This window comes from Aulonocara sp. 'chitande type north' Nkhata Bay, linkage group LG11, assembly GCF_057382095.1.
Source record: "Aulonocara sp. 'chitande type north' Nkhata Bay isolate Kocher_YH1m ecotype deep benthic linkage group LG11, A_spYH_male_GT1.1, whole genome shotgun sequence".
Classification (NCBI taxonomy): domain Eukaryota; kingdom Metazoa; phylum Chordata; class Actinopteri; order Cichliformes; family Cichlidae; genus Aulonocara; species Aulonocara sp. 'chitande type north' Nkhata Bay.
Genome location: NC_141354.1, coordinates 3,605,297 through 3,712,974, shown reverse-complemented (window position 1 = coordinate 3,712,974; position 107,678 = coordinate 3,605,297). Strand labels below are relative to the sequence as shown.

General features: G+C 41.7%; 7 protein-coding genes and 1 long non-coding RNA gene across 19 annotated transcripts; 4 read left to right on the top strand and 4 right to left on the bottom strand.

Moving 5' to 3' along the window:
* Positions 1-5,396: 5,396 nt before the first annotated feature.
* Positions 5,397-21,875, bottom strand: cnot10 (CCR4-NOT transcription complex, subunit 10). Of its 3 annotated transcripts, none has more exons than XM_086310249.1 (19): positions 21,650-21,875; positions 20,045-20,136; positions 19,163-19,324; positions 18,932-19,082; positions 16,583-16,719; positions 15,764-15,832; positions 13,402-13,485; positions 13,122-13,239; positions 12,809-12,958; positions 10,190-10,392; positions 9,305-9,426; positions 8,757-8,936; positions 7,439-7,519; positions 7,227-7,340; positions 6,908-7,038; positions 6,795-6,827; positions 6,398-6,525; positions 5,927-6,002; positions 5,397-5,722 (listed from the first exon to the last, which is right to left on the bottom strand). In XM_086310249.1, exons 1-19 carry the CDS (start codon positions 21,663-21,665, stop codon positions 5,580-5,582), a joined length of 2,190 nt encoding a protein of 729 aa, XP_086166375.1. In that variant the 5' UTR covers positions 21,666-21,875; the 3' UTR covers positions 5,397-5,579. The 3 variants fall into 3 exon arrangements, with proteins under 3 accessions (XP_086166375.1, XP_086166374.1, XP_086166376.1); XM_086310248.1 differs by having other exon boundaries at positions 16,583-16,722; positions 21,650-21,874; XM_086310250.1 differs by lacking the exon at positions 21,650-21,875 and adding an exon at positions 20,288-21,601 and having other exon boundaries at positions 16,583-16,722.
* A 1,327-nt stretch (positions 21,876-23,202) lies between these two features.
* Positions 23,203-27,636, top strand: calhm6 (calcium homeostasis modulator family member 6). The gene is made up of 2 exons (XM_086309821.1): positions 23,203-23,783; positions 25,435-27,636. The coding sequence occupies exons 1-2, from the start codon at positions 23,238-23,240 to the stop codon at positions 25,867-25,869; spliced, it is 981 nt and encodes a 326-aa protein (XP_086165947.1). The 5' UTR covers positions 23,203-23,237; the 3' UTR covers positions 25,870-27,636.
* Positions 27,637-31,341: 3,705 nt separating this feature from the next.
* On the top strand, positions 31,342-35,479 carry LOC147318342 (calcium homeostasis modulator protein 5-like). The gene is made up of 2 exons (XM_086310247.1): positions 31,342-32,124; positions 33,077-35,479. Exons 1-2 carry the CDS (start codon positions 31,582-31,584, stop codon positions 33,467-33,469), a joined length of 936 nt encoding a protein of 311 aa, XP_086166373.1. The 5' UTR covers positions 31,342-31,581; the 3' UTR covers positions 33,470-35,479.
* Positions 35,480-39,681: 4,202 nt separating this feature from the next.
* On the bottom strand, positions 39,682-67,489 carry tcaim (T cell activation inhibitor, mitochondrial). Of its 6 annotated transcripts, none has more exons than XM_086310244.1 (11): positions 67,347-67,489; positions 66,824-66,993; positions 53,136-53,268; positions 52,673-52,823; positions 52,335-52,590; positions 51,856-51,978; positions 51,618-51,715; positions 46,177-46,268; positions 45,862-46,094; positions 45,660-45,791; positions 39,682-43,783 (listed from the first exon to the last, which is right to left on the bottom strand). In XM_086310244.1, the coding sequence occupies exons 2-11, from the start codon at positions 66,886-66,888 to the stop codon at positions 43,558-43,560; spliced, it is 1,509 nt and encodes a 502-aa protein (XP_086166370.1). In that variant the 5' UTR covers positions 66,889-66,993; positions 67,347-67,489; the 3' UTR covers positions 39,682-43,557. The 6 variants fall into 6 exon arrangements, 5 of the variants coding, with proteins under 5 accessions (XP_086166370.1, XP_086166371.1, XP_086166368.1 ...); XM_086310245.1 differs by having other exon boundaries at positions 67,338-67,476; XM_086310242.1 differs by having other exon boundaries at positions 67,306-67,444.
* Positions 67,490-68,888: 1,399 nt separating this feature from the next.
* LOC147318340 (glycerol-3-phosphate dehydrogenase 1-like protein) lies at positions 68,889-85,585 on the bottom strand. 5 transcript variants are annotated; one of them, XR_015131442.1, is made up of 10 exons: positions 85,370-85,585; positions 81,315-81,492; positions 79,785-79,925; positions 77,683-77,821; positions 74,818-74,980; positions 74,590-74,698; positions 73,779-74,015; positions 73,506-73,612; positions 73,212-73,342; positions 68,889-70,302 (listed from the first exon to the last, which is right to left on the bottom strand). XR_015131442.1 is itself a non-coding variant. In XM_086310238.1 (9 exons), the coding sequence occupies exons 1-9, from the start codon at positions 85,411-85,413 to the stop codon at positions 70,206-70,208; spliced, it is 1,176 nt and encodes a 391-aa protein (XP_086166364.1). In that variant the 5' UTR covers positions 85,414-85,583; the 3' UTR covers positions 68,889-70,205. The 5 variants fall into 5 exon arrangements, 4 of the variants coding, with proteins under 4 accessions (XP_086166364.1, XP_086166363.1, XP_086166365.1 ...); XM_086310238.1 differs by lacking the exon at positions 73,212-73,342 and having other exon boundaries at positions 81,354-81,492; positions 85,370-85,583; XM_086310237.1 differs by lacking the exon at positions 73,212-73,342 and having other exon boundaries at positions 85,370-85,581.
* Positions 84,676-94,595, top strand: LOC147318339 (uncharacterized). Its single transcript, XR_015131443.1, has 4 exons — positions 84,676-84,877; positions 85,005-85,277; positions 92,036-92,118; positions 92,242-94,595. It is a non-coding gene; the product is annotated as an uncharacterized LOC147318339 (long non-coding RNA).
* A 127-nt stretch (positions 94,596-94,722) lies between these two features.
* On the top strand, positions 94,723-99,061 carry LOC147318338 (uncharacterized). The gene is made up of 9 exons (XM_086310236.1): positions 94,723-95,986; positions 96,095-96,183; positions 96,296-96,398; positions 96,666-96,768; positions 96,848-96,900; positions 97,000-97,078; positions 97,299-97,981; positions 98,183-98,376; positions 98,485-99,061. Exons 1-7 carry the CDS (start codon positions 95,930-95,932, stop codon positions 97,799-97,801), a joined length of 987 nt encoding a protein of 328 aa, XP_086166362.1. The 5' UTR covers positions 94,723-95,929; the 3' UTR covers positions 97,802-97,981; positions 98,183-98,376; positions 98,485-99,061.
* A 1,438-nt stretch (positions 99,062-100,499) lies between these two features.
* Positions 100,500-104,335, bottom strand: LOC147318337 (uncharacterized). The gene is made up of 5 exons (XM_086310234.1): positions 103,630-104,335; positions 102,953-103,049; positions 102,469-102,579; positions 101,854-102,020; positions 100,500-101,521 (listed from the first exon to the last, which is right to left on the bottom strand). The coding sequence occupies exons 1-5, from the start codon at positions 104,322-104,324 to the stop codon at positions 100,987-100,989; spliced, it is 1,605 nt and encodes a 534-aa protein (XP_086166360.1). The 5' UTR covers positions 104,325-104,335; the 3' UTR covers positions 100,500-100,986.
* Between the last annotated feature and the right edge of the window lie 3,343 nt (positions 104,336-107,678).

Below are 107,678 nucleotides of genomic sequence, written 5' to 3'. Positions count from 1 at the left end.
CAACAAAAGTGGTATCAAACGTTTGTGCTGGTTTGTGCTGCAGAAATTTTTGTTTGTGCCGTTATTATTTTAAAGATATTAACAAAAATTTCTAGAGGTCAACCAGCCCCCCCATATTAATGGAATCAAACAAAATGGATGTCAAACGTTTGTGCTGGTTTGTGCTGCAAAAATGTTTGTTTGTGCTGCTAACATTTTAAAATGTTTAATAAAATAACGTCTTGATGCGTGCTTAATCATCCAGGTAAGTAAATCCCAAAAGGTTGATTCTGTTCATCTGGACATTTTCAGTTGGAGAAACGTTTCGTCACTCATCCAGGTGACTTCTTCAGTCTCAGCTGACTGTAGGTTTCCCCAACCTTATAAACACCCGTGAGTGAAGTTGCCCCCCCTACCTTCTTCAAATCGAACAAAATTGATGTCAAACATTTGTCCTGCAAATTATTTTGTTTGTGCAGGTTATGTTTCCCTAATTTTATAAACAGTACATGTACAGTGAGAGATGTTACATCTGTCTTCACTTGCATCCCAGTCATAGAAGCGTTGGAGGTCGTTCATAAGAGATTACAGGATCATCCCAACCTCAGCAACAGGACCACTCTCAGCACTGATCAGTTGTGTTTGCTTTTGGAACTGTCTTAATTCCACCTATTTTGCATAAGGGTCAGTACAGGCAGAAATCTAGGTGTGCCATGGGTTCCCACAGGCCCCTGGTCAAAGTCACCAAACCAGTTCGTAAGCAGGTACAGGTGTGGCCAGAAGGGTCCTCAGAGGCACTGCTTTTCCACCACAGGCCGCCACACACGACAACACCACAGACTTTCAGGAATATACAGAAACTGTCACTGCCTACATCCCAAAATGCATCGATGATGTCACAGAGACCAGGACTATCACTGTCTGGGCCAATCAGAAACCATGGCTCACAGGTCAGGTTTAAATGCTCCTAAGGTTGAAAAATGCAAGCCTTCAGAGCCGGGAATTAGGTGAGTCTAAGAACAGCAAGGGCAAACCTGTCACGTGGCATCAGCTACAGCAAAGCTTCAGCGACAGCAGAGATACTTGGAGGCAGTGGCAAGGAATACAAACCATCACAGACTACAAGCCCACTCTACAGACCGTGGTGACACAATCCCCAGACAGTGTGTGGAGATCCCTCCACCATCATTACTGAACCCAAGAAGTCATCTATCTCCTGCTTTAAGGACTACCGTCCTGTCAAACTCACCTCCATCATTATTAAGTTAAGTGCTTTGAACGGTTAGTCATGCATCAAATCAAATTATTGCTTTCCCCCAACCTGGATCCATTTCAGTTCGCATACGCTCAACCGATGATGGAATTTCAACTGCCCCTCACTCAGCCCTCACACATCTGAACACTAGAGACTCATATGTCAGAGTGCTGTTCATAGACTTCAGTTCAGCATTCAACACCATCATTCCCCAGCAACTCATTCACAAACTGGATCTGCTGGGGATCAGCACCTTGCTTTATAACGGGCTGCTAGATTTCTTGACAGGAAGACAGCAGACAGTACGGGTCAACAGCAACACCTCCAGCCCAAGAACACGGAATACGGGGCTCCCCAAGGATGTGTGTTGAGCTCCCTTCTCTTCACTCTGCTGACCCACGACGAGATCTACTACAGGGGTGAAGTTAACCATCTGCCAGAGTGGTACAGCAACAACAACCTGTCCCTGAATGTGGAGAAGACCACGACTCTACTTCCTCTGCAAACTGAGAAGCACAAGAGATTCAACCCCCATTATGAGCACCTTTTACAGAGGCACAGTTGAGAGTATCCTCACCAGCTGCATCACTGTGTGGTATGACTCCTGCATTGGGTTCTGCAGGAAAAAATGACAACGGGTAGTGAGAGCAGCAGAGAGCATTGTGGGGACCTCTCTTGCCTCCCTCCCCAGGAGATCTACTGCACCTGCCTATCTGGAAGGTCGTCTCCATTACAGGTGACTCCACTCATCCCTTCAACAGCGTCTTCAGTTTGCTGCCATCAGGAAGGATACTGAAGAGCCTCCGGGCCAGAACCAGCAGACTGAGAGACAGCTTCGTCCATCGGGCTGTCAGGATGCTGACCATCTCTGGATCGAGAAGGGGGGCCCAAGGGTACATCTTTCGCCATCCTACAATGCTGTGATTGTAGCCATTCCCCACTTTCTGTGAATGGTACTCATGGCCATTGATCAATAGGCTTTGATTAGTTGTCATTGATCAATGGTCATAAGAATTTGCATACTAACAATCATGGAATTAACCCCCCGGCACATTGTTCATTCAGTGGCGCTAGTTTCCTTCACTATGCAAATGTACTGTTTATAAGGATGGGGAAACCTACAGTCAGCTGAGACTGAAGAAGTCACTTGGATGAGTGACGAAACGTTTCTCCAACTGAAAATGTCCAGATGAACAGAATCAACCTTTTGGGATTTACTTACCTGGATGATTAAGCACGCATCAAGACGTTATTTTATTAAACATTTTAAAATGTTAGCAGCACAAACAAAAATTTCTGCAGCACAAACCAGCACAAACGTTTGATACCACTTTTGTTGGATTTGGGTAATGTGGGGGGGCTGGTTGACCTTTTCATTTTCATTAATATCTTTAAAACAGAAGCAGCACAAACGCTAATTTTACCTGCACAAACCAGCACAAACGTAGCACTAAAAAGTAGACCATTTTGGTTTGTTTTGGAGCAGTCTGGGGGGATGGTGACCTTTGAATGACCTATAAAATAAAGTTTAATATCTCGGAAACCGTAGCAGCACAAACGCTAATTTTACCTGCACAAATCAGCACAAACGTAGCACTAACCGCTCCGCCTATTTGCCTTTACGTTTCAAGTGGGTGGGGGAGAGGGCGGGGCGGGGCGGGGCTGGAGGGAGCAGCGTCTAATAACCAACATCGCAAAATAAAAACAAAACAACAAACACGAAAACAGCAGACATCATGATGCAGACTTATAATTTGCACCCATGTTGTTGGGTTTTCTTCGAAATTCTATACGCGAAAAGTGAGCGCGAGAGCCCTCAGTGCGCATGCTCGCTGCTGAAGTCAAAGTAAACTTTATTGCTACATACAGTCCAGCATATAGAGAGACGAGACGACGAGGCTCCAGTTACAGCAGTGCAAGCAAACAAACAATAAATATAAGAAGAGTAAGAAAATAAATATGCACTTTAAGACTAGGGGCAAAGGATCAATAACAATTTATAATTTATATTTTGATGATTTAATGTCTCACACACAACCCGTGGAAAGGGGAGGGGCCGGCTGCTTCCAAATAGAGCACATTTCATTCATAATGTTGTGAATCCAAGCCCATCATTCATTCATGCAGAGGGAGTCTTCGCCCAGGGCGCCGAACAGGCTAGGACCGCCACACAAACTGGTTCATCTCAAAGACAAACTTAACAATGTGCTGTACAGTGTGGCTCGGACTCTACATTGGACCAAACAGCCACTTCACAAGTGCATAGCACAACAGAAGAGTCACCTCCAAGACTCGGCTGTTCATCGGCATCTGAAGGTCAAAGGTCACTCTTTCAAGGATGCCGATGTTCACATTTTGGACAGAGAGGACAGATGATTGGAAAGAGGAGTGAAAGAAGCATCTGTGTCCACTGTGAATGACCATCTTTGAACAGAGGGCGGGGCTTATGACACCAACTGTTTGCCATCTATAATCCAGTTTTGAGATCAACAGATACTCAACATTTGATTGTTCAGCATGTCGGCAGCCTACATCTATTGCAGCATAACTAAGGGAGGATTCAGGGTCACCTGGTCCAGCCCTAACTATATGCTTTAGCAAAAAGGAAAGTTTGAAGCCTAATCTTGAAAGTAGAGATAGTGTCTGTCTCCTGAATCCAAACTGGAAGCTGGTTCCACAGAAGAGGGGCCTGAAAACTGAAGGCTCTGCCTCCCATTCTACTTTTAAATACTCTAGGAACAACAAGTAGGCCTGCAGAGCGAGAGCGAAGTGCTCTAATAGGGTGATATGGTACTACAAGGTCATTAAGATAAGGTGGGGCCTGATTATTTAAGACCTTTGTAGCCGTCGCATTGAAATGTAATTATTATGTGATTGCAATGTTCAAAATTTGGTGTTTAATCTGGATTCATGTTGTGTTGTCGCCACCTACTGGTGGGCCTGAGTGTGGCACTTTGTGGTGCGCATGCTTTGGGGTGATGCTCAATTAAGTGCACATGTCACCAGAAACTGAAGGCTCGAGCCAGAAAGAGAATGCTGGCCTGTGTAAAGGGTGGAAATATAGAAGATATGGACTACAATTGCTCATGAATGTTCAGTAGAAAGGTGCACACGGTATGTTGGTGCATTTACTTTGTGTGTATCTTTTATTTGAGTTGTAATTTTTGTTCTGCTGATGTAATATCCGTGTTTTTATTGATCATTTCACCATAGTTTTTCACGGTGTTTGCTGGTGAAAAGAAGATTAAAATACTGGCTGAACATCAGTTGGCCCTTTATTCTACTTCGAACATGAAAAACCTTCAGGAGCAGTTACAACCTTGTATGTGAGGAGCAGGATTTTGAATTCTGGATTTAACAGGAAGCCAAAACAGGAGAAATCTGCTCTCTCTTTCTAGTCCCTGTCAGGACTCTTGCTGCAGCATTTTGGATTAGCTGAAGGCTTTTCAGGGAGTTTTTTGGACATCCTGATAATAATGAATTACAGTCGTCCAGCCTGGAAGTAATAAATGCATGAACTAGTTTTTCAGCGTCACTCTGAGACAGGATATTTCTAACTTTAGAGATGTTGCACAAATGGAAGAAAGCAGTCTTACATATTTGTTTAATATGTGCGTTGAAGGACATGTCCTGGTCAAAAATGACTCTAAGGTTCCTCACAGTGTTACTGGAGGCCAAGGTAATGCCATCCAGAGTAAGAATCTGCTTAGATACCATATTTCTAAGATTTTCAGGGCCGAGTACAATAACCTCAGTTTGATCTGAATTAAGAAGCAGAAAGTTAGCGGCCATCCAGGTCTTTATGTCTTTAAGACATTCCTGCAGTTTAACTCATTGGTGTGTGTTATCTGGCTTCATAGACAGATATTGATCTGATCTTCTCCACCTGCTCGCCTCACTCAGACTTTGAGCCTTTAGACGTTCTGCCCGAGACTTTGGACGCACTTCCACCAGATCTCCGGACTACAACCCAAAGACTACAGATGGACAGGCTAACCATTTAAGACCAACTACACCTCCGCAGTCATTTACAATCCAAATGTTTTACACACACACACACACACACACACACACACACACACACACACACACACACACACACACACACCTCGCTGTCCTCTTCCACATCCTCCCAGGCAAACATAAACCGAGCCACATGTGATTCAGTAAATAAAATTTATTTTCATTCTTCACACACAAATTCCTCATACAGTGAAAATAAAAGAGGCCGCTCTCTCGGCCATTTGACACCAACGCAGATGGTGTGAAAAGTCCCCTCAGTTCATACAGCTTCATAAATATCAAGGTTCGGCCAGGATGTGTGGTCTGGAATGGGTGAGGTGGCTCATTTCCTCTGGATCTGAGTAAAAGATGAGGGCAACTGGAGCGGCTGGATGGGTTTCTTACGGAAGTCCGGGGAGACTCTCTGTTGCGTGGTAGGCAGCAGCTGGTTGCGTTTGATGATCTGCAGAGCCAGCTGAGTGTTTCCTGAGGACCAAACATAACATTCAAGGATCAGGTTTAAAATGCCCTCACAAACACAACAGCTCAGCCTGTTTCCACTGTTTGCAAAGCCAATACGACGCTTTGATATGTGGAATACGAGTGTGACAAACCAACCCAACCAAAACAGGGCGTCAGGCGAAAAACACGTTACAACAGGTGTAACTGGTGACGCAGCAGCTCACTGACCATTCTGCAGCTCCAGGTACACTCCCAGCAGGATGGCTTCAGGCGGGATCTCCTTGCTGTTCATCATCGACGCAGCCTGATGGTGACAGCACAAATTAAATTATTACTGAACTGTCGGGACGCTCACTGCTTTAAGCTTCCTGATGGGTTACACACATAATTACAGCATTAAAGAAACGGGGCGAATCAGATGCTTTTGAACAGTAACAGTTTCCAAAATGAATTTTAAAAAGGCTTTAATACATTTGTCGAGCATAAAATGCAGCAAAAACAATCAGCAACCAGTTTGATCAACATCGTCACTGAAATGTGATCGTCCCAGATTCTTCAACGTTTATTAGTTTCTCTTTTCTCCCCATAAAAACATTTCTTCGAACCACTGCAACAATGAAGTAACATGTCTAATGCCAGAGTAACTAGATTTTGATTGGCCAGTCCTGGACATGAGTTGCATAAAGTTGCCATGGTTACCTGAGTCAGGCACTTGCGGGCCTTGTCGTACTCACTCCTTAAACAATAGGCACTGCCCAGGTTAAAGAGCATCATAGCTCGAGCTGATGTCACACTGCTGGGATAACACAGTGGAGTCTGCTTCCCTGCTGCAACACGTACGCACACACACACACACACACACACACACGCACACGCACGCACGCACGCACGCACGCACGCACGCACACACACACACACACACGCACGCACACACACACACACGCACGCACGCACGTGCACACGCACACACACACACACACACACACACGTGCACACACACACACACACACACACACGTTATTTTCCTGCTGCAATGTTATGCTGTATATAAGATTTTGGAATCAAAAGCAAACACGTTGCTTAAAAACAAACTCACAGGACTCAACAGGCTCATCTCCTTTGTCGGACCCTGCTGACAGAGAGGAAATTATTCAGTGAAAACAAGACTGCAGCAAAAGTTTAGGCGAGGAATGATTTCAGCCCACGCACCCTGGTCTTGTTCGTTCATCAACATGCCCACTGACACATCACTGACGTTCTCTGGATTAAGGTGAGCGATAGCGTCGGAAATCCTGTCCAATGAGATGAGGGCTTCGGCAGCATAGAGGTGACCGAGGAACCTGAACAGAAAAGGTCCAAACAGAGAACAGTTAACTCACTCAAGTACATGAAGACCCTGATCGTACAATGACAGGACTCTTTTCTGTGTCCTTCTTTCTCAGACTTTACATCCTTTTTACAGACTTTCTGATTTTTAAAATCACTTCACAAGGATCCTGTAAGCTTCTCCCCACCTGTAACCACTTACTTGAGCGATCCGGACAGCTTAGTTTGATGGAGCAGCTTCTCGGCGTGGTTTAGGGCTATCAGGTTGTCTCCCAGCGCCAACGCTACATAACTGCTGCAGGCCAGGATGGAGCACCTACTCACACAGCGAGAATCAACGAGTGGCATTTTGGTCCTAATGACATGAACCGTCAGGACGTGTAAATGAGCAGAGAATACGGAAAGCATCATTACCTGAGGTTTTCTACCTCCTGTTTTCTAAGAGGAGAAGATGGAGCAGCGGACAAAAATTTATCAGCATCCTGACCTTTTCCACTGCAAAGAAACACAGACCCTCCATCAGAGCACATATCAGCTCTGACAGTTTAATGTGACCGAATCACAGGCCACCACAATTCAGCCATCACCGTTTCTCAGTCCTGCATCAGAAAACATTCTGAGATGAAGGTCTCCTTGCAACTCCACCCTTCAGTCCACATCCTCTTCCCTGTAATGGAGTGACTTCCAGATCTCTTCCTGGTGGGTTGGATCAACTGGTCAGTTTCACTGACTCCCGGTGTTTAGCTTCACTCCTGGATCTACAGCTGTGTCTGCTCTTTGTGGTGAGATGGCTGGACACACCGTGTGCACGAGTGTGGCACTGAGTTACAGGCTTTCTTGCAGTCAACCCAGGCAGTGGTCAGGCCGCCCTGTCTGGTGTGCACGCTTCTTGACCAGCAGCTGATATTTTGACCCCATTTCGACGTTCAGAATGACGAGCTGTGTTTGCAGTTTGTGTTCATGACTCTATGATGACTGAGTGGATCCAACTTGTCATGCAGAGGAAGGTAATGTTCCAATAGCTGAAGGAGTCACTGTAAGGATGTTGTTGCTGTTAGGCCAGTCTGGATGTAACCAGGCATCCACAGTGTGCTGTTAGCTGCGGCTCGTCTTTGTGGCATCATTTCATTGAAGCTGCAAGCACAGCCTGAGTGGATCTTGGGAGAATATGTAATTTTTTCTGTGACCTTGTTGCCAGAGAGATATGAACCATAATGTAGTAGTTTTAGAGCCTCAGTTTATGTAAACATCTCTATACATCATTTTGCACTGGGTAGCATTGGGAATCTAACCTGATGATCCTTAATATCAGAAGCTACATGACTTTATGCATAGCAAAAAAGAAATCCAGAAAATGCATTTTAAAGATTATGTACGATATTAATAAGATCTATTCTTTGTTTTTCCATCATAGTTATATAATGCACGAAAGTACCAGACTTAATGAGTGTATATTTCTTGACATTATGACGGATATTAAGGACTCTAAGTTGTAGTCCTCCTCAGTATGCAGCAGAGAGTGTGCATTTTAAATTCAGCAGTAAATACAAATTTACACACAGATTGTGTGACTTTGTAGTTTTTGAACATAATCACTGGAGAGATGTGTTGGGAATACAGAACAAACAGGAACACGTTATGGAAAAACAGAAATATAGTTTGGAACCAGCGAGTTAAGAAGGCATCACTGTCTTTCTGTAACAGGTGGGTGGGGTGGACAGACGTGTCTGACCTGCAGGCGTCGCTGTTCTCGCTGCCACTCTCGGTGCTTCCTGACTGACTCGAGTTCTTGGAGCTGTTCTCTGTCTTGAGTTCTTGCTGCTGGTGTTCAGGCAGCAGCAGCAGCGCATTCCTCAGGCAGATAGCTGCAAACTCCATACTGGCCACTGGAATAGCTGCTGATTGGCCCTCACTATACAAAGACAAACACTATGAGGTCAGTCTACCTCACATTAAACTACAGTAAGATTAAATATCAATTGGATGTTAAAATGTACACATGGACAACCTGTTAAATATGATAACTTCATGACATGATAGTGGAAACACAATAACCAGCATGTCAGTGATGTAGCAACTGATGTAACGTATGTTACTCTGTAATCATTGTATGTAGGCTGAGATGCTTTAAAACAAAACAAAAAACAGCTTTTGCTAACCACTTCCTGTTTCATACTGTGGACCCCGATAGTTTAAACCAAACTGGCAGAACTCTGTTATCGAGGAGTCATGTGTGTAATTTATTGGCTCCGTGTGGATTTATGGGTAGTGAGCACTGACCTGTACGTGGTGTTCTGCATGGACTGGGACGCCAGGATGATCTTGCGATGGTAGCCCTGGCCAACAACAGACTGAACGATACCTTTTTTACAAGGCAAACCTTTGCTTTCCTGCTCTGAACCCTTGAAATTGGAAAATAAAGATGATATAATTTTAGATTTTACCCCCATAAATCCATTCAAAGATGCAAAAAACAAACAAACATTTGACTAAAGTAGTGTGGCTGAAATATTTTGTCCATGGTAGAATAAGTTAGAAAGGAAAACCATTACAGGAGGACGGCCTTATGTATCCTTGAGCCACCAGATAGGCATCAAAAATAATAAAGGAGAAAATATGTGCACATGTGAGAGCAGTTTGATCTGATCTCCATCAGAGATGAACCCAACCACGGTGTCATCAGCATACTTGATGATAACATTGATTGGGTTGGTGTGTGGGGGGGCTTTGCTGCGGACCAGTAACCAGGAAGTATTATTAAACCATACTGTAGCCAGTGGTACCCTTGGCTTCCTGGCTTCCTACTAGATACACGTACGGTATCAATTTGAAAATTTGACGTCACTTTGTTCTCAAGATATGAACTCCAAGGTTTTCAATGGATGCACCTATGGCATGAATTTCAACTGTTCTTCTTGGGTTATCACATTCACAAGATTTTGAGAACACTTGACCTTTGACCTTGAAGTCAAGGTCAGAGATTTAAGCTTGTCCAAGACTTTTTGCATTCACAAACTTGGGTTCCATTACTGCCGGCCTAGCAGGGTGACAACAACATCCCGTTAGCCTTTTACGGCTGAGGGGTAAAAATGACAAAGAATAAACAGGTAAAAAGGAAAGGTCACCATCGAAATGCTCAAAAACATCCACATCTTACAAACATACCCCTTTGTTAGCAGAGATGCAGCACTCGGCAAGCCGCAGCCACAGCCGAGGGTTGAAGTGGTAAACCTGCACCGCCTCCATCAGACATTCAAATGCTGCCAGAGGTCTGCCAATATGCAGTAGCTGAATACCGCAGTTATACAACAGCTCGTAGCGTTTGTTGGCTAGTAAAGCGCACATCGGGATACCTGTGAATTTTTTAGCTGAAAACAAAAGAAAAGGACTTTTTGTTACTGAGGAACACATAACTTACACCTGTGTGTAAAAACACAAAATACATACCAATATAAAACATTTCTATTGTGTCAAAGCTGAACAAGTCCAACACAAGACAAGAACAACCAAAAGGGGATAAAAACAAATTACTTCTGTGAATTTTAAATCCTACATCATCTTGTTCTTGAGTCATTGCACTCATGAACATGCGTGTCCACGCCCCCCACCCAACTCCCTGGGCGAAGGCAATAACCCATCAGCCTTTACAGCTGAGGCGTAACAACAAAGATCAGCAGGGTGACAGACACTGAAAAATGATAACTATATCAACCAACAAGGCTCAGGGTGGAAATGCACAGATTCAAACTGACATACTTGGGAGTAAATTTGCCGCCAGACTTCTCCGAATTAAAATCTAGAAATAGCGGTCCTTTAATTATTGTCGTTTCTTTACTGAATCTATCAAATAAAGCTGAAAAAGCCCCCCCAAAACATTTAAAGTTGTACATAGCACTGGAAAATTTGAAAGCGAGCAGTGAAGCACACATAAATGAGAAAAAGCGGCTGCAGGGAGGTTATCGATTCAGGTTTGAGTTTGAGCCAATCGTTATCACGTCTTCCAGGAATGTCTCTAAATTGTTCCGTACTGGCAGGAGTTGAAGAAGAAATAGAAATAGAAAGGTTTTAAAAGTATTGTTTTTACATTCAACTTCCTTTACATGGGAACAAACACGTACAAAGTTGATATGTTTAGGATCATGTTAGTCACTAGTAAAAAATCCATTACTAGGGATTGGCTGAAGACAGAGGCCCGTAAGCAGCAAGTTTGGACTGAAGTGATGCATAATGTTTATGATGGGAATGGTGACCTTCACTGGCAGACTAGAGTTGGGCAAATGTAAGTTTTTCTGGAAAAACTGGGTGGACAGATTTGGTAGAGTAATAGTTTCTGGTTCTGTGAAACCCTCAGTTTAGTGCGACAGACTGTATGTAGTTGGCCAACTAATTTTCAGGGTATAATAATTTGTTTGTCTTATTTGATTCTGCTACATGGATTATGTCAGAAGAAGAAGACACAAAGAAAAGTGGAAAGAAGAAACGATCAAATGTATTTTCTGCTTGAAGTTAACGTGGTCATTAATGCGTGTAAATGACAATCAGGGTGTCTACAATGTCCCAGGACAGGATTCTGGTGATGTTGTCATTTGCAGAGGTTCATAAAAATAGAGAACAGAAAAAAAAAAAAGTAAGGAAGTCCAGTCGCTTTCTTTGCAAGCTTCATTGGCTTTCTCAGATCTTTTACCATCAAAGTCTGAACCAGTTTTTTCCATAATAGCTGGTAGACGAGGTTTGCTGTGCTCTTTGTTATCGTTTTTCCTACCAGGTGAAACGTGACAGTCTCGGGCTTTTAAGTATTACAGACGAAATCTGTTATTTAACACACAGTTCACAAAAGTTAAAACAAAAGCCAAAAAATAAATAAATAAAAATAACCAACAACAAACAAGGTTGGCCAGATTCAGCTTCATCTTTTTGCTGACAGTACGTAGCAGTGAAACTTGTTTCCCCACCCTTCCTAAAATATAAAACCTAATATAATCACAGGCTTAATGCTGGCTTTCACAACTGTCTCACTGGCTCCATAATACCAACTATGTGCACATATCTGAAGGTTTTACAGCAGAGGAACTGATGTATACGTGAAAGGATAGAAACAGCACTAACAGGATAGTCATAGTAATACTAAACACAAACTACTAACACTCGGTAGCTGCTCCTGTTATGCTAGCTTCGGTTTGGTTTTACTGGTATCCAAAGCTTTGTTTATAAATGGGAAAATCTTCAAATTCTCTTCAAACCTAAATACTTTTTATTTTGAGTATGGACACAACTGTGGGAAACAGTAATGTGTATATCTTTCACTTGGTTACCCAAGTTTCCGCCATCAGCCCCAGCTGGTAATGGCAGATAGCTGCCGGAGGTCTGTCCCTGCTAACAGGGAGCTTTTCACTTCCCACTGTCACCAAGTGCTCACTCAGAGGAAGTCGTTTGATTGCTATGGTTTTTGCTGCTTCTATACATTATAAAGTGCCTTGAGGCACCTGTGGTTCTGAATTTGTGTTATATAAATAAAATTGCATAGAATATAAGTAAACTGGGGCAGCATACTGGTGGAGTGGTTAGCACTGTTGGTAAGGAGTTTGACTCCACCTTCGGGCTTCAGTTTGCATGTTCTGTTTGCGTGGTTACTCTCGCGGTACTCAGGCTTCGCATTTCTTGGGGTTAGGTCAACTCATTATTGTCCAGCCTGCCTCGTGCCCTGTTGGTAGCTGTGATAGGCTCCAGGCCCTCTGGGATCCTGATAAGTGGAAGAGAACAGATACATGAACTGCCTTCACTTACACTGGCCATTGCTACCATCTCCCAGCTGTGCACAGGTGTGGTCATTCTCTTGCAGAGCCTTCTTGAAATAGAAAATGCCGAGATTGTGTTTCCCCATTGCAAAATGAATGCAGCCCAGGTTGTTCCAGAACATACATCGAACACATTCACCTAAATGAAAACAACACGCATGCAATTAGCAAATCATGAAAGCCAGTTACCCCAGTAATGACGTCAACATCTGGAAATGCAATTAGGCAACAAAACCTGAGGACGACAAAGTAAACAGCAGGATTATAACAGAAAGCCAAATGATCCTGCGAGCAGCCGTTACCTGTCTTGATGGGCCCAGCATGTTCTGCAATATTGGAGCTGTTCAGCAACTTCACTGCTTTCCGGTAGTTTCCTCTCAAATACTCAAAATTACTCTTGAGGAACAGTGAGGGTGCAGACTGATGACAGAGAACAAGAGAGCGTGGAAGCAAAGTCAATTTCCAATGAACTGCAGCGCCCAAAGAAATATTTGAGACAAATTTTAAATTGCATCATATGCCAATCGCATAAGGCATACTGCATCCTCTCCCCTTTACATTAGAACTAACAAGCAGACTTACATTCCCTGCTGTGTTCATCACTGACTTGATCTCCCTTTTACAGGCCTTGGAGGACTTCATCTGAATGTACGCTCTCACTTTGTACTGCAGAAAGGACAACATCAGTTAGAACAGGGGTCGGCAACCCTGGGCACGCGTGCCACAGCTCCCACAGAGGCCAGCAGGTGGATGAGGGAAGGGGAGGCAGGAGGAGAGCCCCGAGGCGGCCGCCGGTCCGAGTGTCAGGTGAACTGAACTTCAGGTAAGAAGTTATGACCTGCAGTCTCTCTGGGTCAGATATAAACCAAGTTTAGGTGGAGTTTATTTTTGTTCTGCTGACTTTTTACAATCAGTTGCAATAACTCATACTGCTACTAGCAAGCATGACGGAGTTTAAATACAGCTGGGTGGTGCTATGTTACTGATAGTGAACTTGATTTTATTCATAAGGTTAGTAGAGTTGCCAACGGCTCCTTGAAAAATGGAATGGTCCCTCATTCAGAGAAAATATTACGCGTTTGGTATTGAGGGGAAAAGGAACACAGCTGGATTTATTCTGTGTCTTTGCTGCACAGCTGCCTCTTCTCCTCTCCCCCTCTCTCTCCTGCTGCTACTTCAATCATGAAACTGATCAATGATCAGCTGATCGTCTCTCTTGTTTATTTATCGTCCACTTTGCGCCAGAAAGAGGAAACCAGCGGATGTCGCGCTAAACAACAGCAGCACGTTTAAGCTTGATCAGCTGTTGTTAGAATTTATTTAATATTAATTTCTAGTATCAGCTGATGTTTGCTGGAGCCAGAACAGGTTTACCCTTCAGGTGACATGGATGAGTTGAAGTTATGAACTGTTTCTGAGAGACAAATAACACCAGGATCCTTTTCTAAGCAGCTGACAGCTGGTAACTGTGCAGGGGCGGGTCTAGCAAAGTGCTGCCAGGGGGGCAGGTAGGGCATTAACAGGGAGAGGGGGGCACAAAGACATACTTTCTTATTCTCATTTCAAATGTTTTGCTTTTAATAAATAATTATCTGAATCTTACAACCAAAGTTTTTATCTGATGTAAAATGTATAGAAATCACACATATACCAACAAGACTGTGCATCACTGTCACCACAGCGTTTGTTTTCATTCAAAGGCTTTATGGCTTTTATACCTGGGGGGCCGGTCTCTAGTCAAAATGTCCAGGCTGATGTTTTGTCCCAGTCCAGCCCTGGGCACGACACGCAGTGAGTTAATCTGAGAGGTGCATTAAAAAATAAATGGCCGGGCCAGCGGTGCACATCGCAAATTGCAACACAACTAATGTGTCCCATAGACACATTCTTAATGACGGTATCTTAGCTAACGACCCCAACTACCAGATTCAACTTGTAATTGGCTAAAAATCACTTAGCCTAGCGGTGACAGGGACGTTGTTAGCTGGTAGTTTTTTCAAGCGATGTTGAAATTTTCACGTTCTGACACTTCAAAAGCTTCAGCAGCTGTCGGCTCAGCGCAGCATCAGCACCGCGGAGATACACGGATACATCTGTAGACTCAAGACAGAATATGTTTTCAGGACTTTCAGGTGTTTGGACCAATGTTTTCTTTTCTGATCAAACCAGAAGCTTTAATGAGCAGCTGGATTTGTCTCGCATTAACTGGCTCGACACATCGAAATGCAGCTGATTGAACTGAACAGCTCGACTCTGTGGGGTCAAAGTTTGCAGAACTACGAAGCAGCTGGACTCCACAGCTGTGCGTGTTCATGGAGCTGCATGTTCACCTGCTGGACGTCACTACCTGACAGGTTTAACTGTCTTCAGAACATTGCAGAGGCCTTATTGACAGTGTTTGGCTCCACACGTCTGTGTGAGCAGGTTTTCTCTCACATGAGTCCTCAGGTCTGAATGCTGGACACTGGGAGACCTGTGTCTCTGAGTGGGAGACCAGAGATCACATTAACATGTGTGTCTCTGTATTAACAAACATGCCATATTGGCCCAGTTTATTTTTCTTATCATTGTTGTGAGGAGACCATAAATAGCATTTGTATTTTCTGTTGTTCAGTTCATTTGCTGTTATGGATTAAAAGTGTTTTTGTTTCTAAATAGCTGATAACTATTCGCTGACAGCTGCAAACATCTGTGAACAAATATAATCCTATAACGTTGTTCTATATAGTGAGTAACTGTTCATATAGAGTGTTATTACATTTATTGCTAATGCAGTCATACGGCACACTGACCTCTGAGGAAATGTTAGATGCACTCATCATCAGAAAGGTTGCCGACCCTGCTCTAAAAGCATGCATTACAAATATTACAGCCCCTGAGTTAGAGCATGCAGACGAAGGCTGAAGCAGTTAAAGAGTGAAACATGGGTGAACCCAGCTCTCACCTGGTGAATTTTTGATTTGGCTGCTTCAATCATAGCTGCTAACTCGGCCTTCTGGTTTCCTCCATCTTTCTGAAATAAAGCACAGAACTTAGTCAGCTTCATTTCACAGACTTAAACTTGTGAAGTCGGTGACCTAAGAAACAGCTTCATGACTAAGGTCCTTGCAGTTTAATCATTTAAAGCTCAGCTATTCATCGACTCTTTGATGTTAGTTCTGTTTGTGGTTGAAAGATTCATTTGCTTTGATAGAAACATTTTCTGTAAGAGAGTACACTGTTCTTCTTCAAACACTGTGACCACTGCAAACTGAATTCAGCTCACTGTAGTAAGAAATCTCACAACTGTGACTCTTCAAAGTTACCTTTTAAGCTGCAGCTGCAAAGCTTTCAGCGCTGATATGTTTTTAGATGCCTTAAATAAATATGGAAGGTGGTGAGCGATAACTGTAGCTCAAAAAGTGACTTTTTTCACTGCATTGTGCGTCCAACAGTTCAGACCCTTTCACATGAAAAACTGCTGATGGACAGTCTGAGCTGTGAGACACATTCTTGATGCATAACACCATGGATGCTGGAAAAAGATTTGTGGGCACAGCCAGAGATTTCATTTCAGATTTCAGGAGTGAAATCTCTGGCTACAACAGACGCTGATATGAAAGTCTGTCAGTTTGCACAGAACAGATTATCAGGGAGTATCCTATAAGCAGCAGCAGGTGTCTGCAGTGCTGCTCGAGGAGACGATCTTGAATGTGCACACTAATGGGTTTGCTTTTGTTGTGCACATTCCTGTTTTTATCACACATACTGTATTTGTGTCTACCTCTCCTTTGCCGTTCTTGTTGCTTCCTTGCACAGAGAGTTTGTCCAGCACAGTCAGCAGGTGGAGGGCCTTCTCTGGCTGGAAGGTGAGCAGGTAGAGATCCACCAACAGGAAGCACACAGACTGTGCAAACTTTTCTTCTAGGGGAAATAACATAAGACATCAACAACAACTACTACAAGTACAAAAACAACAACCATTATTATTATTAGCAGTACAAAACTGTGCAAAAGTCCTGAGCCAAACTCCTTCGTACTTTGGTCCCGAGGGGCCAGACTTTGTTTTTAACGTGGTCTTGAGTTGGGTCTCCAGGCTTTTCAAGGTCTTTGAACATCATCGACTCCAATAGTTCTAAAACAGCAACTAGTCATCTGCAGCAGAGCGGTTTGATTGTTTCAATCAGGTTTCACACGTCACCAAAGTACAGAACAAGTACTGGGAAGGTTACCAGTAGCATTTATACGGCCTCTGACACTGGACTCATCTCTTGTCCTGCTATCAGTGCAGCGTTACAGTTGTCCTTAATATTAGAGATCAGTAGGTATGAAATATTTACTGCTGATTCAGCTGCCTGATGCACTCCAATTTTTCCATGTAAACCCACAGGGTTCCATGATAGGACCAGTTATTAACATTACACATGCTTCCATGTATAACATTTAAAGACATAGTATACATTTTCACTGCTTTATTATTATTATTATTATTCCATGAAGCCAGATAAGATCACACACACACACACCTCAAATTTCCTGCTTTTAAATTTAGATAAAAACTGAGGTTATCGTGTGTCATCTGGCTTCACTGATGATGGAGCGGGGAATCATCTGCATAGCAGTGGTGCTGCCTGAGGGCAGGATGTATAATGTAAACAGAACTGGCCCTTAGACTGAAACCTGTGGAACTCCATAATTAACCTGTGTGTTAAGAGGACTCTGCAGCACTGCAGTGTTGGGCGATCGTGGCAGTTCGCCTTGTAGTCGGAAGGTTGCCGGTTCGAGCCCCGGCTTGGACAGTCTCGGTCGTTGTGTCCTTGGGCAAGACACTTCACCCGTTGCCTACTGGTGGTGGTCAGAGGGCCCGGTGGCGCCAGTGTCCGGCAGCCTCGCCTCTGTCAGTGCGCCCCAGGGTGGCTGTGGCTACACTACAGCTGCCATCACCAGTGTGTGAATGGATGTGTAAAGTGCTTTGGGGTCCTTAGGGACGAGTAAAGCGCTATACAAATACAGGCCATTTACCATTTACTTTTAATTCCAATAGTATGCTCTAATCACGGTAATAAAATAAGAAAATCAGGTCAACAGTACGAAACACTGCACTGAGGTCTGGCTGGGCAAACAGAGATGAGTCCACTGTCAATTATTTACTTTCTTTTTTAAGATAACAATAAATAACAACAGTCGGCTGTCTGTTAAACGTTGTCTAAGGAGCTTGGAAAGAAAAGTGTCTGCACTGAAAAGGTTTCACCTCTCATCTGAGAAGCTTCTTCAGTTCTGGGACTACAATGAGCTGGATGACTGAGAACCTTCACAGACACATCTGTTAAAAGTTGTTTAGATTTGATCATTTTAACCTTCACTAACACAGTTTCTGTACTTTGTTGAATTCTGAAGCCTGACTAAAACTCTTCAGATAAAGCATTCTCTGAGCTAATGACTTCTCTGAGCAGTCTTGAAGTAATGGGATCTCACAGACATGTTGATGGTTTTGATTACTGAAGTTAACTCAGATCAATCAGAGAGTCTATATACATATCAGTACTACTAAACTACTAATCTCTATGAGACGTCTGCGAGTCATTTTTCTCTAATGATTTAAACTTTATTAGTGAAGAAAATCATTAAGTCATTACTTCTTAAGGTCATCTTTACTCTGATGCTTAAAGCCTTATTGTTGATTCAACCACAGTCTCTATAGTGAAGCAGTTGTTTGACAGGATGAAACGGGGAAAGAGCCCAACTTGTTTCATTGTTGTGTGAGCAAAACTGTGACATCATTACTGCTGCTGATACAACTACAGGTAAGGTCTCACAAACCCTACCCTGTACTGCCTGATTGTTTTTGTCATTTCATATATTCAAAGTATCGTCACCATCAGTGTAATACACAATACAGACAATAATAAAAGTCATTCTAAAAACCGTTGCATGCTGCACTTGAACTTAACACTTTAAACATACATAAGAGGGGACTGGCTCTCCATTCACAGTCAGTAAGATATTTCAGAAAGAGCGCACAACTGAGCCGGCCTTACAAAGAAGAAAAACGGCAGCTGACAACATCACATCCTGGAGCTGATGCTTTGCAACAACCCTGCCAATTAAATGCATGGAAGTTAGCACGACATACCAAACGGTTCCAGAAACTGGTAGAGCTTTTCTCCGATGCAGATCGCATCAGAGAACTGCCGCATGTAATAGTGGATGATAGCTTGATTGTAGTACAGGAAACTATTTTCAACATCATCCAAACCATCAACATCTTCTGCTGACGTGTGAACCTGAAACACAGAAAGTAAGCCAGGCTCTGAGTTTACTGCAAACAAGGATTAAACCTATGAAAAGAACTCGCTTTAATTACCTGGTTCTTCATTGACATCAGGGTCTGCTTCAGCAGCCCTGTGGTCGTCTGACCGCTTTTGTAAAACTCAACAACAGCTTTATTCATTGCAATCTTGTAGTCCTCTTTAGTGAGCTCCTGCAGGGCTTCAAGGTGTCTGAGCGCCTCGTCACATCTCCCAGCCTAGAAGAAAAAACAACGTTTCACAATGTTTGGATTTCTTCTCACAAATACGACAAATAACAAGAAAAAGAGCAGCTGGTCAAACCTGAGTATACAGCGTGAACTGATGAGCAGGAGTTTACGAGGACTTTCATTTTATTCAGGATTTCCACGGCCCTCTAAAAACTTGGCTGAGACTGGAATTGCCTCATAAATGTGGACGGTGTCACATTTTAGGGGCTGAGACCATTTCAGGTAGAGATACTGTTGTGCAGCGAGCAGTTTGCTCATTTTACTCTGGTTAGTGTGACTCACTCGTCATAGATGATGCACTCAAAAAGACTATCTAAAATACCTAGAAGACCCCTCATGCTGTGCAACAGTTAACATAATATACTCTGACACTGCCTCCACTCTATCCAGTTAACCTCTTGAGCCCAGCACCCTCGGTACTGGGGGGCAAAACGGGGCAGAGCCTGTTGAATCGGCTGTAACATAAGTCCCAGCGTGTGTCCACAGAAACCTCTAGATCTCAGCTAAACGCTCATATAGACCACTTCTACAAACACAGCAAAACAACATAAAAGTGACAGTTGCTTTGCTCCAAGTACTGAATGTGTTCATATTCACATCTCTCTCACTTCTCTAAAGAAGAAATTAGAAGCACTTGCAGTATTTTTTTATATACACATTCATTGTCAGAAGACACTGTGGGTTAAGTTGAAATGTTTGATTATTTACCGTAAATGCTTCGTATGCGCTGGCTGCCATCTCCTTCTCCTGGTCTGTCATCCCCGGGGACGGTGAGCCGTCATGCTTTGCCTCATTTTGCTCTGATTTAAAAATAAATAATAATATTAAGTATAAGCTGAAACACCCATAAATAGTATATATTTTATTTGTTGGTTACATGATAAACATTTGTGAGAATTTTTTTAGAAACGTTTTTGCAGCAAAAGTCAAAATTAAGCAAAATGGACTCACACAGATGATGTGAAGAAAATATTTGCTGAACTTCCATTAAGGGGGTGTACCTAATAAAGTGCCACTGAGTGTAATATGCATAACAATGTACAAACAAGCCAGCTTACATAAATAGTGCCTCTTTGATTGTATGATTTATCCATATAAAACCAACCTGTTCAGAGCATTCACCAAACAAGGCCAGGGTTAGGGTTATCACCTGCTCCTCCTGTCACAGGTCAGCCCTTGCACCTCGCCCCCCACCTGTTTGACCCGCTGCCCTTGGCTTAAAAACAGCTTCGTCCCTGGAGCCTTTCGGACCGGTGTTGTGCCAAATAGTGATCGCCTCAGTGAACGGGGTTTACAAAGGGCTTATATATAAAATGTAAATATTACCTGTTTTTCAAGTATCTTTAAACTCTGTGTGTTGTACTTGCATTATAACCTATCCAGTCCTTTTCCTCCACTTAAAATATGTTCACAGAACTGTTGTAATATTTGTTGCAATTCCCGCTTGGCCAGATTAGTCTTACTAAAGACAGTTTCAATCTTAACGAGATTTTTTTAAATATAAAAAGTCACTGCTAAAAACTGATTGTGGCTTGTACTTTGTTACAGGAATGTTGTTTCTAACTGACTTGATATCATTCGTGAGGGAAACATCTGACATGTTTCACATATTACAGACCAACAAGTTATTTATAACAGTTTAAATACGAACAATCAGTTTTTTGCAGACATAATCTTTTGGCACAACACTGGTATCGGACACGATCCCACCCACGGTCTGAGTAACGCTCATCACTCACACACTCAGACCAAGTCCTTTACAACCTGTTCTCCAATGTGCGCCGTTCTCTTGTTTTGTATATATTCCTGCTGTCTTACTATTTCTATTTTATACCTACACAGTTGGCGTGGACAACGTCGTACGTGTACATCGATAATAAAGGGCTACTCGTTCTAATCTGGTGCTGCATTAGCTGCTAGCTGTTAGCGGCTGACTGTTTTTGAAAGGGCTCGAGGACTTACGGTTTTATTACCGAGGTTTTACTATTGGCTGGATTAAATGTACCATAAAGCTCACGTTGTAAACGAGCGAGGACTAAAATTCCGTTGATTCATCTTAGTTTAGCCCAAACGAAGGCAGAGAGGGAAAAGCGCCTGCTGCAGCACACAAACCGTCTAAGTTAACCGAGAGAAGTCATTGGGATCCCGAGGATCCAGAACACACCAATAAATAAAGACTGAAAGACCAAGACATGAGTAAATCCCAGTGAAATACATGGGCGGCTTTTCATGAGAGACAAATGGGTCTGCTTAATGGGTTAAAGCTAGCTCTTGTCAACCACAGCAAGCTACTTGGGTAATCTTCACACTCACCTGTATTTTCTGCCATTTCTGAGGGCTTCTTAAGAGAAAATTAAAAGTAGACCAGACCGGGTTACTGCGATAAACTAAAACAACACCAGTATAACGAATAAATGTGGAAACTTTTCAAACACAGAGGTTAGCCTAGCAGAAATCTATCCAATTATCACGGCACTGTTTCTTCTTTGCTGTTTGGCGATAGCTTCAAACGTCGCATGATAAGGCAGTACCGCCCCCTGTCGATATGCGCGTGTCAGGAAAATCTTCTTCTTCCTTCCTTTGTTGGCGGTTGGCAAACAGCAAAATGGTGAAATACCGCCACCCTCTGGTGTGGAGTGTGAACTGAAGCGTTAAAAAACACTCAAATCGTCCCAAACAAATGAGTCTGCCTTAAAAACCAAAATATAGCCTGATAAAGTTCACCATACACCAAGTCCAGTTTCATATGATAAATGGCCTGTATTTATATAGCGCTTTACTAGTCCCTAAGGACCCCAAAGCACTTTACATATCCAGTCATCCACCCATTCACACACACATCCACACACTGGTGATGGCAGCTACATTGTAGCCACAGCCACCCTGGGGCGCACTGACAGAGGCGAGGCTGCCGGACACTGGCGCCACCGGGCCCTCTGACCACCACCAGTAGGCAACGGGTGAAGTGTCTTGCCCAAGGACACAACGACCGAGACTGTCCAAGCCGGGGCTCGAACCGGCAACCTTCCGATTACAAGGCGAACTCCCAACTCTTGAGCCACGATCGCCCCAAGTTATTGATCAATTGTCTTCTTTCAGCATAAACAAGATGCTATTCAAACCAGTGAGTCGAGATAGAACCGTCTCCTTCCTCCTGTTTCTTCCTGTGCTTCTCATTTCTCCTGTTTTCCTTTGGATTTTGTAAAACCATCACCCCTTCCTCTCTTCCTCCCATTGCTGTCAGGAAAATTGAGGTTCCTGAACTTCAAAGATTCACTCACCGGGCCTAGTTTGTTAGTCAGGTGGCCGCAGGGCTCTCTCTCTCTCAAGTTTGGATTAAAATAGCAAATTCAAAAAGAACATATATTAAGTAAATTAATCAATAAATCAGATTTTTGGAAATGTGATACATTCCCTTTGTACTTTCCTCAATAAAAAGTATAATTCAACTTGTTCTTTATTACTTTCTGCAAAGGTGGAAATGGAATTGCTGTTTAGTAGACTCTCATATGCTGACTGGGATTTCCTTTTAACCAAAAGTAACGTTTGACATTTATGTCCTGTTACAACAGTGCCGGATCTTACAGAGCCTGCTTTGTTTTCACTTTATTTGGTGAAATCTGCTCCAGTGTTTTCTAATTTCTGCTACATAACTTTGCACTTTTGCTGTAACAAAACAAATTTCCCACCTGTGAAACTAATAAAGGTCATCTTATCTTATCTTATCTTTATGCAGGTGTAAACAAGGGGCCCTATAATGCAGGAAGAGCAGTCACTGTCATCTCGTGTGCTATTTTTCAAAGAGGAAGTGGTAGAGGACTCAGCGGTGCAGCTAACGTTGAAGCTGGAAGTGAAACAGACGTTGTTTCTCAGCGGTCGCTTATTTACGCAGCAGTTGAAGATGGACAAGTTTAAGACTGTTCTGAACATTGCAGGCAAACAGACCAACCTTGGTTTTGGCCTGATAGCTCTGTTGACAGCGGGAGGAGAGCAGATATTCTCTGCAGTGGTATTTAAGTGTCCCTGCAACGAGCTGAACTTTGTCTATGGGATAGTGTTCCTGCTGGTGCCAGCTCTGGCTCTGCTGCTGCTGGGTTACATCCTCAGTAAGAAAACGTGGAAGCTGCTGACGGGTCTGTGCCGGCGTACGGACAAGCTTTTGTGCTGCAAGAAGCTGGTTGCCGCTGGTGTGGTCCTCTGTCAGATCGGCACCTTTGCGCTTGTTGCGCCTTCTACTTGGATAGCTGTAGCTTTACTCAATGGAAACTACTACGAGTGCGCCATGACAGGTACCAATGTGAGCATTTACAACAAACACGTGTGCAGAGATAGGAACTCTGAGATCCAGTGTGAGAAGGAGCTGCACCGGTTCCCGTGTGGGAAAAGCATTAGTGTACCTCAGGCTGCGAGAGAAGATGTTCTGCTTAATCTCCGAGCTGAGTCTCAGGTACGTAAAATGCTCTGCTGCTTTCACACTCATGTGAAAGAGTTCTTTAGATCTGTTTGGGTTTTTTATCTACAAACTATCAGCAAACTGAAAGTTATTTGCTCAATAGAACAGCTAGAGATGCCTACGGTGTAAATGCTTTGATTTTCATTGGCATTGTTTATCATATTTTTAATGTTATTATTTGTGTTACTTAATTCTGCAGTGGTTCCCAGTTGTGTTCAGGAGTTAGTTCATGTTCTCTCAGAGCTTTACGCTCCTGTTTATACAATCTGCTATGATCTGCTTTACCATCAAACGTCATTTGACCCAGTGTTTTGTAGGTTTTGGGTTTTTTCTAGTCATTATTTTGAAATTCGATTTGTGGTTTGGTTGGTGTTTTGTGTGTGTGTGTGTGTGTGTGTGTGTGTGTGTGTGTGTGTGTGTGTGTTAGGGTTAGGGTAAGCGACTAGGGAAAGCATTGTGTCAATTAGGCGTCCCCACAAGGATATAAATACACACGTGTGTGTTTGTTTAGATTTCACTTCTCGTTTTCTCAGCATCATAAACAGCTCATTTTTTGTTGGACGCACCCTGGCATGTCTACATTTGGGTCTTCCACACTAACACTAAGTCTGCATGACTGTGACACTTGCTTACTTGGGTTTAATAGTCAGGGGTGTCCAACTCCAGACCTCGAGGGCCGGTGTCCTGCAGGTTTTAGATCGCACCCTGGGTCAACACACCTGAATCACATGATGAGTTTATTACCAGGCCTCTGGAGAACTTCAGGACATGTTGAGGAGGTCATTTAGCCACTTAAATCAGCTGTTCTCCCATTCTGGGTGAACTCTGCTGTCATCATGTGCTTCCAGCAACATGCAGCTAGGTGATGTAGGGCTGCACAAAAGTGCACCTGGGGTGGGTGAAAATCATCCGTGACCCCCAACCTTCCACCCAAATGGATAGATGGAGGATAACAGTTTGATGATGTTTTCATGGATAAGTCTGGATGGTAATTTGTCTGTATAACAAAGTTTGGATGATCATGGGATGGCTGTAGCCACTTCTTCCACTTAACAGATTGTTTTTGTTCCGATCCCTGGCTGCTCCAATCTGCGTGCCAAATATTCTCGGGCAAGATACTAAACCAAGCGGCTCTCTGATGCTTCCATTAAAGTAAGACAGTACAACAGTAGGTACGTAGGTTGTATATGTTGTGTTCAGCTAGAGGAGAAATGTGCTACAGTAGAACCAGTCAATTCACCATTTCAGCAGGTTGAGACTTTTATTACACGATTAGTCTGGAAGATCATGGTTAAGTTGATACATTCATGGGATAATTAGTCTGATCATCATTTTACTGGATCACATGGTTTGCATGATGAGTTTAGTGGATCATGTTGAGTTCATGAGTGTGTTTTTGTGCTTATCAGTGAATTAAAAGTGTAACAGTATAAACACAATACACATAGAAATGTGATACTGATATTTAATGACAAAATGTACCAGTGTTCTGTTTTCATTTGTAGCCGTTGACCTAAAGAACTTCAGAAACGTTGTTCCCTTGTTATTTTTTTTGACTTTCATTTCCTGGTGTGTGACTAAACGGTTAAACTGCTTTTATTACCTCTATTACCTGTTTACTATTTACTATAAATACTGTCCGTAGATTCTCGGTTGGATGCTCATCACTCTCATCATGTTGACAAACCTGGTGCTCACCTGTGTGGCTCGGTGCTCCTCCCCTATTAGCTACCTGCAGCTGCAGTTCTGGAAGGCGTATGTGCATGAGGAGAGCAATCTACTTGATTCCTATACGGCTAAGCACGCCAAAGCGTTTGCTGAGAGAAACCTAAAGACCTTCTTTGAAAAGACACCACCTGAAAATGTCATCACACCATCCAACCGAGACTGGGAGAAGATCTCCTCTCTCTACAAGTTCACCTCCAAAGATACCTACTACAGCACTTTGCACCGATATGTGGAGAACTGCCAGGAGACTGACAACGGGACGATGAGGATGAGTTCAGTCAAGTCAAACGAGTCTGTAGAAGATAACCCAGCTGTTCTTAGTTTTGTAGATGATGGGAGAATGCCACTGTGAGTCACAGACTATCCACATTAAACTGTAAAAGGTGTGAAGTAGAGAAGCTCTAGAAATGCTCTTAACTTCGTAATTTTGAAGAATAAATGAAATATGCATGAAATAATCATTTGTATGCTTAATATTGTAGTTGCATAAAGTGGGACAGTGAAGGATAGTGTGCAGCAACTTTTTATTATTTTGTATTTCCTTTGTCATGTCAGTCTTTAGTTTTTAATTCCATGTTCTGTTTGCAGACTCAGGAGAATCTGTCTGATCCTCCCGAGTCTTTCATCCTGTGTGAAGTTTGTGTGTCTGCATTTACCCCACTGCGTTCCCACAGTACCTCCTATATTCTGTTAATAACCTCTTTGCTTTGACCGTCCTGCAGAAGTTTAAAGAAGAGAAAAAGCAGATGAACTCTAACACTTTGTATCACTGTAAACATAAAAGGACGGCTGCAAGAAATTTATGTCCTAACTTAGGTAGTAACCAGAAACGTGTTTTTTCCCTAGGCTGCAATCTTCCATGCCGTTCGAGTTGTTGTGGTATGCATCGAGCAGATGTGTAGTTAAATTTCTCAGGAAGTGTACATCAGGTTATGTAGAAGGTTGCAACGCAGAGCTAAATGGGGTTCTGGTGCATAGTTACCCATATGGAAAAGAAATAGAAAAAACTTATAAAAGACTTGCATCAGATGTGGCCTACTTCAAATAGTGAATCATAGAAGGCTTATGTGATCTACTCATGAAAGTGGCCACTTTCATTTATTGTTTTAGTATCCAAAACATACAAGTTTCATTTATATAATTTTTCAAGTTTTCACTCTTGTATGCTTTTCATACAAGATTCACACACGACACATACAAACTTTAGAAGATTTATAGATCTTTTCCATGTGGGTATTCAAGTACAACATGCAGTGAAATGTGACGTTATGATGTAGATCTGATGCAGGAGTTGAATCAATGTGTTACGCTTGTCTCTCCTTAACAACGTGACATCAGATCTCCGTCACATTAAAACTACAACTGCACTGTGGCCATGAAACATTCATCTTTCATGGCCACAGTGTGTTCTGGCACCGTTGTTTTATAGAAGTCGTATGAACGAGAACAGGCAAAGGTTTCCTTTGCACTGATTATTTTGTTGAGAAATGTGGGATTAAAAGTTTACCTCTGATTACAACGGCGAGAGTAAAAGGTCTTAACATCCAGCCTCTTAAGGTTACAGTGACACAACGTGTTTGAACACAGTTTCTCTATATGTGCTTTTACTAATAGTAAATCAGCTTTATTCTTAATCAAAGATATAATCAAAGTAAGTCTAATTAATATGATGGATGAGAAATGCAGTTTGAGTAATTAATATCTGACCTTTTCCTGTGATGGGTTTGTGTTGTATGTGCTTCTGTGGTGGGGTTCGTTGTACCAGTGAGAATCTGAGGGCTGTAGTGCTTGGTCAGAACAATAAACAAATATTCAGAGACAGTATTTTAATATATGATTTAATAAAAGAAATTAAGCTGAGTATATTATGACTGAAAAAAAGAAGTTTTGAAGACAAAAAGTGAGTGAAAATGTAACTGAAGTAAAACAGTATTAACTGAGTGAAACATGAAGAATTCATTTGTGACTGAATGTTCATATGTGATGGAATTAACAATAAAAGATGTTAAGTACAACACAGAAGAGAAGGAAATGTAATAAAATGATTTTAAAGCTTGAACTTTGTTGTAAATCCCACATGTGAAACAGTCAGAGAACCGAGGATGGTTGATGGACATCAGCTGAGTCACTGAGAATTTTCCTCTGTGAAGAAAACTCATTGAACTTTGTATTTTGTAAATATTGGAGTCCTGGACACACAACTCACACGTCCTTGTGTTGTCACTGTTTGTCTCACCGTAAACTGTCTCGGTACCATCCCAAGTCCTGCAAATGCACGTGAACCAGCTAACTGAAACTGTGATTTATTTCCTGTTGCTGTCAAAGCACAAAGGGTAGTGGCTTAATTTGCAGAAGTTCATGTTTTTACAGGCACTGAAGGACCAAGTGTTTGTTAGTTTGCTACTGAGTGACTGAGCACTCAGGCTCAACGTGTTTATGAAGTCACACAGCATTGATTAGCGGCTGCTAGTCATCAGAAGGATCGTGACCCGTGGGTTTCATAATGCACCTTTGTAGACTGACCTCTGATCCAGTATATATGGAGCTCAGTTATTTATTAGGCACTGAGAGTGTCAGGATGAAGGGGCTGTCTATCTGGTCGTTAAGTGATGACGTGACGAATCCTACTTCCGGGTCTAAAGTAGTCTGCGTTTAATATGGCTTTTCTGTTGTTAACATGTTTAATGTTATGTATTTTCTTCTATTTGATCTCAAAAAGCTCCTAAAACAGTCAGTGATCACTGTTGACCTCCCTTTATTACCGCTAATCATTTATTTAAGCTCAGTTTTTAAAACCTTAGGATGTAACTACAGCCCAGCCCATGCAGCAGTATATGAATGACTAACCTCGTATTGTGGATGGATTATCTCAGTTGTTCTCCTGGCTGAAGTTTGGTCCTTTTACAGCATCCTGCCATGCGATTACATTTGTTCCTGACCACCGAGAACACTCACGTTAACTTTTATCCAGTGGAAAAAAAGTTAGCTTGTTTATATTATGCTAACATAGCTGTGTCGCTAGCGGTCACGTAGCACATCATTATATACCAGCTAGCCAAACTTCAGTAACCCTACAAACGTCACTGCTGTTTAGTTTTCTGTCTTCATTTATGCTGGAAGTGATAACAGAGCTGTACGTTTTAATTTGTTTCCAAAACCCCGCAGTCAGGACATGCTATATTGTATTTAGATAGAAGCTAGCGAGCTAACTTCCTGCTAACTTCTAACTCCGTTAAATGTCATAAATTCCGTTTTCATGGATGCCTGGATGTTAAACTCAATTGTTACACCTGGTAGAGCAGAACGCTGATCATTTTATTAAAGATGAAAGACTTTAGACAGTTTTTCAACTCTCAGTAATGCCACAGTGATCGTTTGATATATGGACCTGCAGCGGAGTTTAGGCCCAGACACGGCTAGTGACGTCAGACTGAACAACCGGATACCATGTACCAATTAGAAGATACTCCCTCTACTCTGATTCACACAGATCAGTTTACATTTATTGACACATTGTTTGAAAGAAGATGAATTCAGCAGCAACTGAAAGAGAAATCTTTTAGATGGATGTTCTGACACCCCCACTATACTCACAAACATCCTGTGCAACCTTCTCTGAATAAAGTTGAAAATAAGCATGAAACTGAATCGGAAAAGATAAGAATACAGATGAATACAAGTTCAATAGTTCAATTGGGAACATTTTAAAGTTTGAATAGTTCCTGCAGCTGAAAGTATGTGGAAGTACTCAGAGTTGGAGGTCGATTAGGTCGCATGTGGCTTTAAACATTCTTTCTATCCAAATACACAAAAGATTGCTTTAAAAAGTTTAATGTTTTAGGAAACTTATAAATAAGAAGCTGAATGATGGTTTTTCTGGAGTTTCCTATATTACCAGATATATTTGCTCGTCTTCTTTCTTTGCATATGAATCCATGGCTTTAATATGATGTCGTCCTACTCTCTGCAGCTATAACAGCTTCAACTCTTCTGGGAAGGCTTCCCACAAGGTGTAGGAGTGTGTCTATGGGAATTTTTCACCGTCTTCCTGAACTGCATTTGTGAGGTCAAATACTGATGTTGGATGAGACTGTGTGGCTCGCAGTCTCTATTCTGTCTCATCCCAAAGGTATTTCAAAGTGTTGAGGCCAGAACACTGTGCACACCAGTCAACGTCTTCCACACCAGGCTCACTCATTCATGTCTTTAACAGGCAACAGGAGGGGGATATTCCCAGACTTTCCCAATTTTGTGGGAACTTTGTGTGATATTGTCCAAAGTTTCTTGGTATGTTGAACCGTTAGGAGTTCCTTTCATTGCAACTAAGGGCCTGCACCCAAATCCTGAAAAAGACCCCACATCATACTTCACCCTGCACCAAACTTTACACTGGTGGCACAATGAAGTCAGACAAGTACTCCCAGCAGCTCCCAGACACGATTGGATTAGTCTGATTTGTCACTCTACAAAACTTCCACTGCTCTACAGTCAAGTGCTTTACACCGCTGCGTCCTGCGCATCGCATTATCGGTGATGTGATGCAGCTCGGCCATGGAAACTTCTTCCATCAAGCAATCATCAAGCCACATGAGGTTTGGAGGTCTGTAGGGACTGACTCTGCACACTATGGGTGTCACCATCCACTGAACCCCACTGTGTGATGATACGTGGCCTACCTTTGTGGCCCACATGCCTGTGTGCTTGATTTTATACATCTGTGTATAAAAGGGATTAGAACACCTGAATTCAATGATTTGGATGGGTGAGTAATATAATGTATGTAATGTATGCTTTTGCTCACACTGGGTGCTGCCTGCAATCTCAAAGTAGGTGGATCTGAACATTTTCTATTATTTCAGTAGCCCCCAAAAATGAATGAAAACCTAAATATTTTAAAACCTACAGTCAGGGAAATAATTATTATAAATAACTAGTAAAGAAAGGACCAGTCTATAGCTTGAGTGGTAGGTTTATTTGAACAGTGAAAGACGGAACAATGAGCAAAAAAATCCAGAGTTATGAATTAATTTGCATTTTCATGAATTATACCTTTATAAACAAGCTTCACAGAGTAAAATAGAACCGAATGAGAGGGCACTTCATAGCTTGACTAAAACAGATCAGTGATGTAAATGAAACCTAATGAGAAACCTGCACTGGGCTAATGTTTGTATGCAGAATGCCTACAGGCTAGCAAGGGTCACACCACTCTGACACCACATTTCCTGTCTGCACAGACAGATCACACCTTGGTTTACTTGATGGGTTTCATGTTTAATTCACATCACTGACAAAGATGTAGACATACGAACATCAGTCCAGGGCAGGTTTTTCATCTGACACTTAGTTAACACTCATTTTCGAAACACAAATGTGAGCTGTAGGAACTGCTGATGTGTTTTACACATGAACAGATTTGTCAGAGTGCAGCATTAATGCACTGCAAGCTTGAGTCCTGTGGGACAGGAACAGACACACCACATAGATGTTTGCACTTCCCCAGCACGCTAAGCGCTGACTGTCTCTCTGCTACAGACGCCGCTGGTGTGCGCTCTAATAATCTGCTCTTGTGTTGCTGTTGTGTACTGTGTGTCTTCCCACTTTGCATGTTCTGTCATGTTTTTGCTCCTCAGATAGTTTCAGGTTACAGTCTGGATTGCATAATAGTTAAAAGACAACCAGAGTAACTGAACTAACAGGATTTTTCTCCATGACTGACTCACCTATGCTGGTGCTGGGGTGGGGGGAGGGGGGGAGTAAAGAGGGATGGTAAAAGAGAAGAAAGCAGAGTTGAACTTTTTCACCTTTCTTTTTAGTATCGACTCTTCTCTGGAGATGGAATAGATATGGTAATAAAAGGGGAAGTGGTTGGGAGGAAGTGCAGCCTCACTGAAGGAGGGGCCTGCAGAGAAGACAGAATGCCAAAGGGAGGGGCACATCCAGGCTTGGCAGATGAGTTTGGTCTGGCTGTGGAAAACAGCACAAAGGAAGTGACTCCACACTGACACTTGGCTCTTTCACTTTTAGCTCTCTGCTGTTCCACTCGGATTTATTAGCCGACATCATGGATAACTTCCAGAGTATCTTGCGTTTCCTCGTGAATCAGAAAACCACAATTGGCTACAGTTTCATGGCTCTGCTGACTATAGGCGGGGAACGAATTTTCTCCATGGTCTCCTTTCAGTGTCCCTGCAACCATGACCAGAACTTTGCTTATGGCGTGACATTTCTGCTGGGACCAGCTGCAGTGCTGCTGATCTTTGGTATTTTCTCCAGTACCCGCTTTTGGAAGCTCTACACTGGGTGCTGCCTCAATCCCATGAAGCTTTGCCCCCGTGGAAACTGTTTCGGCTGTCTTAGGGTGTTCCTGAGTATTTTCACCGGGGCCTGTGTGGCTCCTATAATGTGGCTCTGTGTGGCTCTGCTCAATGGAACCTTTTATGAGTGTGCTGTTAGTGGTCTTGATGATAATCTGGTGGTCGATCTCTTCTGCAAAAACAAGACATTGAAGTGTCGTGAGGAGCTGGCCCGGGTGCCCTGCGACCGCTCTAAACTGTCTAGCGAGGAGCGCATGGAGCTGCTGCTGATGTTCAGGGCTCAGTCTCAGGTAAGATTTCATAGTGATGTCGGGAGGGCGACTGGGATCCAACATTACAGACTTTCACACAAATTTGAAGTATGGGGTTCGATTGATCAGTATTTTGCTGTTTGTCTGTTATGGTTGTTGTGAGTGTAGTGGGGTTTCTAGTTTAAACAGCAGGCCATCACTGAAAAGGCACAAAGATTGATCATTTGTGTTAGACCATTATGTTAACAATGAAAAACTATCCTCTAACTCAGGGCTGGGCCACTCCAGGCCTCGAGGGCCGGTGTAGGTTTTAGACCTAACCCTGGGTCAGCACACCTGAATCACACGATGGGTTCATTAGCAGGCCTCTGAAGAACTTCAGGACATGTCGAGGAGGTCATTTAGCCATTTAAAGCAGCTGACACATCTAAAACCTGCAGGACACCAGCCCCCGAGGCCTGGAGTTGCCTACGCCTGCTCTAACTAAAGACTTACTGACTGATTTGTTCATTTATTTAATTTTGCTTCACTTAAAATAGTGTCTAGCTGCCAGACAACTTTTAGTAATTGAATATTGGTCCTTTATGGAAGTGCAGTCCTGAATTGCTGTTGCTGTGGTTCTTCATGTTGCATGTCTAAATAATGAAATCAAACTAATACATTTTACTTCCAGCTTTTTCATGTTTGCGTGCTCTGACTGCCAAACGCTTCAGGCTGTTCTCTTTACGTTCAAAGGAAGTATGAAGGAAGTAACTATTTAAATACTGCATCACTGCCAAAAACAAACAAAAAACTGGGGCCTTCTTAGAAATCTAAGAGACTGAATTACTCTAGTAATTGAGGTTTGTGCTTCCAGGTATCTCAGTGTGATGTATTCAGGTGTTACACAGTCTGAAGGTGTCAGTTATCCCCCAACTCTCCTTTCCACCTTCTGAATTCTCTGCCGTCCCTAAAGACAGTCTGAAACTGACAGCATCATTTGTTTCTGCAGATTCTGGGCTGGTGCATTATCATTATTGGCGCTTTTGTAGGCCTTCTGGGTACCTGCTACAAAAACTGTCGCTCCCAAGTCAGCTACCTGCAGCTTAAATTTTGGAAAAGCTACATAGACAAAGAAAAGGAGCGGTTTGATGCCCTTGCTATAGAGTATGCCACCAAACTGGCTGAGAGAAACCTGGAGAGTTTCTTTGAGAACAAGGCACCCGATCCATTCCCGTTTCCCAACCACAAAGCCTGGGAGGAGATCTCTGCATACTACACGTTTTCCAGGAGCGAGCAGTATTACAGCACCCTGCAGAGGTATGTGGAGAAAGCGGAAAACAGGAACCTTCCACCAGAGAAGAGACCCGTCATGGATGTAGAGCACGAAACAGAGATGAACTAAACAGCATTTTATCTGGAAAACAGTTATTCCGATGTTCAGGGAAGTGATAAATAATGAATACACTGCATTGTGATTGTTCCTACTCAGCACTGATTTTATTGACAGTGCAAGTCTGACTCAGGAAAAAGCCTCCACAGCTGTCTCTTTATAACAACGCTGCCCCCAGTGGTTTAACCAAAGAATGAGCACATGAAGAGCATAACCACTTTGAAACCAAACACACCCACTGATGCTGCCTACCTCTTTTAGACTTCATGCTTTTGAGACCTTTCATAAATGACACTGCTGGGTAAAATGTCTCACTTTACATTTTCAGAGTAACTTGATTTAAACACAAAAAACAGCCGTGTGCCATTTGAACACTGACAATAACAGCTGTAAATATAGTGTATTGTTATAACAGAGGGTAATCTGTAAGTGAGAGGAAAAGAAGAGGGCCACAGGAGGTTTTTGGATGCGGTAAAGGATTCCTGCTATAGAAGAGGGTGCAGGCTGTAGGCAGACCAACCCTAACAAGAGCTGCTGAATGAAGTATTGCACTAAACTGCAACAACAGCCCTCTGAAGACACTTGCACTGCAAAGATCCTAGTCTGAGGTGTCCCCAGCTTCAGAGTTGCTCTCCCAGACCACAGCAGTGCTCTGTGCTCCACAGAAGCTCTCCATCATGGATCTCAGAAATAGATCCTGCTCATGCCTTCTTGTGTGCAGCCTCTGTTGGTCTCATAGCTCAGCTTGTTGTCAGTTGTTCTCTGGCACCACGTCCATGACAGACGTGGACCTTTCACCGTCATCCACGAGCGCTCTGTACGCCTCCTCCGTCACCTCAGTGACACACGTTTTGTTTTATTCAGTTTATGTTGATCATGTAAAAAATAACCAAACAAATTTCCCACGTGTTGGACCAATTAAGGTTCACCTTATCTTATCAATATACTTGTATGAAAAACAAGAAAAAAATCAAATAAAACTATACACTACAAAAGAAAAAACTGTACAAAATGAAGCAAACTAACATATCGCACCTTTCCTGATTGAGTTTACAAATCCAAACAAGAGTGGGAATAAGTGCATGCTTCTCTAACACCACCTCTTCTCCTTAAGTCATCTCTAAACTTAAATAATAATAACAAACATACTCCAAATTGCATAGAATATAGTTCGTACATTAGCTTGTTCCTACAAGTCATTCACAAAACAGATGTTAATGAAAAATTCTGAATATGCACAGAAACTAAATAAACGAGACATTTACTGAAATTCAGCATCTTTATGTCACGTGAAGACTTTTTTAAACTGCTTCAGCTGTTGCACAGTTTCACTCCATGCACTGAAACACAAACATTTTTCCAACATTTAGCATGCACATACATAACTTCCTACTTTCAGGAAAAAAAAATACTTTGAGTATTTCCTGATTTATTATTTTTCAGTCTGAATTACATTTGTGCTCTCTGCAATTTCACTAGATCTGCATATTTCACAACTTCAGGCTGTAAAAAGAGTAAATTTGAGGGAATCTGTATAACCTGCATTGTAATGATTATAAATTTTGTCTTTCACAAAATTGTCCTTTACAGATTGATCACGCTTGTCTTTTTAGCATTAGCGCTTCTGAAGAGCATTCTGTACCTTTGCTCAGGTGTGCAAAGAGTCCTGGCCTCTGTTACTCTGTTACATTCTCAAAAAGAAATAAAGTACTAGACTTGAAACCACCACGAGCCTGGAAGATCATACACACAACTGAAGAGTCAACACGTTCTCATCCCAAGGCGCAACATGCCAACAAGAAGAATTGTTTTTGTGAACACTATGCTCAGTGTTTTAAAATGTTTGACACGTGTGATGTGATGTTACACATATATATGAGAGATTTTCATAAAACTTTTTATTAGTATGTTATGCTTTGAAAATCTGTTTTTCTTACAGTGTGTAATTTTTCTAAATAAAAACTTTGTTCATTGTGTTTATGCCTGATCATGTAATGTTAATAAATAAAATATTTAATCTGGTATTTGTGTATTTTGTGGATAATGATTAAAAATTAGTCCCATGACACTGATGAGCACAGAGGCTAGCAGCCCTGACCCGAGTCTGCATGTATCACGGGGAAGCAGCAGTGGACTCCTCTGTCACAGGGGCATTTATTCTGTGTTACTGATCCAATGAAACAGGAAGAGCTCGTGTTACAGCACATTCCTGCCATCCTGTGATCTCTTTTGGCATATTCTCCTAATATCTCAGAGTTATTTCATAGCTAACAAAGTTTATTTTAGATCATGTTTTTAAATCAGGTTGTGATCTTAGAAACAGCTTCATAGCACGGATTTTAGAGTCATGTGCACATATATCTAATTAGTTCCCAGAACTCAAAGACTAAGTAGAGCTTGCTTAAGATGACTGTTAGGACAACTTATTCATTGCACGTATGCCGTCCTAAGAATAACTGGATGTTTCCGACTGTGCAGTACTGATGATTTACCCGCTGACAAACGTTAACGTTCTACTAAATTAAAAAGCAATTTGTTTTTTTGTTTTTGTTTTTTAAACCACATTTCGTTTTGTCATCCTTGACATGAACCTTTAAGAATAATTAACAACACTTCTTGTAGTGGAGTTAAAATCAGCCCAACTCTTATTTTCAAATGTAATAAAGTATAACAGCCAACATACTGGACACTGTTCTGCTGAACAATTACCATCATCAGGCTCAGATTTAATTATTCTGAAACGAAGTTTAGGCCCACCACAACTTTGTTTTGTAGTTACATTACTGATATAATCAAAGTGAAGTGTATTTATTGTTCAGTCTCTAGTTTAAACAACACATTGTTTTGCATTCAAACACAGAGGCTGGTATGATGTAATATTGTAAGGATGCTTGTTTCCAGGCATTACTGCCTGAATGACTGTCATGGATCGAGGTGATCCAAATGTAAGTGCAGAGGAAAGTCTTTGTCTTCCCTTCAGTACAGCGGCAGTGGATGTGGGTTGGAGATGCAATGAGCTTGAACCTGCAGGCGACCACCTTCACTGACCTGTGAAGGTGGACTCATCTCTCCTGCAGTCCTGCAAGCAAACAATCATATTCTTTGCTACACCAACTTATTTGCTTTCTTAAGACATTTTTTCAAACATTGCAGACTCCAATTCAGACGATCTCAGGCTCCCTCCCCACTGGAGAGGTGACATTCAGTGTCCCACTTGTCAGTCTGGATAGCCCTGACCACCACCCCACACACAATAATGCCATGAAAGCATATTTTTAAAAAAGGGCTATGCAAACATGGCCAATAACTTTCATTCTGATGATGTGTAGAATAACTTGGGCCCAAAACAAATTTCACTGTTCATAAACTTCCAGACTTCAAATTCAAATTCAAATTTTATTTGTCACGTACACAGTCATACACAGTACGATATGTAGTGAAATGCTTGGACAACTGCTCGTGACCTAAAGAGAACAAAAAAGGAAAAGGCTATGAATAAGATAGGAAATAAATATGAAAAATTAAAAAGGGTAAATTTAACTAGGAAGGAATAAAATATAAATTAAGGTTAAAAATGAAATAACTGTACAACACAAATTAGAATGAAGGGTAAATTTAACTGGGGAGAATAAGATAAAATATATAAATTAAAGTTGAAAATAAAATAACTGTACAACAAAATACACAATATAGAACTATATAAGAATGTATGAAGAAATCTAAATATAAATAAATATATACACAATAACAGCAGCTGTACAAGTATTAACCAGAAATGAAGAATATAGTGACCAGTGTTGTGCAAAACCAAAGTCCAGAAAGTCCAGTGTGTGTGTAAGAACCATATGTGTGGGTCAGTACTGTGTGGTGGTGTGATTGAGAGACCGTATCGCCTGCGGGAAGAAGCTCCTCCTCAGTCTCTCTGTGTTGGTCTTCAGGGAGCGGAATCGCTTTCCTGACCTCAGCAGAGAGAACAGTCTGTTGTTGGGATGGCTGAGGTCCTTCACCATCTTCCTGGCCTTGGTCCAGCACCGCCTGCTGTAGATTGAGTGCAGGTCAGGGAGCTCGGAGCGGATGGTGCGCTCAGCTGACCGCACAACCCTCTGTAGAGCTCGTCTGTCCTGCATGGTGCTGTTCCCGAACCAGGTTAAGATGTTTCCCGCCAGGATGCTCTCTATGGTGCACGAGTAAAAGTTCCTGAGCACCTTGGAGGGCAGTTGGAAGTCTCTCAAGCGTCTGAGGTGGTAGAGACTTGACTATATAAGTCTGTGGGGTTTGAATAAATGCAGACCAAACTGTGGTTGTTTGTATTTACTTCCACAGCATGTCTTATAGAAGTAACCGGAGTCATCAGAAACAGCAGAGAGCAGTCATATCTCAAGTCTAATGACAGAAGGATTACAAAATGCTTTTTGTAATTAAAGTGGAATTTGAAAAAGGTTTTTGAAATGAAGTTTTAAAAAAAGCATTTTAAAAATCAGTTTATTAAATTGGAATTCAAAAATGAATTTACAAATGCAGATTTTATTCTACAATTCATTATTTAAGCACAGAAGTCTTTATTTCCATGTGCATGGCTCTTGTGGTCCTCCATACCTTCCAAGCCAAAGACTAGAAAACAAGGTGAAGCAAATCTTCCCTTTGGCTTCACCTGCACAGGTGCCGAGGTAGGTCTCCCTGCAGGATTGGTTTTCCCTGCGTCAGGAGCAGCGCTGGGCTCTTCAAATCACGGACAAACAGGATCCCACAGCTGTTTGTTTTTGAACCCATTTTGCACAGAGAGGCATTTTTTGAAAAATGTATTGATGCAATGTTGAATATTATTATTACACAGGAAAAAACAACTACACGTAAAATAATAAATGTGTAAAAATGTCACAGAAACAATATGTGGAAGAAATACGTGAAAGGTTCAACATGCAGGACTGCAATGCTAGGCTGACACCTTGTGAGCAAAAACGGAAGTACACAGAGAGGCAGTGGGCCGTCTGATCTATGTGGCCACATGAGTTTTATAGTCAGTAAACTTTCACAGTACTCAACCAACTGAAGACCAATGGACTGCAGTAAAACATGAACTAAGATATTTGAAAGGGGCATCTGAGACAGACCTGTTACAGGAAATGTGATAACGAGGAACTCAGGTTGTGGGCTTACAGTGATGCTGATTGGGCAGCTGATGTCACAGACTGACGTACAACTAGTTATTGTATAAGTCTGGCTGTAAATGGTCATTGATTACATGGAAAACCCAAAAACAACCTACTGTTGCATTATCTACCCGTGAAGCTGAGTACATGGCTTTAGCGGCAAACCTACAGGAGTGTAAAGAGGTATTGATGGACAGAAAGGTGCGCCGCCAAAGGTTTATGAACATAACCAGGGTGCCATGGCGTTGGCTGTAAACATGTTGACAGCATGACTTTGTGAGGTCAACTGTGAGTGAAGGAAAAATAACTTTGGATTATTGTTCATGGTGGCAGATGTAATGACAAAACCTACAACAAAAAGTTGTTTAATTTTGAAAAATGTGTGTTTGGACATTAACCCGGTACATGAACATGTACACAGTACTGGATGAGATGCAGAGAGGTGTCTAAGAAGAAACACCCAGTGCATCATGGGAATCCCCCGGCAGCCTACGTCTATTGCAGCATAACTAAGGGAGGGTCACCTGGTCCAGCCCTAACTATATGCTTTAGCAAAAAGGAAAGTTTGAAGCCTAATCTTGAAAGTAGAGATAGTGTCTGTCATAACTAGGCTGATATGGTACTACAAGGTCATTAAGATAAGATGGGGCCTGATTATTTAAGACCTTGTATGTGAGGAGCAGGATTTTGAATTCAGGATTTAACAGGAAGCCAAAACAGGAGATATTACTATTTATATTTTATTCCTCATTTGACAGAAATGAAGGTGAAAATCTTTTTCTTTTACTTTCACTGAGATCACTGGTGTGTGATGTGTCTGATGCTGAGAGACCACAGAACTGTAAGAACAGGATTGTTAGGCTGCATCTCCTGACCCAACAGTAATTTTGAAATTAGCTAGTAACAGCTAGCTAATGTACTTCTGGAGACTAGAGTCTATCACACTTTGGCAATAAAGTAAATATAATATGTTCAACACTGAATTGATTGTATTCTTGATGGACTGAGCAGTAAATGAAAGTCTGCCACCGGTTAGTCCAAAAAAAGGTTTTTTATTTAACGCAAAAACCCCAAACTTTGGTTAAATTATACATGAATCTAAATCTCAGGTCCATAAAAGAGGTCAAGTAACAGAACTGGACTCAAAAGCTGGCAACAAACAATACTAACACAAACAAACTGACCTTCTGAAGGAGACTTAAATAATGTCTGATCAGCCTACAAAGACACAAAAAGAACACACAAAAACCTAACTGAAACTAACATAACAAATTCCATTTACCCCCCCCCATGATCCAGAGTAGTAGTATGACCCAATTTGCAGGTCTCCATATAGGCTTGCTCCGCCCCCTTTTCCACCTCCTAGCTCATCAACCAGGGACTGGAGCAGCTGCCACTGACGTAACGCAGAAAACAGAGAAAGATTAAATCATACAAATAGCAGTGTAAGCTAACATGTGCACACTTGCTTTACAGTATTGTGTGACTGTATAAATAAATTAACTCTAAACCAAAACCAATTCTTTATTACCCTGTAAATTATATCCTATATTTAAAGAAAGAAAAATAAAAGTGCAGTGTGATGCACACGTTTGGTAGTTGCAGCGTCCTGATTATTCCAGAGAGTGATGGGAGTCACAGAGTAGGTCCTGGTCTGTGTGTGTGGGCTTCCTGTGAACTTCAGTGTTGAGGTTTCTGTTTTCCTCAGTGAGCAGCGAGGCTCATGCTTCGTGCTTTTAGTCTTGAGCCAGGTGTCATCCACCTGTAGTGGTTAGGTGCTTTCCCTTTAACAGAGCCAAGAGCTTTATTTTCCACTTCTTCCATGTAAAGGTCGCTGTTGATGTTTGTGTCCATAGAAACCCTCATATTTAAGGGTGTCAGAGGTTTAGCAGTGTGCAAATCTGATCGGGGGTGAAGCTGTTTCTGTGTTGTTGTAGTTGTTTTCTGTCTCCACCTACACGGACTATGGTTGTAGGTATACACGTGAAAAGGGAGATCAGAGGACGCTGTGGTTTCATCTTTATTCAGTGAAAGCTTTTGGACCTTGTTGGTGAGGACAGTAGAGTTTTTGATGTGATGGGGTGTGTTCCCCACATGGGGGAGCTGGGACGGTGGTGAGATGGGTCTGAGTGGAATTACTGCTTTGTTTTTTGCTTTGGTAGCTTTATCACAAACTGTGCCACCTACAAAGCAGCTTTGAGATCCCTTCCAGCTGGCAACATTAATGAAGATGCTTTCAAAGTGAAACTGTGAGGAGATGCTACACTGATATTATTTTACAGTCATGAAGTACAAACTACAAACAATCCTCATTGATCATGCTCCACTTTACGACTTTTTTCATTTTTGAATGATCCATGCAAGCCAACCAACAGCTGCCAGCACCCTTCAGCCTCATGGTTAAAAGCTTCTACAGAATACATTTGAAAATTCTTCTGAAAACTTGACCTCTGACCTTGGGGTCAACAGAATTTAAACTCATCCTAAACTTTTAATAGCTGCACTGATGATATGAATTTTAAAATCCTATGTCACCTCATTCTTGAGTAATCATGGGTGTCTATTAGGGCTGGGTTTTGATGATCGATTCATCGATTAAAATCGATTCTCGCTTGGATAACGTGATATCGATTCATTAAAATCCTGATTTTTTAATATAAATGTATTGAATTTTGCCCAAAAACCAGAATCTCAGGTGAAACCTCACAAAATATCAACAACCACCAAACAGCTGAAACAGTAAATGAGAGCAGGAGCACGGACTCTGCACAGAGACGTGAACACAAAGCTCGACCCGCCGACGGATCAGAATCAGTGAGCTGTGACTTTCTCACCGACGCCACGGACACGGTCGGGTCGGCGCTTTGTGTTCACGCCCTTTTTGCGCTGATTCAGAAGCTGTTAGTTTATCTCTCTCCAAACAACATTGACTGAACCAGCAGCAAAAGAAGATCCAAACTACGCTTCACACAAACATCGTCATGGATTCTCTGACTTTTACTGTTTTGCAATCACACCTCATGCACAGCTCTCTCTCTAACAACAGTTTCCCGTCTAAAAATCAGTTTTCTTCATTATTCGCTTGCTTGTTACGCACAAGTCTACGTTGTTTACAGGCTGTCGGCTGCTGTTTTTTCCTTTTACTTACTTCCAAAAAGAAAGCCTAATTTCTGCCGTTTAACAGGCTTCTGAACAAATTTAAACTTTTTAAAATTATACAAAATGCAAAACTCTCTAATAAAACCGCTGTAACGTCAGAGGTGATGTTCATATGTTGATTACTGATTTTCTTTCGTTTTGATCTACTGCAGAATATTTTTATAAAGTCCCAGAACAGGAAAATCACCTTTACTGATCTGAATTATAATATTTCTGACTGTCTGAGGCAAAATTTCCCAGATTCAAATCGAATCGATTCTAGAAACCAGTGACGATACCCAGCCCCGGTGGCTATGCCACCCACCTGTCGAAGGGTGCAAAGAGGAAAACTGAGGTTTTCAGATTCCTGTCCTGCCTGCAGAGGTCCCTCCATGTCATCACAAATTCCTCCTCATCATTGTTGATCATTTATAGTCACATTGCTGCTAAGGAAAGTTTCACATCTCCAAAACTCAAGAATTTACCTAATTTTGTTCTGTGCTATGAGGTACAGCTCAGTGGGTCCAATAAAGGTTCAACAGTTTGTGTTCAGAAGCAGAATTTATTTGTAATTTTGACAAGAAGACAAATTTTATGAGAAATCAATGAAGAAACACCAATTCTAAGGAGTTAACTAATGTTTTTTGTCAAATACGAGTCAGAATTAAAATTCCACTGTGAAATCTTTTTGTTTGAATAAAGGTCAATTTCAATTAGAACGATGAGAGTACGGCGACTCCAGTCATCGTCTTTATAGCTTCACACGTCTGAAACACCCAACAGTCCCCCAACAGCTCCATCCACTGAAGAAGCCGCCCAGTTCCACTTAGTCCTCTGTCTGCACCACACAGCACAGAAGGTTTGACTGGTCTGACTCCCAGTTTATCTCATTATAGTGAATCAGGGTTATCCATCCATTCTCCTCCACCTATCAGGGTTGCAGGTGGACTGGAGCCTATCACAGCCCTGCTCAGGCTGTCAATCTGACCTGGGCTAACACAGAGACTCAACCAATCACACTCACATTCAGACCTGTGGGCAGTTTGGAGTCACCGAATAAGCTAACCCTAACTGAATCAAAAGACAAAAGTTTGCACACCCCATGATTCAAGCCTGTAGAGCCACCTTCATCAGCAAGTCATTTTCTCTGAGTCATTGCAACACCTTAGCTCTTGTCTTGGGATCATCGTCCTGCTGAGTGAGCTAATACCAGATGCCCAGGTCCATCACTGTGCTGACAGGGTGTCCAACTGCAGGCCTCGAGGGCCGGTGTCCTGCAGGTTTGTGTGTCCTGTGTGACCAGATGCAATTTCACAAACCTACATTTGGTTGTTTTTGTTGTCGTTTGGTTTTTTAAACAGAGGTTTTTCTTTCACACTTGCTGATGATTGACGCGTTGGATCAGCAGCACATTAAAAGCAGGGTGGATATACAGAGGTTTTTATTGGACTCCTGTGAAACGTTTTCCACACTGACTTCACATTTCTACAAAGTGAAAAATCACTTTTCATACTCATTGCAATAAATACTTACAACTTTGACAATTCTGTGCTTTAAGCCACGTCTACACTACAAGTCACACGTTTGTCACACATCACTTTGAAGTGTAGCCCGGTCGCATGTGAACATTGCAGGCTGTACAGGTATCCTTCACTTGTGCTCTTAAAGTTCTCTGAACATTTCCTTGACAAAGCATTAGCAGAAAAACGTCTGTGTGATGTCCTGGTAAATGTGCTTATTTTCTGCTCAACAGTATCAATGTCTAAAAGTAGTTGTCACACATGGACCGACAAAAACGTGTAAATCTGGAGGTCAGCTCTTCCAGTCCCAGGGGACACACAGGTCTCCATCTTGCATGACAGAGTAGAAGTGAGAAACACAGATCTGGAGGCCTTGCATGTGGGGGGAGCGCTGCTCCAACAGTCTTTCACAGCATTGAATCATCTGGGCAGGGCTGACACTGGGCTCCTTACACAAGCTCCTCAGAGACAGAGTCTCAAGACACAGCTTCACCACGGCCTCCTCCTCTGCCTGCAGTCTGCACACAAACAGGCAGGTGACAAAGTCAACATACAGACAAACAGGATTCTTAATAAGCACCAGATATCAAAACTCTCAGGCTACGTTCACTCTGCAGGTCTTGATGCTCAATTCAGATTTTTTGATCAAATCTGATGTTTTTGTCTGTTTGTTCACACTACAAATAAAATGCGACAGCAAACGCGCTCTAGTGTGAACGCTCAAAGCGGCGCATGCGCAAAAGAAGACGTCACACACAACACGCTCTGTTTAGACCCAGAGCAACAGTATGTGTGACTGATGGCCTTAATATAAAGACTTTACGTTTCCCAATTTTTGCTTTAAGTTACTCTGTTATTTACATAATGATGTAAATAACCTAATAATGATCCTTACTGCTGTTTTAGAGGAGCGCTGCTTCAAAGGATAGTTTCTGTCAGAATCTGCAGATTATACAGGACAAAGAAAATGTTCACGTTTCTCCAACGTTGTCTTCCCAACAGTTTCACTGGATGGCCAGGAAGCGTTCACGTCGTCTTCTCCGGCGCTGATATTTGGCGTCTGTCTTGTGTCAGTGACGTAAAAGACGGATTCAATGCGACCTGACCATCAAACAGCAGTCGCTTTCTGAAACATCAGATATGTATCGCATTCAGCACCACATATGAAAGTGACCCAGATCAGATTTGAAAATATCAGATTTGTGCCGTTCACACTGTCACCATGATCAGATAGATGGTCGCAGAGGGTCAAAAAAGTCGGATTTGATGCGCTTTCGCCTGCAGTGTGAACGCAGCCTAAGTATCTTTTGTCCTCATGATGTTGTATTCGTTTGTATTAGTGTTACCATGATTAAGTTCCTATAATGATCTCTGAGAGCTGCTTCAGCAGTTACCTGTGACCGATCACTGCCGTCACATATTCATTCTCTGGTGTCCTGGATTGTTGAGTACCTGACAGGAAGACGACAATATGTACGTCTCCCACAGTGTGTGTCTGACAAGGTGATCAGCAACACAGGGGCACCACAGGGGACTGTCCTCTCCCCCTTCCTCTTCACCCTCTACACCACAGACTTCAGCCACTGCACAGAGACCTCCATCTTCAGAGGTTTCCTGATGACTCTGCGTACTGGCTAGTCAAACGAGCACGCTCAGTGAGAGACTGAGATTACCCATGATGCACCACTGAACGACACAGGAAGTCATTCCTGCCCGTGGCCGTCTCCCCGTACAACTCCTCCATCCAACACACTGTGAACACTGCAATAGTTACACCCTTTTTACACACACTCTTTCTACTCTAATATTCTTGACATTTATTACTTGGTGACTTGTATATATTGTGCTATCCTCTGATCTTAACATATTGTGTTGATAAACAGTCTAGTTGGTTTTTGTTAATGTTACTTTACTGGAGCAACTGTATCCCGTCGGGATTAATAAAGTATTCTGATTCTGATTGATTGAGCAAGTTGACAAGAAGATCTCAAATTCTAACAGTAAACACAGCGACTGAATAGACTAAAAATAAAAACTAGTCATTTCAATCAACACCGTCTAGTTAAACTTGGGCAGTTGTAGGTGTGGTGGTCACATTGTATAAAGCAGTCATGGATGTAGGCGTGTGGGGGGTTCTATCACAGAGGCAGTGCTGGGTACGTGCTGCCCCATAAATCGGCCTTCATGGAGTTCCAGCTGTAAATCGTATTACTGCTGGCAGGAGCAAAATCATTTATGATTGTTGCTTGACAAAGTTTTTGAAATTGTTTCTGCAAACATGCTAGCATCTTGTAAGAGAGGAAAAATACTAAATATGATATAAACTATAAAAAGACCCCTCCCGCCCCCCCAAAGAAAGACAGCATGCAAACAGACAGACTACGTCACACTCACTGGTTTTTGCGTTGGATGCGCCGTCGGGCTTCAGGGGCCTGGTTCTGAAGGAAGACCTGTAGTGTAGGAAGATCACATTTGATGGGAATAACGAAGTGTCCCATCTCATGAAGACTGGGGTTGGAGCGGTCACTGGAAGAGACACAAACATTAAGTAAACTGCACGTGCTTGTGATGGTCAGTGGTTAAAAGGGTTTCGTACTTTTCCAGCAACATGGTGAGGCCCTGCAGACTCCTGGGGTGCAGACGAAGGTGGTGGGACATGAGACGTTTGTGGAAGGTGTTTAGGGAACTGTAGTGCTCAGCTATGGGCTGAACTGGTCCCAGTCTGTCCATGTGCACCACTTGGGTTCCACCCAGGAGGAGGCTGATCCTCTCCTTCAGCCAGTGTGTCTGCTGCTGCAGGCTGTGATAACCAGGCAGCTGCTCAAAAAGCTGGAGGCACACAGCAGGGGTCAGAAAACGAAAGGCAGCACAGAGACTATACATGCCAGCAGGACAGCGACAGCTGCATTACTTTTGTCCACTGATGATGAACATCCATGGTTCCCAGCATGACGTGTCCAGAAGCATTCATCCCTGACTGGTCGGCAAACACAACCGTATGTCCTGGTAAGAAGACGAGTGCGTGAAAACTGTTCTACACATCTACACGCAGTGGCAATGCTCCCAAAATGATGAGATACCCACTCTTTCCACAGAAACAGGTCTCTAGGATATGATCACTGTCTGAAAACACATCAGAGGTCGATATGAAAACCTCACGCTGATGGAGGACGTGACTTTGTTTGGTGAAAACAGTGTTTGATTGAAATAATCGTGCTAAAACAAGAGTTTACATGTTCTTTAATACCGTAAATCATCTCTAATAACCAGAAATATTAATCAGAGTCTTACTGATATGCTGAATGAGTAATGATGGAGGATGTTTCGACCCTGGCAGATCAGGATGTGAAAGATAAGAAACGTGTCTCCAGCCCGTCGTTATGGTTGTATTTGCTCAACACAGAATCATAATATAAATGTGATTGTGGTCAAAGTTAATCATGCTTAACAGCTTAGAAACTGATCAGAAGATAATCGGTTATAAGTTCGACCATTACAACTAATAAGAAAATATAATCTATGACATGATTCTGATAAAAAGGACCTCACTGAGACTCCGTACAGAGCGGCCTGTTCGGGCAAAGATGGCCTTGGCGGCTGTGTGTGTGTGTGTGTGTGTGTGTGTGTGTGTGTGTGTGTGTGTGTGTGTGTGTGTGTGTGTGAGAGAGAGGATGGAGTGACACACTAAGAAGCCACTAACCTCAGAGAATCTCTGACTTTACCATGTATCATTTTAAAACAAGTTATATAGTGATTAACAAACCACAAGCCAGTTTTGGAGGCCGTGGACTGGAGGGCCAGGTCCTCTGCCTGCCACCCAATCAAGTAAGCACCAAACCCCTACGGCCCTCCTGTGGATGGTGAGCCCACAGGAGGAGGGAACCATGTCGCTATTCCTAGATGTGCCCAGCCAAGAAACCCCTGAATTGTTCCCCTTCAGGTTGGGGAACTTGTTCCCGAGTTAGGGATGAGTGGAACACAAGACTGACAGACAGTTCCAACCGTCGGTCACAAGCTCTAAAAGAACGAGGCTGATATAAGACATAAGCGTCAGAAACGAGTCTCCTTTGAAGAGTGGCTGGGCTGTGCCTTCCAGACAGAGGGAGGAGCTCACTCATTGGAGAGGCTGCGTTCACACTGCAGGCGAAAGCGCATCAAATCCGATGTTTTTGACCCTCTGCGACCATCTATCTGATCATGGTGACAGTGTGAACGGCACAAATCTGATATTTTCAAATCTGATCTGGGTCACTTTCGTATGTGGTGCTGAATGTGATACATATCTGATGTTTTAGAAAGCGACTGCTGTTTGATGGTCAGGTCGCATTGAATCCGTCTTTTACGTCACTGACACAAGACAGACGCCAAATATCAGCGCCGGAGAAGACGACGTGAACGCTTCCTGGCCATCCAGCGAAACTGTTGGGAAGACAACGTTGGAGAAACGTGAACATTTTCTTTGTCCTGTATAATCTGCAGATTCTGACAGAAACTATCCTTTGAAGCAGCGCTCCTCTAAAACAGCAGTAAGGATCATTATTAGGTTATTTACATCATTATGTAAATAACAAAATAACTTAAAGCAAAAATTGGGAAACGTAAAGTCTTTATATTAAGGCCATCAGTCACACATACTGTTGCTCTGGGTCTAAACTGAGCGTGTTGTGTGTGACGTCTTCTTTTGTGCATGTGCCGCTTTGAGCGTTCACACTAGAGCGCGTTTGCTGTCGCATTTTATTTGTAGTGTGAACGAGCAGACAAAAACATCAGATTTGATCAAAAAATCTGAATTGAGCATCAAGACCTGCAGAGTGAACGCAGCCTAAGAGTCGCTGTTCCTGCAGATGGAGCCTGTCGAGGTGGTTCAGCCCCCTGAGATACCTCCTAGGTGAGGTGGTCAAACAGCGTTATAGAAAGAAGAAGTGAGGAAAAGTGTTCTAATGTAGTGAGTCAAAACGAGGTCATGTTGGAAGCAAAACTAAATGTCATGACTCTGTGTGTTCAATTTATTTCGCTCATGTGAATGATCTCCAGTCCAAAGTTCATGTGAGTGAGGTAACGATAAACACTGCTGAAGTAAAGCAGCATTAACTGAATGAAGCATGAAGTATAACGTGTTCGATTTAATGTGTGATGGAATCAATGATAAATAAGGTTAAAGTAAAATGGTTCTAATATAGAGCTTTGCTATTTTATTTGGAAACCTAAAGCACTTGATACAACTTCTGTCAGTCACCCATTCACACAGAAAGAAAACACATTGGAAAAAAAATCATTCACACACATTCATACTGTGATGGATGCATCAGAGAGCAACTTGGGATCAACAGCCAGGTATCGAACCACCAACCTTCGGGCCTGCCCTAGCTTAGGAGCTACAACGTAGAATAGAAGAAAATGTAAGGAAGTCCTTTTAAAGTTTCCATTTTGTTTTAAACCACGGTGAAGTATGGTGACGGGGGGGGGGGGGGGGGGGGGGCTGACGATCAGCTGATTCAATGTCACAACGGGGGAGGCCAGACGCCATCTCAGACGCTGTGACGCCCAGGAAGAGCAGGAAGAAAACTGAGAACAAAGTGAGATGCTGCTTTCCTGGTAGACGATTATTATCAACGTGACACAGAGTCCACTCAGGCCTCGATGTGCCCGTTTTCTCCGCCTTAGCTCACAGTAGGTAAATTAGATAATTCACGTATTTGACTCTGTTCATCTGGATGTTTTCAGTGGGAGAAACGTTTCATTCGTAAAACCTGTAAAAACCAGTAAAAACCTGCATATTATTATAATATCACTCAAAGGGTTCTTATAGGTCACTACTCTTAGAAATGAACAGATCCTTGGGGCTAGTTTTCAGAGCCGCTACATTTAACCCAGTCAGTTACCAAGTGCACAGATTTCGAGGAAGGCTGAATTCAAAGACACCTTCAAAATCAATGTGGTGGAAGGTTAGTCCAACTCTGCCCCCTTATGTTCTTGTACACATGCCTGAATGTCAGGGCATGCTCCTAATGAGATGTCCTGTGGATCTCCTCCTAGATGTGGACCAGGACATCACTGAGTTCCTGCACGTGTTTCGTACTCTCACCACTGAGGCCGAGACCTGTTGTGCACCAGGAGGAACCCAGAAGCACTGCACCAGCGTAGGGTCTAACAATGGGTCCAAGGATTTCATCTTCATACCGAATGACAGTCAGGCTGCTGTTGTACAGCCTGTAGGGGTCTAACAGTGGGGTACATCACAATAGCTAGAATCACCTGAACCTGTTAGAGACCATAGAGAATATGGAAACACTGCGGTGCTTTTTCTACCTGTGGTTAAGGGATCTCAAGATTTTGAGGGTATTTCCACGGCACTACATACATGTATGGAGAGTTACACAGTTGTTGTCCTTTTGCCTCTGTACACAACCAAATTATAAATCAAATCAAAATATCACGTAAGTGTAGACTTTCAGCTTCAATTTAAAGGCTTGGTTTATGTAAAGGTTTAATATTAATGGTTAATATAAATATTTTGTAATTACAGCAATTTTTATCTATGGTCGCCCACTTTCAAAGCTTCAAAAGTAAATGGACACTGCACTTCCTGTTTATACCTCATCTCTGTCTGACCAACCTAGCCAAATTATAAGAGCCAATCACAGCAGAGGATCCCTCCAGCAGGTAAGCTGTCACTCATGAAGGGTCTGATCAACTCTGTACAATGATGTGTGGCAGCTAGCTTAAACGCTTTAACAATGGGCATGGCTGTTAAAGCCACAGGAAATCTCATGATGCTTCTAAAACATGTACTGTTGCTAGCCGCCCACATGGAAAAGATCTATAAATCTTATAAAGTTTGTATCTGTCTTGTGTGAAACTTGTATGAAAAGCATACAAGAGTGAAAACAGATATAAGATCCCTTGAAAAATTATATAATGAAACTTGTATGTTTTGGATACTTACTAAAACAATATATGAAAGTGATGAGAAAGTGGCCACTTTCATGAGTAAATCATAGAAGCCTGATATGATTTACTCATGAAGTAGGCCACATCTGATGCAAGTCTTTTAGAAGTTTTTTTCTATTTCTTTTCCATATGGGTAGGGTTGCCTTTTCAGATAAAAACCGACTCAGTGACTCACAAAGTTCTTGCTCTCCCCTCACACGTCTACGGTGGTATGCAAAAGTTTGGGCACCCCTGATAATTTTCATGATTTTTCTTCAATAATCATTGGCTGTTTGGATCAGCAATTTCATGTAAATATATCATATAGCAGACGAACACAATGACATTTAAGAAGTGAAATGAAGTTTATAGGATTTACAGAAAGTGTGCAATATTACTGAAACTAAATTAGGCAGGTGCATAAATTTGGTCATGAAGCTCATCGAGAGGGCCGAGGGTTTGCAAAGCAAAGCGTGGCTACCTACAGCAATCTAAGAGCCCTCGATGGGCTGTTAGCAGACGCTCATAAATGTTACGCCTGATCATTGTATGTGTGTCTGTGTATTTAAAGAAGATGATGCTTAGAGATTTAATTTACAGTGATATGATCCTCGATCACAGTGTGTTACCTCTATAAATGAAATCGACTGTACATTTGAAAACACTACAGAGAAAAAAAGAAAAAGGAGAAAAATACACAGCATTAACAGAAACAATGGTACCAAGCTATCAGTACTCAGCCTAAACACACTGTTGTATTTGGGTTTTTTGCACTACATAAGAACATTTTAAATCGGTTGTCTTTTGTAGACTTTGCTGTTTTGTTGCTGTATTTTTTGCACATCAGAAAACTTAAAACTAATTTAGCTATCAAGGTTATTTTTTGTACTGTTTAAATCTTTGAAAAAATAAAATAAAATAAGCCTCTTAATCTATTTCCTCCATGGTATTTAAAATGGTGTTAAGTATTGTCTTTGTCATCTGTATCAGATTCCATCATCATAGCACCCTGTGAGCCCTGAGGCATCTGAAAGAAGAAAACAGAGTAAATCATGCTTTATCCAAGTACTGAAACAAACCTTATCATACTTATGCAAGTTTGTCCAATTACTTTTGAGCTTCAGGAGGTGCTACAGATAACGATGGCTGGTATTCCTGCAACAATGAATGCAGTACTTTTATTAAACCCTTGAAGTGAAGCTGAAAGTCTCCATTTCAGTCACATTTTGACGGCTTAATTAAAAATCGACTGTGTTGGAGTGAAGGACTGTATCACACATAACAGGCACGTGACAGGACTGACGGTGGTAAAAGCCATGAACCTTTTTACCTGATGGACAGACAACAGTTCAGAGATCTGTGCTACTGTGTGTATTACTAATGAACGCAGCTTGCTTGTAACCTCTCAGTGAGATTATTTACCTTGCAGGTTGATCAGAGCCTCGGGGTTCTGGTGAGACAGGCGGCTCAGACTTTGAAGCTGACAGTACCTGTGGGAGACTCCCCAGCTGCGCTGCCATCTGCACCACACAGCTGATCTCATCATTCAGTAACAGTAACATGTACACAGTTTCTTACAGTTCAGTGCACAGAATAAAGACCTCTGTGCCCTCAGGAACAGCAGACAGGGCAACCTCTGAAACAGTAAAGACGGCTGTACCTGATATCGGTCAGATTAAATCTGCGACACAGCTCCCTCTTCAGTCTCTTCAGTTCTTCTCTCCGAGGAAGACTCGCATTGTGTTTCTTTGAGGCTTCAGGTTCGTTGTTTCTCAACCACACACTGGCAAAAAAGATCGTGTACAAGTCATTAAATATAATTGCTGTAGTTATGAAAATCTGTCATCACCATATTTGTGTTGTTATATATGTCACATTACTCTGACGTCTCCCTCTCTAGAACTGTGTGAACTATAAATAAAGTACTTTCACATTATTACATTTAAATATAAGTGACCATGTATGCACACATTAGCTTTAGCATGCCCTATTGCTATTTACTGAATAGAAATAAAATCCACAGCAAACACAGCAGTGTGTCTCCGTGACTGATCACAAACAGCAGTGTTTGAGTTTAGAAGGTTTCAACACTTTCCTACAGTTGAGATGAGACAACCACAACCAGAGAGCCGAGCCTACCTGAGCGTAGGCTCGGCTCTCTGGGCCTGCTGCAGCTCCTGCTCGGGGTCTTTGAAGCCAGTGAAGGTGTAATAGCTTTTATCCCATTTGATGGTTCTGTAGAAAGGCTCCCCCGTCTCAGTGGGACTTTTACTTGCTGCTTTACTCGCCGTTAGTCCCTTCATGTGCTCCACAGGCAGGCTGCAGCTCGTCAAAACATCCATCACTGTGCTCAAAACATCATTTGTGTGCAAAGTAAAACTTACGGAGCGGAAGCCTGAGAAGCAAACAGGAGCAATTTTATGTTAAAACCCCCAAAAAACCTGACTGGTACTTTGAGCATTTTAAAAGAAATGCACCTGAGCTGATGAGTTCTGGCTGCACCTTACTGCTGTACTTTGTGTTCCTTATATAAAAGGTGAGCTTCATGGGTTGAACTGAACGTGAGCCGGGCTTCTGCAAGTTTTCCAGATAGCCATTCAGCCTCTTTAGCGAGTTTTCATTCACCTCCTGTAACACAGAGGTACCAGAACTTACATCATGGCAGCTCATCCCAACAAACGTCTGACAGTGTTGTATGTGCACAGATTATTATCATTAAATATTATTTTATATCACATCATATTACTTTATATTGTATACGGATCCCAGAGAACATAGATGATAAGTATTCTGTACACTATGGATTGCCTCTTCTTTGTTGTGCCTATAAGGCGTCACACACATGTAAACCTGGCAGTAAGTTTTCGAACTGTTACTTTACGATCACATGTTTCCAATAACACATATTTGGATTTATGTCATGACAGATATGAGACCTACCCGTTCTTTGGGATATTTACCGAAGAAGTCTGGGTGGACTGCAAAATAAAAGGGCCTGAGAGCATTTACAGCCTCTGCCCCTGACAGAGCTCTCTGTTGCACAGCATGTGTGGCAAAATGCTTCCACTGCAGCCTGCAGAGAAAAGGACAGACATTACAGAAAAGAGACTATTTTACATCATTGAACCCTGCTCTCCAAAGCTGACATAGGCATAACTGCAGCTGCCTGCAACAATGGGCTTTTTGTTCAAACTGAGTATATACTGTCGTCCACTTTCACTGTGCACACAAGAAAAAACTTTTCTGCTATTGTTATTATCTGCCATGGCTGATTTCTTTTTCAAAGTGTCCAGAGTCAGGAGAGACTGAGAAATCCACAGCGTGACACGGCAGAGGTTTTCCACCCATAATGACACCCCAGGACAAATTCAGCAGTGTGTGAAGAAGAGGAGGAGGAAGAGGAAACGAGTATCTCCAACACAAACTTTAACAGCTGCATACAGAGAGTCACACAAAGACTCACTGATGTTTATCCTGCAGGACAGGATGTGATAGGGGAGGATGGAAAAATAAAGGGAACCACAGACAACTTTGATAATACTTTTGTTTTATCCAGAATATATTTAGTTAAGAATTGTTTTAATCAGAATAGAATAGAATAATCCTTTAATTGTCTCACAAGGGGAAATTTGGTTGTAACAGCAGCAATAAAAACACACATACAAACAAACAGGACACCGAACAGAAACATTTTCTTACATATTTACATCATGGACAATAGTTACCAAAAACAGAGTACTGTACCGTTATTGAATTAAATAAAAGTAAATATGAGTTGGTGGTGATTTGGATTAGGTGGCGAGGGAGGACACTGGACAGACCTGACACGCCCAAACGTACAGTGAGGGTGTGCTGGGAACGTTTAGCAGAGCCCCCGGTCTGCGAGATCTTCAACGCACACCTCCGGCAGAGCTTCAACGGCACTCCGAGGGAGACTGGGGGCATTTGTCCAAGTGGACCATGTTCAGTATCTCCATTGCCGAAGCTGCTGCACTGAGCTGCGGATGCAAGGTGGTTGGTGCCTGTCGTGGTGGTAATCCCCAAACCAAATGGTGGACACCAAAGGTGAAGGGAGCCACCAGGCTGAAGAAGGAGTCCTATCTGGCCTGGTTAGCCTGTGGGACTCCCGAGGCAGCTGACAGGTACCGACAGGCCCAGTGGAATGCGGCCAAGTGTGAAGCGGTGGGAATGAGAATCAGCACCTCCAAATCTGAGGCCATGGTCCTCAGCCAGAAAATGGTGGAGTGCCCACTCCTGGTCAGGAACAAGTTCCTGCCTCGAGTGCAGGAGTTAAAGTATCTCAGGGTCTTGTTCACGAGTGACGGAAGAAGGGAGTGGGCGATCAACAGACAGATTGGTGCGGCTGCAGTGCACTGTACCAGTCTGTTGTGGTGAAGAGGGAGCTGAGTGTAAAAGCGAAGCTCTCAATTTACCGGTCGATCTACGTCCCTACCCCCACCTATGGCCACGAGCTGTGGGTAGTGACCGAAAGAACGAGATCGCGGATACAAGCGGCAGAAATGAGCTTCCTCCGAAGGGTGGCTGGCCTCTCCCTTAGAGATAGGGTGAGAAGTTCAGCCATCTGGGAGGGGCTCAGAGTAGAGCAGCTGCTGCTCCACATCGAAAGGAGCCAGCTGAGGTGGTTCGGGCATCTGACAAGGATGCCCCCTGGGCGCCTCCTGGGTGAGGTGTTCCAGGCATGTCCCACCGGGAGGAGGCCCCGGGGCAGACCCAGGACACGCTGGAGAGATTATATCTCTCGGCTGGCCTGGGAACGCCGTGGTGTTCCCCCGGATAAGCTGGAGGAGGTGGCTGGGGAGAGGGAGGTCTGGGCTTCTCTGCTTGGGCTGCTGCCCCCGCGACCCGGCCTCGGATAAGCGGAAGAAAATGGATGGATGGATACAGATAAGAGGCAAACCCATGTTGTAGTGTGAATCAGTTGATAAAATAGTGAAAGTTACAGCATTGATGTAAACATCTATGTTTGTTGGGAGCAGTTCTGATTGTACAGCCTGACAGCTGCAGGGAGGAAGGACCTGCAGAAACGCTCCTTCATGCATCGAGGATGCAGCAGTCTGTCACTGAAGCAGCTCTGCAGTTCAGCAGCATTTACATGCATGAGCTGGGAGACTCTGTCCATCAGAGATGTTATTTTGGCCAGAGTCCTTCTGTCTCCCACCACCTGCACTGGGTCCAGGTGCATCCCAGAACAGAGCTGGCCTTCCTGATGTGGTTATCCAACCTCTTCCTCTCAGTTGCCGATAAACTGCTGCTCCAACATACCACACTGTAAAAAAAAAAAATGTCGGATGCCTCCACAGAGTCATAGATGGTCTTTAAAAGCGCTCCCTGTACTCCAAATGACCTCAGCCGCCTCAGCAGGTAGCGTCTGCTCTGACCCTTCCTGTAAAGAGCATCAGTGTTGTGGCTCCAGTCCAGTTTATTATTCAGGTGAACACCCAGGTACCTATAAGAGTCCACTAACTCAATGTCCACTCCCTGGATGTTCACCGGTGTCAGTGTGGTGGGTCTGCGTCTCCGGAAATCCACCACCAACTCCTTGGTTTTCACGGCGTTGATCAGCAGGTGGTTCTGCTGACACCAGAGTCCACTGTCTGTACTCTGAGTCAAATCAAAGTGGGATTGTGTCAGTTTCAGTAAAAAACTATGCAGTCCCTTTAAATAAAAAGTCCAAAGACCTGTGAAAAGCTGTCCATTCATAAAGTTCAACTGTGTTTTATAAGGACGTCATGTGTCTCTATCATCTCTCTCCTGTTAGATCCTCTTCACAAAACACCAGCCTGTTCAATGCTCTGATATCTTTAACATCTTAAGAAAATTATATTGCACAATTTTCCCAGCGTAACAGCCAATAGGTGGTCCACAACCCTTTTGAGGACAAATGTGGGACTGCTGACCATTAAACGGCTTCAAGGACACTTAAATAGTCCAGATGTTTTTCTTTCCAGGCTCCTTAGACCACAAACCTACACAAGGATCGCGTCTTTTTAGTTTATTTTTAGCTGTCACTCTGGGATACTGCCCTTAAATATAACTAACTAAAGTTTTCAGACAGTTTTAGTGGTCACAGTATATTAATATTTGTCTGTGAGACGGTCACACAGGTACTAAAGTAACATGACATAGAAATAAATACCTTGAATTTGAACTAAAATGTAATATTTGAGACACCTAAGTTAAAATCTACCAATGTAAAACTTACTTACTGTTTGGCTAGCTGCACTGAGGCGGGAAAATCACCCTGTTAGCTGCAATATTTGAATGAGGACTGTGTGGAAAAGAGCCTTTTCGAATCACGGGACCAACAATCTGGAGTCCAACACTACAACTTTTCCTTGACAGACCAGCTGCACCGAGGCACGCAATCAGCCAGCAAAGTACAGTGGGGCAAAAAAGTATTTAGTCAGCCACCGATTGTGCAAGTTCCCCCACCTAACATGATGACAGAGGTCAGTAATTTGCACCAGAGGTACACTTCAACTGTGAGAGACAGAATGTGAAAAAAAAATCCATGAATCCACATGGTAGGATTTGTAAAGAATTTATTGGTAAATCAGGGTGGAAAATAAGTATTTGGTCAATAACAAAAATACAACTCAATACTTTGTAACATAACCTTTGTTGGCAATAACAGAGGTCAAACGTTTACTATAGGTCTTTACCAGGTTTGCACACACAGTAGCTGGTATTTTGGCCCATTCCTCCATGCAGATCTTCTCGAGAGCAGTGATGTTTTGGGGCTGTCGCCGAGCAACACGGACTTTCAACTCCCGCCACAGATTTTCTATGGGGTTGAGGTCTGGAGACTGGCTAGGCCACTCCAGGACTTTCAAATGCTTCTTACGGAGCCACTCCTTTGTTGCCCGGGCGGTGTGTTTTGGATCATTGTCATGTTGGAAGACCCAGCCTCGTTTCATCTTCAAAGTTCTCACTGATGGAAGGAGGTTTTGGCTCAAAATCTCACGATACATGGCCCCATTCATTCTGTCCTTAACACGGATCAGTCGTCCTGTCCCCTTGGCAGAAAAACAGCCCCATAGCATGATGTTTCCACCCCCATGCTTCACAGTAGGTATGGTGTTCTTGGGATGCAACTCAGTATTCTTCTTCCTCCAAACACGACGAGTTGAGTTTATACCAAAAAGTTCTACTTTGGTTTCATCTGACCACATGACATTCTCCCAATCCTCTGCTGTATCATCCATGTGCTCTCTGGCAAACTTCAGACGGGCCTGGACATGCACTGGCTTCAGCAGCGGAACACGTCTGGCACTGCGGGATTTGATTCCCTGCCGTTGTAGTGTGTTACTGATGGTGACCTTTGTTACTTTGGTCCCAGCTCTCTGCAGGTCATTCACCAGGTCCCCCCGTGTGGTTCTGGGATCTTTGCTCACCGTTCTCATGATCATTTTGACCTCACGGGATGAGATCTTGCGTGGAGCCCCAGATCGAGGGAGATTATCAGTGGTCTTGTATGTCTTCCATTTTCTGATGATTGCTCCCACAGTTGATTTTTTCACACCAAGCTGCTTGCCTATTGTAGATTCACTCTTCCCAGTCTGGTGCAGGTCTACAATACTTTTCCTGGTGTCCTTCGAAAGCTCTTTGGTCTTGGCCATGGCGGAGTTTGGAGTCTGACTGTTTGAGGCTGTGGACAGGTGTCTTTTATACAGATGATGAGTTCAAACAGGTGCCATTCATACAGGTAACGAGTGGGGGACAGAAAAGCTTCTTACAGAAGACGTTACAGGTCTGTGAGAGCCAGAGATTTTCCTTGTTTGAGGTGACCAAATACTTATTTTCCACCCTGATTTACGAATAAATTCTTTACAAATCCTACCATGTGGATTCATGGATTTTTTTTTCACATTCTGTCTCTCACAGTTGAAGTGTACCTCTGGTGCAAATTACTGACCTCTGTCATCATTTTAAGTGGGGGAACTTGCACAATCGGTGGCTGACTAAATACTTTTTTGCCCCACTGTAAATGTTCACAAAATGTGTTCAGCACTATTCTAATTTACAACCTAACAGCTTACTACACATCACACCACAAACATAACTGTGATTCAAAACATGATCAAAAATCCTGACATCTATCAGCATGTCAGCAAGAGGGAACCCCCCCCCCCCCCACCTCCACATTACAGTCTTCTTCATTTACATTTGAGCTTCATATTTCCTCACTTCTAAAATGAGGGAATCCAGTAAGTGAGATGACATGAGGTCTCCAAAAGGTGTGGCATCTCTCTGAAGTTTCCATGCTTCTCCATCAGTTTCTGAGTCCAGCTCGTCGGTCCGGTGAACCAGCTGTCATCTGACACAAACAGGCTCTCCTCCACGCGCTCACTTATAAAGTAAGTCAGTTAAACATTCGGGCTAACAGGTGAATTCTCCTGTGTTAATAATATTTATATTTAATCAACTGTATTCTAAGCACCAGCTGTCTGTTACAATTTTTGTTTTTTTAGAGTTTACTAAAATAAAAATAAAATCACATTAACATCTGTGTGGGGTTTTTGTTCAGTAAGCAGATGTTGGTGTTTCAGTCATGTTACGTTTAACTTTAAAGGCTTGTTAGAAACTATGAAACACACGATGCAGACTTCTGGACATTAGAAGAAAACTAATGCTGCTCATCAATAAGACTAAAGGCAGGAAGTTGTCCTTTATAACTACACATGTTAATAGCATCTCCAGATTTATATGATAGTTTATGATATAGCACGTGTATTTTAGTAATAGTCTATTTATTTCAGTGTAGTGGTGTACAGTTCTTTCTTGTTTGTCCTTGGAAAGTCCGCACGAGTCCAGATTTCCGAGGACACACACATACTCCTAAACTAGAAGTTATCCAAGTTTACTTCAGTTAACCGAGTCAGACAGTTGTAATGAAAACATAAACACGGTGACAGCTGTTTAATTTATCAGCAGCTTATCCAGTAACCATGGTAACCACGGACACTGCGCATCATCACCTCATGTCTCTTTGAAGCTAAACGACAGACATTTATCAGCCGTGCGGTTAGTTTTCCAGCACTGCTGAAAAACTGTGAAACAAACTGAAACGTGCTGATGATGAAAATAATGCGTCTGCCTATAAAGTCTTTGTTTCCCTGCTCGCCATCAGTAACAAAGTCATAGACACAACTTTACATTTCTCATGTTGGCTAAAAACAATCGTACATTTATGGTCTTGAAACAGGACACAGACACTGTAACTGCCGACCTCACATCAAACACAGACTGAGCCCATGTTTGATGTTTTTATATCCAACCTTTACTCTCAAACCTTTAAACAGCAGCGAGTCTCAGCTGAGAGAATAAGTGTTTATATGATGGGGGAACATGTTTTATGAGCAGCAGCCGGCTGTACTGAAATCACTGAATGAAGAGCAAACAGTGCGCCGCATTGTCACGGGAACATGAGTGTATTAATCTGGTGATTTATTACATGTGTTAGTGTTATTATACTTCATTCTAATCTGCTGCTGGGTCTTTTACACTGATGGAAGTACAGATAACACAGCATGAACAGCTGTTCAGCCAATCACATTCATTCCACTTTGACCTGCGACAAAATGAAGTCTTGCTCTTTTTATAGCAGTGTTGCATTTGACTGGTATATTTATATGTCTTGTTGAAGCCCTGCTTCACATGATAGCTCTCTGCCACAGCAAACTAAGGGTAAGAGAGTAGAGCTGGGCGATATGAGATTTTTTCATATCACGATATGTTTTTTTCATTTCAGGCGATAACGATATCTATCACGATATAAGCCAAATAACTATATTTGTAAGATTTAAATGTGCCGTTGCTCACAAGTAAAATGTGAAATAATCAGCAGCTTGTTTTTATTTAAATATTTATTTCCCATAATAAGTTCAACAGGGTAGATGTACTTAAGGAACATGAGACTTTTTCAGATAAATAAAGGCAAATATTGCAAACTACACAAAAGGCAGCCGCTAAAGCGTTTAAGTTTCAAAATAGAACAAACGAAACAGACTAAACTGTCAATTCCACTTAGAAACAAAATATTAATTCTAAAAATAAATCTTAGTTTGTTTTACAGAAGAACAGACAAAACTGACTAACTTTTGTCAATATCAAATAAACTGAGAACTAAAAGGAAATTCTCAATCTCTCCTTGTTGTATAGCTGAGCTTTTCAAACAGTTTTAACAGTTACTTTAGTCTGACAAAAGCCGAATGATGAATTAGCGCTTCCAGTCAGAGACTGAGGCTACGTCCACACGTACACGGGTATTTTTGAAAATGGAGATTTTCCGTTTTAAAAAATAATCCCGTCCACACATAAAGGCAGAAATGAAGGAAAACGCTGCTATGAACATGCCAAAGCAGCAGGTGGCGCTAGATTCCTAACCGTGCAGAAATGTTGGCCAATCAGAAGTCTAGAAGCCTCGGTGGGAAAAAGTAAACAAAGCTGGGGCATAGAAGCAGAACCGAGTCGTATGTGTGGAGGGACAGTAACTGTGTGTATATGTAAGCATTTAAACACTGCAGAGAGTAGAATTAACAGTATTGTAGAAATTCATTTCACCAAAACAATAACGTGGCGCACAGTGTGACGCATGCTCCAGTTTATTGTATTTCCAGACTTGCTTTCGGCACAATTTACAGTGCACGCTACTCTGTTTTTTGTCAGACTTGAAATAGCCGAAATACCTTCACACTACGGAACTTCTATGGCTCTTCCGTTCGACAATCTCTCCGGCGTTGGAACCATCATCTGTTTTCTCTTCGGTCACGCTCGGTTGATTTTTCTAGTCGGCACACTCATTTCCTCCATTACCCGCTGGCTGCTTCCCAAACAAACACACGTGCGGCTTGGCACTTGTGCTGTATGTAACAAGTCACGCGACGTGACGCTGCGGCTGTGATTGGTTCGGCTCTGCGCTACTGAATTTGGATTGGCTGACCTTTTTTTTTTTTTTTTTTTTTTTTTTTAAGAGGACAAGAGCTGCGAGGTCTATCGCGATAGCTTAATTTCTCTATCGAGTAAAAGTTATATCGCGATACATATCGTTATCGTTCTATCGCCCAGCTCTATAAGAGAGTAATGTCTTTAACAAAGGACAGACCCACCCAGAGTCACACAAAATCACAAAAGACAGAGATCCAACAGTAATGGCATGGAGTCGGACAGCAGTACCTGAGCAGACAGACAGCAAAAGAGTTCTAAGTGATATTAAAAGAAAACAAAACAAATGAACTGTCAGAATTCCAGCTGACTATCCCCCAGTAATGTTACTGGGGGATAGTCAGCTGGGGAATGCTGGGGGCGCTACTCGACCTGTAGAGACCAGAGATGACCATGTGACCATCATTCTGCTTGTTTCGCCCTGGTGTGTGTGTCTGTGTCCAGATTGTGTAGCAGTCACCATCACTGCTCACACCCCCCATCCAGCTTCTCTATGTGACACATCAGTACAATATTCTCACCTTTATATAAATAAAAAAATTTATTTTGAGTGCGCTGTTTGTCAACAATGCGTTCTTACAGGGTATGGAACGCCAGGACTGCCATAATGAATTAATTAAATACACCATTAAATAATTAATTAAATGTGGCAATAATTAATTAAAATTGGAATTAATTAATTAAATAAATAGTTATGACACATGTAATTAATTAATTATTGACACATTTAATTAATTATTTATGTATTTCACATTTTAATTAATTATTGACACATTTAATTAATTAATTATTGACACATGTAATTAATTATTTATGTATTTCACATTTTAATTAATTATTGACACATTTAATTAATTATTTAATGATATATTTATTTATTTCATTTTGGCAGTCCTGGCGCCTGGCTCTCATCATGAAATAATTTTATCTGTCAGCCTCACCCATCAAACTCAGGGGGCGGGGTTAACGCTGATCGAGTCAAAACCATTGCTTTGGCCTGGTGGCCATTGTTTCTAGCACACAACAACCGGCATGTGGAAGCTAACAGAACTGAACTTTGAAAAACCCTGTTTGTGTGTTACCAAATACCGTTTTAATATTTTTTTAGCCGAGAATGTAGTGGTTTAATCTTCATGTGTCTGGTCGGTTTGTCAAGATACAGCCTCTTTGCAAAAGTGTTTCGATGATTTCGGAGATGTCTGCCCAGTCTCACGGCAAAGCGTGGGATAGACCCGCTCGCCTCGCAAGCAATCCCACCGACAAAGCGCAGGCCCCGGTACACAGCTGTAGTAACCCCCGCTGACTTCTTTTACTGAGGTTATATTTATCGGTGTTTTATTTCCTGATGTTCTTATGTGTCCTACGTGTTTCAGTCGCCAATTCTGAATTATAACTAACATTAAAAACATGTTTAAGGAGGAGAGAGAGCAAATAAATCTGTTTAACATCTGATCTTTGGGTTTTTGTTCAGTAATCAGCGTGACCTGTGTATAAACACATAAAAGAGATAACGTTGGTGTTTCCGTCATGTAGTAACTGCTGGCTTTAACTGTACAAAGGTTGTTCAACACTATGAAACACATACAGACTTCATGATGTTCGGCTAATATTTTTATTGTGAATATTAATCATGCTGACCTCGCTCTGTACACCACGCAGCGAGGTCAGCATATCCACGATATCCTCAGCTCCATGAGTTAACACAAAGTTTCCCAGCTGACTATCTAACTGCCAACTATTCCAGAGACGTGAAAATATACAGCATAAAGAAAAGTGTAAGAGACTCAGCAGCAGATTAGAATAACATTTATACATTTAATAAATCACCAAATGAATCCAAGAAACGAGCAAACCTGTTCCGACAATTTGAGTTTGTATTCCCTCAGCTGCAGACTCGCTGCTGTTTAAATGTTTGAAAAGGAAGATTAGATATAAAAAACGTCAAACATAGACTCAGTCTGCCTTCACATTTGATATGAGGCCAGCACGTATAGTGGCCTCAGCAGGCTATTACTGAAATACACGTGCTATATCATAAACTATGATATAAACAGGGAGGTCCTATTAACATGTTTAGTTTTAAAGGACACCTTCCTGCCTTTAGTCTCATTCATGAGCAGTATTAGTTTTCTTCTAACATCCAGAAGTCTGCACAATGTGTTTCATAGTTTGTAACAAGCCTTTGACAGGTAAACATAACATGACCGAAAAAGCAAAAAAAAAAAAAAAAAAAAAAGAGAGAAAGAGTGTTGACATAAGAAGAGAAAATGCTCTCAATTATGGAGACAGGCAAATGGTTCATTTATGTTTGATGTGTGTTTATTCCTCCCTAAATATCGTCGGTGAAGTTTGCCATGCACGTCAGATTTTCCTGCGCATTTTTATACCTCTGCCAACAGAGAGAGAAAAAAAATCACATTCTAACAGACAGCTGGTGCTTAGAATACAGTTGAATAACTATTAAAAACAGATGATATTTAGATGATAGTTCAGTCTAACACATGTGCCAGTGAACCATTAAACGTCTGTGAAACTATGCAGTTATGAAACGTAACTTTAACCTCAGCCAAACCGATTTGCTCAGTTGTAAATAAAACAGCGAAGTAAACGTGACCCGACAGACAGAACCTGAGTGAATGAAGTCCAGCGTTTAACCACTGAGAGCTAAAACTCAGCTGAGGTTTCAAAGCTGTGTGCTGGTGATTGGACATCAGCCGCTGATGAAGCTGTTCGCCTATAAAGTGCTCTGTAAGGAAACGAGCTCCAGCAGCTCTGCGCTCGGGGAAAACACTATATTTACTTATCTTGTGCAGAAAAATGCGCTGACATTGCGTTATATCGAGCACCGGCTGCCCAGTTAAACTGTGACTATCACCAGGTAACTAGGCGTGTTTCTTGAATTAGCAGCAGGTGTTAAACAGCTGACAGATGAGGAGGAGGAGGATGCATGCAGGTAAACTGAGGGTCTGTTGAGCTGATCGCTGGTTTCGTGAGAAAAATGTCAGCTCGTTCTTTATGTTACAGAAGCACAGAGACACAAGACCAGGCGGAAAGAGACGATCGTTCGGTGAAAATGAGAATCTGCGAATGCAACATGTGGAACACGGAGAGTGGAATATGTAAACAAACCGGTTAACGTAACCCCCTCGGTGCACTCTGCATGCTAACTGTTAGCAGAGCTAGTGAAATCTCTGAAAACATCTGAGCACTTTTGCAAACATGTTCTATGTTGACAACCTGACCAGACATACGTCGCGACATTCGCGGCTAAAACACTGTTAAAAGTGTAGCTGGTGACAGAAAAGCTACACCACCACCATTGCTGCCTGTGATTTGATCTGCATTCTGGGATAACTGGCTGCCCCAAGTCTACACAAGCAATCGATTTTCTAGGATCGACCTGTTTTGACTTACTTTGCACGGCAACCAATCAAATGTTAGAGAAGCTGCATGGGCAGCGTTAACCCCGCCCCCTGAGTTTGATGGGTGAGGCTGACAGATAAAATTATTTCATGACGAGAGCCAGGCGCCAGGACTGCCAAAATGAAATAAATAAATATATCATTAAATAATTAATTAAATGTGTCAATAATTGATTAAGTGTCAATAATTAATTAAAATGTGAAATACATAAATAATTAATTAAATGTGTCAATAATTAATTAATTAAATGTGTCAATAATTAATTAATTAAATACACCATTAAATAATTAATTAAATGTGTCAATAATTAATTAATTAAATGTGTCAATAATTAATTAATTAAATGTGTCAATAATTAATTAATTAAATGTGTCATTAAATAATTAATTAAATGTGTCATTAAATAATTAATTAAATGTGTCAATAATTAATTAATTAAATGTGTCAATAATTAATTAAAATGTGAAATACATAAATAATTAATTAAATGTGTCAATAATTAATTAATTAAATGTGTCAATAATTAATTAATTAAATACACCATTAAATAATTAATTAAATGTGTCAATAAGTAATTAATTAAATGTGTCAATAATTAATTAATTAAATGTGTCAATAATTAATTAATTAAATACACCATTAAATAATTAATTAAATGTGTCAATAATTAATTAATTAAATGTGTCATTAAATAATTAATTAAATGTGTCAATAATTAATTAATTAAATGTGTCAATAATTAATTAATTAAATGTGTCAATAATTAATTAATTAAATGTGTCAATAATTAATTAAAATGTGAAATACATAAATAATTAATTAAATGTGTCAATAATTAATTAATTAAATGTGTCAATAATTAATTAATTAAATACACCATTAAATAATTAATTAAATGTGTCAATAATTAATTAATTAAATGTGTCAATAATTAATTAATTAAATGTGTCAATAATTAATTAATTAAATACACCATTAAATAATTAATTAAATGTGTCAATAATTAATTAATTAAATGTGTCAATAATTAATTAATTAAATGTGTCAATAATTAATTAATTAAATACACCATTAAATAATTAATTAAATGTGTCAATAATTAATTAATTAAATGTGTCAATAATTAATTAAAATGTGAAATACATAAATAATTAATTAAATATGTCAATAATTAATTAATTACATGTGTCATAACTATTTATTTAATTAATTAATTCCAATTTTAATTAATTATTGCCACATTTAATTAATTATTTAATGGTGTATTTAATTAATTCATTATGGCAGTCCTGGCGTTCCATAACAGGGTACGTCATGTGTAATAAGAGAATGACACAGGGGGAAGTACTGAACACGTGCATGGAAGGTAGAGACAGCAGCTGAACTCTATCAGTGACCAGAAAGCAGCTCTGCAACTTGCAAATTAACATCAGCTGGTTTAGTCCCAACTGGGAACTTTTAGCTGGCTTTTGAGACGACTCCGCTAATATAATGATAATAAAAAATAATAATGAAAGCACTTTGAATTATCTGACATTGTAGAGTCTTTAACTGCCCTTAAACCTGTTGAATTCACTGACTGTGAAAAACGTTTGCTGTGCTATCCAGGACTGCAGGATAAAACTATCATACAAAGCAGAAACACCTCTGTCATGTTTGGGCTAACGAGGCAAAGTGGAACTTTTCTGTGGCCAAAATGAGACCTTTGACCTACAGCTGTTAAACAAGATGTAAAATAATCACAAAGGTTTGGAAAAATAACGTTGATTTACATATTTCATAGATTTATGAAATATTTAAACGGAAGTGAACGGGATGATCATGTGACTTTGCAAGTTAATAATTTCAAGATAAAATTTTAGAACCTACTTTTAATGTCAAAATGTTTGCACTGAATTATATTAAAGACTGCATTAAATGTAAGTTATTACAGATGTGTCGATCCCAACAAAGGAAAATGAAACCCAAAAAGCCTTTAGCAGCCTGATGTCTGGAGTGCAGGTTACGAGACGATCGTAAACTGCGACCCGTACTGTACCGCAGGAACACATCAAAGGAAAGACTCTGTCACATTTTCTGTCCACTGCTGATAAAGCAAAAATCAAACTCGGTCATTTTGATACTTCTCTTAATATGCCTTCAAAATGCACATATTAGACTTTTTAAAATCAGTTTTAAAACTGTCATTATACTCCAGCCCGCACGTAATCTAGTGATCGTACGTGTTGGGACAGTTTTACCTGATGGTGCATCGCAGAAGGGGGATTGCAGACATTGCTGACGCAGCTGGTCCAGAGATCCGCATGTAATCACGGCCTTTTCAGTCGGTCCATCTGCATTTCCTTTATCAAAGCACTTCCATAGTTTGTTACACTGGATCTGGCAGCAGCCTGGTACAGCTCAGCAGGGACTAAATCACAGTAACTTCAGTTCGTCAGAAGAAAATCAACAGAAACAGATACCTAACGTTTCTACGGTGTTAGCTAACTCTAATTTGTATTTACTCCTTTGAATCCCATGCTATCATGTTTTTCTACCAATATTAACAAACATTTGAAAACAGAACAACCACAGATTATAATGTCTCTGTAGTTTCCTTTGGGATTTCTAATCAATGACGGCAACAAAACATGGTTGCAGTTTGCTAGCCAGGCTAGCACATAAAGTTAGCATTGCTATGAGCTGCTGCTACGCCGCAAACAAAATCCTATAAACGACTTACAGTATGTTGTCAGTAACAATTTAACAACCAACCAAAGTGACCTGTAACATCCCTGCCGTTAAGGTAGGACCGTTTTAGTTAGCGGCTGTGGGTTTTCTTCTTCTGCGATTCCTAGTACCAGCCAGCCGCACCATTGCGCCACCAGGCGGACTGGAGCGTCAGGTTAGGTTGAAGCTTGACATCCAGAGTTTTCTTCTTCTGGCTCCACGTGTTTGGAAAGGAAAACCATCCAAGCAATCTTTGAATGGTGAATGTTTTGTTCGTGTATTTTTGCATTATGGGTTAATATAAAAGTGACTGTATTATTACTTGAATAATTTCTGTGAGATTAAAGATTGATGAATAAATACTAACAAGGTCCAGAGTAATTAGGTGAGTGAGCACGATTTTACTGTTAGGCATATAGTTTTTTATTTTATTTTCTCCAGTCTTTGAAGATGAAATATTTGTGGTGGCCTACCACACCAGCTGTCAGATATCTATAATACAATCTTGAGATCCTTTCCTAGGGGATTCAACTCTCACTCAAATCTTGATCCAAGTGACCTCATTAATTAACAGGATGGCAGACGGGATCGCTCTCTTGCTACGAGTGTCGTCCACTCAATCGCACACACATTCAAACAGCACTTCATGCCTATGCACTTACTATGATTGTCATTTACTGGTTTGTTTCGTATTATTGTCCTGCTGCATAACCTGAATGCACTTAAGCTTCAGAGCATGAAATGCTAGCTGGACATTCTCCTGTAGAGAACAGAATCCATGGTTTCATGTATTACAGCAAGTCTTCCAGGTCCCGAAGCAGCAAAGTAGCCCTAGAGCACCACACTACCACCGACAAATCTTGCAACAAGTTCAGCTTTGTGTCATGGATCCACAGAATATCTTCCCAAACGTGCCCTTTTTGGCTGGCACTGGTTTTCACCTTGAACTCTCCAATGGATGCCATTTGTACCCAGTCTCTTTCTTAGGTTTACCCCTGTTCCAAGTTCTCTCCATTGGTGCATAATGGCTCACAGCATGGTTCACTGGAGTAAAATGGCTTTAGAACCTTTTTCATACTCATAGATGTCAGTGACTTTGTTTCTCATCTCTTCTTGAGTTTCTTTAGAGAGTCTGATTGACAGCCACCTATATTATCCATGGGTGGCAGCCTGTAATTCATTGGCTTTAACTTATCCTTACAGGCCATTAGATCTTGGTGGGAGAATAATTGTGGTAAATTGCCAAACAATGTCCAGAGCCAGCGGGCTGGGTTTTCTATAGATATGTGGCCTGGACTAGTGAATCAGCTTATACTTTTAAAAAACTACTACAAATTTTACCCCAGGTCTACTTCAAGTGGTGTCAAACGTTTGTGCTGATGGAGCCGAAACCACGTTTGTGCTGCAAAAATCATCATCTGTCCCGCTATCATTTTAAAGTCATCAGAGGTCATCAGAGGTCTTAACGACAGTGGTGTCAAACATTTGTGCTGCAGTCATTTTAAAAAATATTAATAAAAGAAAATTTCTAAAGAAATTTCAAAAGGGGCCCCTTTCAATGTTCCACAACTCAGACTTAACACTTTAGTGTAGTTTCTAATATTTTATTTCAGAATAGCAACAAAAATGTAACTAATGTTTCCTCAGTGGGTAGCTTCCTGCTGCAACTCTAAAGGTGTCGTGGACAGTTTACCTGACAGCCAGTGCTGGTTTTGTCAAAGGCATTCAAGTTTAGTCTGTTAATGCAAAATCAATTTAAGAGGCAAAGGTTTGCTAGTGCTACATGTGATCAAGCAAAATTAATTATTTGTTTCACTTCCATTCATTACGTTTACCTGAACGAACACAAGCCAAGTGAAGCTGGAAAGACATTGAAATGCAGACATTTTCTCCGTGACTGAAGCGCATCGCCCTCTGCTGTGTGATGGATGCAGTGTGTCAAAGTGACCATGCTGGTGGCCACTGACAGGCAAGGTAGCAATGTTAATGAGCACACAACTGCTTATTGATATGTGACACATCTGATAAATCACTGATAGAAACAGAAACATACTGCAATGCAAAGGTTCCAGAAATATTTGGTCACAAACTGAGACAAATGTTAATGACAATCTTTCAAAAATAAATCAAAAACACAGAATGCAGCCTTTAAAAGATGGTAACCTGTAACCTATTATCCATCTCATGACACGATTCAAGATTAACAATGAAAACTTTTAGATAAAACATGGAGAAATCAGTCTGAGTGGCATTTATTCCAACAAATTAACAGCAGAATTCTGAGAAGGTTGCAACATCAGCACACTGAAGTATCACAGCTAAAGACACACAAGCTCATTATCCATTCATCTGTTTCCCAGCCTATTCCTATCACAAGGCTCACACACAAACACATGCTCTACCCAGAGCTGATCTTGTGCGTGCTGTTGTGTTTTAAGTCTAAGGAGCACCGTGGGCAGCTTGGTAATCAACCTGCCGAGAAAAATGTGAAGTTGGTCGTGTAGGTAACAAAAACAAATATAGCTGCCACAAAAGGCCCACGCTAAAACACAATTTCACTTATACAGATGTTATTGGGTGATTTGTTCCATGGTTTTGAAGCTCAGATTATACCTCGTTTTCATATGTGACAGTGGTTCAAGGGCTGGCATGGATACACACTGAGTGGGAGAGTCAGTCTTTGTTGTGTTTTAACACGGGGATTTATTTTTCATCCTACACTGTTGGAAGCCTGGAAGAACTTTTTCTGACAGTTTGTACAAATTGAAATGATAAAGGACTTTTTATTTTACGGGTGTTCTATTTAAAGCTGTTGGGGATTGTTTTTGACAGAATAAGAACCTAATGCAAACTTCACCTTAGAATGAAAATGATCAATGGAAAAACAACAGCTTCCTGAGACGCACCAGGCGATCACATGTCCTCTGGGTGGCTTTGCAGGCAGGAAATCATTTCTTGGACTGGCCTCTTCTCAAAACAAATCTGATAAACTGCTGTGAACAAAGGGAACCTGGAGAGAGGAAGGACAGAGTTAGAGCTTGACAAAGCAGAAAAGAGAAAATTCAAGTTATTAATTTCACATGTAACAAACGTATATAGACTAGATAAACAACAACAATACAGAAGTAAATAAATTCAAATTTAAAGTCAGAAAGAAAGTTCTAAACACTGATGAGCCAAAGTATGACCATCTCTACGATCTCAAAACGACCCAGTAACATATTTCAGTTTGTTTCAGCGTAGAATCCTAGTGCGGTTCATTACAGTAACTTCAATGAGTTTAGGGAGAGTTTGTTCTTTATTACCTATTTCTGCGTTTAAAAATAGTTCAAATCCTTTCGAAGTGTGTAGTTGTAGTAATAATAATAATAATAATAATAATAATAATAAGCGGCTGAGAGGTGGCTTGTGGTAGCCATCGAACCACATGGGGGAGAAATGGCGCCGTCACATTTCAAGCATCTACTCAATCCCACTGACATGACCTCCATACAGGAAGCAGATTCTGTGAGGAAAGGGATGACGCCCGTCACCGGGGGCAAGGTCACTTAGGCACTTAAACCACTCTTTGGTAAGGAGGACTTAATGCTGTGCTCCAGTTATGGAGAGAACACACTCCTCAACCTCCCCAGGAAAGTCCAGGTGAGGGCACTGGAAGCAAGAATCCATCATTAGTTGAACGTCAGATTCATTAATGTCGTTTTTGTCCTGGACAGGGGAATGCTGGACCAGCTCTTTATCAAGTCAGGGACATTCCAGTGCACGTGGGAGTTTGCCCAACCAGTCTACATGTGTTTTGTGGACTTGGAAAAGGAATTTCGACACATTCCTTAAGGGATTCAGTGGCAGGTGCTGAGGGACTATGGGGTGTCTGGTCTGTTATTACAAGTCACATGGTTCCTGTACAACCACAGCGAGAGCTTGGACTACACCGGTGGCGGTAAGTCAGGCTTCTTCCCCTGGTGTTGGACTTCGCTAGGGTTTATCTTTGTTACTGATTCTGGCAGTTATATTGGGAAGTCTGCCTGGACACGGTTCTGTTGGCTTCATTTAGTGGTGAGCTCCAGCTCACAGTGGTCTGCAGCCCACCACTCAGGAATGAAAATCAGCACCTCCAGTTCCAAGACCATGGTTGTCACCAAAGAAGGCAGACAGGCTGATGTCGTCCATGGTGGTGAAGAAAGATCTCAACATAAAAGTGAAGCTGTTGATTTACTAGTTTATTTATATCCCTGTGGTCACGAGCTCTGGTTAAGATCCATCTTAAATTCTTAATAAATCTCCAACCATATCACCTGCTATGATGCCTGACAGCAGCGTCGCTGTTGTGCTGAGGCAGGCTATTGGTTGGTAGTTGGATGGGGGCCAGTCCCTTCTGGGGGATCAGGACTCTCTGACCTTTGGTTAGCCTGGTTCTTGTGCTGCCAGGCGCTCACAGAGTACAGTAGGTGTGAATCATATCAGGGACTGATACTTACCCTATCCTGTTCAGGAAGATTGAAGTAATCTGCTTTTAGATCATGTAGACATGATCTAATCATCTAATCTGTCCTATCCTGAGCGCAGAGTCAAGGGGCCATTTACGTGAAAAGGGAAAGACCATCTCTGAATCGAGGAGGGGCCTAAGGGTCCCTCTGTCACCATTTTATGTATATGCGTATTTTTGAGGCATTTCCCCACTGCTCCCAATTATATGTAAAGATAAACTAAAATTGAAATCCCTAATTCAAGCTCTGTACTTGTTATACACTACCAGTCAAAAGTCTGGACACACCTTGTCATTTAATGGTTTTCCGTTATTTTCATGACTGTTTACACTGTAGATTCAAACCGAATGCATCAAAACTATGAATGAACACATGTGGAATTATTTAGTAAACAAAAGTGTGAAATAACATATTTATATTTGAGATTCTTCCACGTAGCCGCCCTTTGCTTTGATTGCTGCTGCACACTCTTCATTCTCTCCATGAGCTTCACGAGGTCGTCACCTGAGACAGTTTTCCAACAGTCTTGAAGGAGTTCCCAGAGAAGCCGAGCACTTGTTGGTCCTTTGCCTTCACTTTGTTCTCCATCTCATCCCAAACCGTCTCCACTGGCTTTAGGTCAGGTGACCGTGTTTCGGGTCATTGTCATATTCAAACAAAGTAAATGATGGTGCAAGTAAAAGCAAACCAGATGGGATGGCATGTGGCTGCTGTGGTAGCCATGCTGGGTTAGTGTGCCTTCAGTTTTGAATAAATCCCCAACAGTGTCACCAGCAAATCACCTCCACACCATCACACCTTCCCCTCCATGCTTCACAGTGGGAACCATGTGTAACATAGTTAAAAATGGTTCAAGTTACATCCTGCTAAATGGGACGATGGCACCACCTACTGTTGGAAATGTCACGCTGCAGTGACTATGAAGGGCAAATGATGTTGGGTAATAATTAGAGTGATGGAGGATTCCCGTAGAGATAACGAATGGGTAAATTTCACGGACAGAAATGTTACTAGTCCGTAACAGAAATAGAAGTTGACCTGGCTATTTTTGATTAAATATATTTGCTGTGGGTTCCTTCTGTCATCCTTACGTTGGGTTAGACATTCGCCTTTTCACACAAGGCTCACGCTGGTTGTCCACGAAAATGAGCCATTCTACTTTGTTGCCCTTCGTCATAAATGCGGATGCTGAGTAAAAGGGGCTAAACTGACCCGACCCCGTTTGTTCATTTAAAGAACCCGAAAAGACATAACACTGAGGTGAGATGCATGCATCCTCAGCAGTGGAGGCGACTCTTGGTCTTCCTTTCCTGGGGCGTCCTCAAGTTTTTGCAATTTTCTGGACTGAGCTTCAGTTCTTAAAGTAATGATGTCATTTCTCTTTACTTAGCTGATTGATTCTGTCAAACAGGGCTGTCAGCTGTGTACCAACCTGACTGCTGCACAACACAACTGATGGTCCCAAATTACACCAATGAACCCTGTCAGGCACACCTGTGAGGAAAACCATTTCAGGTGACTGCATCATGAAGCTCATTAAGAGAAGGATGAGGGTTTGCAGCTCTGTCAACAAAGCAAAGGGCGGCTACTTAGTAAAAATAAAGACAAACCAATAAATGTTCAAACTTTTGACAGGTAGTTTACAGTCAAAATATAGCACAGAGCTGCGTTACATGTCAAAAAAGAAAAAAATACAATAGACAGACAAAGAAACTTGATTACAGACCTATTCACCAGGCACTTCTGTTGGAGGATGCGGTAAACCTCAGCTGAGGTGGCAGGACCCTGGAGCTTCTGACCATTGAAAATCTCCTTCTCCAGCACTTCAATGCTCTATCAGCAGGTGTGACAAGAAGAAAATACAAGAAAGTGCACAATTAAAAAGCAGTTCGTCATTTCAAACCAAAAACAGTTCGAGCTAATAAAGCTTTACATAGTAATGCGTAATGAGGAAAGAGAGCAGATACACTACAACAACCAAACGTGACGGTGCACATACCTTCCCTGTTCTAACAAAGGCCTCTGCTGCTCGTCGATTGCGGCCGCCATAGCACGTAGCGATGAGGTCGGCCACACCACAGCTCTCCAGAAAGGTCGATGTGGAAACCACGCCATTCTTAGAAAAGAGTTGGGCGAAGGTTATCATCTCCATCAAGCCCAGACGGATCACAGCTGCCTTGGTGTTGTCTCCACACTGCAAGCCATCACAAAAACCTGCACTCACTGCAACGATGTTCTTCACCAGCAATGAACAAAACAAAAACACACATTTAGAAAATGATGTAAAGCTCTCAATGCAACTAACAGAAGACTGAAAATCATGTACTGATGAGTGCATCACCTCACACCTAATAAAGCTCATTATTAACACGACTGTTCAAGTGTGTTGGTGCACCCATGCTCCAATTTAAACACTACTCTTAAAAAAATATATACATATAGTATAAAATGATGAAAATCATCGACGCTGCATTCACCAAACCACAGAGCATTTGGAATATCAGTTTATTCATAGGTTCCATGCAGTCAACACCTGTGGCCAATTACATATCTGACACCCATTGAAAATATGACAAAAGAAGTCCCGGCGAAGGCGTCAAATCATATTTCAAGATGGAACGAAGGACAGTTTGGTTTCATAACCACAGACACTGGTTCTGCCTCTTTACCAGCAAAAGGTTTCACATTTCAGTGTTACACAGACATTTAGACTCCAAACATCCTTACAGTCGACAGTAACTACAGAGAGACCGTGCTGGTAGCCATGTGATTATAGAGTATTTGATTCAGTGTCATGTGTAAGTGTTTACCTTCAAAGCTCCACACAGCTCCACTGTGTCAGCATCCTCCACTACTGTGATCCTGAAGTTTGGAGTCGTCAGTAACTCTTTGAACAGTAGACCATTCTCCACATTCCTGCTGCCTAACACACACACACACACACACACACACACAAACACACGATCTGATGGTCAGAACTCGCTGAAATAAAGCATGTCAATAATCCAAAACAAACACTGGGTCACCAAACTCAGGACCATGACAGAAGGGAGCCAGTTGAGACGTTTCGGGCGTCTGGCAAGAATATGTCCCGGGTGAGGTGTTCTGAGGAGGACCCGGGGCAGACCCAGGACACTGTGCAGGAGGTGGCCGGGGAGAGGGAGGTGTGGGCTTCTCTGCTTAGGCTGCTGCCTACCGTACCTGGCCCCAGAAGATGGAGGGACGGACAAATCACAGGAGATGTGGAAATCAGTCTAATCCAAGTATAATCTTTAGGCTCAAGTATACAAATAAGCCAGATCACTAATTACTAATTTATTTGAACAGGTAAACTTGAAACTGTCTTATCGCATTACTGACCATTATGCTCATCAGTTCTCAAAATAGCCTTGAATAGATGATTAATCCCTAATTGCTAATGCATGGCTTGGCTTCCTGCTAATGAAGCACAGAGCTGTTGGAGCTATTGGTTGGCAAGGTCCTGTTCCCAATCCACCCAAGGAGGCTCCCGAGCAGTCAACAGGGAGTCTACAGACATGCTCGAACAATAAATGAGTAACTTTGGTCTTTGTGATGCTTGGCTTTACATCGTTCAGCTCTCAGGGACTTCTTTTCACCAGAACAGCACTCAGATTCTTGCTTAGACTACTTTTAGTTAGCAGCTCCATTATGAGGGATATCACAGACACTCAGACTGGTGTCTGTCTCTCAGAGACACAAAGGAGTTACACCACCAATGAGCAGATATTCTTAAAGAGCAAGTTATTTCACAAAAGAACAGGCAGTTTAAACACTGAGCGTCCAGTAATATCACTGTGCGTTTAAAGGAAGCAGGAAAAGTAGTAACAGAATAATATTTTACTATTAAAACAAGAAAAATAATGAAAAAAACCTTCACCACAATAACATATAGTTAGCAATCTGAGAAAACTGAAACTGGAATTAAATGAAATAAGTGACAAAAAGACGATTTCTGGTGCAAAGGCTGAGTTTGGAGAACTTTGAACATGGCAATAAATTAGGGCTGAACGATATATCGCATTTGCGATAATATCGCGACATGATCAAGTGCAATTTTCTAACCGCAAAGGCTGCGATTATACTCTGGACATGTCCAAATTCATGGGCTGCATCCTCCTGAGGCCGCATTTGTAGACCGATTACGTCACAGCGACGCGCCGAAGGCTGTCCAAATTACTACCATATCCCAGAATTCATAGCGCGGCCCAGCCAAACTCCAGTTTCCAGCAATGGCGGCCGCTACTAAGTTTTAAAATTACTCATACTAATCTTTCTGGGTCACAAAATAAACTTTTAACATATTTTCAGGCGAGAAAGTAGTTGTGTAAACATCAAATATCTGCTCGGTTTATCAAGATATCCCGTATTTGCAAAAGTGCTTCGACGTTTTCAGAGGCGTCTGCTACCCACCAGCTCGACAGCTAGCCGGGAGCTCGAGGGTTACTGATGCGGCCGAGAGCGGCACAACTCCCGGCACATCATTTTCAGATCACCGCGGAGTTTCGCTGCTCGGGTTAAACGTAATATATAAGTCACTTAGACAACCTAAAAATGTTATTGTTGGGCTTTTTTCAGTGTTTTGTTTGTTCGTGAGTAAATCGGTTTGGCTGAGATTAAAGTTATTAGATTAGATAAAATAAAACTTTATTAATCCCCCGGGTGGGTTCCTCCTTGGTTTTCACACAGCTGACTAAACGTCAAACAGAAAACTTATTAAACAGAAGTATGAGACAGTCGAGAATTTACACCAGTGTCTGGTTATATTTTAGATAGCAAGAAGCAGACGGCCGAGTTTATTAAACTCCACCGAGACAGCGGTGACGCTAATCAGAACTAGACCGTCCAATTTCACGCCTTTAAACTTTAAAGGCGTGTTTGTGTGTGTGTTTATACAATTGCTATTATGTTTGCACTTTATGTGTAATGTTACTGACTGCAGAGATCAGTAAGATGTGTGTATTTTTTATTTATTAGTTTTATTTATTTAATATTATTTTTTAATTGAATGACTGTCTAGTAGTTCACAGATGTTGAAAAACTGAGTGTGGTAAAGCCACTGATTTTGTTTATGTATATTTCTGCAATCTGCACATTGTACTGACTTTCATTTTAATGTTTACACCAGGGTTCCTTGTCAGCACTTTATGCTCAGATGTTTGTAAGCTAAAAATAAACTATTGTGTATGTTCAAATATACTGTTGTGATTGAAGAAGTTAAATAAAAATGTCAGTCATCAATTCATGCATCACCTCATGTCATCATAACAGAGGTCTGTCTTCCAGGAAAGAACAGTTTAAAATTAATGTAATATAGTATTGGCCATACTATATGATGTATTGCTTGTCTTTGTTTAATAATACAGAAGACAAAGACCTTAAAAAAAATAATCGCATATCGCATATCGCATCGCAATATTGGGGCAAAAAAATCGCAATTAGATTATTTTCCATAATCGTTCAGCCCTACAATAAATCCAGAAAATTCCAGGCTAACCAGTTAAAGCTAAGTTAAGAAAAAACAACTAAAGACTCGCCTGGGAACATTACTCATGATCCGCAACAAATACATCTTTTAAAAGACTTTTCTGAAGCTTTATATGTATTAATGACGAATCCATCTGATGTTGTCCTTACATTATTACACAACGTGTGAATGCCATGAAGCCCACAGCATCTCCCAGTATGAACTCTGCCAGTATGAGTCTGCTTCCTAAACCAGGCAGAGACCCTACACTCCCATCCAATCAAGCCAAGGGGACAAAAAAACAAAACATTTCTTCTCTTCCAGGTCCCGTTTGTTCTTTTTAAATCCACAACATGCCAGTTACAGCAGGCAGTAATAGAATCTACTGAATAACATTTTCCACGTGGATTCTACTCACCGATGGTGGATTCACAGAACTTCTCAGCTGCTACTTCGTTGGCGATGTTTGCTCCCATCAGGACACTGACATCAATCTCCATCTTCTCACGAATGACGTCAGAGATCAGCCTCAGGCCCTCTGGACCCTCATATATACCCTGAGACAGTAATGAGAGGGGCGGTGGTGGATGAGCGATGGCATACAGGATGAGGACACAGCTGCTTATACCCATGCTGTAGATGGATGCATGCAGAAAGTCAAGGGAGGAAACCAGCCTCCCCCTGATATGTTCCTTCTGACTGACCTCTTCACCCCAAGGCTAAGCCCTTGAAATGAAGCTAATTTCTGATGTAGCCTGATTCTTCCAGTCACTACCCACAGCTTGCAGCCAAACACATTCACCAGCACCGTCTCTACCAAAACAGAGTCCAAATAACTGCAGATGATGAACCAGTCCATCTCACACTCACCTGTTCACCCATTTGTGAACAAGAGATATTTGAGCTCTTGACTAGAGGAAGCAATTCTTCTCTAACCTGGAGTCTTTTCAGCTTCAGAGCCATGACGTGGGATTCTGAGGTACCAGTTCTGACTGATGATAGGGGGTTTGTGGAGATCAGCATTTGATGAGCCCAGTAGGACCACAGCATCCACAAAACACATAGATATGATCTACTTCCACCATGCGTTATAGTTTACACCCCTTATTGTGCCTAGAAATTTGTTAATAGACCTCAGTGTCACCAAATGAGTCACACATGTTGATGGCAAATGCAAAAAATGACACTCGTGCCAAATTTGGACAGGCTACAAACAGCCTGTAACTACAGACCGAAGACTTCGAAACAACAGTGTTACACACTCAAATTGTACTGTTTGGTTAGGGGATGGCCGAGGAATGGAGAAGTGCACTGGTACCAGTTTTTAAGAACAGAGTAATGTGCAGAGCTGTAGGGATAAAGCCTGAGACAGATACCATGGAGGTATGGGAAAGAGTGGTTAAAGGTGATGATCAGTGAAGGGGAGTGTGGCTTCATGCAGAGAAAGAGCACTACAGACGTGACGCTTGCTTTGAGTACGCTGATGGACGCCTGCGATGTGACCCTGTGGAGCTAGAGAAAGATGAGGCACCAAGAGAGGAACTGTGGGATCTTACGTGGCAGCTGAGGGTGACAGAAAAGTAGGTGAAGGTGTTGCAGGTCATGTGATGACTAGTGTATGCGAATGAAAGAGACACATGGAAAAGTGCAAAAGAGAGGTGAAGAAGAGTGCAGGCAGGGTGGAGTAGGTGGATACGTGCCAGGAGGGATGTATGACAGACAAGACAGGCAGTGAGACCTGCTGGGACGCTTGGTTTGCCCTTCTTAGCGCTGGTTCACAGAAGATCTGTAGTTTTGGTTTCCTTGTTTTTGATCTATATTATTTTGTACTTGGTATAAGCGTAACATTAAAAGACTGCTTGTGAGTTTACTTCTCATTTTCCAAGTGCTGTATTGTGGCTCTTCCTGCCTGCCACGTAGCTCCAGGGTGCAGCCAAAGCTTTGACAGCAGCACTTACAGGCTGCCCTGCAAAATATGTGCTCAAAATATGTACTAATGCAATACACAGCCATGAATGCGTCATGAGTACTGAAACAGACAAACACTGGACTCTGAGTTTAGTGTGTTTTTGTTTACAGTGCTTGGATCAGAATGTTGGGGGGTCCCTGTGGAAGAGAGGCATCCAAACATCAAACTCACTCTTCAGCGCACACGCTCACTTTGTCGACATATTTGATCACAAAATGAATACTGCACATCACCGGATCCCTGGCTACTGCAGTCTGTGTGCCAAATGTCCTTACACCTTTACTACCCCAAAGACCTTCGCTGTGTTTTATGGATGGCTGGAGACACTTACTGGCAATATGAACCAAAAAACAGCTTTATGTGACCGCTTATCCTGATCATTAGGGATCCTGTTAGAAGCAAATCCACATAACAAAGATACTCCGGGCATGTTCAGCTGAGTTTGTATGCACGGCTCAGATCCTGTGTCAGGTCTTTGCTCTGCAGAATTTGGAAAGTTAAAAGCAGCAGTGGAGTGTGAGATAGCGAGACGGTGAAATGGGCATCATTACCTTTATGAGCGTGATTCCTCGAGCTCTGGCAGAGACACAGCCCACCATTTCATCACAGAGTTTCCTAATGAACTGATGAGGGACGACAAACACCAGCAGGTCAGCTCCCATAGCAGCATCAGAGAGCTTTGGTACAGCCACCTATGGAGACGACAGAAGCGCCATTCAATTCAAAGCTGAGTAGGCTTTGAATAATCCTGTGAGTCTGGGTGATTTCCCCACCGTACTGTGTTACACACTTCCACCATATTGCCAAAAATATTCACTCGTCTGTCTTCAGCCATACATGAACTGGGGTGACACCCCAGTCTTAATCTAAGGGTTTAATAGAAAGTCATCCAACCCTTTGCAACGATAACAGCTTCAGCTTTAACGAGAAGGATCTCCACATTTCGTAGTGTGCTTATTTTCTCCAAATCTCGAGTCAACTCTACCAATCAGTAAGCTACGTGAATGCCGTCTTTTCCTTGTTACCCTCAGCTACAAATGCTATGCTAAGCTACCAGTACTACAGCCAGTCATGAATGCACAAACTGCTGACTATTTTCAGCCTGGCTTCACACATGATGAAAGCCTTGTGTTATTAGCTGAATCACGTGGCGTCACTATCAGCGAACGAACTCTCGCAGGCGCCAATTTGTTGCGCTCCGGTTTTGAGCGCGCCATATCCTTCCAAGTAACAAGAAAATGACATTCATGTAGATTACTGACTGGCAGAGGTAACTCAAAATTTCGAGTTATGGATACATTTTTCTTTTTTACTGGCAGAAACAAGCTTCCGTAAATTCTTGACCTCCTTCCTGAAGCGCGTTTGTGAAGTCAGACACTGATGTAAGGCCTGGCTCGCAGTCTCCACTCTAATTTATCCCAGCGGTGTTCTGTCCGATTGAGGTGAGGACTCTAGTCGAGTTCTTCCACACCAAAGTCTCTCAACCATGTCGATATGGACACTGCAGTCATTGCGGTCAGACACGTATCGCTCTCCTGGCAGCCACCAAACGCCAGCTTGTCCATCATTGCACGATTTGTGACTCCAGTGAACTGCTCTAGAGTTCAGGTCAGCGTGCTTTACACAACTGCACCGGATGCTTTGCATTGTGCTTGGTGATGGATACAGCATCCATGGTGACCCATTCCATGAAGAACTCTATGCACTGTTCTTCAGCTAATCTGAAGGCAACATAAAGTTTGGAGGCCTGTAGCAGAAAGCCGGTGACCTCGGTGCACTGTGCGCTGACCCTGCTCTGTGGCTGAGTGGTAGGCTTCGACTTTGTTAAAATACCACTAGAAGCTGACTGTGGAATATTTGATAAAGAGGATATTTATGACCGGCCTTGTTGCATCCCATCATCACACTGATCTATGATGTTTGCAGAAGCAGTCTACATGCCTGGGTTCTTGATGGAAGTGACTGGAACACCTGAATTCGATGACTTGGGTGAGTGAATACTTTTGGCAGTATAGTGCAGCTTTAGTGCTCTGCAGAGTTTAATGAGCTCAGCAAAAGAATGACATCATACTACTTCTCACCACATTCTCTGGTAGTTTGTATCCAGGAAGGTACTTAACGTTTTCATGCTCAGTGTTGATGATGTCGCTAAGCTTCCTGCCATTAATATTTTCTTCAAACACCCACATCTTCACAGTGGTAGCAATATGCTGCAATGTCCTGGCATTATCTCCGATAATCCTGGCAATAGCAGAGCCCCTGCAACAAAGACACAGAGATCAGCAAATATTTCTAGATGTTTCAAGGCATTGATCAATTAATCATTCAGTCAGCTAATCAATTGGACCATCCTAAACTACTTCGTTAGCTTCATTCTTGTGAATTTTTCGAGTGGAAGAGAGTTGGTGTGAGAGGTGATTAAGCATATGAAGGATTAAGGAGGTGTGCTAGTGTTCTTGTCCGGGAACACGATCCTACTGTTGCTTCATGTAAACAAAACAGATTCTGATCGAGGTGTTACACAGGTGAAAACATGCACTAAGAGTCCAGAGATGACAAAGGGAAGGTTATTGTTCACTAAACACCACACTGATGGGCTGTAACACGCTCACTGATTTTATAGCAGAGTCTGCCACTGATGCCTTTTAAGGTTTATGGGGAAAATAAAATAACAAAACTCTGCTTTTGTTTCCCAGTGTAAGCACAATCTGACCCGACATCAGTCTACTCTGACAGCCATAGCTGAGTTACTAAGCCCACTGTTACTGTTTTTACCATCTTACATTTCAATTAAAAACAAACAAACAAACAAACATTTGACATTTTTATCCTCAAGTCAAATGAGAAACTCTGGTCATGCGTGGTGAGTGTATGCTGTCAGTGGCGTCATAATCAATCTGGGAACTATAATACTCTGTACAAGTCCAATCAGCAGGCTTCATTAAACATATTTATTTTTGAAGAAAACACTGTTTTGTAATGTTACCTGTAGTCATGTTGACATGGACATGCACTCAGGCTTGTATGAACTGGTGACGGTGACATTTTCAGTCTTTAGTCACATCAAACTTTGAGACACTTGTAGGCACTGAAGCTCGAGTTACCACACGGATCAGTCCCTGAACTTACTACGGCGCGTGTTTCATGCTGAAATAAACAACACTTACTTACAGCCTACAGGAAACAAATCAAACAAACCCGGTTCTTAAAGTTTTGGTCTGTTTCTATGCTGACTGATGTCCAGCACGCCCTCCCTCTGTGCTCATGAAGCATATGGCACATTTCTTTATTTGTTTGTGAGGGGCTCACAACATAACGCCATAGTTTCATGTTTATGGAGCAGGCTGCTGACCATCACCAGTGAACTTGTGCGCATATTTTAAATGAACAGCTGAAAGAGTGACCCGGATGCAGGTAAGCTCGAGGTCCCTTCACTCAGCTGGTGTCAGGGGTAAATGCTGGCTTCAGATTTATCTCACCGAACCACATTATTATGGTTTAGCGGAATAAAACATCGAATTAACTTTTTTTTTTGCTGAGAATAATTTGTGTTTCTGTCAGAACAGAATGGAAATTCATATACGTGTCAATATTAACTACAGACTAGCTGTTGTTTTCAGCGAGCCCTGTATCATATGTCAAACCGCAGGATGCCGGTGTTCCAGATCAACTGGCGTTTAGATCAACTGGCGTTGGTCGAACAGATGTGTGGCAGTCTTGCGTTTCAGTAGCTCCTACCGACAAACCAGCAAAAAAAACGCCAAATGTGTCATCTGTGACACTTGTGAGGTTGTCTCAAACACACTCCGTCAGTCTTGATGCTGTTGAACAACAAAATGTTTAAAAATGTGGCGAGTTTACCTGGTGATATCCTCATGCGCGACGCGATCGCGAAAACAGCAAACAAGTAACACCACGCCGATGTTGTTCACAGGACAGCAAGAGTCAACGATCGGGAGACTCTTGTCGTCGTTATCGTTCCACTCGCACGGTTTATTTAACCGAATTCAGCGTTTTTGCTCCACAACTAAAGCGAGCAGTTTGCTCTGTGCACCAACATGGAGTCGAGTCAACCAGCGCCACCTCTGGCCAAGTGCCACAGCCTACAGCCAGATCAACTGGTGACACACATCTGCAGCACGTTTGAATTCGTGTCATGCACATTTGTACCTTTCAATTGTGTGTTTGTGCGTCATGCAAATAAACCTTTGAAATGAATGAAATGATATCATGTATTTATTATCAGCCTACATTTGTACAAAATGCCAAATGACATACACATAAGAATCACCATCCTGATATCAATACTTTTGCCCATACGAAAAATGTCGTGAACACACTAATATTTCACCAGTGTTGTAACATCACATGTCGTTAGCATAGTCTGCCTGTGTCTGCCCTCTGCAAACAAACATGTTAGAGTTGGTTGTGATATACAGTCTGCATAAGTGTGGTCAATCTAATAAACATTTATAAGGAGATGGCAGTTACTGTGAATGTACAGCAGTTACACAGTGATTAGTAATAAACAGTCAGACAATGACCCTGACAATCTCATTCAATCTTGCAGACTGAATGCACCTTCTGTGGAAAGTGGTACCACACGGTGTGTGTGGACTTCCCCTGTGCAGAAGGCGACTACAAATGTTGTGGGTGCTAAATAAACAGAAAAAATTGATCCCTGTTGTCTTTGCTTACTGATTGTTTTCAGTGTTGACAATCCACATTGCTGCCATTGCATCTTTCAACATGTTTGTGGGTAGATTTGGATGTACCAGGGGTAAGTGCAGCCACTCAGCCTCTACTCATTGTGATCATAGCAGCAGGTGCAGATGTGTCACAAGTTAATCTAGTAGTGGCCTATGGTCATGTGTTAGTGGTGGGAACAGTCATATCCACTCACTCTCACTGGCTGTTTATTACTAATCACTGTGTAACTGCTGTGAATTCACAGTAACTGCCATCTCCTTACAAATCTTCATTAGATTAACCACACTTATACAGACTGTATATAACTCCAGCCATGTTGATGAATTGCCTATATTGGCTGGAAATATTCATTTTCAGGGAAAAGACACAGACAGACTATGCTTACAGGATGTGATGTGACAACACTAATGAAATATTGATGTGTCATATTTGTCCAAGGCGTATTTCATTGTTATGGAAAAAGAGAATATTAAAATCATGATGACCAATTGGAGTGGTGATTTCTATGACTTTGTGTATGTCATTTGGCATTTTGTACAAATGTAGGCTGATAATAAATACATGATATCATTTCATTCTTTCCAAAGGTTTATTTGCATGACGCACAAACAGACACAATTGAAAGGTACAAATGTGCATGACACGAATTCAAACGTGGTGCAGATGTGTGTCACAGGTTGATCTGGCTGTAGGCTGTGGCACTTGGCCAGAGGTGGCGCTGGTTGACTCGAGTCCATGTTAGTGCACAAAGTAAACTGCACGCTGTAGTTGTGGAGCAAAAACGCTGAATTCGGTGAAATAAACCGTGCGAGTGGAACGATAACGACGACAAGAGTCTCCCGATCGTTTACTCTTGCTGTCCTGTGAACAACAACGGCGTGGTGTTACTTGTTTGCTGTTTTCGCGATCGCGTCGCGCATGATGATATCACCAGGTAAACTCGCCACATTTTTAAACATTTTGTTGTTCAACAGCATCAAGACTGACGGAGTGTGTTTGAGACAACCTCACAAGTGTCACAGATGACACATTTGGCGTTTTTTTTGCTGGTTTGTCGGTAGGAGCTACTGAAACGCAAGACTGCCACACATCTGTTCGACCAACGCCAGTTGATCTAAACGCCAGTTGATCTGGAACACCGGCAGACAGAGGGGACAGCTGTTGGAAAAAGGCAAACTTCCGGATGTGTCACCTGAAACATGCAACACTTAAACTAACATCACCAGTTAATATGAAATTAAAAAGGAACACGACCAGGAAAGCACTGTGCTTATGCTGAAGAAGCTCTGTTCCAGCTCCTCGTAGCTGACTCCAGGAGGACGCTTACAAACCAGGTAGGCACTAACGACACTCCGCACACCGACAGATGCAACAACCTGTTTGCAGCACCGCGTCCGGCAACAACGTCAGCATCATAAGAGCTTACCAGTTTCCAGACCCGACTATGCACACTTTCAGTGGAGAGGCCATGGGAGCCGCTTCCTGCTCGTGATGGTCCGTTTGAAGCTGAAGCTCCGGCGCACGTGCCCCTTCAATGAAAAGTCACGTGACTCCAGGCAGAAGTCCAGGCCGCTAATGCGCAAAATACACATGCTCATGTAATAGAGTTTAGGGTTACATCCTGGCACAATAGCGCCACCCAGTGTCAAATGTCGCCCTGCACCCACTAGGATTAGCAAGGGATTCTGGGTAATCCTCAGGAGGGCTGTGTCCCTGCGTCCTTCGGAGGCCGCATGTGAAGGTCGATTACGTCACAGCGAGGCTCCTTTAAGTGAATAGAATAGAATAGAATAGAATTCAACTTTATTGTCATTGCACATGCACAGGTACAGGGCAACGAAATGCAGTTTGCATCCATCCAGAAGTGCTTTAGTGATATAGATATATTACAATATATATTAGCAATAATATAGATATGTGAGTATATTACAGAAATGGGTCTATTATGGTATGTTATAATGTACACGGTATGAAGTATGTTGTGAATATTCTATAACTATAAGTATGTACAGGCTATGAACAGGATATAAATATGAAAAACTATACAGAATATGAAATAAATAACTTTACAGAATCTGGGATATACAGCTATACAGAAATGGGAACTATGCAAGTTGTAAACAGTTGTAGGATTAAAGATTATCGAATGTACAGAATGATTATTTACACAGAGCTATACAGTAGTGCAGTTAAGATAAGTGAGGGTGTAGATAGTTTCTACAGAGGCTATATAAAGTGCTAGTGGTTGTGAGTGGTGGTTCAGTCCATGTTATTATTGTGTGTTTGAGGGTACAGTTGTCCATTGTGGGTGTGTGTATGTTCAGTCCATGAGTTTAACGTGGGTCAGATGTCAGGAGGCAGAGTTCAGGAGTCTGACAGCTGTGGGGAAGAAGCTGTTCCGGTACCTGGTGGTCTTAGTCCGGAGGCTCCTGTGGCGCCTCCCAGAGGGCAGGAGGGTGAAGAGTCCATGTGATGGGTGACTGGGGTCTTTGATGATTTTCCCAGCCCTTTTCAGACACCGCTTCCTGTAGATGTCTTTTATGGCAGGAAGTGGTGCTCCGGCGATGCGCTGGGCAGTTTTCACGACCCTCTGCAACGCCTTCCGGTCCGAGGCAGAGCAGTTCCCGTACCAGACTGTTATACAGTTGGTCAGGATGCTCTCGATGGTGCAGCGATAGAAGTTCACCAGGATGTCTGAGGACAGGTGGTTCTTCCTCAGAGTCCTCAAGAAGAAGAGGCGCTGGTGAGCCTTCTTGACCAGCTTGGAGCAGTTGGTCGTCCAGGTGAGATCCTCGGAGATGTGGACTCCCAGGAACTTGAAGCTGCTCACACGCTCCACAGCCGTCCCCTTAATGTGGATGGGTGGATGTGGGTCAGCATTCCTCCTGTAGTCCACGATGAGCTCCTTGGTCTTCTCGGTGTTAAGCAGCAGGTTGTTTCTGTCGCACCACTCAGCCAGACGATCCACCTCCTCCCTGTAGGCGGCCTCATCGTTGTCACTGATGAGGCCAATCACCGTGGTGTCATCTGCAAACTTAATGATGGTGTTGGAACCATCAGCAGGTCTGCAGTCGTGGGTGAAGAGGGAGTAGAGGAAAGGGCTCATCACACAGCCTTGTGCTACACCGGTGTTCATCGTGATGGTAGATGAGCAGCGGTTATCCAGCCGGACATGTTGGGGGCGGTTGGTCAGGAAGTCCAGTAACCATTTGCAGATGAGGGAACTGATGCCCAGGTCTGTCAGTTTCCTGATGAGTTGTGAGGGGTGGATTGTATTGAATGCTGAACTGAAGTCTATAAACAGCATTCTGGCGTAGGTGTTGTTGTTGTCCAGGTGTGAGAGGACAGAGTGCATTGCGATGGAGACTGCATCCTCTGTGCTCCTGTTCCGGCGGTATGCGAATTGGTGGGGGTCCAGGGTGGGGGGGAGACAGGATTTGAAGTGTGCTAGGACCAGCTGCTCTAAGCACTTAGTGATGATGGGGGTGAGTGCTACTGGGCGGTAGTCATTGAGGCAAGATGGGTTGGAGTTTTTGGGTATCGGGACGATGGAGGTGGATTTGAAGCAGGCCGGTACCACAGCGTGGGCCAAGGACAGATTGAATATGTCTGTGAGCACTCCTGCAAGCTCCCCAGAACACGCTCTGAGAACACGCCCGGGGATGCCATCAGGGCCTGCAGCCTTGTGGACATTGATCCTGCTCAGCACCGCTCCTACATCGGTGGGGGAGAGAGTCAGAGGTTGGTGGTCTGGCGTCACGTCTGCTTTGGTTGTGGTTGTGGGGTTCCCTCGCTCAAAACGAGCATAAAAGTTGTTGAGCTCGTTGAGGAAGGAGACATCAGAGGATGCGGGGGAGGGTTTGGTGGTCCTGTAGTCTGTGATGGTCTGGAGTCCTTGCCACATGCGTCGGGGGTTGGAGTTGGAGAAGTGTTCTTCTACCTTCTTTTTGTAATGGCGTTTGGCTTTTTTGATGCCCTTCTTTAGATTAGCCCTGGCTGTACTGTAGGCGTGTGCATCTCCTGACCTAAAGGCGGTGTTGCGGGCCTTCAGGAGGAGACGAACATCCCGGGTCATCCAAGGCTTCTGGTTGGGGTACATGGTGATCCGTTTCTGGGTGGTGACACTGTCTGTGGTTTTGGAGATGTAATCCAGTACAGATGAGGCGTACTGGTCCAGGTCTGTGTGGGTGAACATATTCCAGTCTGTGTTTTTAAATCTGTCCTGGAGCACTGCGTCTGTCCCCTCTGGCCACACTTTAATTGTCCTCACAGCAGGTTTCACACGTTGGATGAGTGGTGAATACCGTGGTGTGCTTCCTCCTTTTCCCGAATTTAAAGAACTGGTCGCGCTTCGTGACTATCAAAATTTTAAATGAATGTCTTCAAATGTGGATCTCATGTTTCTCAGTGTTAGGTATTTTAGTACCATGGTAGCATTTACTGGATATTGTTTTATAGTGACATTATACAGGAAAACTCTGTCATTCAATAAGGCCCCTTTGTTTTAGTTATTTTTCTCTTTGACCCAAGAATTGATGTGTGAGAATCACAGGCTGGTACAAGGTTGAAATACCACAGAGATCACTCCCTCAGCTACATTAGTTTCTTAATCTTTTAGACGCCTGTTGAAGGCCAAATGGTTTGTTTCAGATTTCACTAATGTAAGAACTCTTTGTTTTGTGCCTTGAAAATATGTCGCTGAGATAATCACAATTGTAGCTGAACTGATAAACTACACAAAGGATGCTTCTTCACCCAAGGGCAGGAAGACGCTGCCTTATCTTGGTCTGTACTGGTTTAAACTGATAATCTGCTGTCTCATGAATTTTACCCTCTATATAAACTGTTATACTTGTGAATAAAGTTGAGTCAATTTGGGAAGACAACTTGAAGCAGTCTCTGTTTTCTTGTTCTCCCAAGCTGCTCCCGAGCTCGTACTAACACGCTGAATGGCATGCTTGAATATTACTTGAGAATATATTTGGCTGTGTTACAGACTAAGGTACATTCTCTGCTGATAGACGTCCACGCCTCGAAGGAAGTCGATCCACGGATTAGGCCTTGGAAACCGTTTCCTTCACTCAGAAACAAAAATTAGATAAAAATAAAAAATAAAAAAATCTGGTAATTCTTTGTTTTCAAATTCATCAGGTCCCAATCAACCCAAATAGCAAAGAAAAATAAAAAATACATGCCATGAAGGAGTTCGGGTCTTATTGGGTAATGTTAAAATACTTTTATCATTCAAGTGTTTTCAGTGTGGGGGAAAGTACTCGTGTACTTCCAGTAAAAAGTATGAAAGACAGTAAAAAGTTCTGTATACAGAAACTTGATGTTTGTATCCAGAGTGTACCTTAAAATGAAAGTCAGTGTGTTTTCTTCAGTTATATGAAACATGGAGTATTTTGGATTGATAGTATCGCTGTGTTGTTGCATAATATTGCTGTAGATGTGTATATGCTTTACATATTTTGAAGTAAGTTGATCTATATTGTTAACATCCTTATAAAATACGATGTGCTGTCTGCCCAGTTTGACCCATTTAGCAGAAGTCAGTCTGTTCATAGCTCATTTTTCATCTATTCTATTTGACTTAAAGCAGTTATGATATGGCATAATGTTCTCACCCAATAAACGAATATTAAAGATATCGGTCTACTCTTTATTCTATCAAAAACGAAGAGCCAATCACAGCTCGTAACAATATTTGTCTCTTTTATATACAATACGTCTGAAAGATACTTGTCTTTGAGATGAAGAGTAAGTGACAGGAAATATAAATAAATGCAACTTGAATCTTTACTGAAGCTAATTATTTGAAACAGAGTTCAAGTTCACAACTGCAAATTTGTAATAAAATACATTTCATTTATTAATCAAATGGTAAATGGCCTGTATTTATATAGCGCTTTACTAGTCCCTAAGGACCCCAAAGCGCTTTGCATATCCATTCACACACACAAACACTGGTGATGGCAGCTACAGTGTAGCCACAGCCACCCTGGGGCGCACTGACAGAGGCTGCCGGACACTGGCGCCACCGGGCCCTCTGACCACCACCAGTAGGCAACGGGTGAAGTGTCTTGCCCAAGGACACAACGACCGAGACTGTCCAAGCCGGGGCTCGAACCGGCAACCTTCCGATTACAAGGCGAACTCCCAACTCTTGAGCCACGATCGCCCTATCAACAATCAACAATAATCATTAATAATAAATACGTTATTTACCAGTTAATCTTAAAATTACTGTTACTGGATACAGAAATGTAGCCCAACAATCATGTTTTCAGTCTCTCAGCCTCAGATACTCAACAAACTAAAAAACATTTAAGTAAAACACAAACAAAAAACAACAAATTTTCACTTCCATTCCTGTCAAACAATGCCGTATAAAACGTGTCTAGTGGCTAGTATCGTGGCTGCTAGGCAACCTGAGCAGTGGATGAAGATAAGACTGTCCCTTCCAGCCTTCGAAGGACCCGGCCTACATAGACCATGAATTGAGACACACCTTGTTTGACAGCAACAGTTAATCATTCCACTTTGTTAACCTTTGTCATAAATGTAGATGCTGAAAAAAGGAGCTGTTATTGCAAAACTGACCTGTTCCAATTCCATTTAAACAGCCCGAGAAGACATTACACATCAGTCACACTCAGCTGCTACTAAATGATAATGCACTGATTCTTCTAAAGCACTTTCATACACGCCTGAAACACTCAAAGTGCTTTATACAACATGCAGCATTTGCCCATTGACACAAGCACTCTCTTCTATGCTTTAAGTCAGCGGTCCCCAACCCCCGGGCCTCGGACCGGTACCGGTCCGTGAGTCGTTTGGTACCGGGCCACGAGAGTTGAGGCTCAGGTGTGAAATGTCTGGTTTTCAGGGTTTTTATTGGTTTTCAGCGTTATTTTGTTATCGTTTTTATCGTTAACTCGGTTTTCCTGGGTCTTTTCACGTGTGTTATGAATAAATCATTTTTTCTGTACCGGTACTGGTTTTATTTTGTTGTATTTATCCGCGACACCTTAAAGGCCGGTACGTGAAAATATTGTCAGGCATAAACTGGTCCGCAGCGCAAAAAAGGTTGGAGACCGCTGCTTTAAGTGCTTTCTCTCTATGGACGGCCAGGAATGACAAAACTAATTAATTATTGACACATTTAATTAATTAATTAATTAATTAATTCGGGCCCTGTGGCTGTGTTCATGAGTTTATTTTATCTGTCATCCTCACGCATCAAAGTCAGGGGGCGGGGTTAACGCTGATGGAGTCAAAGCCATTGCTTTGCCCTGGTGGCCATTCTTTTAGTGGGTGTTTCTCAGTGCCAACAACGGACATGTAGAAACTAACTGAACTGTACTTTGAAATACCCTGTTTGTGTGTCACCAAAAACGCTTTGAATATTCTTTTAGCTGAGAATGTAGTGGTTTATCTTCAGATTTCTGGTGGGTTTGTCAAGATAGAGCCTGTTTGCAAAAGTGCTTCGATGATTTCAGAGATGTCTGCCCAGCCCAGTCTCACTGTGAAGTGTGTGATAGACCCGCTTGAGCTGTTATATCACCGACAAAGCGCAGGTCCCGGTACACAGCTGCCATAACCCCTGTTGAGCAATGGGTGTGTCCGAATTCAGGGGAAGGATGCTCCAAAGGACGCATTTTGAGGCAATGATGTCCCAGCGACGCGACGAAGGCTGTCCGAATTCAAAGAGTGCTCAAAATGTGGCGACAAATGCGTCCTACTTTTCCCCAAATTTTAAGGATGGGTCCGATGTATCCTCCGTGTCTTACCATATCCCAGGATTCATTGCGGGCCACACAGGAGATTGTTTTCTGAAAACGATGGTGGTGAACCGGGAAAACACTTTCAAATGTAAGTATATGAAAATCTGGTCGTACAAAAGTTAAATTGTCATAGCGCTTGTGTTGTTAAGCTTTGGGCAGCTGCATAGACATTTTTGTTTTTAATTCAAATAACCCTAAATTAGCTTGCAGCGTCCAGACGGTGTTCCTCTGGTGTTCTTTTGGATTTAGGGATTAACATAGTTGCCATGGTTTCCTTTCTTCTCTTATTCGTTGTGTGTGATCAGGACAATTCTGGAGAAGATGGGCCTGCAGGGGAAGTCACCCCCTTGCAGTCCAGAAGACGTGGGATAACTTTTAAAAATACAAAGTACGTATGTGTGTTATCAAGAAGCTGATTCTTAAGAACACAAGTTAATAAATGTGCAATTACTGAGAGTTGTTGTGGTGTTTTTATTTGCCTGCTGTCATTTTTTATTTCCTCTGCCTTTAGGATTGCAAGTATCCAGGCTCAGGAGAGGGGGTCAGTGGGAAGCCCACTGCTGCTACTTGGCCCTGGTTTGCCCACATGGATGAGGTGATAGGACAGAGACCTTCCATTAAGCCTCCTGTCCTAATGTCCTCTCTCCCGGAGGGCACCCCAGGGCCAAGCGCAGCAGTGGGTGACCAAAACGACAGCGACGACGAAGAGGATCAGCCACCTACGACAGGGAGGAAGAGGAAAAGAGATGATGAGCTGCTAGACCTCATCAGAGAGGACATGAGGCAGCAAAGAGAGGCTGAGGAGAGGAGAGCAGGGAGAGGATGAACAGACTGTTTTCACTTCTAGAAAGATCAGTTCCCAAATGAGTTATGCATTGAAAAATGTATTTGTTTGAATATATTTGTAACATTGTTATGTGTTGCATTTAATTTAATTTAGAGGATCATCATTTAGCCTGGAGAAATAGTTTGCTGCTTTATAAGAAAGCCCTCCGCAAAGCCAGAACATCTTACTATTCATCACTGATTGAAGAAAATAAGAACAACCCCAGGTTTCTCTTCAGCTCTGTAGCCAGGCTGACAAACAGTCAGAGCTCTGTTGAGCCAACCATCCCTTTAACGTTAACTAGTAATGACTTCATGAACTTCTTCACAAATAAAGTTTTTATCATTAGAGAAAAAATGACCAGTAATCATCCCACAGATGTAATATTATCTACAGCTACTCTTAGTACCATTGATGTTAAGTTAGACTCTTTTTCTCCAATTGATCTTTCTGAGTTAACTTCAATAACTTCACCAGTGTGTGAATGTGAGAGTGAATGAATAGTGGCATTGTAAAGCGCTTTGGGTGCCTTGAAAAGCGCTATATAAATCCAATCCATTATTATTATTATAATAATTACTTCCTCCAAACCATCAACGTGTCTTTTAGACCCCATTCCTACAAAACTGCTCAAAGAAGTCCTGCCATTAATTAATTCTTCGATCTTAAATATGATCAACCTATCTCTAATAATCGGCTATGTACCACAGGCCTTCAAGCTGGCTGTAGTTAAACCTTTACTCAAAAAGCATCTCTAGACCCAGCAGTCTTAGCTAATTATAGGCCAATCTCCAACCTTCCTTTATATCAAACATCCTTGAAAGATAAATGAGGGAGGATTCAAGCGCAGGCAGTCGTGAGGGTGTGAAGGTGTTTTATTGAGCACGAAATAAATATGGACAAACAGCAAACGGAGCACGAACTAAACTAGACTGGAAAACAACTAAACTACAAAGCACAAACCTGAATGAGAACGAGCAGAGGAGAATGACGATGGACAGCAGGGAGAACACACGGGTGAGACATGGTAGATACACAGACGGACCAGCAGCTACAATGACGGAGGACACGACTTAAATACACACAGAGAAACACGGGAATTACACACAGGTGGTGGACACAGCTGGGAATAATCAACAAGACGAGACAGAGGTAAAACTGAACACACTCACATGAGACGCAGACCTTCACAATAAAACATCACACTAAGACGCCGGCTCGACATAAAGAGACAGAAAATGACACATGAAACTAAACCCACATCTTAAACCCAAATAAACAGAAACATGGAACTCCAATAATAAACATCATCATTAACACAACAAGAGAACAAGAAAACAATCCCTGATGCAAACTTAAATCAAAACATAATAAACTCAAAATACTGGGTCCAACGGACCCAGAACCGTGACAAGTAGTTGTCAAACAGCTAACAGATCATCTGCAGAGGTTTATTTGAAGAGTTTCAGTCAGGTTTCAGAGCTCATCACAGCACAGAAACAGCTTTAGTGAAGGTTACAAATGATCTTCTTATGGCCTCTGACAGTGGACTCATCTCTGTGCTTGTCCTGCTAGACCTCAGTGCAGCGTTCCATACTGTCGACCATAATATCCTATTAGAGCGATTAGAACATGCTGTAGGTATTACAGGTACTGTGCTGCAGTGGTTTGTATCATATCTATCTAATAGACTCCAGTTTGTTCATGTAAATGGAGAGTCCTCTTCACACACTGAGGTTAATTATGGAGTTCCACAGGGTTCAGTGCTAGGACCAATTCTGTTTACATTATACATGCTTCCCTTAGGCAGCATCATTAGAAGACATAGCATACATTTTCACTGCTATGCAGATGACACCCAGCTCTATCTGTCCATGAAGCCAGACAACACACACCAATGAGTTAAACTGCAGGAATGTCTTAAAGACATAAAGACCTGGATGGCCGCTAACTTTCTGCTTCTTAATTCAGATCAAACTGAGGTTATTGTACTCGGCCCTGAAAAGCTTAGAAATATGGTATCTAAGCAGATTCTTACTCTGGATGGCATTACCTTGGCCTCCAGTAACGCTGTGAGGAACCTTGGAGTCATTTTTGACCAGGACATGTCCTTCAATGCACATATTAAACAAATATGTAAGACTGCGTTCTTCCATTTGTGCAACATCTCTAAAATTAGAAATATTCTGTCTCAGAGTGACGCTGAAAAACTAGTTCATGCATTTATTACTTCCAGGCTGGACGACTGTAATTCATTATTATCAGGATGTCCAAAAAACTCACTGAAAAGCCTTCAGCTGATCCAAAATGCTGCAGCAAGAGTCCTGACAGGGACTAGAAAGAGAGAGCAGATTTCTCCTGTTTTGGCTTCCTGTTAAATCCAGAATTCAAAATCCTGCTCCTCACATACAAGGTCTTAAATAATCAGGCCCCATCTTATCTTAATGACCTTGTAGTACCATATCACCCTATTAGAGCACTTCGCTCTCGCTCTGCAGGCCTACTTGTTGTTCCTAGAGTATTTAAAAGTAGAATGGGAGGCAGAGCCTTCAGTTTTCAGGCCCCTCTTCTGTGGAACCAGCTTCCAGTTTGGATTCAGGAGACAGACACTATCTCTACTTTCAAGATTAGGCTTCAAACTTTCCTTTTTGCTAAAGCATATAGTTAGGGCTGGACCAGGTGACCCTGAATCCTCCCTTAGTTATGCTGCAACAGACGTAGACTGCCGGGGGATTCCCATGATGCATTGAGTTTTTCCTTTCTCAGTCACTATGTCTTAATGGACGATCTGATATCCTCGTGTTGGCGTTGTTCCCACATCATCATAATTAATGTTGTTCCAGGGTCCACATTACAAGTAACCAATCACCTTCTTGTGACGTCATACTTTTGCGACTTCGAAAAATACCCGCCTTAAAAAAACAAATGTTCTTCGAGAAACCGCCTTTTGTGACTTGGACTGTGGTAACTATGTTCTTATCACAAAGGGTTTATAAGTTGCCACTATAAACAAACAGCATTTTCCAAAATTGAAGCCTTGTCAGAAGAACCTGAAAAACACCTTTCTGAAACCTTTTCTGTGTAAAGACTTGTTCAAAAGCAATGCACACAGATTAAAACATTTCTGTCTTGGCCAACTGATAAAGAACACCAAAAATTTAGTGGTGCGTGTTGAGTCTGTGGTCTTGATTTGTTTTGTACACACTATAGAAATTAATTAATGTAAACCAAAAATGACACTTTCTATATGTTTGTGTATCTGCAGAATTAATTACAAGTCTCACCTGACAAGCTTTTGCAGTTTTGCAGTGTCATTCTTGACAGAAAAACATACTTGTCACATTCTTTTTATTTCCAGAAAAACATCTTTCAGATGTATGAGAAATTGATTGGAGCCTGTCTGGAAAACGGCAGCCACTGGACCTTGTTTGTAAGTTGCACAGATTTTGCACTCTCTCTAGTGCATGATACTTTTCAGTGTCCCTCATTAGGAAAGCTCAAGGCACAAGCCTACCATATCCATCTTTTTACAAAACAGTTTTGTGACATACCCAAGAGGACCATAGTCTATATGAATTCATTTGGCGAGTCGGAGGTCAGAAAAAGTGCGGTGTTGAAAAACTGGAGGTAATTAATTAACATATTTAACATAACATATTTAATTTAATTGAAATCATTACCGAACGTGGTTATTGATTTCTCTATATGCTTTTTATTTGTAATAACTGCGATCTCTCAGCTCATTTGCTTCAGCAAGAGGCTGCGCTGGAGAGTGGACCTTGTCACATGTGAGCCACCCACATCAACAGGATGGGAACTCATGTGGAGTGCATGTCATAATGGTACTGAAAACTATAGCTTTAACCTATATAAGTAATGTTTACATTTTTGCCTATTCAGTTTTTAAAGCCTTAGAGGCAGGATGGTAAAGTCTCAATTTTTTTTGTAGATTGAACCATTTCAGCAGTAATGCTTTGCTTTGGTTGCTCTGTTTTTTTTTTTTTCTCGGGGGGGGGGGGGGGGGGGGGGGGGGTTAAAAACAAACAAACATTTCTTTGTTAATCTAATTCTTTTTGTTCTTTTTTTTTTTTTTCTTCGTCAATTATTAGTTTGCCCAATCTCTCATTGACGGTAAAACACATGTGGAGGAGTACAACACTGAAATCACAAAGCTCAGGTCCCGACTTTGCCACTACTTATTTTCCTCAATAGGTAAAGATAAAATTAGCCGCCTTCTTTTTCTCTAACATTGGAAAATGTAACTTGTACTTAAACAAATTATATTTTGCAGATCGAACTAGGAAGTGCAGTCAGTGCTGGTTCGTGATTGCAGCCAAAGACCGGGTACACTATGACATGTCCTTAGCCATATAGATTGTTTATTTAATGGACTTTGTTCATTTATTTTTTGTTTGTTTGTTTCTTTTTTTTTTTAATTCACAGGTGCAGTGCCAGAAATGTGGTGCATACAAGCACATGCGTTGTTCAAAGTCTGTTTGTGGCATCTGTATCTTCTGTGAGAGTAAGTCACAATATAACTAAACAATGTCCAAAAATGTTTAAAGTGAAAAAAATTTCGTAATTTTGCCTTTGCACACCCGGACTGTGTAATTAAAGTGGACGTTTCAAGATCCAGTTTTTACACAAAACTATTTTAGACATAACTGTGTCGTATTGTGGGGATTTCCCAACACAATTAAATTGATATAGTGCTGTTTATATCATTCTTCGTTATGTAACAGCACAGTGCAGCACAGCAGAGGGAAAGGAGTTGTGCAGCATAGTAGGTGGCTATACAGGAGGAGCAATAGAAGTAGCCAGTGAAGAATGTCATCAGGGAAAGCATCAGGCAGCGAATGACAAAGGAAAAGTTCCTAAGGGAGAGAACATCTGCAGCAAACCGACAAGTAACAGTGAGATAGGAGGACTGACAGTCAGAGATGAAGGTACACAGACTGAAAGAGATGAAGGCACACAGACTGAAAGAGATGAAGGTACACAGACTGAAAGAGATGAAGGCACACAGACTGAAAGAGATGAAGGTACACAGACTGAAAGAGATGAAGGCACACAGACTGAAAGAGATGAAGGTACACAGACTGAAAGAGATGAAGGTACACAGACTGAAAGAGATGAAGGTACACAGACTGAAAGAGATGAAGGTACACAGACTGAAAGAGATGAAGGTACACAGACTGAAGACAAAGAAAAAGAAAGTATACGGCACAAGTCTGAGTACAGATAATGCTGCTGCTGCTGATGTTGACAGGATCGATGCAGATGCAGAATTTCAAACTGATTCAGAAGGAACTAGTACAGTTTACAGAGTGCATGGTCGCTTATCTGTACCAAGCTCAAAAAAGAAAACCTACACAATAACAGAAGACGAGATCAAGCGCAGAATCCAAGCAGAGGTTTGATTGGGGTAGGTATACATTTCGTGATTTTGATGTCACCTGAAATAAATCCGGGTTACTCGTATCAATGAAGTGACAATGTGGCTGGAAATTGTGCATTTGCTGCAACATATACACAATTACACCATGTAAACAAAAGCATTTAACTTTGTTTGTGCGTGTGTGTGTCTCTCTCTGCTCTTTTGGTGTTTGCACTTTTTCTTTTTTAGGGCCATAAAGCCAAACTGCCCACAATGATTCTTGACAGGCCTAAGAAGGCCAAAACTAAAGTAACAGTGTTTAGTGTTCTGAGTGAAGAGGAGGCTGGGGAGCTAGCCCTCGGGTTTGCCGGAAGATTGGCCTGCGATGTCACAACAGACATGGTCTGTAAAGGCATCGACCATTCAAGTGCTGATATGACAAAGTAAGTTAGTAAAACAATATGAAAGTTGTATCTTTTTTGGTATTATTTGTCATTTCCCCGTATTTGGGTTATTGGTGTAACATTGTTAATCTTACTTTCTAATAACAGACAGACTCTTCTCAAAATCCAACACAACCTTAAACATGAGCTGACTGATTCCTCAACCTTCAGTTTGCTGACACACACCTTTGGCCCCGCTGCACTGGATTCTGTCATTTCATTCCTGTGTGAAAAACTTGATCTTGTCTCTTAAATAATGAAACCTTTTGTTTGTTCTGTAAATCAGAATCTTGAAAATTGTTCATTGTTGTTCTAAGTTTGTGTTAACTATTTGGCAAAAATGATTGGTTCCTAATCCAAACAGCATAATGACTGTTCTAACACATATCTTAAAAATGCTACAAAGAAAGAAAATTATCACATATGTTTCAATATGAATGTAATTGTGTCACAATCGGTTTGTAGTAGCTTTCCTGTTTTATTTTGAGTTTTGGTATGTTTACACTGTTATTTTTATTTCCCGTGTGTTCGTCTTCCCTTATTAGTTTTACTGTATTTAATTAGTCTGATTTAATAACTTATAATTATTTACTTTCCAGTGTGTATATATGCTCCTCGTTTGGATTATTGTTTGTTTGAGTTCTGCCTGTCTTTTCTATTAAAGATTTGGACTTTTGGACTATTAGTGGACCTCGTAGGTTTTTATTCTGTGCAATTGGTAATTGACTGGGTTTAATTTAGTGGCCTGGAAAACAGGCCGGAGGGGTCTGGTCATTTTAACCCCCTAAGACCCGAAATCTTCCATGGCATGCATTTTTAATTTCTCTTTGATATTTGGGCCGATTGGAACCCGATGAATGTAAAAAGAAAGAATTACCAGGTTTTGTTTTTTTTACCTAATTTTTGTTTCTGAGAAAAATGAGAGCCACATATGAGGACATTAATTTGAAATTTCGATAGAACAGTTGCAGTATAATGTCCTCATAACTGTATATCAGGCACTTGTTGATCAAGATTTAGTATTTTGGTCTAAATAACCCAAAATGTGATGTCCACATGTGTGGACGCCAGGCTGGAGTAAAGTGTTAGAGCTATTTATACCTATGTAAACTTTTATACACTGGTTTTTACCTGTCTTGTTTCAGAAAGGTTTAAAAGGGTAATGTCCACAGTTTATTTGTTTATTTATTTGTTTGAATTCAACATATTTTATTAAAGTAATTGAGCTTGAACACAGAAAAAACTGAATCAAATAATCATAAAATCAAATCACTTGCACTATACTGAAGTCTAATCTACTCTGAGCTAATGCCGGTTTCCAACACTAATGATCGGGTGAAGGAGAGAGATGAGGGTGTGCACGGCCACTGGTGCTCTTATCCCTGTTCTTTGTGATACAATCCAACAGGAAAGCAGTCAAACCCTTGGACATTAGCCAAGTTAACGTTCACAAATATATACACACAGAGGAACTCTGAGCCCCAATGTCAGCATTAGCACAAACATGCCACTTCATACCAAATCTCAGTGTGAGGTCAGGTGTTAGTCTCATTCCATTATTCTGGCTATATTTTCTTACTCATTACTATTAAACTTATACTTAAGACTAACTATTAACAAAATCACACCCCAATAACTCTGTTATTACACTTTGTATTTAATCATAAAAAGGCTGGATGTTGAAACCTTTTACTTCTATTTTGCATGAGCCAGGATTCTCAACAGCTGATACTCTATGTCCAAAAAGTGACAGGTATCGTTTTATGGAGCAAAAAACTTAAGAGCGCATATTTTATAAATAATACCAACAATTACAAATGCAGACCTTTAATAGTAATAAGTAATCCTTTATTTATAATGCATAGCAATATAAAAATAGTAACATATGAAAATATTACAATGGGCACAGATGAATTTGTATCAAAAACAGCAACCAAGCCAACGTAATGAATAACACACATAAATAACAACTGCTTGAGAGACCAAACAATTTCTTTTCAACTGTTCCTTGGCAGAAAGTTAAGACAGCTATTCAGCTTTAGGTTTCAATAAACAGAAGTAATGGATGCAGTCCCTTTGAAATGTCACACAAAAGTCTACTTATGCATATACTTAGCTTTAACTCTTCTCTTTTTTGTTTTGTATTCCAAAAGGTTTTCATTTTCTCCAGAGGATGTCTCTCTTTCAGTGGTTATCGACTGTTCACATTCATTTTCACAGACTGCTGGAATGTCGATGCTGGCCGAACGTTTCTTGCTAGAATGCAATGGCCTAATTTTGCGTGCATTATCTGTCGTCTTTATTTCGTACTGGCATATACTTTTGCCTACTTGTTTTGTTTTTAAGACATTTGTATGCAGTTCATCTATCATTGCAGTAATGCCCTCTGGAATGAATGCCCACTGTTTAACTGTGTCTAAAACAGCATTTAGTTTTCCAACCGCATCTTCTGTGCATTTTTTGTCTGTGCTTTCAACTACAGGAGTGTCATTCAAAGTTGATAGAGGACTTTTCAGAGAGTTTTTCATTTGTTTAAAATGGCTACAAGCCACCTTCAGGCAAGCACATGTGTTATAGAGAGAGAACGTACAACAAGTGCACTGAAGTGTTTCAGCCGATGCAAAAAAAACACAGATTTCCAAACAAACTTGGCATTTTTATCACTTTCAAGTCCTCACAGTGTACAAAGTAATGCCTTTCTTTCACTGCAATTCTTGCCAAGGTAGAAATGTCTGTTTCCATGTTTGGATAGATGTCATTGTCAGCCTCTGCTAATTTTGCAAGTAACACTAGATGCTTGCAAAGAAGTCCTCGTAAGCCATATGTACAGTTGCAGTAGGACTCAACAGGGCAGACATCATACACCATGTCTTCTCTAGACTCAGATGGGACTTGATATGCATTAACTCCATGGCTGTTCTGGACTGTAATTTTAAGAGCCCAACCACTTTCCATCAGTCTTGAAGCAGAGTCTGAAACTTGAGACAAGGTGTCAGCAAACCTGTTTTTCATGCGGCCCACATCTTGCAGGGTTTTTATGACTGAGAAGTAGTCGTCGGCCTTCCCTAGGAGCACTTCAATCAGATCATCCAGACGCCTATTCTTGTAGCCAGATAAAAACTGGTATTTCAGGCGGTGGAAAAATCTGAAAAACAGTTATTTGAAATGATTAGTAACTGTAATTGAAGGAATTTAAAGTTTTAATCAAGACTGTATTATTTTTTAAAAAATTGGAATACCTATTGCACACGTCTTTTATAAAGGAATGCTCTGTGCCGGTTTAGCTGATTTAGGCAAATCCACCTACTCTGTTTTTTGTTGTGATAACATAAAAAACGCTGCTAGAATTTAAAGGATTTGCCTAAAACCTGTTCTGGCAATGACATGACGAACCTACTCAGTTTAGCCTCTTGGATTAAAGCATAATATCTTTTTTTCAGCAATACAATCGAATGAGGTCAAAATAATAAATCATACCTTTCAATCACATTGTTTGTTTCAGAACGAGCGTGACTGAAGCGACGGCCGTAGTCACACCACATGTGGCCAATGCCTTCCCAGTGCTTCAGAAAATACTGGCACACCAAAGGGTATTGCTTAAATGTCTGGCAGAACTCTGCTGATGTGGCTTTAAAGTCGTCCTCCTAAGAGAATTGGATGCAACAGAATATATTTCAATCCATTTAACAGACCTATTGAAATCTTTAATATTATGTATTGAAGCCCTTTTCCTTTTATTGAATAACATTAAGAATTTTAAGTTATTAATAATATGTCGTGTTTTTGTATTAAGAAGCAATTATTTCTTCCCTTACAATGGCTAAGAAGGAACACTAAACCTATAAGCATATTTGGTTTCAGCATCTGTCTGTGAAAGAATCCCACTCACAAGTTCTACTGCACAGTGGGTGACACAATGATGTTCTGCACAGCTTAAGTACTTGTTTTGATAAGCAAGATAAGAAGCCAGTTTTAGAAATTGTTTCAAAAATCTATTTTGTATCTCTCTGTAACTTTTTTTAGCAACTGAAAGTTATTATGCTCTTAGTGTAATCAAGAAATCAAAATGTGAAATAGACAAATTACACTTACAGATGTGCAAGCTTTCAGCTTACAAAAGAAAGAAATGATTTCATTTCTCTTTTGGGTGTTAGAAAGCCCATGGACCCCGGACTCTGATTTTGAAAGCCATCGATTAACAGCCTGTGAATGTAAGAGAAAAAAAGTTAATCTGGAGAGAGAGACAGAGGAGCAGCTGTACAAAAAGCATAAAAGAAAGCTGACGTCCAAAAATAACTTTGTCACTCACTGGACAAGAGGACCTGTGCATTACAGAAATCAACCAGGCAAACATATTTTTAAATGTCAAAAAGAGCTTTGGGAAGCAGCCACCAGAAGATGAGTGCACTGTGGTCTTAAATGGATGGACATAGTCACTCAACATTTTATCCCTTTATATTCATTAACCTGAGTAGGTGAATATCACAATGAGGCAAATCATAACAACAGGACCCTGTTGTAAAAATGTGTTTCAGGTGCATCTTAGACAACGTGAAAAGAAAACAATGTGGTTTACCTGCAAGACATGGTACCAGCATAGAAGGATAGCTGACTCTGGAAAAACCTTCTGCAAAGCATTTATTTCTGCAAAGTCTTTGTCAACCATAAATGCTCTACAGAAAAAAAGAAAACACTAAATGAGATTAAACAGTATGAAAATGTTTTTGCTATCTCAAAGCACCACTTCAATGCCAAATTAAACATTTCAACTCACAAGTAGATATATCTTTTATTGCTCAATGTTCCATTTGCCAGAACTGAACTGGGAAAGAGGGCTTTTACTTATGCTGCCCCTTTCACATGGAACATGATGCAAAAAGACTGGAAGATAGCAGATCTTATTTCATTAAATGCTTTTAAGTCCAGATTGAGAGAGCCAGAGAAAAATGTTTTTAAAATGTAATTGTTATTTATAATATGTATGTAACTTTGTAATTTCAACGTGTTGTCGCCTCTTGGCCAGGACTCCCTTGCAAAAGAGGTTTTTAATCTCAATGGGACTTTTCCTGGTTAAATAAAGGTTAATAATAATAAATATAAAATACTGCATACAGCCTATAGGAATAGCTTTAACAACTGGAAAGGAAAGTTTTTTGCAGCCCATGCTGCAGCTATAGCATTAGATTCTGGCATGTTATAACTTTTTTGAAAAGGAATTATTTCAAAATCAATAGCTGTCAATGTATTATTTACCTCGGGGAAGTTGGGAAATGCTCACAAACTATTCCAAGAACAGTTTCCAGGGTTTTCTGACTTTCGTTGCTGACAATAGCATAGGCCACAGGGACTCCATGCCCATGATCATCTCTTACAACAAGTGTGAATAAGGGAAATGAATACTGGTTAACGCAGTGCGTGGTGTCAACAAATACTAACTGTTTTGCATAGTTCTCCATGTTTGATTTCATTACAGGTGTCTGCAAAACAATCATTAGTTCTTGGTCAGATGTGTATGGTTGATAGAAGAGAACATGTTCTTGATGTTTTCCATTAAGTAAGGTATGTACACTTTGACTGTCTCCACAGTTAAAGTGCTTCTTCCTCATCATGCAGGTTCTAACACTGTCAATGTCACGTGGTGTGACAAAATGCTCTCTGTTGTGAAGATCTCTGTGTCCATGTTCTTTGGCCCATTTATGACATTCGGTTAGTATGATGGCTGGCTTAGTTCCAAGGGAAAGCAGTTCCTCAATCTTCCTCCTCAAATCACTGGAAATATTGTTGAAATGTGCGTCTTTTGGGTCCGAAGGATCATGCCCATCATGCTTATCATATGTACGCTGCACGATGACTGTGTGGTCTTTCCAACATTTGAGTACTTTAAATGAAACATAGGCCTTACAGCCCACTGCTCTGTAGCTGTTTCGACTTTTTTCCCCAGCTCTCATGCAGTTGACTTTGTAATAGTCTCTTTTCCTGTCTTTACCTGAGGCAACATTTAAACATTTATAATGTCCATGAAGGGTTAATGAGTTCAATTTTTCTAACACAACACTGAATGGGTCCTCCTGGCATTGTGACACATTCAATTCAATTCAATTCAATTCAATTCAATTCAATTTTATTTATATAGCGCCAAATCACAACAAAAGTCGCCTCAAGGCGCTTCATAGATACAGAGAAAAACCCAACAATCATATGAGCCCCTATGAGCAAGCACTTTGGCGACAGTGGGAAGGAAAAACTCCCTTTTAACAGGAAGAAACCTCCGGCAGAACCAGGCTCAGGGAGGGGCGGCCATCTGCTGCGACCGGTTGGGGTGAGAGAAGGAAGACAGGATAAAGACATGCTGTGGAAGAGAGACAGAGGTTAATAACAGATATGATTCAATGCAGAGAGGTCTATTAATACATAGTGAGTGAGAAAGGTGACTGGAAAGGAAAAACTCAATGCATCATGGGAATCCCCCGGCAGCCTACATCTATTGCAGCATAACAAAGGGAGGATTCAGGGTCACCTGGTCCAGCCCTAACTATATGCTTTAGAAAAAAGGAAAGTTTTAAGCCTAATCTTAAAAGTAGAGATAGTGTCTGTCTCCCGAATCCAAACTGGAAGCTGGTTCCACAGAAGAGGGGCCTGAAAACTGAAGGCTCTCCCTCCCATTCTACTTTTAAATACTCTAGGAACAACAAGTAGGCCTGCAGTGTGAGAGCGGAGCGCTCTAATAGGGTGATATGGTACTACAAGGTCATTAAGATAAGATGGGGCCTGATTATTTAAGACCTTGTATGTGAGGAGCAGGATTTTGAATTCAATTCTGGATTTAACAGGAAGCCAATGAAGGGAAGCCAAAACAGGAGAAATATGCTCTCTCTTTCTAGTCCCTGTCAGGACTCTTGCTGCAGCATTTTGGACATGCACACAAAGTTGTGTGTCTTTTCCAGTTCTTTTTTTTCGTCATTCAGAACACTTCTTCTAATTATGTCGTCCATTTCTGGTGGAAAAATAACGAAGGTTTAATTAGTCAATATTCATTAATTCATTTTAACTTGTTTTGGGGTTTTTTGCAATACAATGTAAATATTAAATATAATATTAAAAATAATATATATATATAAAATAATATAAAACAAACAGGGGCTAAAAGAAGCTAAACTTTCATATGGTATGTCTCTGGCAACTTTAACATGATGTCCCAGGGACAACATCTACACGATGTCCCAGGGCAACTTCTACATGATGTTCCAGGGACAACATTTACGCGATGTCCCAGGGACGACATTTACGAGATGTCCCAGGGACGACATTTACGCGATGTCCCAGGGACGACATTTACGCGATGTCCCAGGAACGACATTTACACGATGTCCCAGGAATGACATTTACACGATGTCCCAGGAACGACATTTACGCGATGTCCCTGGGACGACATTTACGCGATGTCCCAGGGACGACATTTACGCAATGTCCCTGGGACGACATTTACGCGATGTCCCAGGGACGACATTTACGCGATGTCCCAGGAACGACATTTACGCGATGTCCCAGGGACGACATTTACGCGATGTCCCAGGAACGACATTTACGCGATGTCCCAGGGACGACATTTACGCGATGTCCCAGGAACGACATTTACGCGATGTCCCAGGAACGACATTTACGCGATGTCCCAGGGACGACATTTACGCGATGTCCCAGGGACAACATTTACGCGATGTCCCAGGAACGACATTTACGCGATGTCCCAGGAACGACATTTACGCGATGTCCCAGGAACGACATTTACGCGATGTCCCAGGAACGACATTTACGCGATGTCCCAGGGACGACATTTACGCGATGTCCCAGGGACAACATTTACGCGATGTCCCAGGGACAAATTTGTAAATTTCTGGATTACTGTTAATCTCCATAGAATCAAGAACTCATGTCCAGTTTCACAGCTATGGACCAGTTAATTATGTTCCCAGGTGATAGTTTGATTCATAGATTCAGCACACAACCATTAGTCTAGGCCTTTTAGTTCAAATTCTCTTGACTTATGTTTGCCTGACCCAACCCCCGGGCCACGAAACACCAAAAAAGTATGGGAACGCTGGTCTAGAGAACACTGGTTAGCTAATGCTGTCGTCAAGTATCACTAGCAAACAAACAGCAAGCCAAGTGAGAAACATATGTATAATGCTTACCGTTTATTAAAGGAAAGTATCCTAAAAGGACTTCAAATTCGGCGGACAGGCGGCGGTTTCTCGCAAGTGAAGCGGGCGCGCTGGATTGACAGACAGAGGCGGGTATTTCGAAGTCGCAGAAGTATGACGTCACAAGAAGGTGATTGGTCACTTGCAATGTTGAACCTGGAACAACATTAATTATGATGATGTGGAAACAACGCCAACACAAGGATATCAGATCGTCCGGGTTGCAGTTGCTGTTGCAGGCCTTGCAGTTAGAAGAGTAGTTTGTCTTCTACTGGATGATTTAGCAGCCACTGATCTACCAACACGTGTCTTCACCCAAGTAGGTAGACACGTGTTGGCAGGTTTATTTGAACAGTGAGAGACAGAACAATAACCAAAAAAATCCAGAAAAATGCATTTAGAAAAAGTTATAAATTAATTTCCATTTGAAACAAGTATTTGAGCCTTTTAATATTAGTTATTTATTTATTTATTTTCTCTGACTATTTCATGATTTCTGGAGGGCAGTGCTTAACTAGCACATGCTACAGTTTTCTCTGTTCACAGGCCACACGTATGTATATCCTACTTGCAGTTCTGCATGTACATCCTGCTGCTTCATTTCGATGAAGAAGCAATTCAACAGATACCCGTGATCCTAATTCTCTAACAGGACTCAACCAGCTACATTTAATGCTAGAGTTTCAACTGACTCTAGAACACTATTCATGCTAATCCATTTTCATTAGTAAATCTGGCCCATTTTTCTTGCTGATCTCTTGATGGTAGGTGATGCTACTATCTGTGCATTGAACAGGGAAGCTCTTTTCTAAAGAAATGATTAGGCAGTGGCCTATATATTTGTTGATCGCTTCAATGAACATAACCTTCCACATATTAGTAGTCTATATGCATTCAACATATAGTGATTTAAACATAAACAATGACAACTTGTACTATATGCTTGACGTAGCTCACTAATTCATAAATTTAACTCGGCATCACACTCTTCTAGACCTGAAGTTACCTCACTAAGCCTCAAATTCAGCCTCATAGTTCAGGTTTGTAGAGCACAGAAATAACTGATTAACAGACTAGATAACACAAGGAGAGGTAACAGAAGAT

Excerpts from the sequence above, each read along its gene's own strand:
- tcaim (XM_086310244.1), bottom strand. The coding sequence starts at position 66,888 with ATGCGGATCTCTGGACCAGCTGCGTCAGCAATGTCTGCAATCCCCCTT. Across the intron at positions 52,591-52,672 it reads GCCAGAACTCATCAGCTCAG|GCTTCCGCTCCGTAAGTTTT; the intron begins GTGCATTTCTTT and ends TTTGCTTCTCAG. Across the intron at positions 46,095-46,176 it reads TTCATCATCAGTGGACAAAA|CTTTTTGAGCAGCTGCCTGG; the intron begins GTAATGCAGCTG and ends GTGTGCCTCCAG.
- LOC147318342 (XM_086310247.1), top strand. The coding sequence starts at position 31,582 with ATGGATAACTTCCAGAGTATCTTGCGTTTCCTCGTGAATCAGAAAACC. Across the intron at positions 32,125-33,076 it reads TGTTCAGGGCTCAGTCTCAG|ATTCTGGGCTGGTGCATTAT; the intron begins GTAAGATTTCAT and ends TTGTTTCTGCAG.
- LOC147318338 (XM_086310236.1), top strand. The coding sequence starts at position 95,930 with ATGTATGAGAAATTGATTGGAGCCTGTCTGGAAAACGGCAGCCACTGG. Across the intron at positions 96,184-96,295 it reads GCGGTGTTGAAAAACTGGAG|CTCATTTGCTTCAGCAAGAG; the intron begins GTAATTAATTAA and ends GCGATCTCTCAG. Across the intron at positions 97,079-97,298 it reads CATCTGTATCTTCTGTGAGA|CACAGTGCAGCACAGCAGAG; the intron begins GTAAGTCACAAT and ends GTTATGTAACAG.
- LOC147318337 (XM_086310234.1), bottom strand. The coding sequence starts at position 104,324 with ATGAGAGCTGGGGAAAAAAGTCGAAACAGCTACAGAGCAGTGGGCTGT. Across the intron at positions 102,580-102,952 it reads GCTGGTACCATGTCTTGCAG|GCTGTTAATCGATGGCTTTC; the intron begins GTAAACCACATT and ends TTACATTCACAG. Across the intron at positions 102,021-102,468 it reads AGCTGAAAGCTTGCACATCT|GAGGACGACTTTAAAGCCAC; the intron begins GTAAGTGTAATT and ends CAATTCTCTTAG.
- LOC147318340 (XM_086310237.1), bottom strand. The coding sequence starts at position 85,413 with ATGGCCTCTCCACTGAAAGTGTGCATAGTCGGGTCTGGAAACTG. Across the intron at positions 81,493-85,369 it reads ATAGTCGGGTCTGGAAACTG|GGGCTCTGCTATTGCCAGGA; the intron begins GTAAGCTCTTAT and ends TCTTTGTTGCAG. Across the intron at positions 79,926-81,314 it reads ACAAACTACCAGAGAATGTG|GTGGCTGTACCAAAGCTCTC; the intron begins GTGAGAAGTAGT and ends TCGTCTCCATAG.
- calhm6 (XM_086309821.1), top strand. The coding sequence starts at position 23,238 with ATGGACAAGTTTAAGACTGTTCTGAACATTGCAGGCAAACAGACCAAC. Across the intron at positions 23,784-25,434 it reads ATCTCCGAGCTGAGTCTCAG|ATTCTCGGTTGGATGCTCAT; the intron begins GTACGTAAAATG and ends TACTGTCCGTAG.
- cnot10 (XM_086310248.1), bottom strand. Across the intron at positions 10,393-12,808 it reads AGATGGTAGCAATGGCCAGT|CTAAAAAATTCACAGGTATC; the intron begins GTAAGTGAAGGC and ends TTTTGTTTTCAG. Across the intron at positions 5,723-5,926 it reads GTACCTGGAGCTGCAGAATG|GAAACACTCAGCTGGCTCTG; the intron begins GTCAGTGAGCTG and ends TTTGGTCCTCAG.